Genomic DNA, 119040 nt, shown 5'->3' with positions numbered 1-119040 from the left:
CCTGCTTATCTTTACTTCGGTATGTATGGTTTAATTAACATTTTTGTTTGTATATGTTCTAATATTGCATGCTGTTACACTATTTCAAAATTATCCCCTGCCAGATGAAATTTCATTGTTATATATCAACAATTATTTTTGACCAAGATTAGATTAATTATACTTAATAGAGCATACTTAATAGAGCAAAACGATCTGCCATCTAACATCTTAAATGTTGCATATTTTAAGTATTATCTTATTGTACTAAGAACAACAATGTGAAAATAAACTAGTTTGTCCCTTTATGCTGTAGTATTTTTCAGAATCAGAATCAAAATCATCTTTAATATGATTGTATTTCTACAACAACTGGCTGGCCACATATTAATGTTACAACAGAGGCCGTGGGGCAGTAAAAAATTGATCTTGGGCCATAATTGGCCCCCGGGCTGGACGTTGCACATGCCTGCACAAGACTACTGGTGGTTTAGATGATATAGGAAAATGCATTCAATTTTATCTCATGATCACTTTATAGTTACACATGGTGCCAGAAACAAATGTTGGTGTATTGAGAAAACGGAATGTTGTCCTGAAAGATATAAATAATTACAAAAAAGCATGACAAGTCAAACAACTCCTTGGTGTATCTGATGATGAATCGAACTTTGCGCTTTTTTTTATATATCTTTCAGGACAACAAAAAAATTAGTGTGATAATGAAATAAACTAATGCCTTTTTGTATGTCATCTGTATCACTGGCGGTCTAGTGATCAAGTCTCAATACTTTTACTGCTGTGACCCAGGTTCGATTCTAGGCTACCCTAAAAACATGTCTTTTCTTTTTATTTTATTTTGCACGTACACTTTAATGATTTATATTTTCCCCAAATAAACATAAAAACTTTTAAGAACGTCATGAAAAAATGTTTTCCACTGTAAGACAATTTGTGCTCATTTAAAGAATTTATTTCCTCCTTTTGTCTTTGTTTTCCATTTTTCTGGGTTTTTAGAATATTTTCGTTTTTTTTACTTCATTTTTTTCTTTTAATAGTTTGTATTCTTTTTATCTCTGATATTTTTTCTGGCTTTTTCCTGTTTTCCCTTTTTTCGATTTTCCTTCCCCATCCTTTTTTTTACCTTTTACCTATTTTTTTTTCTTCATTTACATTTTTCACAATTTTTCATTTTTCACTTTCTTTTCTTTCCTTGGTTTTTTCATTTTCCCTTTTTCTTTCTTTGCTAACCAAAAAGTAAGGGAAAAAAATGTGTTTTGGCCAGTTTGAGTCTTCATAGTACATATTCTTCCTTGCACTTTTTAGCACTCGTTTTTGGTTGCACAACACCAAACAGCGACATGGAGTGGTCAGATATTACACACTGTACCTTTACCAGTTCATATATGTACTTGTTTTTTCGGCTCATCACTCATTATCCGTCCATCTTATCTTGACAAGATAAGAAAAATCAGGTCAGTGAGAATTGTGCACTGTTTGCAGCTAAACTCAATCCCAGAGTAGTACTTAATTTTTTTCCCTGGTGTGCAGTCAAAACACATCGAGTGCCTGGCAAAAGTATTAGACCACCCATAATTTTCAGTCATTTTGCCACATTTCATGCTTCAAACTTAAAGCTAAAAACACAAAAAATATTTTCTAAGGAATAACACGTGAGACACAACCATTAACCTTTCAAACAATTATATTTACAATGAAAACTACAAAAAGTAGGTTTTGCAAAAATATTGCACCCCTGGTTCCCTCAGCTCAGCCAACTGACTACACATGTTCCCTGATGACTTCTGAATAATCCAAAGTAGAGCTAAATTACTATAAATGACAAAAAGACAGTATTAAGTCTCAGTTTAAATCCATCTGCTTTGTGATAGGCTGAAAGGTCTGTGAAAGCAGATACTGGAGAACAGACAGCATTATTAAGACCAAAGAACACACCAGACAGGTCCAAGATAAAGTTATGGAAAAGTTCAAAGCGGTAATTGGATACAGGAATACCCCACAACAGGACAAAAACCCAAAATATAAAACAAAATCTACGATGGAATGGTTTAAAATTAATTATATAAAGGGGTTAGAAAGGCTAAGCCAACGTCTAGACCTAAATCACTTAGAGCAGTTGTGGAAAGATCTAAAAATGCTGTGCACAAACAATCACCATCAAACCTTGAGGAACAAGAGCTGTTTTGTTAGGAAGAATGGGCAAATATTTCATTTTTAAGATGCGCGAAACTTATAGAGACCTACCTAAAAAGACTTAACTCAAAGGGGCCCAATATTTTTAGAATGGCTACTTTCCAATTTTTTATTTGTTAGCAAAATTAAAAAAATGTAGGAAAAATGTGGTTTATTTTCACAATTGTGTCTCACATTCTGTGAATTCTTAGAAAATATAATTTTATCTATAAGTTTGAAGCCTGAAATATGGTAACATTTCAAAAGGTTCTTAGGGGGGCCAATACTTTTGCAAGGCACTGTAACATCAAGTGATGAGACTTGTTTTTAAACAGAGAGCCGAGAACACGTTACGTAACTGTAAATTTGCGAGGTGGCAGCTTACCCGGGGGTGGGGGGGTCGATGGCGGCGTCCGGGTCGACCTGGCCCTTTATAAAGCGGTCAATTGATTTTAGTAGGTCACGTTGTGTCCACCTCTCTTGTGGGCGGAAGAACCGATTGCTAAAATCCGGTTATACAGACGTCCCTCTTATGTAACATTTTGTAATCATAGTGTCACGGTCGCCTTGGTGACCGGTCTGCCCCGCCCCCTGGGCAACAGCTGAAAGCATTTCCACTAATGGTGGGTCTGTATTTAAGGCTGCATGGTGGGCTCTGCGGTTGCTGGTTCATTACTACTCATTATTCACAATCCCGGTCTGTTATGCCTTGTCCTGTTTTAGTCTGTTATGCCTTGTCCTGTTGAGTTCGTGCCGGAGGAACTCTGTATTGTTCTGTTTTGCCTCGGAGTATTGGGCGACTTTTATTTTATTAAATAAAACCTATGGATCGTCAACGCATTTGAGTTCTCCCTTCATGCCTCCTGCCTCCGTTCTGGTCCGGTCACCTTCCACGCCACGCCCGTCACGTGACAGAATGAACCAGCCAACAAATAGAACTCAGCGAACGATCCCAGCGCGACTTGGGGAGAGCTGGAGAGCGCAGTTCGGCAGGCGCCTACTGAGTTGGCCTTCCCTGCCCGTTCGAACCACGGCCCCGCCCGTCGTGGCCCTTGCTGTGCCTCGAATGGGGTCCCACGAAGAATTGACGCCTGCCTGCCCGACTCCCGTGCCGATTGCCTGCTATTCCCTCTCCCCTGCGTGCATGTCCGAATCCGACTCCGCTGCCCGTCGGGCCGACTCCGACTCCCAAGCCTGCCTGTTCGACTCCCAAGCCTGCCTGTTCGACTCCCAAGCCTGCCTGTTCGACTCCCAAGCCTGCCTGTTCGACTCCCAAGCCTGCCTGTTCGACTCCCAAGCCTGCCTGTTCGACTCCCATGCCTGCCTGCCCGACTCCCGTGCCGATTGCCTGCTATTCCGTCTCCCCTGCGTGCCAGCCCGACTCCGACTCCCAAGCCTGCCTGTTCGACTCCCAAGCCTGCCTGTTCGACTCCCAAGCCTGCCTGTTCGACTCCCATGCCTGCCTTGACTCTCCCTGTACTGATTTTGTTCAGTCTTTCCTGTCCTGTCTTGTCTGTTCTGAATCTGTTCCCCCTGAGTCTGACTCTTCTGAATCTGTTCCCCCTGAGTCTGACTCTTCTGAATCTGTTCCCCCTGAGTCTGACTCTTCTGAATCTGTTCCCCCTGAGTCTGACTCTTCTGAATCTGTTCCCCCTGAGTCTGACTCTTCTGAATCTGTTCCCCCTGAGTCTGACTCTTCTGAATCTGAACCCCCTGAGTCTGACTCTTCTGCATCTGAACCCCCTGAGTCTGACTCTTCTGCATCTGAACCCCCTGAGTGCGACTCTTCTGCATCTGAACCCCCTGAGTGCGACTCTTCTGCATCTGAACCCCCTGAGTGCGACTCTTCTGTAGAGGCCTGACCTGAGTGCGACTCTTCTGTAGAGGCCTGACCTGTTTACCTGTTCTGATTCTGCTCTGATTTTGCCTGTCTGTTATCCCCTGTCCAGCTTGCCCGCCGGACCCCCCCCTGCCGAGCGCCGATTCCGATCCGCCCGACGCAGATGGCGCCTGCCTCTCCCCGTTCCTGCGTGTTCGGAGGAGGGAGCGGGGTTGCCCCAATCGTGAGCGTCGAACCATTCCGGGCGTGAAGTTGTAATTTTTTCTTTTTTGGGACCTCGGGAGCTGTCCCTTAAGAGGGGGGCTCTGTCACGGTCGCCTTGGTGACCGGTCTGCCCCGCCCCCTGGGCAACAGCTGAAAGCATTTCCACTAATGGTGGGTCTGTATTTAAGGCTGCATGGTGGGCTCTGCGGTTGCTGGTTCATTACTACTCATTATTCACAATCCCGGTCTGTTATGCCTTGTCCTGTTTTAGTCTGTTATGCCTTGTCCTGTTGAGTTCGTGCCGGAGGAACTCTGTATTGTTCTGTTTTGCCTCGGAGTATTGGGCGACTTTTATTTTATTAAATAAAACCTATGGATCGTCAACGCATTTGAGTTCTCCCTTCATGCCTCCTGCCTCCGTTCTGGTCCGGTCACCTTCCACGCCACGCCCGTCTCGTGACACATAGAATACACATAGGGAGAGTACATGAATGCAATAAATAAAAACAACCCTTTGAAGTAACAAACTTTGGATAAATAAATGGCAATAATTCAATATTGCTATTTAGTTTTAAAATGGTGTAATTCACTGACATTTTTTATTCCCCCTATTCATCAAATACCAGGCATGTGAACCTTTGAACTTTCGAGGGAAAACTGAAGGGCAAAAAGGTGACCTGTATTAATTGCGATGATTGGAGGATAATATTTTTGGGGAGGGGAGTTATCGTGAGATTTTGCAGCAAGTGAATAAGGACTTTGAGGTGGTGCGTTTAAATTAAAATCAGTGTAGTTCATGCAGTCGGGAGTACCTTGTGTATTTGTATACAACACAGTTTTTTTAATACCTAAAAAAGAACTAAAATTTTGAGTGCGCATTATATATATTTTTTCATTTGGTCCCCTTAGTGAAATTCGTTGTCACGGACTGTACCCGGGGGTACTGTCAGTGCTGTCGCAGCAGAGCGTGCGCCAAATGAACGATTTATAGTACCTGGTACAGACGCTCCCCTACGCACGACCATTCGACTTATGAAAAACGGTGGGTACTAACGTTTTTTCGGGATGTCGAAAACTATCCGGACATTGCTGTAAGTTAGATTTTGTATTGTGTGTACCTTTTTCCGAGTACAAGACATTACTGTAGTGCTTCTTTCCGCTGAGTCAATCGAGACATAAATGAATAAAATAAATCTCAATTTTTATACCGACAGGCAAAATAATAATACATTAAAATCAGGTAATCACACCAAGACTCGGGTCATGAGCAGCAGTAGAACAGTAAATAAAACAATGATGTTCAATTTGTGAAGTGCATTCAGTGGTCAACTGCAAAGTTTGCAATATAAACAATGTAACAATTCCCAACAGTTTGAAATCAAGCCGTTTTACAACTGACATTTGTTGTATTCAACATTTTAACAATCAACATTTGTTCTTTGGACTGCTTGCATTTAATTTAAAATCAGTTTGCCAGGTAAAGTCTGGCTTAACTTGCAAGCTCTCTTATGGCAAAATGCGTGTGTATAAAATGTACGATACATATAATCAAAACCGTATGAGTTTGAACGTTACTTGAATCTTACAGAGGCGAGTCAGACTCTGTTTTGTTCAATTCTCTGATGTACTCTTTAAATGTTCGTGCATCACCGAGCTACTGCCATGATACATATGTAATCTTTTTATTGGCCGTATCCAGGCTAAGATGTTCTCAACTTTTGAAATTTTGGTACACATGCTTGATGTTGATGCACTCATTTCTGTATGTTACCACTCAAGACAGTGATGGTATTATGCAGCAGAGAGGATAGTAATGTAGTGATGCCTCTCTGTTGGAAAATCGCTTGCGGCAACAATGGTTGACAATTGAATTAATTGTTAAATATTTCTACTATTGATTTAATCGTTGCAGCCCTAATAGAAATACAACAGTAAATTCATCAAATGAAAAAAAAGAAATGACATGTAGAACAAACCTGCATCAAAAACAATAAACAATGACATTCGATGACCTTCTGGAAAGTGCGATCCTCGCACGGTTGTGCACAAAACTTCATTACCATGCTTAAGAGTGAGCACTTTATCCCGCGGCCATCTACACTGGCGGCGGCAGCTGGGCTGATGCGGCTAAGCCCGCTGGGATCGAGCCTCGGCAGGGGGGATGAAGCCCCTAAAGCCCCTCCAGAGATGGACCGACTCGCCCATAAACACTAACAGTGGGGCGGCTATCTAATTCTTATGTGTTGGAATTCAAAAAAGAGGTATACAACCTGGCAAAGCTTGACGCTGTGTGTCTGCTGTCGCTGTAACCTAAAGCCCAAGTGTGTTGTATAGCGATCCCTGGAGCAGTTGTTCTCGACCGTGCTGACTTGAGGACCCAACATTACACTCTAATGACAACCTGCAACCAAAGTCAATAAAAACAAATCCACTTCTCAAATGTATCTAATGAAAGGTTTGTGCAGTTTTAAACCGACAGAGTAGAATATATTCACCCCTCCTCAAAAAAGGCCAACAAAACCAAAACAACTTAGGCTACCATATATACTCACATATAAGCCTAAATAGCACTTAAGCGACCCCCTAAAACTGCTTTTAAATGGCCACATTTTTAAAGAAATTCTAAATCTTAATAAAGTCTGTACCTAAACCTCAATAACTATTTAATTATGTCGTTAATAGAGATTAATATACTAGTAAAAAGGTAAAAATATAAATTTTTTACCCATCTACTGTACCTTCCAGCAGCGCTTCAATGGCAGACACTCGTACACAATTTTAGTATTTCGCAATAAATTATTTCTGACTGCATTGTTGATGTCACTGTTTTCTACTTTTACTTTTCTTTATCACCAATTTTCTTGAGAACCATCGTTATGTGCAGAAAAAGGAAGTCAAACGGTAAAATTCACAATAAAATGAGATGCGGTCCCTCTCAAAACAATTGGAATGCCGCTGATTGTCTGAACAGGAAGAAGAGAGTACCGCATAATCGCCATCTTTTGTTGAGGAGTGTAATAGACCTTTTTTTTTTCTTCTTCTTAGCTTTATTTTGCCAAGGCAAAGGTTCGGGACCTACTGGAAACGGGTCCGTCAGCCACCTTTGGGTCCCGACCCGCCAGTTAAGAAACACTGCCCAAGTAAATGTAGACCTCTCTGACTTCAGGACCCACCATACAACTTGAATTGCAGTCAGAATGATAGGCAGGTCCACATTCAGCTATCTGCTGAAACAAAGTAAACATTTTTAGGACACTCTTTTCGAGACTTCCCAATCCGGTGTGATATTATCGTTTGTTGATTTTTGTCTTTATGAATTGTTCAAACTGTCAAAGGAAAATATTCAATATAAAAAGAATAAAAGAAAATCATTTAAAACAACCAGCTATCTAGTTGCCTGATCAATTACGCTAACGTCAAGTTGGTAACGATTGAACACATGAAATTCAGCTTCCTGCTGAAACCAAGTCAAAGTATTTTATATTTAATAAGATTTTTCTAAAAAATACTTAATGACCAGCACATCCTAAACAACTTCAAGCAATAATGTTCCCTTTAAAGGGACAGTGTGTGTCACCTATCGCCTCCTAATGGTAAAAATAACTTCATTCATTATAAAAATATCACACTATGTTTTTAAATAGTGAGCCAAAATACATGTAAATAAATTAAATTCAATCGTCCCTTTTTCTCAAGCCTTTCGCTCTGAAAAAGCTGGTCACGAGTGATCCCAAGACCCAAGAAGAGATCCGAAGGTTCGAGAGCGTTTGTATTCGCGTCCAAGGTGCTGATAAACTCAGAGAGTAATTGGTTGCCACACTGCTATTTTTTTGAACACAACCATTTGAATTATTTGCCCAATTGTACAGCCTTCGAAGCTTGCCTATTATGAATGCTGGGTCTTGATTGTTTTCTGGGAATCTACTGCACTACTGGTAACTTGTCTTGTAGTAACAATACAAAATACACTAAAAACCAGGGTTACTCTGGTTACTCTATTATTTTGAAAAGCACTGCCTATGGTACTTGACGTCACTTTGGTTTTTACTGGTCATTTTGTTTTTTTGAGGCAAAGGTTAACATATTCACTATATCTGCTTTAAAAGCACAATCATTTCATTAAATGCATTTGAGAATTGAGACTTTGTTTCCTGATTTGTGCCGCAGCTTGTCTTTGGGGAGGAATGGTGGGTCCTTAAGTCTGACCAGTTGAAAACCACTGATTTACGGAGTTCCTCACATTCCCTTTAGAGGCTCACGGATTCCAAACCGTCATATTTCAAATACTAATCGACTTTACATGTTACTCCCCAAAACCTCATGAACGCAGCATTGTTAGGAAACCGGACTTGGGTGCATTAGATTAGAGCCAAAGCAACATCAGATGGGCCATCTGGGATGGCATCGTTGCTTAGCGCTGGGCACTGTTTGACGTTTGTTTGCTGACGTGAGCCAGCTAGCTTGCGTTGAGGCTTTCTTGTTTACGTAGCCGTATGTTGATGGATTCATTGTTCCAGACTCCAAATCGATCCGTGTCGAATCCTGCGGGGTTTGTACGTGTGCTTGAAATCCTTGAAAATGCTTGAATTTTAACGATGTCTTTTCAAGGTCTTAGAAGTGCTTACATTTTGAGTGAAGTGCATTTAGATGTATGACTCAATAGCCCACCTGTTAAATGAAGATAGATAAAACTGCTTAAAACTGACGCAGACTCTGCTCTCAAGTGGCTCCGCTTTCCAATTGCGTTTCTTTTTCCTTCGAGATTAAAATGCTGGTCTTCCAATTGTTTGTGTAATGGTATCATGAAAATGCAGGTGTGTTTTTTGGGGGGGAAATTACTTCCCACAATGCCTTTCTCTGCATTCTGTCCAAAATCTCTTGTGCTACATAAATGCTAGTGTGTGCTATACTATTCTGTTAAATAGGTGACTAAAACACTCGGTAAAGTCAACAAGATTAAACCAAGGAAAGCTTTAAGTTTTAAAATCAGTTTAAGTTTTAATCTTTTTCTTTATCTTTTTCTCTCTCATTTTCTCCCTTTCTCTTTCTCTCTCCTCTCCCTTCCTCTCTCTCATGGCTTCTCTCTTTTTCTGTCTGTCTATCACTTCCCTTCTCTTTCTGGCGCTTTCTATCAGTCTTGCTTTTTCTCTCTTTCTATTTTTCTCTATCTTTCTATGTCTCTTTTTCTCTTTTTTATCTTTGTCCTTTTTTTGCTGTGTAACCTTTTCTGTCTTTTTCTTGATTACTCACTCTTTTTCTCTTTCTCTTTATTCCCTCTCTTTCTTTGTCTCTTTCATTCTCTCTTTCTTTTTCTATTCCTTCCTTATATTTCTCTCTCAGTCTTTCTTTATCGTCTATAATTCTCTCTTGTTTTTTTTCTTGTTCTTTCCTCTCTTTCTTCCTATCTCTTGTTCTCTTTCTGTCTTTTCCTTGCTCTCTTCCTCTCTCTTGTACTCTTTCTTTCCCTCGCTCTTTCTCTTTCTTTGTCTCTTTATTTCTTTCTCTCTATCTCTCTTTTATTTTATTTTTATCTGTCTTCCGTTTATGTATCCCTCTCTCTATTTTCTCTTTCTCTATTTCCTTCTTTCTACATTTCATTCTTTCTCTATTTATTTCACTTGTTCTTTTTTTCGCTTTCTTTCCCTCTTCCTTCTTATTTTCTTTCTCTCGCTTGTTCTCTCTCTCTCTCTTAACTTGCTTGTTTCTCTCTCTTTTTCTTTATTTCTCTCTCTCTCTCTTTTTTATTTCTCTCTCTCTCTCTTACTCTCTCTCTCTTTCTCTCTCTTTTTCACTTTCTTTATTTTTCTCAAAGCTACTAGTCTGCTCCCCGCTACAGTGCTATTTCAAACATGTGGCCCTCAACCTGAAATGAGTTTGACACCCCTGCCTTATCACATTCTGATTTTTTTCTTTGGGTATTCTCATATTTTTGAAATACTTGAGTTCCAATACGTGAACATAACGATAGCGCTGGATCGTGATAACGTTTACATCTGCACACAGCAGGAACACTGCAGAGACATCACACCAATTTTCTCCTTCGCCAATAAGAAGTGGCGAGAAGTGAAAGTACGAGATGGATTTCTCTTTTGGGAATCCATGCTTATCTGTGTAAGGATGAAAATGGAAAATTCCCTAATCTCGATGAAGGGAAAATTTGCCCTTCCATATTAAAACATGTCATTGTCATACTGTCAGGCAGGCATGTTAAACACATTCGGTGGCGGATCCAGATTTTATGTTCTCTGGTCGTCCGGATCAGTAAAAAACACAGAATATTTAGCTTTGTTTTTCAGTATTATGCTTTATGATACAGCCAACATTTGTAGAATACCCTACAAATTATTATCACAGATGACAAGGGATAATTTCTCAGCGCAACACATTTATTGATAAACAATGGATACGATTAATTTTCATGGTTTGCCACTGAATGTGTAATGATTTGTTTTAACAGTTGAGTAAATGCAGCTTTACATCTCAATCAACTCACCACAAACATCAAACACATAAACAAACTCAAGTCGGAGTCAGCGCATCATTCCTGGGAAACGCTGCACTCGGTGTCCACTGTTGTTATCTTGGCAATGTCATTTAAGGAAGGGTGCGTTGACCGATAACTTGTTTTTGTTGTGGTAATTGGTGAAGGAAGTTTGACGGTTTATTTTAAGTTAAATACATTCTGTTGCAAATTTTTATTTTCTAAGTTTAAATTCATGTCGGTGCCATCCGCAGAATTTCGGATCTTTTACACCTTTACTGCCCTTTACTGTCCTCTAGCGGCGTGAGGGAGAATTGGGTGTCTATTCATTAAAAAAAAATCATAAATTTTAATAGAATTGAGTAAGAGACAGAAATTTATAGCAGGCCGGATTAAATAATCTGGGCCATATGTTTGATATGCCTGATGTAAGGGATACAGAGTTTTATTTTTTCATTGTCCAAAGAATTCTATTGTTTATTATAATGACCATAGTAAGGTTTTAATGTTATTTTAATTCCACGGTTCAGGTAAAGTCGTGTTTATTTGAATAGTCCTTCATCATAAAAGGTCTCAAATAGGCTACATAGACCATTATTACACCACCCCCTGATCTGAAACCTACATAAGGGCAAAGGAAACTCAGCAAGAGGAAAATTAGATACTCCCCCTGAGATAATCCCCCTTCTGGGATTACCAGGGTGCAATGGATGTTGCAAATGCATCAATAGACAGTACACAGACATCATCAACATGAACTATAGGTAAGAATAGAATGTCCAGTTGACAGCTTCCTGTCCCAATTTTTTGACCGATGCAACAGGTTGTCGATGTTGGCGTACATCAGGTCCAAGTGCCAGTACGGTAGCTCCACAAGAATGCACTATGCAACAACCAGGCCTTTTTCTCTCCCTCAAGGACAAGAAGCCAAGCGTATGAGGTCATCATCACTCCTAAACGATTAAATACAAGTTTGTCTAAATCCTATTGTTCAAACCTCATATTGTTAGAACATGATATAAGGAAATTGTGAATGTTAAAAGTGTCGAAATTGCTTAATTGATGTTGAAAATGTCAGAAAAAAAATGTTAAATCGTCATATTGTCAGATATAACAAAATTGTGAATATACTTGATTGCTGTTGAGATTGTCGAAAGGGGTTGTTCGAACCTCACATTGTTTGTTTGCTGCTGTTAGTGTCAATGGATTTGTTCAGACCAAAAAACAATTGCGGGACTTTGGCCTGGACAGATCTATTGACACTAACAAAGATGTTAAAAATGTCAGAAAAAAATGTTGAAACGTCATATTGACATAAGGAAATTGTGAATATGCTTGATTGCTGTTAAGATTGTCGAGAAGGGTTGTTCAAACCTCACATTGTTTGTTTGCTGTTATTAGTGTCAATACATTTGTTCAAACCCCCCAAAAATTAAAACCAAGAGTTAAAGATAAGCTTCTGATTTTTTCCATTCGCACCTTTTTTTCTCTTTTCATTACAAATATCAAGCCAATTTTTTTGTGTCTGAATCTAATTATGATCTTTTTCTCAAATGAAAGGATTAAAAAAAATACAACAAAACAGCTTCAAAAGTCAGTTCAAAACCTTAACTATATAGTTTAAGCTTTGACTTAAGTCCACCTTAACACGGAGTGTTTAGAGTATAAGCCGCTTTAATTATTGACTTAGAGCTTCAAAACAACTTTGAAGCAGCTTAAAAGCTTTGGCTCGAGTTTTGCCCTAACTCAAAGTTAAGTGGTTGAGATGTTTCATAGTTAAAGCATCTTTAATGTTTTAACTTTTGCATTCAAGCTTTAAAGCAGCTGAAGAATAAAAGTAGCTTCAAAACTTAGTAGTACTAGTTGTATTAATGCTTTGTATGTTTTATACCACACATACATTGATTTGTAGCATTAAAAAGGCAGCCTTAAAAGCTTTACTATTACAACAAGAGTTAAAGCTTTATCTCTTACCTTAAGAGTTAAAGTTTTATCCTCATCGTTAAAGCTTTACCCTCAAAATTTGAATTTTAAATCATTTTAACATTTGAGTTAAAGCTTTAAAGCAGCATTACCCGAAGAGTTAAAGTCACTTGAAAACCTTAACTCAGAGTTAAAGCTTTAAAACGTTCACTTTTGACAGCAGTAATGAAAACTACTCGTATCAACATTTTGTATTTTTGACTGCACAAGAGTTGATTTTGTATTGGTATCGTTCTTGTAGAGTTTGAGGTTCAGGACGCTTTAACGTTATACATCTCAGTTTACTCAAGAGTTGTTTAAGATTTAAAGCTTTAACTCTATATCACCTGAAATCAGAGTTAAGCTTCAAAGCTGTTTGGATTTAAAGCAACTTTAAAGCTTTAACACTATCCTCAAGAGTTAAATCTTTTAACCTTTAACTTTTTTCACCTTAATGCTGAGTTAAGAGTTAAAGCTGTTTTAGAGTTAAATCAGCTTTAAAACTTTAACTTTTACTGACCTAAAGAGTTACGTCTTCTTAGCCTAAAGCTTCACCCCCAGCAATAAAGCATTGCAATTTTTGAACAGAAATTGCCACAAATATATAAAATGACAGATAAAATGAGGCAGATGCAAAAACTTTAAAGCTTTACCCTCAGGTTTAAAGCCTCAAAGAGATGTTTGTTCTTGAATTGAAGCTTTAAAGCAGTGTTACCTTTAGAGTTAAAGTAACTTTAAAACCTTAACTCAGAGTTAAAGCTTTAAAACGTTCACTTTTGATGACCCTAATTAAAACTACTCGTCGTATCGACACGTTATATTGGTGACTAAACAAGAGTTGATTTATACTGGTATTATTCCCAAAAGACCCTAAATGGGTTAAAGCAGCTTTACGCGTTAACAATTAGTTAACTCAAGAGTTAAAGCTTTAACTTTCGAGTTCAAATTTATCATTAACTCCGAGTTGAGGCTTTAAATTCTTATTTCTGTGTTGTGGTTCAAAAGCTTCTTCAGAGTTCAAGCAGCGTTTAACAATAGTTATAAGGTATCTTTACCATAGAAAAAAAATAAAAAATAAAAATCTTGCAAAAGTGGATGGTTGTGGGCTGCTTTGTTGTTCCAGAGCCTGGACATGTTGCTAGCATTCATAAGAAAAGCAACATTGAAGCTTATCAGTGGGACTAAAGACCAACTGTTTGCCTGTGGGAGTTTCACAGCAGGTGAGTGATAAGCAAGGTTATTACCCAAATGGCAAAAGCAAATGTATCCAAAATCGGATTTATTCCAATTTTGTTGTAAATGGGGGGAAAAAAAGCAGCTGAAAGGTAGCGTCTGCCTTTTTGCCTTTTATTTGATTTTGTTGACCTCCTACCTGACATGCCATATGGCTTCCGGCCTGCCTATCAGTGCAGAATAAGTTCTACGTGATCGGACACAACGTGGTAAATGGAGCAGAAATACAAACATTGCAGTCTGCTCATTTTTGTCCTGTGAAGGCTACGGGGCTTTTGTCAATTAGCCGATGACCCAGACCAAAGTCCATTAGCTTCTTCTGTGTCACACAACAGAGAACAAGACATTTTGAGCTTTACAGTGCCTTGAGAAAGAACCTTTTGGCATATTGCCAGATTTCAGTCTTCTGACTTAAGGCTAAAAACCTAAAAAAATACTTTTCAAGAATCAACAACATGCGAGACAGAATTGTGAAGTTTGGAACCAAATTATTTCAAAATGTTATACGTACGACGGAAAAAAACCTGAAGATTAGGTGTTGCGAAAATCTTGCCCCCCTGATCTCTCAGCTCAGACAACTGACTCCAAAGGTTCCATGATGACTTATGAATGATCAAATGTCAACCTAAATGGCTAACAATGACAAACAGAATATCACAGTGTATCATCAAGTCTCAGTTTAAATGCACCTAAATATGCAGGATTATGAAGCATTATAACAGCTTTCTAAGGACCAAAGAACACAGCAGGCAGGTCCAGGATACAGTTGCGGAAGAATTTAAAGCAGGGTGGAATACAAGAAGATTTCACAACTTTAAAACATCTCCTGGAGAACTGTGCAAGCAATGATATCATAATGGAGAGAGCTGAAACCACTGCAAACCAACCAAGACCTGACATTCTTCTAAACTTTCACCCCAAACAGGGCGAAAACTAATCAGGGAAGGACTTTACCTGTGTGTTTCAGATCGTTGTCCTGCTGCATCATCCAAGAGCTCTTGAGTATTAAGGCACCAACGGATAGCCGGACGTTCCTCATCAGGATCTTCTTGTAAACACCAGAATTAATTATTCCGTCAACCACAGAAAGTTGTCCTGGCCCTGAGGCAGCATAGCAGCTCCAGACAGTTTATATTGTTCATGACTTTAACATAAGAAAGACACTGGCCCAAAATAGCACCAATGGGAGAGTTCCCATGCGGAAACCACTACTGTCACAAAAGAACACAAGAAGTCAGCTCACATTTGCCCCAAAACATCTTAGTTATCCTCGAGACTTTTGGAGAAACATTCTATAGACTGAGGAGTCGAAAATTGAACGTTTTGTAAGTCGTGAAGGCGGTTAGATCTGACGTAAAAATGGCACAGCATTTGACAGAAAGGACATGATGCCAATAGTAAAGCATGGTGGTGGCAGTGTGATGGTCTGGGGCTGCTTAGCTGCCTGAGGACTAGGACAACTTGCTGTGGTTGACTGAACAATAAATTCTGGTGTTTACCAGAAGATCCTGAAGGAGAACGTATGGCCATCAGTTCGTGCCCTCAAACTCAAGCGCTCTTAGATCAGGCAGCAGGACAATGATTTGAAACACTTCTTAATGGTTGAAAAAATAATAATAATAAATTAAGGTTTTGGAGTGGCCAAGTCAAAGCCCAGGTTTAAATCCAATTCAGATGTTGTGGTGTGACCTTAAACAGGCAGTTAACTTTAGAAATGCCTCCAATATGGCAGATTTGAAACAATTTTGCAAAGAAGAGTGGGTCAAAATTCCACCACAGTGTTTTGAAGGACTCTACTAATCATCGTAAACGTTCGATTTCTGTTATCACTGCTGAAGGTAGCCCAACTCTGTATTGGGTTCAGGGGGAAATCACTTTTTCACCTAAGGCCAGACAGGCCTTGATTTTATGTGCCTTCCTTTGGTTTGTCTCTTTGTGATGTTAATTTATTTTGGAAAAACGAGACCTTTGTGAGTTAAAAATATGAAAAAAACCCAACATCGAATTTAGAAGGGGGCCAATACTTTTTCACACCACTTTAAATCTAATTGAAATGCTATGGTGCGACCTAAAACGACAGACCCCTCGAATATGGCAGATTTGAAACAATTTTGGAAAGAATAGTGGGCCAAAATTCCTTCACAAGAGGAAGACGCAAAAAAGCAGAGTACTCTTGTGAACAACAACTACGGAATGTCCGGGCCATGCTCTTTCTTGTTTCCACAGCAACGCGGATGTGCTGCCGATGCGGCGACACCTGTCAGGAGCGCTTGTCGGCTCCTGTCATGAGGCACACGTGCCAGTTGCCTCGCTGATGTTACACCAGTGACATGCCAATTGCCTCGCTGATGCTATGCCAGGGTCTTTTCTTAATGCCCCAGTCATGCCAAACCAGGACATAGCTGGCCAAAGAGGCCAGTTCTGCAATCTAAAAAGAATATCACCAAGTCCGAAAACGTAGGCTTGATTTCGTCTTGGTTCTGATAAGGGTCCATATTCTCATTGAGATGCCTGGGGTCCTTGTCATTTCACGTCTTTTCTAGTGACATGATGTCCTCTGAACCCCTGATACCCCAAGAAAAAAAACATTTAAAAAAGGCGAGAAGGCCCTTCGGAGGGCCTGATTTCTGGTCCTGGCGGCGAGGAGAGGGCACCTCACTTGTGCCTGGGTCCTGTCTCACCAGTTAGGGCCAAGGACTTTCAGCTATGCTGTTGCTGCAGCTGCCTATTTTTTTCTCTTTTGTGCTGACTGGTATCCGGCCTCCTTCGATCAGGAGGCACCGAGCGGGTTTGAAGATAGATGGATAGATAGATAAACAGACAGACAGACAGACAGACAGACAGACAGACAGACAGACAGACAGATAGATAGATAGATAGATAGATAGATAGATAGATAGATAGATAGATAGATAGATAGATAGATAGATAGATAGATAGATAGATAGATAGATAGATAGATAGATAGATAGATAGATAGATAGATAGATAGATAGATAGATAGATAGATAGATAGATAGATAGATAGATAGATAGACTTGACTGTACCTTAGCAGTTTAAGGGTCCGGCTTCAATGCGAGTATGTATGGTAGTTTGTAACGAGGTACTGTGCTACTTTTAGGTGTCAGTAATCTAGGGGGTAAAATAATTCAGTTCTTTAAATGGAGTAACTTGTAACTGTAACAAATTACTGTTTTTCAGTAAGTTTGTCCATGACACACTGACCCATGGATATAGAGGACCATAGCCGGCAAGTCACAGTCTCCTTTGTAAGCGATCGTTTGAGGTCAATTGAAACTTTTGTCCCCCGCTTTGTTCCTGCGATCGCCAGAAAGAATAACGCAGCCTCCGGAGCAAATAGAGCCTCATTGTGGCCCCCGTGCTCCCGAACGTGCGTCATTGTGGCAGCTCAATGGGCCGGTGTCAAACAAGATCCAGAAAGCGAAAGTGATCCAAACTGGACCGAGAAGGCTCCTTTTGTTCCTGCGGTAAAGACTGTTTCTTTTATTTTTTACCCGTCGTTGTGCTGATGCAAGGATTTTTAAGTGGGTAGGATCAGCAGTTAGTCCACTTAGAAGGGAGACGGATCGAGAACCGGGTTGATGTTTACGTGTGGACCACCGACATTATGAACCTATTGTGAGATCGATAGCGGCACGGCATGGAAAAGTGCTGGCCGAGACCTTTTGAGATAAAGGTCCATTGCTGATGATGTTTATTTAGTTCTCCCTCAAACTAAAAGAACCCTTCACGATCCTTCTTTAGAGCCCCAGTGTGTATTATATACATTGCCTTGCAAAAGTATTGCCCCCCAATAACTTTTGGACATATTGCCATATTTTAGGCTTCAAACTTAATGATTAAAAAAAAAAAATCAATGTTTTTCTAAAAATCAACAACATTTGAGACACAATCATGGGAACAAAACAAGTTATAGTGTGACATCGGACAAAAAAATTGGAAAGTAGGAGTTGCAAAAATATTGCGGCCCTTTGAGTAAATATTTTAAGCAACCCCCTGTATGTCTCTACGAGGTTTGTTCATCTTGAAACAGAACTATTGCCCATTCTTCCTTACAAACTGCTCAGGTTTATCATGGTTTGATGGTGATCATTTGTGTACAGCATTTTTCTGATCTTTTCACAACTGCTCTATAAGATTGAGGTCTGGCCTTTGGCTCAGCCAGTCTAACCCGATCTTCCCGGTCTCTGCTATTCAAAAGCAACCCCGTAGCATGATGATGCCACCACCATGTTTGACAGTGGGGATGGGGTTTTCAGGGTGATGCGCAGTGTTCCTCTTTCACCAAACATAAAGCTTTTCTTTCAGACAAAATATTTTGATTTTGTTCTCATCTAGCCGCCCATGTAATTGTGAGCTGCTCCTGCCTGATCCTTCAGTGGCACTCGCCTTCTTTACCTGGTCATGCAAGCAAATGTTGCTGATTCAGTTGAAACAGGCTACCACTTTTTTTCTTACTGTTTCTTTATCTAGCCACTCATATTCGTTATTTGACTGCAGGCTATGCCTCGCTAAGTGGTATCCTTCAGACTTCAGTAGTCTTATTTTAATGCACATGCTTCTAAGAGACAACGACCCCTAGTGGTCAATTCTTACGCCCTATCAATTTAAAACACTTCTGGGGTCTGACACTCCAAAATGCAAGATAAAATCAAAAGTTCACAATTTCTTCACTGATTAAATCCTTGTCTAGCCCTGGGGTGTCAAACAAGATGTTGTTTCTTTCTTTGTTTCTTCTTCTTTCTTTCTTTGTCTCCTTCTTTCTTTCTTTGTTTCTTTCTTCCTTTCTTCCTTTCTTTCTTTCTCTGTTTCTTTCGTCCTATCTTTGTTCCTTTCTTTGATTCTGTCCGTCTGTCTTTCCTTCCTTCTCTCTTGTTGTCTGTCTGTCTGTCTGTCTGTCTGTCTGTCTGTCTGTCTGTATTTCCTTATCTCTTTCTTACTGTCTTTATTTCTCTCTTTCTTTAATATACTGGAATGGCCCAATGAGAGTTTTTTCTACCATTTGGTACCCGAGCTAAAATGAGTGTGACACCACTGGTTTAGATTCTACCAAAGAGTATGAACATTTTAAACTTGACCAATTATTTTTATTGTTGAACATTGCAAATAATTCATCTTGAAACTAGTTAGTTATCTATCTAGAATTGGTCTGACTAACAAATCACTGCTATCCTCATTGGACTTGTGAGTCAAGAGGACTCTCAAATAGATGATGCAATTCTCTGCAACGGTATAGTAGCTTTAAAGGGAAATTCTTAACCCTCTAACCACAATGGAAACAAGCCAAATATGTCATTGTTGAAGTTATGCATATTTTTGATATGTTTAAAAATAATGACACAATACCATCGGTTTTTAATTCTGTACACTAAATTATCACTTTGAAAAATACAAAATATTAGAGGTGTGTATATAAAACTCAATCAGTTGAAAAACATAAGAGAACACAAATACTGCCATTTTCAGCTATAGACGTTAAAGATCAATTTCAACCGTACTAAAAAAAAATTCATTCAGAAAAAGTGAGTAGAATTATTTTTTCAGGTAATATTTTCCTCTTTCACTGGAAGCTTCTATTTTCTTTTAAACAGTATTGTTATTCATATGATTATTGTTATTTTGTAGATTATATTGTATTATGATATTTTATTTTGTTATATTTTACTCATTTTCTTTAACTTTGAAGAAAATGTTAAAATTACTGAGAAAATAACATTTACATTTTACAATATAATCCATTTCAAACAAAATACTAATATGAAAGATATAAAATACAATCCGAAAATGAAAAAATTGAGTTTTCTAACTTCTACATTTAAGTCACTAAACCAATCACTCCTCACAAAATTCTGTCATGTGACATTCTTGGTTTCTACTAAGAGTAAATTAATCAAAGTGGCAGTGTTATTTAGTGACTCCTAGCGGTCAAACATTTTCATTTATTCAATCAACAACAATATGTGCAGAATATGTGTACATGATCAATGAGATTAAAAGTGCATTATTTGAAAATTCTCAGTTTTAATGTATATCGTGTGTTGGTATTGATTATTTAAGCATTTCATTTTTTGAAAAAATATTGGCAATTTTTATTTATATAGTGTATTTGTATTTATTATTTCATCATGGGGCAGCATGGCGGCGCAGTGGTTAACGCGTGTGCGGCACAGTTCTGAGGTCATGAGATCGAACCTTCCTGTGTGGAGTTTGCATGTTCTCCCCGTGCTTGCGTGGGTTTCCTCCGGGTACTCCGGTTTCCTCCCACATTCCAAAAACATGCATGTCAGGTTAATTGGCCGGTCCAAATTGTCCCTAGGTGTGAATGGGCGAGTGAGTTGTCTGTCTCTGTGTGCCCTGCGACTGGCTGGCAACCAGTTAAGGGTGTCCCTTGCCCACTGTCCAGAGATAGCTGGGATGGGCTCCAGCAACCCTGCGACCCTACTGATGATAAGCTGTGCAGATAATGAATGGATGGATGGGTATCATGTTTTTAATAAATGTATGACATTTTTATATATATAGTGTATTTTTGTTTTTATTTAAGTATGGGGCATTTGACAAATATATCTACCTCTTTTATTCGTGTTGAATATGTGTATCGGGAATTTTTGGTGGGGAAAGTGTTTAGGGAGGATCGGGGTGGGCTTGGAGGGTGTCTCGCCCAGGGAGTAAATTTTGTATAGAGCCGCCGCTGCATCGCTATACATCTTGACTAAGCGTATTATGCTCTGTGTTCCATAACGTAAATTTCCTTATCAATAGTACCATGTTATTCTGTCCACGCATACGTGTGCATCTCCACGCGCGAGCAGGTCCCGTCCACTTTATGAATGGAAGGGCGTGGCTCAGAGTCAGAGCATGCGAGAGATGAGGCTGACGTCAGCGAGGCGCGCTGCCGTGGAACATCAAGCTGAACATCAACATTAGTGGACGTGATCATCGCGGAGAGACCGCAAGAGAGGACGAAAACCGGCGTGGATTCCAATTCGGTGAGGACACGAGGATAGAAACTCGAAATGATTCACTTTGTGATCGGATGCGTTCAGGGAGGCTGGGGAAAAGGGGTTTCTTTAGAAAACAACGATGAAGATTAAAAAATAATAACGCAGCAGCGTTACTTCTTATTTTAGGTGAAATACAACAACACACGGGGTTAAAAACTTGCATCAAGGCTTAGAGCAGATCTACGCTTGTTTGTGTGTTCTATCGGAAGTGTTGTGTGTCTGCAAAAACACAATCGCATTTTTTCCCGCAACAATAATAAATATAATTAATAATATAATTAGTCTATAAACGTCAGTGATACCTCACGCAAAAGTGTTCCGTCTGCATTCCAATATTATATCATCATCACAGTTTGCGTGTGCGTGGCTTTGCAGAAGTGCTGCCAGAAGGTGTTCAAACTGTTAAGTGCACGTCGAGGAAGGAAAAGACAACGAACTGGTTACGGAAGCTGAATAACGACCTAAAGGTAGGAATTATTTGTTATTCTAAAACAAAGACAACGTTATTTCGGGAGCTTTTGCAAAACTTTGCAGAAGGCGGCGGTTGCGTAACGGTTCGGTCGCTTTAAAAAAAAAGTTGAGCGCTTATCGGAAGAATCTTTACCAAAACATCTGGATTTTTCATAATTACGTTTTTTTTCTACTGATTATTGTGAATGTTTGAGTTGAGAAAAAAAGACATTTGATTAAAACTTTAGTGAGTGTCTTTGAGTGACTTATTATCATGTGTCAGCCCTTGAGGGGTTTGCAAACAACAAGGGATGTCTTGCTTCATGTCATGATTTTCAGTGTAGCAGTCTATTAAGTACTTTCAGTTTTGGGGTTATTGTGTCAACAGTCGAGAGGAAATGAGGGGAAATGTGGTGGTGACAAAAACAATTGCGGGACTTTGTATTTTTTGGCAATAAACTGATGGAGTGGCATTGCTTTTGGTAGTATTACTGTACATAGGTCTAAAACTTAGTAAACAATAAAATCCTGTTCCTTTTATACTTAGTAGTGGTATAAAATATTTTAAATACAGTATTCAAATACAGTAGGTGCCCAAGACATTAATCTGTTCTATTGTTCGCTTAGAGAAATTGCCGAGCAGGGAGATAGAAACCCACTGTAATGTGTTGCTAATGCATTCCGTAATACAGATTTAAAAAAAAGTATATAATAAATACTACTCATGGGTAATATTCATGTATAGGAATGATACTTAACATGCAAAAATTACATTTTATTTACTTATGGTGTGACATGACTTGAGCTGGTACGGTATAGTTAGTGGATGGATGCAGAGAGGGCAACATGTGGCGGGTTCAAATCAAAACTAATCCCGCAACTTTTCCCTTGTGAGCATTGTCATGCACTTAGAAGATTTATTTGCTTTAAAAAGAAACAAATAAAATGTTATTTACCTTTGGTTTGAGTTGAGCTGGTCGATTGGAGTAGCGTCTGGATGCAAGGGCAGGGGAGATGGCGACGGCAGATTAATACTCAAATTGATTCAAAAAATTCCACTTGTGGGGATTGTCATGCCCTTCGAAAATGTCATTGCTTTAATCACCTCCTTATTATTAATAATAGCCCTGATTGTTGATTGGGTACAGCCATGCAGCTTAAAAGGTAGCCTTTCATGTGGCTTCTTTGTAGTTATTGATCAACACATGCTTTGTTTCTATGGTTAACATGTTTTTGTTAGCATCACTGAAAGCCTTAGTACACATAGAGAATATATATAGTGTGTGGCAGATGCACAGTGCCTGTACGAGGCACACAGCATTAGAAACTGAATGAAAAGACGCTAAGGCATTGTGGGAGGTTGTTTGGCTAAAATCCGATTAGCATTTAATACAACACCGCAAAGTTTAAATTTTCAAAGTTCTTAGGCATGCAGAATAATTGGTTGTTGATGTTGTGTCATGGTGAAATGCCGTAAAGAGGGGCAGAAAAAATTAATCTTATTTCACAAAACATGGCAAGGCGGGCTTGCCATATCCCGGGGTCTACTGAAAGTTAACACCCTGTTCATTTTAAATTTGGATTCGGTCTGAAATCTTAAAAAGGTCTTTATTGCAGGGTACAATATCGAGATCATACTAATATTTTATTCCTGCAGTCCAAATGATTAAAATGAGATGATTTAGTAAAAACTTTCACTGCACAACTGCTATCTAAGGTCAACAAAAACATAGCGCCAGAAAACATCCGTAAATCATTAATTTTGCTAAGAGGGAAATTATAATTTAAGGGGCTGTAGTGAATTCATAATCCCAAAGGTGAGAACCACCAGGAAAAGTGTGTGTGTGTCTGTGTGTGGAGTCAAACGGATTGCAAGATGAGATCAGACGGTGTCAAACTATTCACTTGTTCAGGTTTAGATACAAAGGAACATTCTGGATGGAGTATGAGTGGTGCTGGAGATTGGGAATAGTGCGACTAGTTAACTTTGTTTTATTCTTGTTATTCTTATATCAAACCTGTTATTATTAATATTATTACATTTGTTGTTATATCATTGGTGTATTTGGTGGGGAAGATAAAGGGGTAGGGAATATAAGCATTTGCTTCTTACTACCCCTTTTCGAACATATTATGTAACACTATTTTGACGTAGAGTCATTGTTTTTGTTTGTTTTTGATGTTCGAATAAAGTTTTCATTCATTCATTCATTCATTGCGTCCCAACCCGAGCCGAAAACGATCAGACGAAGTCGACATTAGTTCCTCCGTCCCGTCTCGCTCTCGTGTTTTTCTATCCACTGTGGAATTCGAACCATGCTTCCGTCAGGGCGAGGCAGTCTCGGGAAAACTCGCCCGAGTCGAAAAAAGAGGTCCTCGGCCTAAGGACATAAGTACATCCGTGCATCGCCGAGAGGAGAAATAACAAAGGTGTGACGCAGCAGGAGCTCTTCTTCCCAGAACAGCGTCTTGTTTTTCTTCTTGGGAACGTTTGCAGGAGTTAGAACGTGATGCGGTGTACAAAGAAAGAGAGAATTGAATAGAATTGTCTTTATCGATATTGATATCAACTTTGTGAAACAGTGTATGCATTGAGATTGGACATGGCACTCCAGGGTAAACATAATAAAGACTTTAAAGTGAAAAAAAGGTAATAAATAGTCGTCATAAATAGCAACAAAAATTAATGTAGTGCGTAGAGTCAAACAGGCGGCCCGTGGGCCGGATCAGGCCGGCTAAGGGATTGAATCTGGCCTGCGAGACAACGTTTAACGAAGCCCAAGAGAAAAATGAGCTGCAGGTCAAAATATGTCCAGTTGATGTTGCCAAAGCCAGTTGCCTCTCACAAAGACGCTGTACTTGTATTTCTTTCTCTCTCTCTTGCTCTCTTCCTATCTCTTTCTAAGAGGGAAATCTTATTTGTGTCTCTCTCTCTTTCACTCTCACTGTCTCTCTTTTTCTCTTTCTTTGTTCCTCTTTGTCTTTTTCTCTCTCTGTCTTTTTACCTTATTTTGCTCTCTCTTCCGTTTTTCCTTTTCTCTCTTTCTCTCTCTCACTTTTTTCCCCCTCCCTCACTACTTCTCTTTTTATCTCTTTTCTTTCTCACATTCTATCCCTCTCTCTTTCTCCCTTTCTCTCTTTCTTTTCCCATCCTCTCCCATTTTACTCTTCCTTCTCTTTTTTCTCTCTCTTTTTTTTCTTTCTAATCTACTAGTCCAACCCCAGAGAGAATGTTTGTTCTATCTTGTGGCCCCCAAATTAAAATGAGTTTGACACCCCTGGCTTAGAGACCGGCCTAAGTTACAACAACAGGGCAATGTTTATGAATAGGCAGCATGGTGGATGGATGGTTAGCGCGCAGCCTCCTGGTTTTGAGGTCCAGGGTTCAATTTTAGCCGCCGAAGCCTCCCAGTGCGGAGTTTGCATGTTCTCCCCTTGCTTGTGTAGGTTTCCTCCCACATTCCTTAAAACATGCATGTCAGGTTAATTGCCCGTTCCAAATTGTCCCTAGGCGTGAATGAGCCAGTGAGTTGTTTGTTTCTATGTGCCCTGCCACTGGCTGGCAACCAGTTGAGGGTGTCCCCTGCCCACTGCCCGAAGATAGCTGGGATGGGCTCCATCACCCACGCGACCCTACTGAGGATAGGCGGCGCAGAAAATGGATGGATGGATGTTTATGAATGGAAAATAATAATACATCTTGACAATAATGTAATGAAATAAGTGCAGTCACATTTAGCAGCATGTTTGAATGTATTAAACTCTATTGTCCTATTCGTAGGCACCATATTTTCTCACAGTTTGTTGCGCTTGTTTAGGGTGTTGATGCCCCTGGAGGAGAAACTGTCTCTGAGCCTGTTAATCCTAAGGAACCTGTAGTGTCTTTCAGAGAGTAGCAAGTCAGAGGTGGTGGCCATGGTGAGAGGAGTCCTTTACTCATTCATATTGGAAGTATCGATCCCAGACGCTTTTTGAAGGTCTACAGACATATGCCGAGAGAAGCAGAAGAGAAAAATGAGCCGCATCATATTCGACAATGACCTGCAGTTTGCAGAGTTTGCATTATAAGTGAGCCTCCAAAAAGACCCACAGCCCACCAGCTAATGCACTTTTTCTATGCCATTAATCTACTTGTCTGGCCCCTGTGGGAATGTTTTTGCTACCATGTGGCTCCTGAGTGAAAATGAGTTTAACATCCTTTATTTAAGGGATTTCTAGGGTCTGCCAGTCGGAAGGAGGTCAAAGAGGTGGTGGCTGGGGTACCAGGAGTCAAATCATGTTTATTATTATAACCCCAAGAAGTATCAAAGGCCTGTACAGACTACAGATAAAAAGGGCATAACCTAATATAAATATTAATTAATTCATTCATTCATTCATCCATTATTTGCACCGCTTATCCTCAGTAGGGTCGCGGGGGAATATAAATATAAATACTAGATTTTGTTTAAGATATATGAACAATGGAAGCCAAAATTTATTTAGAGAAGAGATGTCGCTGTAACTTGTGTCAACTTTGAACTTTTGTATATTAAGCAACTTTAATGTAAAGAAACCCGGAATCTCCTAAAAAAACCCACAACAAAATGGTTATTACAACAACAACTAAAGTATGTAATACAAGAATCCATTTTACAGTTGTTATGAAGAACACAGGAAACATCAATTAAAATATTTACAGATGTACAAAAAATAAAATACAGGTAAATTAAATGTCATTTATACTTATTTATAATGGTATGTCATCATATACAAAAACGTGTGTAATGCCCACCAGAATGAGCAGAGAGCAGCCAATGATTTTCTGGGTTGTGTCGATGACTGTAAGGTTCTTTTGTCTGCAGCAGTTATGCCAGCATACCACACCAAAATGCCGTCTATTGAGGCCCTGTAGAGTTTTTAGCCGTCTTTCTGCTACTCCGCGTCCAGATCTCTCCATTAGCAGCTCATCAAGCTACCGTACTTGTGCCTGTTGTGTGTACGTGGCGTTCGAGAGCGTCGCGCAAGAGAGTGTCGGCGGTGAGGACAGGAAAGGATTGAGCAACATATATAAGAGAACCCACATTAAGAGTGGATGGCATGTCTGCTTAGCCGGGTCTAAGACAATAGAGCGGGGGTGTCGAGCGTGTGGCCCGCGGTTCGGATCAGGTCCGTCAAGGAGAGAGGTACAGGAGAAAAAAGAGCTGCAGTTTTAATTATGTCCACGCGAAGTCGCCAAAACCAGGCGTCACTCTCAAAGATACCGTAGCTCTATTTCTGTCTCATCTTCATTCTTTTCTCCTTTTCTTTCTTTCTTTCTTTCTTCCTTTCTCGCTCTGTCTGTCGGTCTGTCTGTCTGTCAGTCTTTCTTTTGCTTGCTTTCTTTATTTTGCTTTCATCTTCTTTCTTTCTTTCTTTCTTTCTTTTGCTGTCATTTCCTTTTTTGTTTCTTTTTTCACTCTCATTTTCTTTTTCTTTCAATCTAATTTTCCGTCTTTCTATTGCTCTCATTTTCTTTCTTTCTTTCTTTTACTTTCATTTTCTTTCTTTCTTTTGCTTTCATTTTCTTTCTTTCTTTCTTTCTTTCTTTTGCTTTTATTTTCTTTCTTTCTTTCTTTCTTTCTTTCTTTCTTTCTTTCTTTCTTTCTTTCTTTCTTCTTTTGTTTCTTTGTTTCTTTTACTTTCATTTTCTTTCTTTATTTTGTTGTCATTTTCTTTCTTTCTTTCTTTCTTTTTTTCTTTCTTCTTTTGTTTCTTTGTTTCTTTTACTTTCATTTTCTTTCTTTATTTTGTTGTCATTTTCTTTCTTTCTTTCTTTCTTTCTTTCTTTCTTTCTTTCTTTCTTCTTTTGTTTCTTTGTTTCTTTTACTTTCATTTTCTTTCTTTATTTTGTTGTCATTTTCTTTCTTTCTTTCTTTCTTTCTTTCTTTCTTTCTTTATTCTTTCTTTCTTTCTTTGTTTCTTCTTTTGTTTCTTTGTTTCTTTTACTTTCATTTTCTTTCTTTATTTTGTTGTCATTTTCTTTCTTTCTTTCTTTCTTTCTTTCTTTCTTTCTTTCTTTCTTTCTTTCTTTCTTTCTTTCTTTCTTCTTTTGTTTCTTTGTTTCTTTTACTTTCATTTTCTTTCTTTATTTTGTTGTCATTTTCTTTCTTTCTTTCTTTCTTTCTTTCTTCTTTTGTTTCTTTGTTTCTTTTACTTTCATTTTCTTTCTTTATTTTGTTGTCATTTTCTTTCTTTCTTTCTTTCTTTCTTTCTTTCTTTCTTTCTTCTTTTGTTTCTTAGTTTCTTTTACTTTCATTTCTTTCTTTATTTTGTTGTCATTTTCTTTTTTCTTTCTTTCTTTCTTTCTTTCTTTCTTTCTTTCTTTCTTTCTTTCTTTCTTTCTTTCTTTCTTTCTTTCTTTCTTTCTTTCTTTCTTTCTTTCTTTCTTTCTTCTTTTGTTTCTTTGTTTCTTTTACTTTCATTTTCTTTCTTTATTTTGTTGTCATTTTCTTTCTTTCTTTCTTTCTTTCTTTCTTTCTTTCTTTCTTTCGCTCTCATTTCCTTCTTTGTTTTTCTTTCGCTCTCATTTTCTTTTTTTGTTTTTTAAACATTTTTTGTTCTTTTTCTTTCTCTCTGTCTTTCTGTCTGTCTGTCTCTCGCTCTCTTTCTTTTTCTCTCTCTCACTCTCACTCTGTCTGTCTGTATCTATATTTCTTTTTCTCTCTTTCTCTTCTTTGTCTTTTTCTCTTAAATCTATTAACCCGGCCCCTGTGAAAATGTTTTTTCTAGCATGTGGCCCCGGTCTAAAATGAGTCAGACATTCCTGCAATAGAAAGACATAGCGGCCAGGGCTAAAGGGGAAAGGGGGGCTGTAGAGGATATTACGCAACTTGTGGTGAAAGAGGGCGACGGTGCAGGGTCAGAGGTTTGCCACAGCTGGATCAATGTCCTTTATGAAGAATTTTAAGCGTTTTGTTTTTAAACAGATAACATTTTCCGGCCTCCAAGGTTCAAGCTAGAAAGCAAGTCGGGTTGCATTCATTTCAAAAGTTGTTTTTGTTGCAGTGTTTGTACGGGTGCTTGAAACTTTTGAAAATGCTTGAATTTTAATGATGTGTTTTCAAGGATTGAAAAGTCCTTACATACCTATACGGGGAGGGATTTGTCTCAGAAAAACAATATATTTGAGATTTACTTAAGATCCAAAAATCTCGACTCTTGATAAGTGCACACAATATAAAAATAACATCTGTCAATCAGATATTAATGAATCTCACTGGATTGTTTTCTTTTAATTGTAGTGGGAAAAAAACGGAAAAATGGCTTTGGAAGTCCTTAAAAGTGCTTGAATGTTGCCAAGAAAAGTTCTGTTCTTCAGTGTTTGCTTGACTCGGTGTAGGCAGAAATCTATGCGTAATATCAATTCTAATTCCCAGCATGAAGTTTTTTGCTCAGGTTAAGGGGTACAAGGTAAACATATTAATGATTATTTTTATTTTGTTATTCCTAAACATTTAAACCACTTTCAGAAAAAGTTCTAAAAATGATCTAACCATGCAATGCTATGTTTTTTTTTCTTTCTTTTTAGTTTTTTTACCGGAAATATTTTACATATTTTTTTTATATTTCATGTATTCATAATTACATCGTGCTGAGGTTAAGGGGTGCAAATCAGAACAAAATATTCACAATTATATTAATCAGTGGTTTATTAACAATAACAACTTCAAATACAAAACTAATGAAAAATATAAATAGATATATTCGACAACAATATATAGTTAGCCACTAGTTAAATGCATTAAATTATACAAACTGATTTATTACTTGTTGTATTATTATTAATAAATGAAAAATATAAATAATTGACAAAACACTATTGATCTTTACATGCTTGCTTTTGAAATGAGAACATGTAACCTTTAACTCGTTGCTTAAATGATAATAAAATTATCTTTGTGCATCCCCCCCCCCGTCAAACATTTATCCGGTTTCGACATGAATAATTAATAAATCATCAGCGTTATTACATTTTATGAAGCCAGAGCTACTCAATGCTAATGCATTTATCAAAATGGGGCACATTAAGCTAACAGCTTAATGTTTTGTTTTAAAGGATTTGAAAAGTGCTTTAATTTCGGTGAAGTGCTTGTAAATGCTTGAAAATGTTTCCACGATTCACTAGTCTGCTTAAAAATGACGCCAACGCTGCTCTCTAATGGCTTCTCTTTGCCTTTGCATTTTTCCCCTTGTGATTAACAGCAGCTGACATAAATAAAAAGGCATTGTCTTGTGAATGGTCATCGTCCCCTACTGGTCAAGAGGTCAAGTGCATGCTACACCTAAACAGGGTATATGAATAGTGTATCAGTGGAAGGGTTGTGTATCAATGATGGACATTTATTGTGAGCTATGAAAAAATGAAAGTAGCGTTTCCCAGTTGTAATTTGTTATGGGAGGAACTTCCTGCAACTGAAAATGTACTAGTGCAAGGATTAAGCATCAATTATGGGCATTTATTTTAGGCCATGCAAAAAAATAATAAACAAGGTAGCGTTTCCCAGTGGTGTATTATAAAAGGAAGAACTTCCTGAAACTGTAAATGTAAGCAACATATCACCATCATTTTTAGCCAACACCTGATAGGGGGAGAGATTTGTCTCAAAAATATTTACACATATTGTTCAGATTCACAAATATGTTTGGGATTTGCTCAAGATCTAAAAATCATCCACTCATCCATCCATTATCTGCACCGCTTATCCTCAGGAGGGTCACGGGGGTGCTGGAGCCCATCCCAGCTATCTCTGGGCAATGAGCAGAGGACGCTCTGAACTGGTTGCCAGCTAGTCGCAGGGCACACAGGGACAGACAATTTGCTCGCTCATTCATACCTAGGGACAATTCGGACCGGCCATTTAACCCAATATGCATGTTTTGGGGATGTGGGAAGAAACCAGAGTGCCCGGGGGAAACCCACACAAGCACGGGGAGAACATACAAACTCCGCTAGCTGCATTCAAACCCACGGCAGCGGACGCACTAACCACTCACCTGCCATGCTGCTCTTATGTAGGCTACATATTACCCTCATTTACCCCAAAATGTTTAAATAACTATTTAGATCCACAAATAGATTAACGATTTACTCAAGATCTACATATCAAATGCACGCTTAAAAATCGCATATGTAAATCGCAGACTTATTTGTGGATCTTCAAAATTCATGATTCACACTGGATTTCTTCTTAGCCCTGCAGATATTACAACATTGGCTCTAAATTGAAAATCAAACAAAAACTAAATAAATGGAGATACAATCACATAGAGATAACATTTAACAAGAACATTGTCAGGACCAGAACGGAGAAAGGACCCACTTGCGTTACGTTTCTCTCAGTTTTATTGGAAAAAGAAAAGGGTTGCACCTACGATCTTAGTGCGGGAAGCAGGTCACTCTGAACACGGAAGTGGGACTTCCGTGGCGAGCGATGGCAGTGTCGGGAATGGAAAAACGGGTCAGTAGCCAGGACGAGAGAGCAAAAACTGAGGTTTCGCAGACGGACTGACAACAGGTGACAAAAAGGAGTGGATTTAAATAGGGACAGGGATCACATCAGAGTCCGAGGCAGTTGGTGCCAAAGGAGCGGGCACAGGTGCATCACATCGGTAATCATGACAAACACAAAACAGACAATTCTGCACATTTCTTAGTTAGGGCAGACAAGTGGGAGTTTTGATGCGGGGGGTATCTGGTTCAAGCTCCCGTATCTTTTCTATTTGATGTAAAGATCAGGGCACTCGGGCAGCACGGCGGCGCAGTGGTTAGCGCTTGTGCGGCACAGTTCATGTCATGGGAACCTGTCGTGGGTTCAAATCCAGCTCCAGACATCCTGTGCGGAGTTTGTATGTTCTCCTCGTGCTTGCGTGGGTTTCCTCCGGGCACTCCGGTTTCCTCCCACGTTCCAAAAACATGCATTTCAGGTAAATTGGCCGGTCCAAATTGTCCCTAGGTGTGAATGAGCGAATGAGTTGTCTGTCCCTGTGTGCCCTGCGATTGGCTGGCAACCAGTTCAGGGTGTCCCCTGCCCACTGCCCGGAGATGGCTGGGATGGGCTCCAGCCCCCCCGCCACCCTAATAAGGATAAGCGGTACGGCTGATGAGATGAGATGAGATCAGTGCACTCAAAAATGGTGGTCCTGCTGCCTGGGGGAGAACCCTTTAAGGCAGCAGGTTCAGAGATACTCATATGACGGAAAACACATCATAGCAGTCAGTTGTCACCATGAGCACCAATGAGAATTATTGTTATTATCATAGATACTCTTTTTATATATTATGCTGAGAATGGATGGAGACAGCAAAGATAATGACTGTAAAAGTGGTGTTGGTGACGATAATGATGTTGACGGAGTGACTGTGCATCCACAAAACTGATGTAGATATGTATATTCTTGATGTGCTTGTTATATGTAGATACGCAGGATTTTTAGCGATAAGACACGATTATTAAGGAAGTGGGATAGGATCAAATAAGTATATGCTTCTTCCTATTCCTTTTCGGACATGTTAGTTTCACATTGTTTTTGTCAGAACCAGAACAGAGACAGGACCCACTCGCGTAACGTTTCTCAGTTTTATTGGGAAAAAGGAAAAGGAGCGCACACACGATTCGGAGATTGCTAGTCGTGGGGATTAGGTTGCTCAGACGTGGAAGTGGGACTTTCGTGGCGAGCGATGGCGGTGTCGGGAACGGAAAAAAGTCAAAAACCAGGAGAGGAGAGTAGACGTGGTCGAGATAAAAAAATGTATCGTTGCTCGGGTCGGGAGAACAGACGTGGTCGAGATCAAAACAGGTGGTAATTCGGGACAGGAGAGAAGATGTGGTCGAAATTAAACAGATTGTAGCGGGAGAAAAACAAGAGCAAAAACACAGGACAGGCGAAAAAGGGCTTGCCGTGTAAAAACGGAGGTTCGCAGACAGACCAACAAAAGGGGACTGACTGGACAGAGTTTAAATACTGACAGGGAGCCAATCTGTCAACAAGCTCCAGCTGTTGACCGGGCAGGGCCAATTGGGCGCTATGGCAACCGTGACACACGGGCAGGGCCAATTGGGCGCCCTAGCAACCGTGACAGTTTTGTTTTTTTGACTTGTTGTTTTGTTTTGTTTTTGTTTTCTCATGTTCGCAATAAAGTTTCATTCATTCATTTAAATTTGATTGAATTGGATTGTCTTTATAAATCATTGTTATCAATGTTGTGAAACATTGGATCCAACGAGATTGGACATGGCACTCCCGGTTGTATACGTAATGAAGATTTAAAAGAGAAAAAAACATAAAAAATAAAAATTTACAATGTATCGGTTAGTTCAATGTTTATTAGTAAAAAATAATTGTGTGTTGCAACAATAGTGCAATGACAAGAAGTGCAATACCATTTAGCAGAAACAAAAAACAAAACAAAATATTGACAACAGTTTTGTGCAATAATATTTAGCAGAAACATAACAAGAAAAAAACCAAAATAAGTCAAATATATCTTCGCTGTCGTGATTGCTGATTTGGGGCACCTGCAAATGCCCCGTTGGCGCCAACAGCCCAAGAGGAAGCTGTCAGACCGTCCTGCAAACCCACGCTTTTTCTAGGCAAGCTCCGTACCCTCCGACATCCTCCTGCACGGTTTTCCCCTGCTTGTTACCTGTTGCCGACCTTTTTTTGGACCCGTTTCTGCCCTGCTCATCCGTCCCGGCCATTGACCTGTTTTGCCCTGTTTCCTGCCTGATACTTGTTGCCGACCTTTTTTATGGACTCGTTACCGCCCTTCCTCCCCTGTCCCGGCTAGCTTGCCTGCAGCCCACGACTATCCTCGCTCGACACGGAAGTGCCACTTCCGCGTTCCTGCCATCAGCTACCCTTGACCGACGATCATCGGATCGTGGACGCAAGCACTGCTTTATTTCTCAATAAAACTGATTAAAACAAACGCTATTGGGTCCTGTCTCCGTTTCTGGCTTGTGACATTCGCACAGTTTTGTGCACTCTATAATGGTTGTCTTTAAAAAGTGTTTGAAAAAGGTGACTTATGACTGTCAAGTATTTCATTTTTGATTCGATAATCAATTGCATGAAAAAATATCATTGTTATTTCAAAATGGATCGTGTGCCCACAGTTTTAGTGCTCTTAGTTCGGTGGTGGATTAGCCTGGATCATGGAGCATCCCAGAGAGCCTCTACCCACTTGACTTCTGACCTCACTCGCATACTTTAAGCCTCCCCAGCCGGGATGGTGAACGACATGTGGTCCATGGGGCGGATACAACCGGACACCAGTATAGATTTTTCCGTCTGGCTATTTTTGGACACCTACTGTGCATAGATATGTGTGTGGTTGAATCATAATTCCGGAGTTTTTTTATGAATTATGCAGCAAGCAACTGCGGTATAAGATCTCTTTGTGGATTTCAAAATTGTTATTTTAAACACTCTATTAGCACAAAATTCGCAAACTGGTCGTTAGGTACGATAGAGCCCAAAGGCACGGCGGATGAGTGGTTAGAGGGTCCGGGGTACGGTTCGGACGTTGTCGGATCGAATCCAGCTACCAACCTTTCTGTGTGGAGTTTGCATTTTCTCCCCGCTATTGCAGGGGTTTGGTTTTCTCTGGTTTCCCCCCACAGTGCAAGGAAGGTTTTAAAATTCAGGTTTAATTTGAAAATTGCAACTTTGCTGTGTTATTTTGTCTGAAGTTTTCACGTTATAATGTGGAATAAGATATTCTTTTAGACCCTTTAATAGCATTTTCTCCGTCTCATCTCATCTCATTAGCTGCACCGCCTATCCTCAGTAGGGTCGCGGGGGTGCTGGAGCCCATCCCAGCAATCATCGGGCAGTGGGCAGGGGACACCCTGAACTGGTTGCCAGCCTATCGCAGGGCACACAGGGACAGACAACTCGCTCGCTCATTCACACCTAGGGACAATTTGGACCGGCCAATCCACCTGAAATGCATGTCTTTGGAATGTGGGAGGAAACTGGAGTGCCTGGAGGAAACCCACGCAAGCACGGGGAGAACAAACAAACTCCGCACAGGAAGTCCGGTAGGTGGATTTGAATCCACACAGGAGGTTCCCAAGACCTTAGAACTGTGCCTGCACGCGCGCTAACCTCTGCGCCGCCGTGCTGCCCGCATTTTCTCCGTAAACCACAAATTATTTAATTTACGAAAAAACTTCATAAATTCAAACTTTGCAGTGTTTGTGCGTATGACGGGTTGTATCTTAAAGATGTTTATCTGTTATTGTTGGAGGCTATATAAAAAGCTGGTGTGCTATTAGTTTGTATCAAGACATCATGAAAATACAGATTTGCACTACCTCCCAAAATGCCTGAATTTCTTAGGTTTAGGTTCCAAGACCTGGGGTGATGCTAAAGGGATAAGTAACGTGCTAAAAATGGAAAGGAAGCTTGAGATTGTCAAGAAATATGAAGAACAAATTGCTACCCCTTGCTAAGTTGCATGGCCGAAACAATTCGACGACCGGGGCAATTATTAAGAATCAGGAAGCGATTGAAGCAACAAAGTCCTCTAAAGGCATGACAGTACTTGCAAGGGAATGTTTTGAAATCAGTTTTAATTATAACCCTTCACCTCTGCATCCACCCACTACTCCACTGTACCAGCTCAGTCAAACCAAAGGTAGGTAAATGTGATTTCCCCTTCATATTTTATAATAATTATGTTAGTAAATCCTATACCTGTACATGATGTATTAGTAATTATCACTACATATCAGTTTGTTTTTTTATTGTTTTTATTTTGGGTATCGAGGTTTGGACCGCTTTATCTAATTTTATATAGGTTTTTATCACCTACCTTGTGACAATTTCACCTCAGAATGAATTTATGTCATACCCTGGGAGTCTGGCGTATTGTTGTCTGTCTTCAGGGAAACTTTCTTTTTTTCTGCTGCAAAACATTGCAAGGAACAAATGGCACAGGCGGATAAACAACTCACCACGAGACGTTTTATGAAAACACAAAGCAGCGACTTCCTGCCTCTTGATAATGTGATTTATTTTTCCAAAATTGTTTTTAATCAGGCAAGTTTCCGCCCTTCTATGCTATTTTTGTATGTGTGAGCAATTTCTAAATAGAACTGGACTGCGAGACATGCAAAATGGTGCCTGATGAATGTTTTTTAATGCAAGGCAACAAAAGTACAAAAGCAAAATGAGCATTAAAAACGTGTTGATTTAATGTAACAAAGGGATAATGTAGCCTACATTAGAATAGATAATAATAAATAATCAAAAGTAACTTAATTAAAACATTTTGAGGTTAGAAGAAAACCTTTAGAGGACATTGTGTATTGTTTTCTCCTATTGGTTTACAACTTTCTGTATTCCAAAAAATACATTTTGATTTGGATTATAAGCCTACATAACTGAGCTGTAAACATTCTTTTTTTTAAATACTCGTTGGTCGAGAAATTTGAATTTATATTCTGTAAAAAGAGGCTCACCTAGAGGAAACTGACATGATTGTCCACTAACTTGCAGCTATGCGTACCCCCAAAATCTTGTGAAAGGCCGGGCTAAAAACGAGAGAGAAATGGTGCAATTTGGTCATGTTGAGTCTCAGTACTATGTATTCTTCCTTGTGTGTTCTAGCACTCGTTTTCGGTTGCACTGTACAATACAGAGACGTCTAGTGGTTAGATAATACACACGGTCCCTTTAAGAACATTAATTAAAAAAATAGACCTCTTAATGAACAATTTTTTCTGCTGTTGGGATGAGAACAATTATAAACGCAATATTTTCTTGCTTATTCACGATTTTTTTCTATTTCCCCATATAATTTAAATCTAAGCATGCTGAGTCATTTGACCGAAAAAAGTATTAAAACGTATTCCCCTCGTCCAAACGCACAGACTCAGCATGTATTCTGAAGCAGACTAAAGTCCAGAGATGTTTGAGTTGGCGTTGGTCTTTGTTTGATTGGACTGCTTCTGGAATTCTGACTGAACTGAGGACACATAGAGCTCACTCCTTGCTACAAGCTGTACACTATATGTTCTATATTATGTAATACTGTTTGCATACAGACCAACACCTGGCCCCAAGTTCAATCCACATTGATGTCTGTAATAGATAAAATCCTGCTTCTTGGGATACCTAAACCAGATATCCATTATCTGCACCGCTTATCCTCAGTCGGGTCGCAGGGGTGCTGGAGCCCATCCCAGCTATTTTCGGGCAGTAGGCAGGGGACACCTTAAACTGGGCACACAGAGACAGACAACTACTCATTGGCTCATTCACACCTCGGGACAATTTGAACCGGCCAATTAACCTGACATGCATGTTTTTGGAATGTTGGAAAAATATGCAAACTCCGCAGAGGCAGGCTGGTAGCTGGATTGGAACCCATGACCTCAGAACTTTGCCGCGGTACAATTTTTTGTTAGTCCGGCTGACTTCAGGTAGTCTTGGTTTCTGAACAATAAAAACTTTCACAAAGAGATGCTCCCACTAATATCTTATAAAATCTTGCTTTTAGATACCGATACCAATAATGAAGATTTTTTTTCTTAATTTTTATGTTGTATTTAGAAAGAAAAAGCACGCAAAATCCGATGACTGTATTATCTGGACCAGGGGTGGCGAACACGTGGCTCTAGAGCCGCATGCGTCTCTTGGCCAATAAGAATGCCGCTCTTTGCCTCATCATATTTTCTATATACTGTGGCTCTTTGCCTTGTTTCATGTTTAGTTTTTTTGTGTGTATTGAGGGTGGACACTTTCCTTGAAATTAACACAAGAACAATACTTGTTGTATTGTAAGGAGAGGAGTGTGTTATGGGAAATAATTTGTTTTGAATTGTGTGTGTTTGTGTGTGTCTGTCTGTCATGGCAGGTCAGTGCGTGGTGTGTCTCTTTGACTCTCATAGTTAAAATTTTCGGCTTTTTGTGTCAAACTTGTTCGCCACCCCTGGTCTGGACCATAAAGCATTCATTTAAAAGTAGTCCTTTGCAAACACATTTTATGCATTAGGCACAAGTGACTATAAGATGCACGGAATTAAAACTACTGAGACCTCAGATTGCACAAAAAACAAATATTAAAAACTTAATTCAAAATACAAAAACATGACATTTTTTAACAACTGAAATGAAATAATGGACTCATAAATAGTTAGTGTATGTTGTAGCATTTTATAGTAATGACACATTTCTAATTTTATTTACCGGCATAAAGGCGCTCTGGATTATAAGGCACACGAATTCCTGGCAAGTTTTCATTTTTTTAGGTGCGCCTTATAATCCGTAAAATAGGGTAATTTTATACCTGTCTTTATTTTCTATTTACAATTCCAAGAATATTATAACATTTCGGTAAATATTTTATCTAAAAGAATAGAGCTTGACTCAATCAATCGATTAATACTTTGTGTGTTAGTAATACTTATCATATCAAAATAGTGTTATACACATCATAACACTGAAATATTCTGTAAATACTACATAAAGTTCTTATGATTATACTTATGATGTGAAAATAAAATTCACATATATATTATATACATGCTCTAATACTTAATACGTGCCTTGGCTAAGAAAATATGTCACTCCTTCTTATCAAAAGGCGTTATCTTAGTTGTATAAATTAGTAACTATTATATATAAAATGTTTTTGTTATAAAACATTATTATCTAGAAAGCAATCAAACTATTGTTTTATCTTAACATGAATGTGTTTTATCACACAAAAATCAAAATTCATTCTTATTCCGAAGTCAGTGGTTGTCAAGATTGGTGGAGAAGATCGGTTCATTTTAGAAGGGATTGGTCGGTTGCTGATACCCTAAATTTGATTAATAGTGCCTATTAAATCAGATGGGTGAAAAATCGGCTCAATTCTAGGTTGATTTATTAAAGACTGAGATCCTTTATAAAAATTAAATTCAAATGAATTAATTTGAATAATAAGAAGACTATACGATAAATTGGAGGTGTCAGTGAAGGCAGCGCAACCTCAACACTTTTTTGTCAGATTATCTTTAAAATCTCAAACAGGGGATATTTAAACAGAGACACTTTACGTCCATGCCATTGAGTTAATTGCTCCTTCATCTCATCTTCACCCCAAGAAGCACTTAACATTCCCAACATTTCTTCCCATCACAGCAAATCATCGCCACAATTGTCCGTCCTTGTGCAGTTTGCTTCCCATGAGTGCTTGGAATTCTTGGGAAGGTTACCATATTTATGTTCCCTAGCTCATATTTGCAAAAATGTTTTGTGCACTAATTCTTTGCCTCTTTGCACTTTAATTATGATTGTCTTTATTGTCATCGATAACAACGTATCGTGCATTGTGGTCAGCAGCAGACAGCAAACAGCAAATGCTATAACGGGGCAGATCATGTGTGAGTGCGTATCTGGTGGGCATGTCTATCTATGTGCGTGACTGTTGTAGGTTGGAGTATGCTGTCAGTAAAACAGCGGGTGGGCGCATAAATCCACGTGTCCAACAAAACAAGCGGCTTTTAGCGGCTCGTTACATTAAAAAAAAATGCAACACTCAAATCGGACTCTGAGGAATGTCTAACGCTCTGTTGATTATTATCTGGTTTGGAAAGCAACGGTGGCGGCGCTAGGAGAGAAGGCAATAGCAGGCTGCAGGCCCGGCCTACTGCAGCTAGGCTACGTAACAACGCTCACAAGCTACCCGTGCCAAGCCTGTATCTCACCATGCCAGATGACAGATTTATTTGTTTCACGAAAATAATCCTGCAGTTTTATTTCACAACTGTATAGAGTAAATCCACTTTACGTTACATGGTACTTTGCTGCCGTCATGTGGACGTTTTGGAAAACTGCATTTACTTTGCAGTTCTGCCCTACAAAAACCATATATTTTTTCACTATCAAGCAGTATTGAAAAAGCGCCAGAGAGCCACTAGTAATTGCCAAAGACCCGCATGTGGCTCCAGAGCAAGTTTAGCGTGTCAACAAGTCCAACTTTGTTGGTGATGGAAAACATCTTCCTCTGTTTAGCCAATCCGAATGCAGAACACAATGCACGATGGAAATCCGCGAAGCTGCCAAACTGCAATAAGTAAAATACAGAAAGTGATTCCTGCATATTCAAATCTGCTTTGTGGATGGTCACATATCATGTGCCGTTCTGTGATAACTGAGGAATTATAGTGCTGTCAATTTAGGCAACATGATAATTTAATTTTAGGGAAAAAACACATGAAACCAAGAATATTTTTTAAAGGTTTCAGACGGTCTCGAAAGTGTTGTGTCTTTCCTCAAAAAAGGTTGAGAAACACTGAACTATATCTTCTCTGCTCTTGGCCTTATCCGGCCTTCAATGTGTTTCCAGTTCAACAAGCCAAATGGGCCAGCCGTCACGAAACTGTAATTCATGCCAGCATGGCAGCGGCCCCGACATCTTCTCCGAGTTTGCCCGTGAGATTAAAAAGCAAGGCAAGAAGTTCAGACATTGCAACAGACGCACATATTTTAGGAACGCCGATTATCGTTTCCCACAAAGATCACTACTCTGTATTGCCCTTCACTCATTCCATTCATACCATTGAACTTTGACCCAGTCAGGGTCAGGAAGCTCTAAGAGAACAAAAAAAAATCTAAAAAATCACAAGCCAATTTCCTCCTACAAAAAGGAGAACTGAGGATCGGAATCTTTGTTTCCAGATCTACAAAAACTCCCGTTGAATGTTAAAGCCGTCAGATTGTTCAAATTCAACCCTTGTTGCTGTTATCGCTCACATGGTGCTGGAAAGTGTTTTGAGGACCTACTGCGGTTCTGACCCACTTGCAGCAGTTCACTCGGGAAACAGACACACATTTTTCTCGTGCTCCTTGAGTGTGTGTAAAGAGAGTGTTTTTATTGTATAGTGGTTGTTTGCACAGCTTTTGGATCTTTGCAGGGCCAGTCGGGTATTGAATAAAAAAACGAAAAAAAAAACTTGTGTACTGGTGGAATATCTCATGTAATATGGAAGAGAATCCCCTACAATGTAAGTGATAGCACCCACTCCCATATTTGACATGCACTCTGCTGGCCCCTTCAGTTGCAGGAATAGTGAACCGGAAATATAATATTGCAGGAAAAAAATGAGCTTTCTATGGAACTTTTTGGGTGGCATTTCCCTTTTTTGCAAATGAGAATGGAAAATCCAAAGAGTATAGGACTGAGTTGAGATGGAGAATAAAATTCTGAAATGGTTTTGATTTTCAATAACGATCTGGCCTGGGAGAGTGGAATGTATTTCTGGGAAAAATGCTGAGTCGACCAAACCAAAAGTGCTTTGTCAGCTTTTTCTTCCACATTTTTCACATGCAAGGTATCCTACCTGACTGCCTGTTAAAACTGGTGCTCGCGGGGTGCTGGAGCCCATCTAACCTGTCTTTGGGCAGTGGACAGGGGACCCCCGGAACTGGTTGCCAGCCAGTTGCACTGCACACAGAGACAGACAACTCACTGGTCCATTCACACTTAGGGAAAATTTGGACCGGTCAATTAACCTGACATGCATGTTTTTGGAATGTGGGAAGAAACCGGAGTGGCCGGAGGAAACCCACGCAAGTACGGGGAGAACATGCAAATTCCGCACAGGAGGACTGGAAGCCAGATTTAATTCCATGACCTCAGAACTGTGCCGGGGGACGCGCTAACCACTAAGCCACTGTATATACGGTATGAGTGTGTGGGTGTGTGCGTGTGTGTGCACTAAAAAAATACACATTTTCTTCCCCAACTACTGCACTTTTGAATAATCATTGTAATCATCAGGTAAACAAAAAGCAAAGACACCTTTTAGCCAATCAGAATGCAGAACACAAAGCCCAATTCAAAACAGGGAAGTAGCCAGACCGTGAACAGTCAAGCATGTTACAGCAAGGCTTCACCACACACGGTCGAAGTGAACTAAGGTGAAAATGTCCTGAGGACGGACCTTGGAGGGATTTTATGTGTTTACCCAATGTAAAGAAGCCACCTTGTTAAATAACACAGCACGACTGGAGCAAACTTCCCACATGAAGGATAAAAGAGCAAGAAACTTCATCATGGCAAGCGCACATTCCCGAGTTTTGTGTGGCTGAAAAGGCCAGATGTCCCATCAGACTTTGCTGCTTGATAGTTCCCTCACAAGTGTCCAAACAAAAGCCACAGACTCTCCACTCTTCTAAAAGCCCTTGCTGTGCCAGTGCTCTTGCCAAGGCATTACGCACCATCTTTCAGGCTGCTTCTTTATGCCCATGCCAGTAGGGTCAGGGGGCTCTGTTTTCTCAGGATGCAAAAGGCCAAACTGGTCACATTGAAAAAAAAATACATGTACTCTAGACCCCTGGGATACGACATTAATCAGTTCTGAGGTGGTGATTGTCAGGTGAAAGTGTCATACCGCGGGGAATAGAAACCTATGGTAATGCATGCATTCCGTAACCCCAGTACCCCTGATAAAAACATTATAACAATAACATTGCATGTAAGAAGTACAACTTATATGTCATATACAGACACTGCCTAACTTACGAATGAATTCCGGACGATCGTTTGTAAGTTGAATTTGTTCGTAAGTGTCTTCAGTGCTATAATTTGTATGTTTAAGGTTTATATAAGTATGTTTAAGGCTTGTATGAGTAACCTGTCTTCTTTCGTCCTTTAAAAAAACATTTAATAAAATAACATGCTCTATAAAGATAAATAAAGTTAAGTTCGACTTACTTTTGGAAGATAAGCTTCAAGAGGTCCTCCACCTTGGTAAAAAGTGACAGAAAAAAACCTTCCGACCATTTCGTCCACCGCATCAAGCTTTCTTATTCCACTTTCGTTTCAAAAGGAACGGCTCCCTTCTTTTTTTACACTTTACACCAACCGTATTAAATGGATGCACGAGATATTAAACAAGAAAAATGTCAAAGTTCTTAGTGCGCTGGAGATACAGTATAGAATGTTTACACACAAACTAGGAAGAGGAAGCGGATTTTTTCACTTCAAGGTGGATGCTGGGTAACCTTTCACAGCGCCACACGCTGGTAGCGGTGGAGAGGAGCACTACAGTAATATCCTGTACTCTGAAAAAGGTGCACACAATACAAAATCTAATTTACAGTTATGTCCGGATATTTTTCAGCATCCCGAAAAAATCTTCGTATCTACCGTTTATCGTAAGTCGAATGGTCATAAGTAGGGGACCGTCTGTATGTGCAAACGATTAAATACCGTATTTTTTGGTGTTTAAAATGCACGTTTTTTTATTTACCTAAATATAACTCAAAGTTTGGATGCGTGCTATACATGAGGTTTTACGGTAGTACAGAGTGTTAGAGATCTAAAGATCAAAGAAAGTACATGATTAAGGCTAATGCAATTCAAGAGTATTAATGTTAAAGATTATACGATTTGTTCTTCCCAATTTGAATGAGAATTTGAAAAGCATGAGGATTATGTGAACAATTTCACTAATGTTCAATATGCACACCGGCTAAGACACGGCATACATCATATCTGTAATCCAGTTTCTGCTAAACACGCTGAAGCCTATCTTGGGTAACAGTCTAATGCAGATTACAATGTTTTCATTTGTATCTAGAAATTAACTGTGTGTGAGTTAGTACAGGGATATACATCTCATCTCATCTCATCAGCCGTACCGCTTATCCTCATTAGGGTCACGGGGGGGCTGGAGCCCATCCCAGCCAAGGGACATACATATATTTATTATAATGATTATTAATATTCAAAGGACATCAAATTGATCGAAGAACCCTGTATATTACCATATTTTTGCTAAGATTGATCAGTGGAAAAACAGCGCTGACCACAATCAAAAAACATTGGATGCAACGGGAATCAAACCCGAGTCGTGGTCGCGGGAGCACTGATCCTTAAACACTAGACCACCAGATATACAGATTACATACAAAATTGTATTAGATTTTATCTCATAATCACACTTTTTGAATCACAGTACCAAAGGGAAAAACTGGTGTTATCTGATGATGAATCAGACTTTGAAGGACATCAAATAAATGCATTGTAAATTTAATGTTGGTATTGTGTTCATAGGTTACGTTGTGAAATAAAACAAAATTTAATACAGATTTTAAAACTAGGAGGGTGCATTATACACGAGTGTGCATTATACACAATTAAATACACTAAGTAAAATAACATCAGGATGGGTTTCTTTTTCTCTCGTTGTTTCAAAGTCAGCAAATACAGCTATAGTGGGGACTTTGGGGCCTGGCTTTGGTGACATCCAGTGGACATATCTAGAACTGTAATTCATTGCTTGATTTAATGCAGCTACTTTTCTTCTTGTGTTTCTCTCAGTAATGTCTCGTGGGCCACATATAATGATGTGGCGGACCTTATTTGAGTTAGACACGTGAAATAGTATATAGTAAGTAGTACATATGAGTCTTGCATATTATCAAATAACATTATAAATAGATATACATATAAAGGAAAAAAAATGTATTTACCTTTTGTTTCGCAATGACTTAGGCCGGTCGAGTGGAGTAGCGGGTGGATGCAGAGGGGCGAGGAAACACTTATGGCGGATTAAAAATCGAACTTCTACTTGCGAGAAATGTCATGCCCTTAGAAAATGTACTTGCTTTTATCGCCTCTATACTATAGTTTTAATAACGGTTGATGTTGCGATTGGTTACGACCATTCCCCCTTTGGATTTCTTGATAATCGCTACCTTTGTTTCCATGGTTATCATGTTTTTGTTCTTTCTTTAGCATCAATGCAAGATTTATGATGCAAAGCTAGTGAGTGACATGCACTTGTTTTGTCCCTAAAATCAATGTACGAGGAAAATCTTATTTTATAACTGTTATACTACTCCTGTTTTTATTTGTTGTTGTTAATATTCACTCTCCTGTCCATTAATAGCCAAAATGCCCCATAAAATATGGTCTGATAAAAAAGGAGATACTCTGTTTTCTGTTTTGGAATGAACTTGCACTTTAAAACTATGAACAGTTTTTCTTCATCTGTTGCACTTTGTAGTTCGATAGGATTTATACATCACTTAAATGTACTTTATTATTTTTTTTATTTTTTAAGATTTTAACCAGCCTTGGGGGTACAGTGCCCGCCCGAGACTGGGAGGTTGTGGTTCAAGCCTCGGCCGAGTCATACCTAAGACTTAAACATTGGTACCCGTTGCCTTCCTGCTTGGCGTTCAGCATTAGGGTTTGGACACCTCAGTTGGGTTAAGCGAGGGGGCTGGGAATCCCCTCCTCTGAATCAATCTCCCAAAAAGAGTCAGAAATGACTTTTTTAATGAAAAAAATCAGCAGCTAGTGAGATATGCCAGTCATTTATTTATCAGTTTATATAACATCTTTAAAGCAAGTTAGTGCCAAACAATAGTTTGAAATCTTTTTTATTTATTTTTTTCAATTTATCTCGGAGTTATAATTTTGGTATTTCGGACAAGCTTTACACATTTGGATTTCGGCCCAAAATTTTGCCATGAAACTTAGCAAAGGTAACTATTTGTGTAACATATTCCTAATTCTAGATAATTGCGAGCTATATTTCCATTGTTATCATGTTTTTGCTTCTACCTTTAGCATCACTGCAAGTCTTGGTACACATGGCTAATACAGGCAACGTGGGAGTTAGTTCAACATATTGGTATTTTCATGATGGCATGAATTTAATAAAAGTATTTAAAATCAGCAGCTAGTAATATATGCCAGGCAGGTATTTACCATATTATCACCTTTACGGTTCACGGGACATGTCAAAGGCTCTTAGTCCTATAAAATACTTTGTGTTTTGTATATTGTTGTATACATATTCAAATTATGTATGAATTTAAACAAATGAATGACTAGATGGATTTAAAAAAATGAAATTGTTCCTTACCCTAAAAAGGATCATTCCACTGTCAGAACGTCATACCTGCATATGCCTTTGTATACACCTAGGTTTTCTAAATCGTCAGAACATCCTACCTTGCAGGTTTGGTAGTTTAGCTAAACGGTCCACATTTGTTTTTTGGCTCCATATTTTTATTTCAGTGCATATCTAGTAAATATTTTATCACATTTATGGCTCTAGGCCAGTCGTCGGGAACACCGGGTATAACTGTATTTTTTTGGTGCTGTGGCCTTGAATGACTCATTAAATAAAAGGCAGTGTAATTTTTCCTTTGTGCCCTACGGCTAAGAACCAGTTTGGGGTGTCCCCTGCCCACTGCCTGAAGTTAACTGGGATAGGCTCCAGCACCCCCGGGACCCTAGTGAGGATATGCAGCGCAGAAAATGGATGAATGGCTGGATGGTGAGACGGATTTGTTTCCCTTTGTTTGCAGAGTGCAGTACCAGCTTCTTCCCGTAGATGTCTGTCTTCAGTCTTATACAGAAACAAAGGAAATGTCAGACGTGCTAAATTGGCTTTTTTAACAACTATATTACAAATGCACTTTACCATATATCGAAAGATTCATATATATTTGATCCACATACCTTTAAAAGTGAGGGATAATTGACAGTCAGCAAAGTTGGGACAATTCTTGAGAAACATGACATTACATTGCAGATATTGCAGAAAACCGCCGGGCCCTTTTTATTTTATTTTATTTTTTCAATTTCCCTTATACTTATTTTTTTGATTAATCAGCAAAATGATCTGATATGATTGGCAGTGGAATTGAAAACACAATTCGTAAATACTCTCCCTTTTTAAAGTATAAAAAACATTTAAATACAAATAATAATGCCATTTTTCTTAGCTGTAATTTGCTGTATAGCAAAATCAGATAATCAAAATTATCACAATCTTCTGCTGGAGGGGCACTTTTATTCATTCATCTATTATCTATTTTATATTATTATTATTATTATTATAATCATTATTATTATTATTATAATCGTCGTTATTATTATTATTATTATTATTATTCATGTATTCTTATTTTGTTTGTATTTTTTTTCTCGCAAAATGAATCAGCAAAATTATCCAATATAGCAGATATTTTGGAATATTTTTGTCAGAACACGAACAGACGGTGGACCCAGACGCGTAACGTTTTTTACACAAGCTTTATTTTACGGAAATGGGGCAGACATACGCTCGAACACAAATGCCAGTGATTCGTCGATCGCTGGGTGGAAGAAGTGAGACAGAGAAGTCAGGCGCGGGAAAACAGGAAGCCAGAGGCAGACGAGATCGAAACCGTACAGGACAGACGGGATCGATACCGGATACTGGATACACGAGCAAGATACTGGACAGGATGGAACGGACGGGATTGATACCTGATACTGGATACACGAGCAAGATACCGGACAGGACAGACGGGATCGATACCAGATACACGAGCAAGATACCGGACAAGACGGACAGACGGGATCAATACCGGATACTGGATACAACAGCAAGATACCGGACAGCACAGGACAGACGGGATCGATACCGGATACTGGTTACACGAGAAAGATACCGGACAGGACGGGACCGACTGGATTGATACCGGAAACACGAGCAGGATACGGGACAGGACAGGACAGACGAGATCGATACCGGATACTGGATACATGCGCAAGATACCGGACAGGACGGACAGACGGGATCAATACCGGATACTGGATACAACAGCAAGATACCGGACAGGACAGGACAGACGAGATCGATAAAATATAATAATCCTTATTTTATGACACGTTAAGCTAACATTACAATTATACGACTCGCTTCCCAGATACGGTCCATTGGATGATTTAAACTGGTCCGCCGTAAATTTCAGAGTATATAAAAAAAAGAAAGTCTCTAGCTTCTTGCTATCAAAAGTTATGATTTTTGTTTTTAATACAGTGGAACCGCTACTTTTGTTTCTACATACATAAGTTTCAGGTTACGAAGTACCTGAACGGGAAAATGTTACCTCTAGTTACAAAGGCGTTTCAGGATATTAAGTCAAAAATACGGTACAGTATGTGCCCTTTCCTGAAGGTAAAATAACTGCCTGGCTTCCCAGTGCGCATGCAAGCTCCCAGCATGCTCTTCGTGTCACTGTCACAGTTCAGAGTTCAGAGACGAGGAGGAGGATGGATTCTGGCAATATAGCAAGGAGGAGCACGCAGCCATCATTCAATCAGCCCAGATTAAAGACATTTTAGCAAAATTTCCATGAAATCTCGGAATTTGTGGAAAGAAATATCCCATAAAAAGCTTTGACAAATCGGGTTTTAACTATGTCTGTTTTTCAGTTTTTTAAGAAACACGAAGCATAAAGGTACAAGAATATTTTTATTATTAAATTTATTATTTTTTTTACATTGTATGCTTCTCGTTTTATGTTTTTTGTGCTGTGATCTAATTTGAACATGAATTTGTTTTATGTTCCGATGCTCTATCATACTGTACTTTAGCGAGGCTTGGAACAGATTAGCGCATTTAAATTCAATGTACGTCTCTACTTACAAAGTTTTTAGGTTACGAAACTACTCCAAGAATGAATTAAATCTGTAAGTAGAGGTCCCTCTGTAAATGCAGACCAAATGCTCCTTCCTGGTGCTAGAGGGCAGCAAAGGTTAAAGAGAGCTGATGTCCAGATAAATACAATATGATACACTATTTTCTCAGCTTCAGTAGGCCTAGCCTAGTAGTTTGATCTGATGTCTTTTCCCTTCTCACTGATTAAATTCTTATTTTGTATCCCTTTATTTTTTTCAAAGCAATATGACAATTAAGGGGCAGCACGGCCGCGCAGTGGTTAGTGCATGTGCGGCACAGTTCATATCATGGGAACATCCTGCGTGGGTCCAAATCCAGCTCCAGACTTCCTGTGCGGAGTTTGTATGTTCTCCTAGTGCTTGCGTGGGTTTCCTCCGGGCACTCCGGTTTCCTCCCACATTCCAAAAACATGCATTTCAGGTGAATTGGCTAGTCCAAATTGTCCCTAGGTGTGAATGAGCGAGTGAGTTGTCTGTCCCCTTGTGCCCTGCGATTGGCTGGCAACCGGTTCAGGGTGTCCCCTGCCCACTGCCCGGAGATGGCTGGGATGGGCTCCAGTAACCCGCGACCCTAATGAGGATAAGCGGTACAGCTAATGAGATGAGATGAGATGACAATTAAGGCAAGCATATTTTCATTCATAGCTCCCACTTGAGTTTGTTTCTGTTTGTGATGTGTGTGGTGAGTTGGTTCGGATGTAAATCTGATTTTACCCAAATAATAAAATAAACAAGATGTTAATACAATCAGTGACAAACATGAAGATCTTTTTTTCACCATTGTTTCTGATGTGCTTAGAAATATCCCTTATCATGCGTGATTATAATTTGTAGGGTAGGCTGAATGATAAAACATAGTACTGACAAAAAAGCTGAGTATTTGGCGTTGAGATTTTTTTTGCTGTGAGCATAACGTTTGGATGGGGCCCCTGAGCAAAACTGAATTTGACATGCCTGACGTAAGCAGTGGGATCACGCTCACTCGGTATTACTTTTTTCCCACTGCACTCAAACGCCGCGCGGCCAGGAGTTGGATGAGTATTGTCGTGACGTCACATACAGGGGCGTGTCCTTTCATGAAATCAGCTGGGGAAACAACAACAGAAAAGGAAGGAGGTGGTTCCGACTACAAGCGAATGTCTGGACCGGTTCCGTGTACCTTTCAACCCATTAAAAGTCTCCTTCCGAGCTTTAAAGACGTATTATTTCATCAGCGGATGACTTGATACACAACCGAGGCTCGAAAAGCTTTGAGAAGGATCAAAAAAAGGACTGGGCGTGTGCGAGGGCAGAGGTCCTTTTTGTCCCCCTGCCTCATCTTCTTCACGTTATTTTCTTACGTCAATTGGACCTCAAAACGACCAGATAGTTCTCATAATTGTGAGCTCTTTGCCTGGTTTGGGAGACCGGCACAGCACAGTGGCATGTGGGTCAATTCTGGGACCGTCGGAAGGTAGGGACCTCCTTACACGGCCACAAAGAAAAAAAAGCAAACAAAAAGAAACAACCACATGCTTTTCCCATGCTTTTGTTTCATCACATCACAGCTGCAATGTTTAATCCTAAAAGTCGTTCTTTTCACGTCACTCCCTTTTTGTGCACTTTAATCTGCTTTCGTCACTAATAGCAAATGCATGGCGTCTTCTTGCAAGCAGATCTGTTGACAGCGGGATTATTGATGCCATGCTGGCTTTTACTGAGGTGTTACGCGTACAGTGCAGTGGATGGGCTTGGGCGTGTTATGCAAGAGTTATTGCATGCGTCTTTTGTGGATTATTTAGTTTCATTTAAATTGCAATTCCTGGATTCATTCACCTTGCTGTGCACGCTCCTCTAAAAGTATGAATGAGTCAGGTGCTTGTGAATGGGAAGAGGAGGAGGTGCTTCATTGATAAGTGGGAGCTCATTCTCTGGCAGTACGTCGTATTAAAGGAAGAAGCATCTGTGCAGGATAGGTGTAAATTATTATAAATATATATAATTTGTGTGTTTTAGTTTGACAGTATGTGCTAATTCTGAACTTGTGACGTCGGCAGGAGCCTTGCATTACACAGGTGGCCGGTGCAGGGAGGGTGCATGCATGTTAAAATAGTCGTCCATCTTAGTTGCATTAAGAGATCTTAGCAAATGTCTTTCTTTCTTTCTTCGTGTTGATGTTCTTCCCCAGAGCCATCACCACAATAAACAAAACTGTGAAAGTCAAGTCATGTGAATTTGTATAGCCCTTAATCACAGGGAGTCTCAAAGGGATGTACAGACAACAGACTATTGCGAACCACAGACTATTATAACCCCCCCCCCCCCCCCCGATCTAAAACCTACACGAGGGCAAGGAAAAACTCAAAAACGTCAGCATGAGAAAAATGAAGAAACCTTGAGAATGGAACGCACATGAGGCAACCCCCCCACTTCCAGGATGACAAGGCTGCAAATGGTCTGAATTCATATAGGGCTTTTCAAGTCACAGAAGACCTCAAATAAAGTATACATAATTAAAGTGAAACATAAATAAAGAAAAAAAAAATCAAAAGGATGACCAGATTGCAATACATCTAGACTTAAAACAATCCATAGATATTGTCAACATGAAAAATAGGGCATTCATATGTGTGATTTAAGCCTAGATTTGAACAGTTCCACTGAGGTTGCAGATCAAATCTCAGAGGGTAGACCATGATAAAATATGACTTGCCAGTTGAATTGAGAAAATGTGTACTCATGTCTTGTGTATCGACTTATTTGGCTTTTTTTATTGCTGCCAAATGTTATTGGACTGTTTGTTGTAATGCACTATTTTTCATTGCACTATTATCAAAACTTAGGCCAGTCTCAAAGAACTACCTTATAAAGGTCATACTCTTATCTTATTGTACTCTTTTAAGTCTTTGTTACATGTTTATCCTTGAGTGCCACATCTTATCTTGGTGCACATGATGTTATCATTGCCAAAAAAAGACTAGAATATTTCTATTCTATTTTATTTAATGTCGAGCTATTGCTATATTTGATCCGAATTCTATGTTTGCATCTAGAAGTGGTTTGTTTGATTAGATTTAGAATAGTCTTTATCTTCTTTAAATACAACTTGGTGTATATTGTAGGATGAACGCATAACAAAAGACTTAAAAGTAAATAAAACAAAATAAAAAAACAAATGCTGGGCTAAATAGGCAACTATTTACAAGGTGGTGCTTGTAGACTGGACTAAGTAATAAGTGCATTAGGAAAGTACTGAAATTAAAAATAATGCAACATATTTCCAAAATAAGAGTTGAGAAACAAAATATCAATATTCCTTTTTCTATGCATAGGCAAGATCATATTTTCAGTCTTATGCGCTTGTTTAGGGTGGTGACGGCCTTGGGGAAGAAACTATCTCTGAGAGTGTTAGTCCTTCTTTTTAGGGACCTGGGTGAGATCATTGATAATGCTTTTGGCTCTGCTTTCGTAGATTTTAAATAGAAAAGCCAATGATTTTCTGGCTTTGTTGATTACTCTCTGTAAGGCTATCCTGTCCAATGTCATTCTCCCAGCATTCACCACTATGCTCACCACAGTACAGCAGTAGCTTCTGTTCTAGGTTGTTTTGGTTCAGCAGCACGGGTGTAATGCTGAGCCTGTGACGTCAGCAGAAGGCTTGCGTTACACAGGTGGCCGGTGCAGGGAGGGTGACAGAGCATGCATGCTAAAATAGTCACCCATCTTGGTTGCATTGTAGAATAGAATAGAATCCTCTTTACTGTCATTGATTGGAACGTAGTATACCGGTACATTATTTACAACAATAGATACGGCACTCCAGGATAAACCTCTAATAATAGACTTAAAAAATGAAAATAAAATAAAGACCATTAGGAAAGATGTGTAATGTAGAGTGGCTTATTGTATTTACATCAGAAAAAATAAATAAAACATGAATATATATTTTGTATACCTTGTTTGGCCTAGGTGTCCCGGCGCCGTGGCTTTGTAGCGTATTATGAACTAACCGATAACGGATAATGGCTAATGAATAACGAAGATAGAACAATAACCCTTAAAAAATCCCCCCCCCCCGGAACAGCTTACCTTAAGAGATCGTCAAAAAAGCCAACAGCCAAGCAATTCAAAGACACACTCGACGAATACTCACCCTCCAACTGAAACAAACCCCTACCCTAACTCCTGCAATACCTCCTTTCCGTTCCCCTTTCCCTTTTCTTCTTACAAACTATACATTGTTCAAGCAGATTGTACTTATCTTATTGTATCCACATTTGATTGATTTTCCAAACATCGTTAAGATATGTTTCATATAATTTGCTTTTTTCTGCTTGTTTAGGGCGGCGATGGCTATGTTAGTCTCATGTGTTTTTTGCTAATGTCATTCTTTCTGTTTGTTGATGTTGAGCCAATATTATATTTTTCCCCAAATTTATTTTTTGCTAGTAGAATGGGTGAGATTTATAGGCCACAAATCTATGCATACTTAAATGCCTCAGGGAGGGTGACAAGCAGGACAGTCTTGATTTTAAAACGTATCGTACTGACAGAACCAGCTAGACAACAAAATGACACAGAAGGAAGTAAAACGGTAAAAGAAGATGCAAAAAGCATTAGCCATATCTTTAAAGGGACAGTATGTAATATTTAGAGCCTCCTATTGGTCGAATAAAAATATTCTTTCAGTAAAAAGAAAAACATTCATTTGAATACTGACAAAAATACAAACCAATGTTAATTTTCATAAAATTTTTTTGAGTTTCTTCTAAAAATTGGCATCTCATGCCAAAGTCGACGCCATGTTAGTTTAAGGTCGCACTGCCATGGGTTCGCAGCAGAACAAAAAATGCTATATGTCTTGAATTTTACGCGAAGCTTGTCATTCAAGATTTTGCGCGACTTTGACAAACGTAACATATTACGCATTACGTTTGGCCGAATTCTACCAATGGCAAGACAAAGACAACATTGACAATATTCTCGTCCGCCCAAGTTAAAACTACAATGAATGCATCTTTTTGTTCTCCCTCAAAGCGTTGAGAAGTCGCTCGGTATTAAATTTGGAATTTCAATCTGAAAGTCTGAAAAAAAAAATCTGTTGCGCTGTTTTCTATCTTGGGGCTATATTACCAAGATGGTGGGATTTCAGGGAAAAGCTACAGACGAAAAGTGACACTGCCTTCGCCAGCTATTTACTTGACCAGGAAGAGGAATTTGTGTTTGTGTTTTGAAGAAAAGATTATGGCACTTTGTGTAATGCCGCTGTGATGCCCAAGTATCCAATCTCTCCCTCAACCGCCCCTTCTTGCTTTTCTGCCTCTTCCCTGCCCTCTTTGGCTCAGTGTTACAAAATTTTACGCAAAGTGATGTCCTGGGTTATTTTCTTTAGCGTAGTTAGGTTGCATGCACGAATGTGAACGTAGCCATTAACAATAGCACCAGTAATATTGACGTGGCACTACAGTATTGTCTTGCAATGGGTCAGTACGCTATCAATAAAAAAATATCCTTAAACAAGTCTGAAAGTATATGCGTCGCACTTTCTATGAAAAAAATGACAACTGCATTCTTAAAAAGCTGTAACTAACTTACGTAATCACTTGAGGAATGCTAGAAGTTAGAGAGGACATCTTGCTCACGTGCTGGAAAGCTGACAACAATGGCCATGTACATTTGAGGTAAGCATGGTGCTGTTTGTCCACCTGGAGTTTCCGTAGTGCCGGCACTGCCCCTCTCTTGCACCAGACAACACAGTGCCAACTAGACCACTAGGAGGCACTAAATATGACATACTGTCCCTTCAAGTAAAGTGCCTTGTTGTCATGAAAAATAAATAGCGAGGAGATGTTACTATTCACAATATCGCTCTCCCACTTTTTATGTACATATTTTAGGGGGTTTTACCTTTTAATTTCATCTGTGCTGAATGTTGTGCATATAGAATATTTGATCATAAATTGAGATGAGGTAATCACAGGAGGGTGAATAGTGAAAGGGAAAACAGGCAGCCTAATGTAACGAATTGCAGTTGCATATTTGCCATAGTAGAATAACGATAGTATATAAAACTCATCAAACATAGCTTAGGGCCTGACTGAACATCACACACAAAGAGCATGTTTACAACTTAAAACTGATCCAATGTAAATGGTTAGCTCTATATTGTTAGAATGTAAACACTAGCCAATGTTCAGGAGCTGCTAATAAAATCACGCAAACAGAGGATGCATACTGCACAATTTGGAAAATAAGCACTCGTGTCATAACCAGAACACGCCCAGTGGCTTCACTTTATGAAATGTTTTAGATAGCAAGGCGCCGGCAGAAGCCTAAAAGGATGCATTACGTGATCAAGGTAGATGTTCTCAATGCCCCTGTATCAGTTCGAAGTCAGAGGTAAACTCAGGTGATTGACCGTGCGTGTTTTATTACATGCTGATGTCATCATTGGAACCTCGTAGATGCAGGCATTTTATAAATAGTGGTCTGAAATTGACTCTCTGTTTATGTTGAAAAAAATTATCTGTCAGGGGTTTGGATGAAAAACAATAAAGATGACTCAATCAATGCTGTATATTAAGCACTTCTGATAAACAATTTTTAATGAATGTGAGTATTGTGAATTTGCTACAGGATTATAAGAAAGTGTATGCATTTTATTTTTCAAATTTAGTTTTTTTAACCTTCACAATAAATTAAGTGACAAACTTTGACAAACAAAACCAACGTTTCTATTCCAATTTTTATTGGCTGTTGCTGGTAATGAGTGGACACAAAATAATTCACATTTTCGAAATTACTATTGGCATGAAAAGGGAGACTATATTGCATACTTAAGTCCTGTTTTTTACAGATAACTGTTCTGTTCTTAAAACAAGGTGTGTGAGTGTGTGTACTAGTAGTTGAGTGTGTGTACTAGTAGTTTTTTTTAACTTAAAACAAAACGCTAATAGATGATCAACTTTTTGTATGTTTTTGTAAGGGCAATTTTGCCCAACTACTTACTGTAATGCAGTAATACTAGAAGAGAATGATTACACAGAACCTGTTTTGCACCGATGACTCTGAATTGTTCTTAAAAAGAAAGGGAGTGGGGTACTATTTAGCCCTGAGGACAACATAAGGAGCCTGTACTTCCCTCCTAAATATAGCTTTCTTGTGATGAGACATTATGACTTACCGAGAAGATTTTTTTGGACTTAAAATACTACACAACTTTTTTTCGTGTTTTGTTGGTTTTTTGTCTTTAACATTTACTGTAGTACCATGATAATGCATACAGCTGGAGTCAAATAGAATAGAATAAATAGCATAGAATTGTCTTAATTTGTCATGGATTACAATTTATTGTAAAATGTTTATAATGCCATTTGATGTGGCACTCCGGGGTATACTTGTAATAAAGAATTGAAAGCTAAATATTATATAAACAAAACATTTAGGCTAAATAGGTCATAGTTATAATATTTCATTAGGTCAATAAAGTTGACCCAGGAGGGAGGAGTAAGTAACATAATAACTCTGCTTTCAAAACAAAGTTCTCGCCTGCTCCTCTTACCCAGGTTTAAATTGATTTAATCGGGCGATTGAATGAATAAAAAAGCAGATTCTGAAACTGTCAAATCCCCAAATATTAGGGCCAAAAATCAGTCGACTTCTCCTTGAAATCCCTAAAAATACTTGAATTTAAAGGTTATTTTTTCAAGGATTGCTGGAATTTTGTGTAATTGCTGGTAAAAGCTTGAAATTGTCTCCATGCTTCTCAACAATCTGCTCAAAAATGACGCCAACACTGCTCTCTGTTGGATTTGCCTTAAAAAAGGAAGAACCTCCTGAAACTGTAAATGTAAACTACATATAACCTTCCTTTTTAGCCAACACCTATTATGGGGAGAGATTTGTCTAAAAAAATATTTACACGCATATTGTTCAGATCCACAAATATGTTTGCGATTTGATCAAGGTCTAAAAATCATGTCTTGATAAAAAAACTTGATAAAAAATTGCATATGTAAACAACTGATGTCTTTGTGGCTCTGCAAACTACATGATTAGAACCTGGTTTCTTTTTTTGATGGTACTGGATAATTTGAAAACTGGCTTGGAAAGTCCTTTAAAAGCGCTTAAATTTGGCATACGAAAGGCATACGAACCCTGATAACACTTCTCTATAATGAATACAGCGTGTGGTGCAAAGTTGATAAACAATCTGAGAAGTGGCAAAGATGGCCAGCAAAGGAGCAATAAAGGACAAGACCTTCCTTCGTATTGCTATGAGGGAAAGAGAACACGAAGGTTGGCGCTGTCATTCGATGTTGACGTTTGCAAACGGACGGTCGGCTCGCGTGTCTTTGCTGTGTCTTTGAGGTCTGCCGTCAGCTATTGCAGCAGAGGCTACAGACCCGATTATGTAAGCAGTCTGTGCCAGCTGTGCCTCTGGCACTCACTGTCTCCCAACACCTTGATAATATAAACAAAGACTAGTAACATGCTTGGCATCTTTTTGAGACTAATATTCACTCATACTTTTAACAGCTTTTTTTTAATGAAGCTTAAAAGTGCTGTCCAGAATTAGAAAGTCATAATTGCAGCCTCAGTCAGATCATTCACGAGTACGTGCATATCTTAGCTGCGCTTGAATAAACTCTTCTCTTTTTATCATTTGGGGGTTTGGTTTGGCGTTTGGACTGTATTTCAAACAGTCCATTTACGTTTATCATTTTCAGGCTACACTCGTGGGAAAGAGCATGGAATGACCATTCACCCCTCGTTCCCCTCCATCCTTTCCTCCCCCCTAATATGTTGCAAGTCCTGTAACAGTGGTGCTCAAATGGGGTTAAAAGCAGATAGGCACAGAGAGAAAAGTTATACTGGCTCTTTAAACTCGGTTGAGCACTGTTAATACATACTTATGAGACAAAATATTCTATTTTCAACCTTGGACGGAGACTTTAAACGACACACCCCAACTTTGAATCCAACATTCAAATAGCTGGTACAGCTATTTTTTTTTAATTCATGAATTATTTTAATTTATCAAATTTTATGCCAAAAAAACAAAAAAAACCCATACAAAATCTTTGAATTATACAGTAAACACTTCACACTCTGGTCACCAACTTTTGGCCTTCTGGTAGGCACTAAAGGTCTCTTTAAAACAAAAAGGCTGAGAAACGGTTTCTTCCCCGTGGCCATCACTACCCTAAACAAGCAAACAAAACTGTGAAAATATATATCTTGCCACTTATTTGAGAATTTTTGCTTCTGTTAAATTTTTTCACACTGCTTTTCATTGCGCTATTGTTGCACTTTTTTTTCATTGCACTATTATTATAACTAAGCCCAGACTCCAAGCACTATACTGTAAATACTTCTGGATATTTACTGACTTATCTTATTTTTATCTCCCAAGTAATTTTTAGGTTTTTGCAGGATCACCATGTCAATTGCGTACAATGTTTCATGAGGATATTATCAATGACAAAAAAGGCAATTCAATGTAATGTTTCCTTCAATGACGCGTCCAAGGAGACGTCAAGCCATTATTCTCCCATTTTTTAATGTAGAATGTCGCAAGGGTATTTGCGTAATGTGAGTTTCTGAACATTTGATGTCACGAGCAGCATTTGATGAAAAAAATCTGGCAGAGTGTAAAACAAAATTAAATGATCCGGATGTATTTTGTATCTGTATTTGTAATTCAATATCACAAAGAAAAATGTTATCCTATGTGATTTTTATTAACAGAATTCATGAATAAATATAAAGGCGGATGTTATATTTGATTTGATTTTTGTTTATGAATGGACCATTTGGTTTTGTCATACTCAAAATTAAAATACAACAAGCTTAGCTTGAGTGTGTGTGTGTGTGTGTGTGTGTGTGTGTGTGTGCTTTAAGTCTAAAATATGATAAATATCTTTTTAAATAAGACAAATATATGAAAGAAGTAATACAGAAAAATGGACCCAGCTATTTGAATGTGGTGCGGGCTTTGAGCTTAAAACATGTGTGTCTGTGTATATATATAATGTATGTATGTATATATATATATATATATATATATATATATATATATATATACATGGTTCTTACGTGTGCTTGAAATCCTTAAAAAGTGTTTGAATTGTAATATTTTGTTTTTAAGGTTTAAGAAATCTTGAATTTCGATGAAGTGCTTGTAAATGCTTGCTATTGTTGCAACGTTTCATGGCAATCTGATTCTCAAGACAGCGCATTATTCGAAGGAAAGACCTATAACAAATCTGCTTTAAAATGACGCCAACATTGCTCCCTGGTGGCTTTGCCTTTGCATTTCTTTGGCATTCTTGACGTTCCGAATTCAAGGAAGTCTAAACCATAAGATCACGATAATTTACCAGACATGAAATGGGCACCGCAAACACGGACATTCATAATAATGTCCTTGGTCCAGTCAGTTATTTTAATGGCTTGCAGCCACAGCCTACTTTGTAAAAGGCTGTTTCCTCTAGGAATTGCAAAACATTATGTGCCTTAAAAGTGTAATTTATGCAACTGTACACACGACAGTTCGGTGTGTTGCTTTTGTAAATAATGACTTTAAAAACGGAACTCACCATACAAATCTTCCCTGGCTCTATTCAAACTCATACTACTACACCCGCTGTCTTGGTTCAACAATGTGAACGCATCCCGTGGTGGTCCGATGATGACGTTGGCTGGAAAGGAATCTATATGAAGAGTTATGTCTCGCGTAAAATTCAGATCCCAAAATCAAGATCCCTGATGAACCTTGTATATTTTTTAATGGGGGAAGGTCCCAAAGGGACAAAAACTTTGTTTTATTAACAGAACCTTTTTTAACCATTATATATACTCATCCGTATATTTTTATCTTTTTCGAGCTGGGTTGAACAGCCTGATGGGGGACGTATGTAGCCCACTGGCCGAAGTTTGTCCACCCCTGTTCCATCTGGTCATGTCAACTCGAGGCCAAAGATAAACAGAGCCAAAAAGGAGTGTGTTGCGCCATGTGTTATCTTGCACTCGATCCAGAAAGGTGTTACATAACACAAAGGCAGACAGACCAGGGGGAGCAAAGATTGGGTGTGTGAGGGAGGGCCATCGGCCTAATACGGCTTCTCAACTGTCATCCTGTAAAATGGGATGTCCAGAGATTGATTTTGGACGGATGTGAGCGAGCATGTTAAAGATATCTTAAAGTAAGGGAGAGGAGGGAGGAGTTTTTGTCCGTGGGAGAAAGGTAGAGTGTTTGAGTGGGCAGATCTGGGAAAGCGCTAGACAAAAAACTCAGCAGAAGACAAATGAATGAAGTAACAAGGTAGTATAACCATAGCGACAAAAAGATGAACTGCCGTGGAGCAAATGGAAAGAGGTCTTGCATGCATTTGGTCACATAATATAGTCCCCTCCACTCTGCGGTTTAGTGTATCAGATCAAATCCCAGCCGAGACTATTTTATTTTAGCATCATTGCTCCTTTTTTCTTTATTTGTGCATGTTTATGGGTGTGTGCATGTTTTTGTGCTCTTTAATATAAATCTTTATAAGACTCGGGACGTGTATATTGAACTCTGCGCTGACTCAAGTAGTCAGGAAACCAGCGGAGGTGAAAAGTACCGTACTTAACTGAAGAATAATTCAAAGCTTTGATACATGTTATACATGAGGTTTGATATAATTGCCCAAGACAAATCACAGGATCGGTGACCTGTGTAATTACCCTCTCTCTGCAATTATTGTTTAGTCGTAACGAATCACTGACCACAAATGAAACTCACTGGACGCAACAGGAATATTACCTGGGTCACAGCCAGTGATAGGCTGAGGTGATTGGTCAGACAAGCATACTACTCAAACAGTGGTCTGCAACCCATGAATTCATTCAATGTATTCTAACAAATTGAAGCCTGCATTTGATAAAAGGTTCCAAGTACACTATTAAAGGTCCAGTTATATAAATGGTGCCAAACATATACAAGTAGCAAAAAGCCTCAAGTAACATTTTTTGAAAACATATTTTGATTATCAAAATCAATGCGTACTATTTTTTCATGCAATTTAAATAAAGGGCTTGTTTTCTTTCTGCTCAATTTCAATCATTTATTATTTTTTTGACAAATAACTCAAATGAACCGTTTAAAAAAAATATCTAATTTAAGTATTTTAAGTATCTTTACATATAAGTATGTAATTTTCAATTTACTAGAAAATATACCAGTTTTTGTAAGTAAAATAATGCATTTTTTAACGTGTGTTTTTAACAAGTGAACCTCTAATAAAATAAGAACTAATTAATACAAACTTTATTGTTATTATTTTTAAGGAATTTAAGTATGACTTTGTTTCTTTCAGATCATTTTCATTCATTTCATTATAAATTTTGACAAATTAATGAAATCAATTGTTCAAATGAAAAAAAAGTCCAATTAGAATGTTTATTTAAAGGTAGGGTGCGCGATTTGAAAACTTAAGGCTGCAATCATGACTTAAAGCCAGGAGATAACAGCAAAGTGCTAGTACATGGAAATTCTTAAGACGCGCTCGAATACTTCTGTTTTTATCTTTTTTAGGGGTTTGTTCCGCCTCAAACAGGCCTAATAAGAGTAACATAAAGGCAGATTGGCACAATGGAAAATAAATGCTACTGTATTCAACTTGTACTTAATTGGGCATTATTAACACATACTTAATGAAGAAAATATTTAACTTTCAACTTTTTAAGGACACCTCAAACTACGCACCCCACCTTTTAACTAGAAAAAAACAATACTAATTGTTGTAAAAGACAGAAAAAAATGCTTATTTATTTTTTTTTTTTTAACTTTTTATTTCTCACACCAATTTTGACAGAGGTTTGATTCCTCCATCATACATCAACCCAAAATATATACACTTGACACACTCATAAATAACAGAAGAAACAACAAAGAAGAAAAAAATACTATTAATAGAAAGGAAGAATAAATGTTCATACAATACATCCATACAAAAAGAAATATATATATATATATATATATATATATATATATATACTGGACTGTCTCAGAAAATTAGAATATTGTGATAAAGTTCTTTATTTTCTGTAATGCAATTAAAAAAACAAAAATGTCATACATTCTGGATTCATTACACATCAACTGAACTATTTCAAGCCTTTTATTATTTGAATATTGCTGATTTTGGCTTACAGCTGAAAAAAACTCAAAAATCCTATCTCAAAATATTAGAATACTTCCTCAGACCAAGTAAAAAAATAATTTTTATAACAGCAAAACTAAATCAAACATTTGAAAATGTCCATTGATGCACTCAGTACTTGGTTGAGAATCCTTTTGCACGGATTACTGCATCAATCCGGCGTGGCATGGAGGCAATCAGCCTGTGGCATTGCTGAGGTGTTATTGATGCCCAGGATGCTTCGATAGCGGCCTTCAGCTCATTTGCATTTGTAGGTCTGGTGTCTTTCATCTTCTTCTTAACTATACCCCACAAATTCTCGATGGGGTTCAGGTCAGGGGAATTAGCAGGCCAATCAAGGACAGTGATGCCATGGTCAGTGCACCAGTTACTGGTGGTTTTGGCACTGTGGGCAGGTGCCAGATCATGCTGGAAAATGAAATCCTCATCTCCATAGAGCTTTTCAGCAGATGGAAGCATGTAGTGCTCTAAAATCTCTTGGTACACAGTTGCATTTACTCTGGACTTGATGAAACACAGTGGACCAACACCAGCAGCTGACATGGCTCCCCAAACCATTGCTGACTGTGGGAACTTCACACTGGATTTCAAGCAACTTGGATTTTGCTCCTCTCCAGCCTTTCTCCAGACTCTGGCGCCTTGACTCCCAAAAGAAATTCAAAACTTGCTTTCGTCTGAAAAGAGGACTTTGGACCACTCTGCAACTGTCCACTGCTTCTTCTCCATAGCCCAAGTCAGACGCTTCTTCCGTTGTCTTGAGTTCAGAAGTGGCTTGACCATGGGAATACGGCTATTGTAGCCCATTTCCTGGACACGTCTGTGAACTGTGGCTTTTGATACCTGGACTCCAGCTTCAGCCCACTGTCTTTGAAGCTCCCCCAAATTCTGGAAGCGGCTCTTCGTCACAATTTTGTTAAGGCTGCGGTCATCTCTCTTGGTTGTGCAGCGTTTCCGGCCACATTTTTCCCTTCCAACAGACTTTTTGTGGATATGCTTTGAAACTGCACTCTGTGAACAGCCTGCTCTTTGAGAATTTTCCTTTTGTGTCTTACCCTCCTGATGGAGGGTATCAATGATGGTCCTTTGGACAGCAGTCTTCCCCATACTTGTGATTTAGTTTACTGAACCAAGCTGAGTGTTTTTAAGGCTCAGGAAACCCTCGCAAGGTGTTTCGAGTTAATTAGATGATTCAGGTGATTAGTTGAATAGCCTACTTGTATACTTTTTCATGATATTCTAATATTTTGAGATAGGATTTTTGAGTTTTCTTAAGCTGTAAGCCAAATTCAGCAATATTAAAATAATAAAAGGCTTGAAATAGTTCAGTTGATGTGTAATGAATTCAGAATGTATGACATTTTTGTTTTTTTAATTGCATTACAGAAAATAAAAAACTTTATCACAATATTCTAATTTTCTGAGACAGTCCAGTATATTTCAGATTTCAGATTTCAGATTTCAGATCTACTTTATTGTCATTCTAGTACACGTGTATACAGAACGAAATGTCGATGGATCGGACTCCCACAGTTTCCCTCAGTGTCCTTCAGTGTACAGATATAAATAAAGCTGTATTGTGTTATTTACCATAGTGCCGATAGTGCAAGAAGAGACGCTAACCAGATGTGCAAGATGGGCAGTCAGGTTAACAAGTCAGGTACACAGTACCATTATATTGTAAACAATAACCCTGTAAGTAATAACACTGTAAGTAACAATAGTGCAGAGATCAAATGTGCAGGAGTGGCAAGCTATAAAAAAACTGCCACTAGTGCAAAAGTCAAATTAGCAGCCGTTTAGATTTAAGTTAACTATATGTTAGATTGACCATTTAACAGTCTAATGGCCAGGGGGACTAGACTATTGCGGAGCCTGGTGGTCCTGCACCGCACACTGCAGTACCTCTTCCCAGAGGCTAGCAGAGTGAATAGTCCATGATGGGGGTGAGAGGGGTCCCCGGTAATGTTCTTAGCATGGGATAAGCAGCGCTTCTGGCCAATGTCCTGAATGGAGGGAAGTGTAGTCCCGATTATTTTCTCCGCTGTCCTCGTTACCCTCCTCCTATATACATATATATAAAATAATAAATCAAAATATACACCCAAAAAAAAAAAAAAAAAAAAAAAAAAAAAAACAACAACGCACATAATAAATAGGGGGAGGTGTTTAGACATCAAGTAAAATTTGTGTGATAGGCTTCCATCTTTTCTCAAATTGGTCAAGTTTCAGTTGAAGTTTTGCAGTGATTTTTTCCATAATGTACATTTGCTCTAATTTGTCTCTCCATTGTTTTATGTCAGGAGGTTGTGGTTTCAGCCAGGACACTGTGATCATTTTCTTTGCTACCAGAAGCATTACCCTTAGTATATATTTCTGTTGACCAGATAGTAATTCTTCTGGCAAAATTCCTATTACGTAAGCCTTTGGGTCCAACCGCAACTCCCAGCCCGTGATTAATTTTATTTCTCTCTGGATACTTCTCCAAAAATTTAATATTACAGGGCAATTCCAGAAAATATGCGTAAAGTCACCGACCCCCCCACAGTTACGCCAGCATAGATTTGAGGTATTTTTATATTTTGAAGTGATAGAGGGTGTATAGAAGAATCGCATTTTTACTTTCCATTCAAACTCCCTCCATGTCGGGCTGTTGGTTATTTTGTGTCCCTCTTTCAATGTTTTTTCCCATTCGTTGTCTTTTATCGCTACATTAGTTTCTTGTTCCCATTTTTCCTTAACTGCCATGTCCTCATTACTGAGATCCATTCTCAGGGCTTTATATAGTTTTGATATAACCCCCTTTATTGATTGTCCTTTTGTATACGATATTAATAATTCCTCTACCTTAGTTGGCTCCTTACATATTTTCCCCCATTCCTCGTGTTTCTGGAGGTAATGCCTTAGTTGCAAATATTTGTAAAAATCATTTCTGGGTAGGTCAAACTCTTGTTGGAGTTGTTCGAATGATTTCATTGCCTGTGCTTCCAATACTTGGGTAATCAACATCAGTCCTTTTTGGGCCCATTTTTGAAACCCTACCTCCATACCCCCAGGTTTAAAGTCTGGATTTTTCGCTATTTTGGTAGCCCTATTCACAGATCTTGATATTTTTAATTTTTTTTGTATTGTTGACCAAGTTTTAATAGTTCCCTTAATCCATTCATTCTGGATTTTTAATTTCTTCCACCTCGTGACTGATATGTATGGTAACGATTCCACCAGCATATTTGGACAAGATCGTTGCTCCATGTCCACCCATATCGCATCTTTGTCTGTAGTAATCCACAAGATGAGTGCTTTAATTTGAGCTGCCCAATAGTAATATTTAATATTGGGTAGGTCTAGGCCCCCCTTTTCTTTAGGAGCTAACAGGGTTTTGTATATTATTCTAGGTTTCTTGTTTTGCCAAAGGAATTTTGCTATTAACTTATTTAACATTTTAAATGTGGATGCCGGGATCAGAATTGGAAGGGATTGAAACAGAAATAATAGTCTTGGTAATATGTTCATTCTGATTGTTTCTATCCTGCCGATAAGACTTAAGGGCAAAATTTCCCATTTTTCCAAATCTTTCCTTATTTCTTTTATCAACATTCCATAATTTGCATCAAACAGCTGTGTGGAATGTGGTGTAATGGTCACCCCCAAATATTTAAACCCTTTATTTGTCCATTTAAAATCAAACCTTTCAATCACATCTGTTGGACATTTTCCTGATATCATCATTGCTATTGATTTGCTCTCATTATTTGAATACCCAGCTACTTCTCCATATATTTTAAGGCTCTCCAACAGTGGTGGTATTGATAACGAAGGATCCTTCAGCATTACCAACAGGTCGTCTGCAAACAATGATATTTTATGTTCTGTTCCTCCTTCATCCAATATCCCCCTTATTTGCTCATTTTGTCTAATTGATTCTGCGAGTGGTTCTATGCTTATTGCAAACAAGAGTGGGCTTAAGCAATCCCCTTGCCGGACTCCTCCATTGATTTCAAAGAAATCTGAACAGTGACCATTTACTCTAAGACGAGATTTCGGATTTTTATAGATAATTTTCACCCATTCAACAAATATTGCTTATTTTAACTATTTGATTTTTTTATCTAGAAAAACGAGTACATTTATAGAAAATAAGAAATATAATATGTCCTGTAATATTATATTTATGTAATCTAAGTATGACTTTTTTCTTTCTGATCCTTTTCATTCATTTCACAAATGTTTCTATAAATGTAAAAAAAATATACATGACATACATCAAAATAAAAAAATCTAATGCATAAGTCTATTATTTAGCATTTTATTTTACTAGAAACAAATATTAATTGTAGGAAAAAAGGAAAATAAATCATATTAATTTTGTTGTTTTACCCTGCTAAGACCTGGCGTTCACATGTGGGGACATAAATGCACATCAAACAAGAACCTCGGGTCTAAGAGTTTAATTAAGCATATTTATAGTAGAAGGTAAAAATTAATAAGTACTTCACTTTTATTTTTCAAGGAAATTTAGTGCGAGTTGAGAAAAAAATTACTTTTATTTTTTTTACTTCTTTTATGGAATGTTTTACATTGTGAACATTATCATATTGGCAAAACGGTACAAATAAACACGGCAAAATAAAGATACACTACATGACAGCATCGATATATTGAAATATTATCAAAGCGGTAATATGCATTTCTTGCCCATTTATTCAGTTCACGGATCTCTTAACCACCAAGGTCGTAGGAAAACCACTTCCTGTGGTGTGTCTTGGGCAATTTCCACGTGGCAGTGCCCATCCCTCTCCAGGTTTTTTATTTTGGATAGGGGTTTTCTCCCCCACATGAAACCAATAGTACTGGTTTCCATGATTACCAGTAGCAGAAGAATCCTCCTGATCCGACCCAAAAATGTATTAAGTATGATATTTAAAAAAAAAAAAAAAGAAAATATTTTTCCTTTTCTTGCATGCATTTAATCCCTCATCTTTCTTGCCACGACTTCCAATGAGACCGAGTCTTGACAATCATGCAAAGTTAGCGACAGGTCATCGGCTAAAAAAAAAAACCAGAGCTCAGTGGTTTCTTTTTCCGTTTTTCTGATCTGCCCCGCCGCCCTCCTATAATTGCTCTGCTTGTCTCCATAAATAATTGTGGTCGACCTGGATAAGCTCATTAGGATTCAAACACTGAGCAGATAGCAGGTGCTTAACATGTCAGTAATGCGCCGGGAGATAATTAGGTTACGGCCGTTGACCCGCGCATGACCGGGGCCGCTGTCGCGTCAAGCGTGGGTCCGATCTTTGCTTGTATCTCTGTTTACACAAGAAGTAAATATGCACAAACCGCACATGCTTCCTCTTAAAGTGACAGTGTGTAATGGTTGAGCACTAAAAGACGTAGCTTAGAATGAAGCCGAAGTGTGTGCATTCGAAAGAGACAAACTACGAAAGCCCAAAGGATAACACTTGGCTAATTTCGGAAGTGTACTTACATATTTTCTTGCATGAGCAAGGATGCATTTCAGACGGCAACAGGACTGAAAGCTGATGTTAATCCCCTTAAGTGATAACAAACTTTGCATGCTTATGACACCCGGAACAGCTGAAAAGAGCCAATAGCAGGAGTTGGTAGGGATGGTGAAATCTTCTGACTTGAGTGGCTATCAGAAGATGCTTGTTAAAAGGCCAGTTAGAGTTCGCAAGAGCAAAGCAGAATTCATACAGCGTTGGGACCCTGAATCAAAGAATCCACTTATGTTAGCTAGCGTGATCATCTATGGAAGCAAGCTTTTATTACTTTTTGTGAAACAGTGAAAGAAGCAAGATCACCAGATTCCTCAACATTCACCTGTATGAGCAGCCCTGAAGACGACTGACACTTAATGACGAAGCAGGAGCTAACAAAAGCAAGAGCATCTTACAGAAAGACATGGTCTGCAGGCTAGTTGATAACAGGAGTGGCTAGAGAATGACACAGAAAAATATACCAGAATCACAGGACTCGTCGACGTCAATTTGAATGACCAGCTGTGGAAGGCGAGTGACACTGAAAGATGAATCAGAAGTAGCTAACAATAAAAATCACAGCTTGCCTCCATCGAAATGGCTAGAGAATAAAACTGTGGAAAAAAGTTTAATATGCTAAATTACAGAAATCGGCAAACATATGCGGAATTCAGCCGTGAATGGCAAGTGACTCGAAATGATGAATTGGGAGCGGCTAACAATAGGAACAAAGGCTAGGGGTGAGTCAACGCTTGCAGTCAACTGGCTAAAATGAGTGAAGAATGAAACAGTAGAAGAAGCCTGAATCACAGGACTTATCGACTTATTTGCATGTCTAGCTGTGGAAGGCGAGTGACACTGAAGGATGAACTAAGCTTTATTTACAGGTATAAGCTAACATTAACAACGGCTAGTGGTGAGTGAAAGCCTGCAGCCAAGTGGCTGACAGAAATGGCCGGAGAAGGAAACAGTGAGGAAAAGGCCGAGGATGCCTGAATGACGGGACTCTTTGACGTAAGGCTCAGATGTGGAACGTAAGCGACCATTAGATGCTAAAAGCACCACAGGGATAAGATACTTTGATAAAATGGCCAGTTGGCCTCCGTAGTTGTAAGATGGCAGCCAAAGGAAGTCAAATCGATCCAGAGTTATGTAATAACAATCAACCATTGCCCAAAAATAATTTTAAACAACTGAATTTTTTTGTTTCCTCTATAGACAAAGAACTCACTCTACAAAAGCTTCCACTGTTGACAAGGTTCCTATTTTTCCTTTGCCAAAGCACACGGCAAATATTTAAATGCCAATTTGGAAGACGCAGCCCTCGAAGAATCTTGTGTTGCGTAAGCGTCCCCCGCACACACTTTCACCCATCCAATAATCCCTGAAACTTTTTCAAACAAGCGCCCGGCAGACTCATAAATAGAGCCTATTAGACATTCATAAAATGCATTTGCTATTCCATTGATGTGGTCGTCACCGGTCCGGCACTGGCTGATACCATCAGCCCGGAACGATGTTCACTCACCGCGCCATCGCTTATCAACCGATGACATTTCCATCCCTATAATACATAGACCTCCTCCACAAACATAAGAGTCATCAAATCACATAAAAATTGATTCGTATAGCACTTTTGAGAGACTGAAATGCATTTAATATCACGGTTCAAAGATCCCTTAACTGCCAGGGTTATAGGGGCACCTCTTCTTGTGGTGTGTCTTGGAGAAGTACAACCTGGCGACGCCCATACATTACCAGTCGTTTTTTTTTGTAGGGGTGTGTTTCCCCACATGAAACAGTTAATACTGGTTTCCATGGATAACATTAGTAGGTAAAGCCTCCTGATATGACCTCAGATACAGCACTTTCATCCTTCTGTCACTGTTGTTTTGCAGCATAGATAGGCTGTGGCAATACTGATACTGGGGAAAAATTATTTTGTACCGAAATAAGTACAAAATGCGTTGCATCACTTGTAGCTTTCATATATATTTTGCAAAACAAACTCTGTGGCGATGTCCTTTCATCCTTTGTTATTGTGACATATAAAAGGCTCTTTGTCCTGTAAATGATTTTGCATGTTGTATATTTTGGAATCTATATTCAAATGATTTATGTATTTAAACAAATAATAATAACAAATAATGAACTAAATGGATAAAACAATGAATCGGTTTCTTCAAAAATAAATACTTTTAAATAAATAAATGAAAAATAATTTTAATAAAATATTTCCATTAAAAATACATTAATAAATAATGTTTCATTAGAAATTCATAATTGAATTGATACTTATCTAAATAAATACATATCTGACTAAGAAAATAGATGTGAAAATAAGACATACTCACAGAGCAACTGTCTGGACTTTGTGAAATGACTTTAGGAATACCACCAAAAAGTACAGTACTGTAAATCCAAACACATCCAATATTTTTCAAGGTGCTACGGAAAAATGAAATAAAAATAATACCATAGAAAGCAGAAGCCATGCAGCACAATTCCCCTGACTCTAAAACCTGCAAAAAGTGCAATGAATTTATTACAGCGTGAAACAAAACAAAAGTTATGAAATGTTTCCCTGAACTACTTCATAAGGAGTATACATTTACAATATTTTGTCTTGCACTTATTAAGTTAGGGTCTTTTAACTACCAGGGTGGTAGGGGCACAGTTTCCTGCAGTGTGTCTTAGGCAAGTACAGCCTGGTGCCGCCCATCCCTTTCCAGACCAACAAATGTTTCTACCTGGTCTCGAACCAGCGACCAAATCCCCCCCTTTCTCCCTACCCAACATCCCAGAATGTCAAATATGTATAGACACACACAAAATGGGGAACATAAATAAATAAATGATTGGAAGATTTAGACATGTGCGGCACATCTGTGAAAAAAATAACCCTTGATTGACCAGTTTAATTCAACCCAAAATTTTTGATTATTCATTGAATTCAATTTTTACATTAATACAAAAAAGATACACTGTCCATCCCAACACAAAGAATAAAGTAAAATATATAATTTGGAATTCCCAAATTTGCTGATAACTTCAAACAAACAAAAATCATTTGGGTCCCCAGTATGAGACCGGGTGGAGGCACGTATTGGGCTGGAGAGAGATGGGCGCCAACAGGCTGTACTTTCCCAGGACTCACCACAGGAAATTGTGCCACTACTACCCTAGTGGTACCGTTAAGGGATCCAACCAACTAACCAAAATCTTAAAAAACAAAACAAAAAAATCAATACATTTAGGCGTTTTTTACAACAATAATACAAAACAAACTCTCATGGACTGATACCTTACACAAATAAATCACTCATTACATGGAAAATTTGTGCATTTGTCTCTATATTACCTCGATGAGATGACTCATGCTTTGCCCGCAAAGATTCTTTTTGGATGCCGTGGGTGGAGGGACAACTCAGATTCCGATGTGTCCAATAATCGCCCTCTAATGATCTCTTATTCACCAGCCAAGAGGCAACATTTCCATCCAACTGACAAAACTGGGAATCGTTTTAGCACCGGTGAAGTCTAAATTGTGTTTTGTCTTCTGTGTCCACTTTAAGTTTTGACTGTAAAATTGTTTGCAATCCTGCTTCAAATCGGGTTTTTCGGCTGACATGTCAGGTATCGTAATACCTGTGTGTTAAGAAAGCAATAATAGATTATGAACATCTTATTTCCAAGTCGTAGTAATTAATTTATTTCATTTTCATACTATATGTATATACAGTTGTGGTCAAAAGTTTGTATTCACTTTTGAAGAACATCATGTCATGGCTCTCTTGATTTTCCAGTTATTTCTACAACTCAGATTTAGAGTGATTGGAACAGATAGTTTTTTGTCGCAAAAACATTTATGAGGTTTGGTTCTTTTATGACTTCATCGTAGGTTCAAATCTGCTGGGTCAAAAATATATATACAGTAGCGCTAATATTTGGTAAAATGTCCCTTGGCCATTTTCACTTCAATCAGGCACTTTTGTTAGCCAGCCACAAACTTCTGGCAAGCTTCTGGTTGAATCGTTGACCACTCCTCTTGACAGATTTGGTGCAGTTCAGTTAAATTTGATGGCTTTCTGACATGGACTTGTTTCTTCAGCATTGTCCACAAGTTCTCACTGGGGTTTAAGTCAAGACTTTGGGCAGGCCATTCTAAAACCTTAGTTCTAGCCTGATTTACCCATTGCATTACCACTTTTGATGTGTATTTGGACTCATTGTCCTGTTGGAACGCCCGACTGCGGCCAAGACCCAATCTTCGGACTGATGAATTTAGGTTTTCTTGAAGAATTTGAAGTTAATCCTCGTTCCTCATTATCCCATTTACTTTATCTAAAGCACCAGCAGTGGCAGCAAAACAGCCCCAAAGCACAATACTACCACCACCGTGCTTGACGGTAGGCATCGTGTACTTGGGGTTAAAGGCCTCACCTTTTCTCCTCCAAACATATTGCTGGGCATTGTGGCCAAATAGCTCGATTTTTGTTTCGTCTGACCGCAGAACTTTCTTCCAGAAGGCCTTATCTTTGTCCATGTGACCATCAGCAAACTTCAGTCGAGCCTCAAGTTACCGCTTTTGGAGCAAGGGATTTCTTCTTGCACGGCAGCCTCTCAGTCCATGGAGATGCAAAACACGTTTGACTGTGGACACTGACACCTGTGATCCAGCAACTTCTAATACTTGGGGAATATGCTTTTTGGTGATTCTCAGTCTTCACCCTCCTAACCAATTTTCTCTCAGCAGCAGGTGAGAGCTTGCGTTTTCTTCCCGATTGTGGCAGTGACAAAACAGTCCAATGCACTTTATGCTGTCAAACAATTGTTTGCACCGTTGCTTTTGGGACCTGCAGCTGCTTTGAAATGGCTCCAATTGACTTTCCTGGCCATGCTATGAAGCTCATTTCACTGACACGACTTTCTAAGTCACCAAAAACTAATTTGTATTGCTTTATGTATATCTTTGTTTGCACAGATTTGACCACCTTTTCTGTTAGCTCATAATCAAGTCATACAAAACCAAACCTCACAAATGTTTTTGTGACAAAGTACTATCTGTTCCAATCACTCTATCAGAGAAAAAATCAGTTATACATGGAAACTCAAGAGAGCCTGACATTATGTTCTTCACAAGTGAATGTGAACTTTTGCCCACAATTGTATATATCCGTTTTCTTTTCAACAATAGCTTTTTAACCATTTACTTAAAATCATTCTAAACCGCGGTTAATGCCATATCATTACATCTGCCGGTGCTTCCGATTGCAAAATCACAAGTTTGAGCTGGATTTTCAGAGACAAGCCGGGGAGGGATTATTTCAGTTTTAGGAAGGGCGGATGGGGGGGGGGGATACTGTCATCCAGTATTACTATGAGTCGACCATGCCGCAGGGATCAAAAGTGCACCACCAAATATAACCAAATATTGAACTCTTTTCCTCTCTCCGAATGGTAGGATGAGTTCAATCCTCTGTGTGTTATGTAATGCCCCTAGTGATGTGAAAATACTTAATTCGAATGACAAAAAACTTTTGATTCAAATAACAGGCAAAAACAACATGTGTTCGCTCATTTTAAAGAAACGTAGGTTTAGAAAATTCTATTTATATGACACAACTTGAAGACTCTGACATGAACCCGGACCTAATGGCTCTTCGAAGTGAACGACAGGGGTTGGTTCCCCAACAATGAGGAACAGTCTCCCATCGAAAAACGTTTAAAGCAGATGTGATTACTCAATATGCATTTTTTTCAGGGATTTTGTGTTGTTTGACTTTATATTTATTGAGTGTATATATACGGTTAAAATAGTTTTGTATTCTATTTTTTTTCCTACACCTGTGAAAATCCTTATTCATATTTCGTGTCTTTTAGTGTTTCTCTTTTAGATTCTTTGGTATGTATTTTTGTATTTTATAGTTTTTGTTGTGGCACTGTAAAGTCAATATTTTACTTAACATTTTGCTTTGTTTTGAGTATTTCAAGGATTCTCTCTTCCTTGACTTTAAAAGTGCTAAGTATAAAAATGTTCAAAGTTTGAATGAGTTAAAAATTATCTGTAGAGTGAAAAATATGCCCATTATACTATAGTAGTAAAAAACATGTTTAACTATTAATTACTTTGTGCAGAATGTTACATTTTAATTGTTCATATACTGATTAACAAAACAAAAAAATCTGAAGAGCTGAAAGAGCCAACTTTTTTTTTTAAAGTTGAGCCAAAAAAGCCGGTTCTCTAAAAAGAGACAGAATTCCCAATACTATCGTGTTAGCAACTTGGCTTCAGGCCATGGCTCTCCACCAGTGCTGGAGTGACTAATCGGGAAGAACGGGAGATTTCCTGAAGGGCTGGCTCATGTCAAGGTCAGGTTTGGCCTGGTTGGATGAGAAAAATAATTTCAACCAGCACTTGGACTATCTAACTTAACTCGCACATTCATTCTCTAGTCAGCTATTTTCCCACATTCAGCGCAACAGATGAGGTGAGTTTAACTGCCTGGGGGAATTCCCCCCATGCAAATTTAAAGTTGGTCCAGCCCACCACCACTCTGCATTTCTTTAGTGGTAAAATTAACAAAGAGCAGCGCGAATTATATGAGTCAGGTAGGATGGAGGGCAGAAAGGTGTCATTTGGAGTCTAAAAAGACAGGAAAATAAAAATAAAGAAAAAGAGAGAAAAAAAGAAATAATAAAGGGAGAAAAAAGAATTAAAGGCTATAAGAATCAAAACATTTCAAGATTTTTTTTATTCTCCAACTTGTTACCTAGTGTTCTTTTATTGATGTTTACTATTGTTTGTGTACTGTGAGTCAATGCTAAATCTATTCCACCCTTGTCATCCTGGAAGGGGGATTACCACTTGTGAAGCCCCTTCTCAAGGTTTCTTTTTTCCTCACGCTGAGGTTTTGAGTTTTTCCTTGCCTGCATGTTGGTTTAAGATCAGGTAATCGTGTAATTGTAATCCTGTGCAGTCCTTTGAGACAATTTTTATGATTAAGGGCTATATAAATAAATATGACTTGATTTGACTTGACTTTATTTCAAATTACTGATACTGTACATAGGTAAAATATGTTTTCATATATATCAGAATCTTTATATAATTTTCCTTTGATTTAAAATGGTAAAGTGTTTTCTGTTAACCTATCAACCCTTACCTGAATTTCTTCCCAATAAAAATAAATCACTGCTGTTCCATTCATTCAATTTCGTCCTCCATAGCTAAGTGAGATAGCTTTGGGTAGAAAACTCCCAGGCTGAAAAAGGGTCCCACTCCAGCCCTGCTCTAAACCAATTGCTATAGTTATTAATTTCCAAGATTCAAGGTCACTTGACACTTCACTTGACAAATTCAAATTTTTACTGGCCTTTTAAGTAGCATCGCCTGCTAGCTTCTATCGTAAGCCACTTACATCAGCTCTGACCAACTCCAGCTATTGTCTCGTTTCAGTTGCTCCGGGATATCCAGCTGGCTTGTTCTTTTGTTTTTGCTCGCGGGGTTTTACAGCAGCTTTCATGTCCTGTCGCTCGCTAGTTTTGACCTCTTTTCACATAAGAAAGCTACAGCGACCTCTAGTGAATTTTTACACACTGTCACTTTGATATGTATCAACTTCATGAACAGCTTCAAACTGATTCTTGGTACTTGTATCTATTTTTAAAATCTGCAAATGTATTCGGAAAACAAACACTGGTGCTTTAAAGGTTTACTTTGTTATATTTTAGGGAAACTCCGCCTTTAGAGATGTTGTTAAGCCCTGTAAAATATGAATAATACCTAACAGGAAACCCCAGTTTATAGGGGATCAAAAATCATTGATGATTATCTTCTCGGTTCTTGCTGTTTTCAAAGCTTTAAGACATTTTCCAAAGCACTGTCCAGCAGTCGCAAGGTGACTAGAAAGGAAGATGGATATGCAAAGTGACGGAAGGACAGCACTCTCAGACGACGTCATCTACTGTTACGAAAATAGCTTTGCACTCCCTCCATGTGTTCTGGAGAGGACTCTGCAGAGTCCTGCAACAACTGGTCCCTGGTGACACTCAAATCCTTCATAAAGACTCGCTGGGCTGGCTTGCATCTTGAAGCCACTGTGTTTACCTGCCAAGTTCCTCGACTGTCCTGATGGTGTCTCACCCCCAAAATAGGATAGTCTTTCTTTTCTTCTTTTTTTTAATAGAATAAAAGAGTCATGCATTGAAGTCAACATTTGGGGATGAAAATGTGTATCCTTTGGCCATAAAACTCACATCAACAAAAAAAATTACAAACAAAATAAAAGTTAATTTTTCAAGTCCCTTGACGTTGCTTATATATACGGTTTCAGAAGCATTGTCACTGAGTGCCAAAACCTAAACAACTATTATAAAGGGTCTGGCGCAGGTCACCAGTAAGTATCAAGCCCCTGGGAATGTCTTCAGTTTGACAAGTCACCATTAGATGTCAGGACAGGGTTCCTGTAAATCCCTGAAAAGTCATAAAAAGCATTGAAATGCGATTTGACTGCCCGAAGAACGTGGAAGAAAATGGACACATACACTTTTGAGAAAGTATATTTTTGGATGAGACCTCTCATTTTGACCATCTTTCTAGTGTGCAAAATAAAAAATAAGCCGCTGTGACGTACAAAAAAAACCTTCTCCCCTCAAGTGAAATCCAGCTTCAGACGGCTCGCCTCCCTTAAGATGCTACATCATCACGTCGTCATTTCTGAAGCTTTTTTTTTAGTTTCATGTTTTCTTTTAGCCGAAACTGAAAATACTCTTCAGGTCATTTTCTGCTGAAAATGGAGTCCATTTCGAGAATGAAATAACTGACCTCTCTTCTTCTCCCCAGGGCCCTCTCCATGGATATAGACACAGATTATGAGCGGCCCAATGTTGAAACCATTAAGTGCGTGGTGGTCGGGGACAACGCAGTGGGTAAGACCAGGCTAATATGTGCCCGGGCTTGCAACGCCACCCTCACACAGTATCAGCTGCTAGCCACCCACGTGCCAACCGTTTGGGCCATCGACCAGTATCGTGTATGCCAAGAGGTGGGCACAAAGAAACAAATTAAATTTGCCATGAATTTAGGGAGATGACAGAATAATGTTTTTTGGTTGTTTGTGACAGGTGTTGGAGAGATCGCGTGATGTTGTGGATGAGGTCAGCGTGTCTTTGAGGCTTTGGGACACATTCGGGGACCATCACAAGGATAGACGGTTCGCTTATGGAAGGTAAGACTATAAACATACTGTATATACAGTAATCTTTTTCTGTAATGCAGTTTTGAATACTTCGTGGATTTTGATTGTGTATTGTATTCTAAATTCTGATTGGCTGAACAGTACACCTGACACCACCCTCTCTTAATGCTTGTCTGGCGGCATGTCACTGTCATTACGGTCTGAGTTGTACACATATGTAAAACAGCTTGGCTAACCTACATTATGTATGCGCAAATCGCTTTCTTTTTCTGGACCGACAAAAACACCAAAAGGCAGAGGAAGATGTTTTCGATCTCCAACAAACTTGGACTGCTCGGCCCGCTCAACTTGGTCTGGAGCCACATGTGGGTCTTTGGCATTCCTTAGTGTCCATGGTGTTTCATGATGCAAAACTATGCTTTATGTAAAAGTCAAACAGGACTCATTCTTAGTGTTTTCAATGACATAGAAAGATACAGTATGTGTGTTTTTCTTCTGCCAAGACATAACTCCACTTTCTCCCCACGTGTAACCCTAACCACCACCGTTTTTTAGCTGAACTGACCTGGGGCTGTTACATGGTTTCTACGGCAGACGTGATTGGATCATGGCTTGATCCGCTTACTCGGCATGCCTGGATCAAAGCTGCTTTATTGGCATGAAATGCGAAAAGTAATTAAGCCAAACCTGCCCAGAGAATGTCAAATCACTGAGAGCAATCTTCATTTGCTACATAATGAGGTTATTTTTTCTTTTTTTTTTCTTCTTTTTTTTATTGTCTTGCTATGGCAAACAGATCCAAATATGGTGTTCCAATATCTTCCAAGTTTTTTTTGCACATTGCTCCCACTTAATCATGAACTGGCCAAATACGGTTCTCAGCCCTCAAGGCTTAGGAAAGTAAAAATATGCCGTAATTTCTCGCTAATCCCAGCGTATTAGTTCTATTTTTGTAGCAAATCCTTCTAAATTCACATTCTTGAGAAAGAAAGTAATAGAAGATTACATCATCATCTAGTTATACTGGATAGAAAAGTCAACGCACCCTTGTTAAGAATGAGGCTTAATCAATTTAAAACATAGATTCTTATAGATTATAACGTAATTATATTAAATATTTAAATTTTGGATTAGATTAATATTCTCCAGATATATCTGATAAATATTCATCTAGTCTATTACCCAGGGGTGTCAAAACTCTCACAGGGTCAGGACCAGTACATTGGAGAGAAAGAAAAAAGAGAGAAGAAGTAAAAGAGAGAGCAGGAGAACAAGTGAGATAAAGAGAAAGAACGGAAGAGAAAATGAAAAATGAATTGAGAAAAAGTGAGAGAGAATGGGAGAAAGAGGAAGAAATAGAGAGTGGAAAAGAGAGAGAAAGGGAGAATGGAAAATGTGCTTAAGTAACTGGAAGGGAGACAAATTTTATGTGGGATATTTGTTAGTATGTGTGTGTGTGTGTGTGTGTATCTACTGTACATATATATATATATATATATATATATATATATATATATATATACATACACATAATAAAATGCACTAAATACTGTTTTCTGGAGATCAGGTTGGTGAATTTATTTAATTTAGTCTTAAAACATGTGGTGTGGTTATCGCTGAAAATAAATAAATGCATAAATAATTTTATTTATTTTAGCTCTTCGAGTCAAAAAGGTCCCTGACCCCTGGGTTGGAATGTGATCACATTTTTTAAAATCGGATACATCTCTTTGAAAATTTCTTCCATTTGGATTATGTATTTTTTTAGACACAAGGTTTTTATACTCTTTATATCAATGTCCATTCTCGTCGCATCTCCCTAACACTTTTGGTGTAGCCAAGCAACAGCCGTGCGCGTTTGTGCATCTATTTGTGGCGCCAAATACCTCGCCGCTGTTATTCCATTGGTTTTTAGTGTGTGCTTTCTCAGTCCTATGTCCCCATTTCAGTGTTTTTTCACATCTTACAGTGCCTAGCGAATGTAGTGACCCCCATGAACTTTTTGTCATTTTGCGACATTTCAGTCTTCAAACTTAAAGCTACAAAACTGCAAATATTCTATAAGAATAAACAACATGTGAGACATAATCGTGAAGTGTAAACAAATTAGTTCTATTATATTTACAACGATTAAACTGAAAATATTGGTCTCTGTTCTCTCAGCTCGGCCATCTGACTTCAGAAGTTTCCTAATTTTTTGGGGTTTGAACAATTTTATTGACACTATTAACAGCAAACAAACAGATCCAGAGTCAACTCAAATGACTAACAATGACAAAAAGAGCGCATTACGTCTGTTTAAATGTACCTGCTTTGTGATGGGTTCAGAGGTCTGTGAAAGCAGACACTGGAGGAGAGACAGCGTTATGAAGACCAAAGAAAACACCAGGGAGATAAAGTTATGGAAAAGTTCATAGCAGGAATGGGATACAAAAATATTTCACAACATTTACACATCTCCCAGAACACACTGCGGAAATAATATAAAAATGGAGAGCGCATAAAACCATTGCGAAACCTACTAAGACCTTGCCGTAAACTTTCGGCCCAAACACTGACAAAACTTATCAAAGATGCAACCAAGAGGTCCACGATTACATTGGCAGACCTACAGGCATACACAGCTGAGGTGAGACAATCTGCATAAAAGAACTACTCAAATTCAGCACTAATCTTCCATTGATAGAAGAATGGAAAGAATAAAGCTCTTTCAGGAAAAATAACAATAAAGGTATATGCAAGAAGCTACGAATAACATATCAGATGAGACAAATATTGAACTTTATGGGCTGAATGCAAGGCAAGTTTGATGTATGAGTAACACTCAACCATGAACCCTGAAAACACCATCCCTACTGTCAAACAAGTTTGTGGCAGCATCATGTGCTGGGTTGCTTTTCTTTAGCAGGGAATGGGAAGATCGATGGATGGAGCCATATACAGGGCAATTTGGGCTGACAAGTTTTTGGAGTCTGTAAGAGATCCAAGAATGGGGCACAGGTTCACCTTCAATAAAGACAGGGACCCTCAACCTAAAGCAACTTCTACAATGCAATGGTTTAAAACTAACGATACAAAGGTTTAGAATAGTCAAGTCCAAAGTCCAGATCTCAAAGCTATAAAGCATTTGTGGAAAGATCTGCAAAATACTGTGCACAAACAATCACCATCAAACCTGAAGGAACTTGAGCTGTTTTGCGAAGAAGAATGAGCAAATATTTGTTTTAAGATGTGCGAAACCTATAAAGACAAAATTAAAAAAAAACTCGTGGCTGTGATCACAGCAAAAGGAGGTTGTACAAAACATATCTTAAGGATAACAATATTTTAGCAATGCCTACTTTTCAAATTTTATTTGTTACTATAATATAAAATGTTAAATAAACTTTGTTTCCTTTTCACGATTTATGCCTCTCATGTTGTTGATTTTTCGAGAATATTTTGAGTCTTTTATTTTTATCTAAAGCCTGAAATATGACCATTTGTCAAAATATTTTGCATGGCACTGTATTTTTTTGCGCCGAATACCTCATATCTGTTATGTCATTGTTTTTTATCGTGTGTTTACTCAGTTGTACATCCCCGTCAAGAGTGTTTTTCCACACCTTACCTAACATGGAGGATGCTTTGTCAGCCTACGGTCAGCTGATAAAAACGCAGTGCCAGCTCAGCTGTTTTGCGCCAGCTTGATGTCTGCAACGGCTTTTCCTTTTTCTTTCGTCCCGTCTTCTTTTGGTCATTTCACTTGTTCACCGTGACCTAATTGAGTTCATCATCTCCTGTTCTTTGTTGATACCAAAACTCAAAACATCAAACTTTGTCACATGCCTTGTTAGGAGTGGAAAATTCTTGCGCATGTTGAAGATTCTCTTCCATCCATCCCTTATCTGCACCGCTTATCCTCAGCAGGGTCGCGGGGGTGCTGGAGCTCATCCCAGCTATCATCGGGCAGTGGCCAGGGGACACCCTGAACTAGTGGCCAGCTTTATAGTGTAGGATGAAAATAGTGAAAGTAAAATAGGACTGTCCAAGTGCCAAACCAACCTCCCCTAAAAATGAAAAAAGAAGAGTTCATCCAGTGCATCTAAGAGAGACACATACCTGGACACACGACAGAAGCAGCTTGACTGAGGCTGCAATGATGATTTCGGCAAGAAGACACTTTTTGTATATTTTTTTGTATTTTTTTATATTATTTAAATTTTCTAATGTTTTTATTTAGTTATATTTCTATATTCAAACTTTTAATATTTATTATTTTTGTAGTTTTTTTTCATGTATAATTATATTTTATTGCTTAGTCATATATTCATATTTACTTTGTAGAGTATTTGTTTATTTTTTTCATTTATTCATTTTGGTTTGCTTATTTGTAAATGTTTTGTTGATATACTTGATATCTTTAATATTTATTTTATTTATAACTTAAAGTTTAAATACGTATTTATACATCATTTTTTTGAAATTTGATTTCAATATTTATATATTGTTCTATTTTGATATTTGAAATCTTTGAATCTGTTGACATTTGTTAAATTTACAATTTTTTGCATTTTATATATATTTGATTCATAGATTTATATTTGCTAATTTGTGCATTTAGATTTTTTTTTAAGTATATTGATATTTATATATCAACGTTTACTTTTCATAAACATTCTAGGAATGTAAAAAGTGTATTATTTTTTTTACCGTACAGTCACAACACAGTGTTTTTTTTGTGTGCGCACGAGCATGCACGTCGTTTCTTACATAAGCGCCGAGTGGTGACCTTTTGCTGTGTGGACGCAATGCACATAAACACATGCAATGCTGATAGGCACGTTGATGTCACGTAATCCCTGCCGGTCAATGATTAGCCCAAACACATTCTCTCAATCCATTTGCGTTATTCCTGAAAAGCGAGCAACTCCATCGTCCCAAATCGTTTACAAGCAGGCTTGGGGAATAACATACGAAATTAGCCAACAAAAAACGTAATTGTATTTCGTTAGTTACAGAAAAAAATATTTAATCAAATTGCAGGTACATTAGGTTAAAATAAGAAGTACTTTGCAGTATTACAATCTTATTTAGAACTATATCTACTGTACATATGCATAATGCGCCAATAGATTAATTGTGTCTGTCATTATTTTAATCACTGATACTGGAAAGTCCAAGAGAGTTGTGCAGCTTTTACAGTCGGCCAACTTATACCCTGTGTTACAGGTAAAAGCAGGCACATATAGTAAAATGGTTTATTATTTTTCTCTTTATAATTGGTAGTTATTGGTGTTCAAAATCACTATATGATCACTGTATAAGTTATACAGACGCTGCCTTACTTCTTAAGTTGAATTTGTTCGTAAGTTGCTTCAGTGCTATATTTTGTATGTTTAAGGTTTCTATAAGTATGTTTAAGGCTTGTATAAGTAACCTGTATTATTTTGTACTGAAAAATAAACTTTTCATAAAAAATATGCCCTATAAAGATAAATAAAGTTGAGTTTAACTTACTTTTAAAAGATGAGCTACAAGAGTTGGGCGACCTCCCCCTCGGTGTTAAAAAGTGGCAGAAAAAAAGCGATCCAACCATTTTCCCAACAGCATCAAACTTCCATATTCCGCTTTCATTTCAAATTAAACTGCCCGCCTCTTCTTAACACTTCATACCAAATATATTGTAAGGATGCACGAGATATTAAACAATAAAAATGTCAATGTTCTTAGTGCGCTGGAGATACAGTATGATGTAGTGTTTGTAATGTTTACACCCAAACTCGGAAGAAGAAGCCAGATTTCTTCTTTGGGGTGGATGCTGGGTGACCACTCACAGCGCCACACACCGGTAGTGGCGGAAAGAAGCTCTGTCCTGGTATTTTTCGACATCATAATTTTTTTTCCGCATCTACCGTTTGTCGTAAGTCGATTGGTCGTAAGTAGGGGAGCGTCGGTATTATCAGCAAATACCGGTCAGGGAATCATTCAATACACTACAGACACTTTATTACACGACAGACACTTTAAACTGGACCATACTTGGACTATTCTTGCTCTACAGTCACTTTCAACTGGACTACACTTGACCACTCATGCACACGTGAGTGAATTTTTTTTAATCTTTGTTGCCTTAACTCATCTTGAGTTAAGCTTTATTTTTATCTTTTAATATTCGTAATATTATTTTATGTATACATGGATATAGTTTCCTAGTTTCTATTTTTATGCTGGCAACTGTGTGGACAGCAAAGTAGGAATTTCATTGTGCAGGGAAACATAGTTCTTTACTGTGCATATGACAATAAACACTTTGAATTTGAATCTTTGTGCTAACCACCTAGCCGCCGTGTATTTTATTTAATGGTTGTAAATATATGGTAGGAAAGGAAAATAATATCATTCCTTTTGTCATCCTTTTTATTTTATGTTTCATTTTTTGTGTTGTATAATACTTTGATTATTTTATATTTTATTTTCAATTTATTTTATGTTAATGCAACATCCATTGCAGCCTGGTCATCCTGGAAAGGGATTACATTATGTGTGGTCTCTTCTCAAGGTTTCTTCATTTTCCTCATGCTGAGGTTTTTGAGTTTTTCCTTGCCCTCATTTAGGTTTTAGATCAGGGAATGGTGTAATAATAGTCTGTAGTTTGCAATAGTTTGTGGTCTGTGCAGTCCTTTCAGAGTCCTTGTGTTGAAGGGCTATACAAATAAACATGACTTCACTTGAGAAATTGAGGAGAAATTCAGAATTGTACTCCGCTCTTGAGACTGTGACACTAAAACTGTATTCAGTTGTAGTTTGTAGCTGAATATGAACATCCTTCAATGACTGTTCAACCGACACGATGGGTGTACATAACGTAATTGAAGAATCAGTACTCAACAACTATAGGACACTATAATTGATGATTTTCCTTTATGAAGAAGCGCACTATCATAGTAACGCGCGGAGTACTAATGACAGTCGAATTTAAAAAATCCTTTTAATGCGATACAGTGCTCCATAACAAGAAAAGTGATTGCGTTCCAGGAACACATTCCTTTGTAATGCGTGATTCCCAACACTGTTTACACATATTTATAAATGATCCATCTGTTTGGTGGTGTAAAAATAGGTCATAAAGACCTCCGTCTTATCTGTGACCCGATTTGACTTGGAGCAGACTGTTTATTTTCCTTTTTCGCTCTGCAGGTCGGACGTGGTGGTGCTGTGCTTTTCCCTGGCAAATCCCAATTCCCTACGCCACGTGCGCACCATGTGGTTTCCGGAGATCAAGCATTTCTGCCCGCGGACGCCCATCATCCTGGTGGGCTGCCAGCTGGACCTCCGCTACGCTGACCTGGACGCGGTTAATCGTGCCCGCCGACCCCTCGCCAAGTGAGATTTTCTCCAACTTCCGTCACTAATGGATGGATTTTCATCCCAATTTAACTTTTCGGGAGTTTTGAAGGGAGTAATCCTGTGATCATTCATGTTACGTCACTTCTGATGCTTTTCAGACCCATATCTTGTACACAGGGTTGGTACAAAGCTTGAAATCCTCGATTGCCTAAATTTTATTGTTGCGTTTTGAATTATTGAAAAATGCTTTAATTTCGGGTGAAGTGCTTGTAAATGCTCGCAATTTTTGCTGTCTTTTTCAACAAGTCTGGTTGAACATGAAGCCAACACTGTTCTCTCGTGACTTCGCTTAGTCATTCTATTTCTCCTTCTATTGTGATTAACTGTAGCTCGCATTAGTTTGAATGACATTGTCCTATGAAGCGCCGTCCCCCCCTATGGGACAGATGCTTGGTACACCCAAATAATGAATGAATGAATAACAGAAAATAAAACTTTGTTTGTTTCATATTTTTCACATTTATATGTATTTAATTAAAATGTATATTTATTATGTTCTTTTATTCAACTATTTAATATTTACAATTATATTATTGTTATATTTAGACATTTTATACATTCTTAATTTATGTTTTTACATTTTTCCCTCATTTAATTAAATTTTTGTTACTTATATTTTCACATCTATAATTTTATTTATTTTTTACATACATTTTAGATTTGTTTCTTTATATTCTGTTTTAATTTATATTTGATATTTAAACATTTCATATTTAGCTATTTATTATTTGTTGTATTTATGTTTGTAAATCACAATATATTGATTTGTATTTTTATATTTATTTTTTCTGTTTTCTTTCCATGACCATTTATTAATATTTTTACTCTTTTTATTTTTTTTTGTATTGATTTACTATCCGGCTATACATTTTTACATTTGATATTTCAGTTTACTTTCCAGGGATATTTTAATTATATTTTTTTTATGTATTTTTCCAAATTTTTATTCATTTATATTTGTATCCATTCATATATTCATTTGTTCATTTGAATATTATTTATGTTCCAAAGATGTTGAATTCTTTTTTTTATTTTATTTTTTTCTATTTATTTACTATTTATTTATATTTATTGTTGTATGTTTATTTTTTATTTTTACTTTCCAGGGTTATTTTTTTTCTTATTATTTTTTTTCAGGTTTTCTAGTAACGTATCCATTCATATTGTAACTACATATTCATTTATTTTCATATTAACGTATTATTTCAATTGTTTTTTTTGTATCTTCTATTTATTTATAATTAATTTTTATATTTGTTAATTCTCTTTATCTTTACTGAAATCATTTTTACTCTAACCCGTTGCATACACTGTTGTGCGATTTTGATCAGTAATGCTTATTGACTCATCAATCATTGCACTGATAAATAAACCGAGAGTGTAAAACAAACGGTTATGCACAAATTAACATGGTAGCTGGATTTAACTATTATCTCGATTCCTCAAAATGACACACCTTATAGCTGGCGTGGCTTATGCATAAAACATATGAGACAAAAGACTTCTTTTAAGGGAGCGCCTTATAATCAGGTCCGCCTTTATGGTGCAGAAAATACGATAATATATTATTTATGTTTAATTCCCAGACCGATCAAACCGACTGATATCCTCCCCCCAGAAAGAGGCCACGAGGTAGCAAAGGAACTGGGGATACCGTACTACGAGACGAGCATTGTAGCCCAGTTTGGCGTCAAGGATGTTTTCGACAACGCCATCAGAGCCGCCCTCATCTCGCGCCGACACCTTCAGTTCTGGAAATCGCACCTAAAGAAAGTCCAAAGACCGCTTTTACAGGCTCCTTTCCTCCCCCCTCGCCCACCTCGCCCTATCGTGGGCATCCCGGATCCCCCACCTTCTGACGGCGAGGGCCCGGACTCTCTATTTTGCCACCCTCTCTGCGCCGACGTGGTTTTCCTCCTGCGGGGCGGCTCCACACGGGTTTTCGCGCACAAAGTTTACCTAGCTACTTCCTGTTCCAAATTCTATGATCTCTTCACCCTGGAACTCGGCTCCGAGACTGAAGGCGGCAGGGAAAGCTCGGAAAGCGGTGAGGAGGACGAGATGAGCAGAAGAGGAGCGAAGGAGCAAGCTGGGCGCACTAAAAGTCTGGATATTGATAAAGACGCAGTGGATGGAGGTGGACGGGGTTTGAATCGGGCCCCCCTGCTGCAGAGGGGTTCGTTGCGGACGTCTCAAAGTGATAACGCGCTCCCCTCCAGAGCCCAGTGCTCCCTTGGGACCCCCGTGAGTTGTCGGGCGCTTTCGGGATGGGGTAGGGGATTCTTGAGCGTCTGTCTGGAACACGTGGATGACCCCATGACGGGGCGACCAAGGCTGATGACAGTTGTTGTCATGGATGCGCTCATACAAGAGGAACCCTTCAAGGTGAGGGATTTTAAATTTGATTTATTTGTGATGCTATCAATTTACTGCCATTGCCTGACTTCTTGTGGCCATTTTTCAAATAGGCAAAAAAGAAGAGGGTACAAGAGGTCTCAGTACTTTGTATTAAAATTAGAGAGACTAAATCAATATTACAGTTAGGGCTGCAACAACGAATTGATAAAATTGTTTACTGAAAGCGCTGGCAACTGATTTAATTATCAATTCATTGTGTCGCGTGATTTAAGAGCCACTAAGCACATTAAATCAATGCTAAAAAGTCCATTATATTTTGTTAAGTTGGGGGTTTTATTACCACCGTGGTCCAGCAGAGGACACCTGAGACAGTTTTCATAAAATATCTTTTTTTAGTAAGAATATTTTTTATTGAACATTAGATTTTTATAAACAAAATCTGAATTAAGTCAAACACTAAAAAGTGAACAATTTTCCAGGGAACAGAACATGATGCAGAAATAGAGAGAAAACTAATAATAACGTAAATAAATATTAAAATAAATAAAGGAAAAAAATAGAGATATATTTAACTCAACACAAGGGGCAGATTTTTAAACATATTGAACATAATTTGCCTCTTGGGAATGTTTATTATATTCAAAGATTAAAAACGAAACAAATTTACTGATAACATTTTGGAAAGTAAGTTTATGTTTTTTATATTTTTTGGGGGGTAATTTTTTTTTCTAAGCATTAAATTAACTTTCTTGCGATTATGTCATTTTTGTTTTTGCATGATAAGTCAAAATATATTATTGGTTTTGGATAAGGTGGTAGGAAAAGAAACTTTTAAATATTCGCAGATGTATAACATACATTTGTATGTTCTTTTGTTAATTATCAAGTTTTTTGACAAACACTTGGCATTTTTGAAAATATTTTTTCTTATATTCCTATTGGAGCCGTTGACGACTATTTGCTGGCATGACATATTCATAGACGTGTTCAGAACACTAGAGGCCAAAACATTTCCCCATACAAATTAAGTAATCATTAAATAGAATAAGACACCGTGCTGCTAATGATAATCTGAATGAACTTACATCATGAGTCAATTCAAGCTCTTGTATAGCCCTAAATAACAAAATGTCTCGAAGAACCGGACTAGCCACCATCTCCTGGTCTTAAACCGCGTCAACATACAACAAAATACAATAAAATATAATTCTAGTCATTGATAACAACCTAGTAAATAATGTTTTAAATGAGATCAGACATGGCACTCATAATAGGAAAGGATAAACAAGATAGACCTCTAATAAAAAAGTAAGACAAACAAATGTAAGGATAAATATGCCCATTGTTAAAAACGGGGGTCTCAAACACAATTTAGTCTGGGGCCGCTGAAGCAAGAATCCGGGTGAGGTTGGGCCAAATGGGGTTTTTCACAAAATCAGCGCTAATGAAAACATTCTGCTGTTCTTAAAGGGACAGTGTTTTATTTTCTCTAATTTGTAGTGCAACCAAATATGAGTCCAAGGAAGACTATTAAGTCATTTTCTAGCTTTAAAATTGAGTTTGTTGTTGAAAAGAGATGACATAAAACAATATCATCTTACTTAATGTGTAAAAAAAAAAAAAAAAAAAAAAAAAAACTTTTTCCAGGTTCTCAGTTTTTTTCCCCTATTGACTGACCTTAACTTTTGTCCCAGGCGGTGCTGCAGTACCTGTATACGGGCAACCTCGACGAAGGTGGAGGAGACCTAATGCAGGTGGCCACCATCGCCGAGCTCCTGGAGGTTTTTGACCTTCGGATGATGGTGGCCAACGTGCTCAACAGGGAGAGCTTCATGAATCAGGAGATCACCAAAGCTTTCCACGTCCGCAGAGCCAACCGCATCAAAGAGTGTCTTAATAAAGGAACCTTTGCTGGTAATCAAATCTTCAGCCCTCAGTCGCATCGGTGCCATGGCGCTAACTCAGCATTGCTGATGTTTTCCATAGAAAGGTTGTGAGTGAAGATGTAAACATGAAGTCCTGCATTCAGGCTTGACAAATGTACATTAAGTGTACATTTGGAGTCATATTTATTAGAGATGCACAATAACTATTGGATGGATTATATTTCATTTTCATTTCATTAAAAAATAGTATTATGTATCACAGACGCTGCCCAATTTTTGAACGAGATCGTAAGTTGAATTTGTTCGTAAGTTGCTTCAGTGCAATATTTTGTATGTTTAAGGTTTAGTACATTTAAGTACATTTAAGGCTTGTATACATAACCTGTATTGTTTTGTTCTAAAAAATAAAAAAAACATAAAATATTATGCTCTAAAAAGATAGATAAAGTTGAGTTAACTTACTTTTGGAAGATGGGATTTAAGAGGTCCTCCTCTGTGGTAAAAAGTGTCTGAAAAAAAGCGTTCCGACCATTTTCTCAACTGCATCAAGCTTTCTTATTCCACTTTAATTTCAAAAGAAACGGCTACCCCTTTTTTACACTTTACACCAACCATAATGAATGGATGCATAAGATATTAAACAATAAAAGTTCTTCGTGCGCTAGAGATACAGTACACCTAGGACTCTGTTTACACACGAACTAAGGAGTAGAAGCTGTTATTTTTCTTCTGGGTGGATGCTGGGTGACCTCTCACAGCACTACCACACGCAGGTTGAGGCAGAAAAAAGCAATACGGTAATGTTCGAATATACTGTTTAAGTAAGTGGTTGTAAGTAGGGGAGCGTCTGTATGTAAAAACATTAAATTATCGTCATTAGTTTGATAACAAAAAAAAAATCCATTAATAATTTGGTCACTTGGAGCAATGCAAAACACATAGTATTTTAATTTAGAAATATAAAACAGTAAAAAAGACACAAATAACAAAAATATAGCTTTGTGTGTGTTTACATTAAAAAAAAATACATTTGAGGAAAATGTTGCTTATAATAACTATATTTTATATATGATAAAGGATTTTATCTTAAGGAAATGTATCCTTGAAATAAAACATGTGAAAAAATGTATCTCGATTATTTTTTAAACTTTTACATTTTAAACGTTCCATTAATCAAAAAAGACCAACAATTGGGAGAGGTATCTACATGTCTTTATTTTTTAATATTATTATTATTTTCTCTAATGTCTGTTTTCCGAGCGAATGTTTTTTTTGCCTATTTCTAGTATTTTTTTCTAATATTGGTACAGAACTTAAAAGGAAACTACCATTCATTCAGGAAACAAGATGACATTTTTCAAAGAGCCACTGCAAAAACTGTTACCCAATTGGCAGAAAATTGTGCTCATTTTGAGTATCATGTCCCCTAAGTTACTATGGTATTTTGGAAAATGATTGCTTTAAACCAGGGGTCTGCAACCTAGTGCCCCTGGATGGCCAAGGTCCCCTGCCGACCTGTTCTGAAAATAACTCACCAGTGATGGGTCATTGTGGTTATCAAAATATATTTTTTTAGTGGTTAACTGAGTCTATTTAACCCTACTTCCGATATTTAACTTTGTAATAACATAGTAACAACATAGTAATAGCACGATAAGTTGTTATTTTAGAAATGCATGTTCCTATTAATAACAAACAGTAGCTCCAGCTAGAAATTGTTGGAAAAGGTGCTTTAAACGTTTGCATATTTAGATATTTTGTTACTTGACTGTATTTATGATTGCTCTTGTCTAAAGAAACATAATACTTAAAATTTGAAAATTTGCTGACAAAGATAAATGATTTTGCTCATTTTCAATATTTCTTTTTGATCTTATTCATAATTATTTTTATTAAAACATCTGTCCTATCCAATTGTTATTTTAATTATGTTGTTCTTGTTTTATTCGCAAAATAAGTTTGAATTGCCATGTGAGAATTATTTGTAAAATTCCAAACTAATTGGGTAGGTATAACTAAAATGTATCAATATAAAAAAATAAGTAAGTATGCAACAGAATGTTATATTGTAAAGTTATCAATATAAAAAAGAAGTTATTGTGCATCCCTAATATTCAGCCTTCTGCAAAAGAATATGCATTGCGTTTTTGATGGTTCCCTTTGTAATGTGCAAGCCATCAAGTGACTCGATGATGGATTAACTGACTGACTGACGCTTGAATGTGCTCAAATGCGTCGTCTCAGTTCTCCCTTGTGGCGTCTTTGTCTTTGTTTGTGTAGCGTCGTCTGTCCCTGGAAGCTAGCTGTTGTGTTTGCATGCTATCACAGCCAATGTCACGCATCTGCTGCGGCTTGGTGCAGCCTGTTTCACACCCGTTCCTTCCTGTTCATTCCCAGTCATTGACATAACCAGATTTCCTCATTAGTAGTTGGAGTATTCCCTCGCAGCTTGACTTTTGCGCCTTTGTTGCATCGCTGTTTGGATGAATATGTTCAGTTTTACCTTGGTTATCACGGTAAATGGGAGGAAGACCCTCAGCAAACTGGGAAAATCTGCAAAGTATCAAAGCCCCTTTGTAAAAGCCTTTACCTCAGGATAATATCCATATATACTGAACGTATGCAACTCTAACAAAACAGCAACTGTAGATTATCAAAAAAATCCGCAGAATTGCAGTTGAATGAATGGTCTTTATAGTCATTATGCAAAAGTACAACAACATAAGAGGAATTCTCCTTTCAGTGTAAGAGAGCGATTTAGAGAGCTTCTGGTTAGTTGCACGCTAGCATCTGGTATCCTTCAGCTGAGCCAGGTCTTCGTGATGAGTAAAAGCCAACCGTGGTGGTTGGCCTCAAGTTGTAGCTCCAGGTTCTCCGTTTCATGGCAAATGGCATTGGTAATATACAGACTCGGCAGGGGTATCTTGGGAGAGTTGTCACCTAGCCTAGTCTCAGTGGGCTGGACCTGCGGCGCGGCTATCACAATTTCTTTGCGTTCTTCTGTCTTTACTCAAAATCAGATTTGATTGAATTTCTTTTCAAGGTAAAGCGCCGCTGAAATACTATCTGTAGCCTTGCTTAGCAATTTGTTTTTGGTGGACACATTGATTTGTCGCCTGCTCATTTTGACTTAAAGCGTACACCAGCCCATCACAGTCACACTCACAGATAGTCACACCTATCCAACACACACACGCAATGTGCACACGTGATAACATTTTTTGTGTGCTGTCTGCTACACAATTCATGATATGTTGATATCAAAGACTACAAAGACGATTCAATTCAAAATCCGTGAAGAAGTGAACCAGCGTTAAGCGGACCACGAAATAGCGAGTTGCGTTTGTACTGGCAAAATTCCGGCATCCCTTACTAGATAGATAGATAGATACTTTATTCATCCCCGTAGGGAAATTCACACTTCCAGCAGTCTACCCCGTTGGTTATTAACAGATGAACATGATGCCCTAGGGGTGCTTGTAGCGAAGTGGATGACGTCACGCCAGTCCAAAAATTCGACATCCCTGCGGCAGATAGAAAACTTTTCTTTGTGAAAATCCAGGGATACACCACCTCGTGTTAGCAAGTCCGCCTCCTCTCCGATTCCCCCCGGCTTTCGTGTCTCTGTTTAGCGGCGTTGAAGCCGGATTGCTCCGGGTAGCTCCGGGTGGCTACACGTTAGCGTCCGGAATGCTAAACGCGAGCCACGTTTCCGCAAAACACAGCAACTGCGCTCCCTGTGCGCTTCGATGTTTTCCACCAGCACTCGATGATCTTATTTGGTCGTGAGTTTGCATTTACCATGATTACGGATGTACCGAAGACTTATAACGCCGCTAGCCGCTTCGCTAGCTCCGGCTCTCCCTCCACGATAGGCCCCTTCATCACGCCGGCACGAGAATTCTTCAGGGCAAGGAGTTGAAATTCCTTGAATACACGCATTTCTTGTGCGTTAAAACCCATGTCCATAGGATAGAAGTAATCCATAGTGTAGTTGTCAAAACGGGAAGAAAAAACACCGAAGATAGGAGCAGACAATAAAACAATAGGGCAGCTGCTGGAAAAGGCAGCCGCTCGTGGCAGCGCCGCTTTGAAGATTAGCCTTTACGCTCAAAACAAATGTCTTCTGGCGCTAATTTGAGAAACCCGAATGATTTTTATGACTGTTGACTAATCGTTTGCGAGCAATCAGAACACAAGCAACGTCTTTACAAAACATACCTTGTTTCTGCATTTAATCTTTGACATTTAATAAAGGACGAATTCCTTCATGTCACTCACCAATATCAAAATACCTAGCTTGTTCGTCATATTGCTGTGACCCGTCTATTTACAAGTTGTGCTTTCCAGAAGCATGGACAGACGCTATATATGGATGGACACAACTTTGGCATCCACTATATATGAATAATGAAAACTGTGTTATTTTCACCATGCAGAAAGTAAAATGGAATGTCTTAGAGAAATCAACCAATACACACATGAGACTTTTTTTTTTAGTAATTAAGAGTTTGCGTGTAACCGTTCTTCTCTGGACAACAAATCCCACAATACTTTGCAGCATAAAACCATTCTCGATGAGGGAAACAAATTGATTAATTCTGGTACACTACAGTTATGTGTCACTACTTCACTTCGCACATGGCTTGCCAGAAGCAGGGATTGACATTAATACGGATGTGTACAACTGTGGCATCCACTATATGTAGATTAAAGGAACTGTGGCCTTTTTGTGGTGGAGAGAGACAATTAAATAGAAATATCCTAGAGAAATCAAGCAACTAAACATGAGGCTTTTTTTAGCGAGTAACCTGAAGTTTGCAAGTCTCATAAAACTATCCTGGATGAGGGAAACAAGCAAACAGATTAAATATGTTGCATTATAATTATAATATAATTATAAACCCTTGCTATAACGTGGTTCCCTTTTCACTGTCTCTACTTCACTTTGTACAGGGGTTGCCAGAAGCATGTAGTGTAGCACTGTTTATAGATCGATACAACAGTGGCTTTTTTTGCCAAGAAGGAAGAAATAACAACGTTTTGGAGGAATCAACCAATATACCAGGCTTGCGAGTCTTGCGTATACTATTAGTCTATGTACTACAAGTCACAATAATGCTTTGCAGCATAAACATATTTCCAAATGAGAACTCGCCTTCTCTGTACTGTGCAAAGTGACGCTATAAATGATGTACAGCGAGCTTTATCATAGTACTGTGAAAAGTTGTGCTATTTATAATATAGAGTGACCTGTAATGTGATTCACTTTTCATTAATCAGGTACTTCACTGATTTGCATTGTAAATTGTGTTTAACATTCTGATTGGCTAAACAGTCTCTTAGCTTTCAGTTTACACTGATGATTATTATTTTTTGGGGGACAGTACAGTAGTAATATGTAAAAATGCGTAGGTAGTACTTTTAAACAAATGCTTGAGGATGTAAAAAGGGTTCTTCGGTTTCTATTTAGAGTATTTCACTGTATAATAATTATAAAGGTTTTGACAAATTTCAACTATCCAGGGTTTTTTCTGAATGTAACCTACGTGTTAAACAAGGGTACACTGTACATCGTTCGTACTTCTACGAAATTCACCTAATACGGGAGGTTATGGAACTGATTGAACGTGAAAATCGAGGGAATACTGTATTTGATGATTTTTTTTCTTACAAATATGTATAACCAGAGGTAAAGGCTTAAGAAAATCTCAGTTTGTGATTCTTGCTATGATGAAAGAACTACCAGTTGTGTTTAGATCAACATCAATATGTGTACGATGTACTCACATTTCCAATAGTCTACATGTTTTCCTCCCACAAAAGCTCTTTTCTCCCTTTGTCAATTGACCTCTCTGTTTGTCTACATGTGTCTCTATGTGTGTGTGTGTGTTTGTCTCTCTGTCTCTGCCTTTGTCTGCCTCGTCTGTCTTTTCCCCTTTTCTGTAGCTCGGGATTCTGTGGCATTCCACCAGATGAACGCTCTTTTCCCACCCCGGTTTTAGATGTTGTGTTCCGGCTGGACGACGGCTTCCTCCCGGCACACAAGCCTCTTCTCATCTCCAGCTGCGACTGGATGGCGGCCATGTTCCGAGGATCTTTCATGGAAAGCTACGTGGAGGAGGTGAGGCAGGGCGAGTTGGATAGAGTTTGTTTTGCAGTAACTGATGAGTCTTCGAGGCCTTGGTGTTTGTTGCTAATACAGTGCGTTGCGAAAGTATTTTGATTATGGCAGAATTATGAGAAAAAATAACACACCAGGCAGGTCCAAGGCTTAGGAGGTAGAGTGCTCGTCTTGGGATCAAGAGATCGCAGTTCGAATCCCGGCTCCTCCGTGTTACATGTCGAAGTGTCCTTGGGTAAAACACTGAACCTCTAATACCCCGAATAAGCAGGTTAGCGCCTTACATGGCTGCACGGCCGCTATTGGGAAATGTGAAGCACAGTGTAAAGCGCTTTGGGAAGTTATGACTTGAAAAGCGCTATATAAATGCAGATCATTTCATTTCATTGATGTTTTTGGCACCCTGCCTTACAACACAGACACGGAAGTGTGCGTATTTAAAAAATACAGAGGTAGCAAAATTGAGTTCGGTTGTGGTTTATTTAAGCATAGATTACAAAATAAAACACACGGATAAAATCTTGTCGGATTTTGTTTTTCAGCTTCAACTTGCGAACCTTTGATTCATTAATCGTCAATTCTCTCTTCAATTTTCTTCCACGTAGCATATAAATCAATACACCATTGCGGACAAAAACAAAACAAGCATTCGATGGAGGGAAAATGAGGTTTTGGATTTGATTAATATTTAAAGGGACGACTCTTTTCAGCCTCTGCTAGCACAATAAATTAAAATGCTAAATACGCTACGGCATTAGCATCTATCCGAGTTTTAGCATCTGAGTACTTTCTCAAAAAATGCGTTGCGTGTGATGATACGTGTCTTCTTCCGTGCAAGCGGGATATGATGGCATTTGATATGGAGATGCATAGAAGTCGCACTTAATTGGAAAGGTGAATGATCAACAAAAACATTGGATTTCACCTAAAAAATTGGAATTGAGCATTAAGATCTGCAGTGTGAACCGAAGCACATCGTGGCCTCAGCTATGCCCACCGCTTACAACACACACAGGGTACACTGCATGATAGGGCGCACCGCACATATTGTGTGCCTTATGGTAGTGAAAATATGGTATTAGTTGTACTCTGCATGAATCTGCCCCCTTAAGAAAGAGTGTCACAAAGAAAACCCTTTCTGAAAGAACACCCAAAAAAGGCCCGTTTTGGTGTTTGCAAGGAGACACAAATAACATGTAGAACAAGTTGCTCTGTTCAGATGAGACTGAAATTAAACTTTTTGGACTGATTGCAAAGAGTTAGGAGTTAAAACTGTACATTACCCTAAAAACATCATCTACACTGTCAAACATGGTGGTGGCGGAATCATGCTCTGGCGTAGCTTTTCTTTTGCGGGGGACTGGGAAGATTGTTAGAGTTGATGGGAAGATGGATGGAGCCAAATACAGAGCGATTCTGTCAGAAAATCGTTTGCAGTCTGCTAGATTCTAAACATTAAGGAAGATCCATCCATCCATCCATCCATCCATCCATCCATGTATGTTTCAAGATGTGCAACACTTATAGAGACATACCCAAAAATCTTGTGGCTGTGGGATCGCAGCAAAAGTAGATCGTACAAAATATTAACTCAAAGGGGGCCAATATTTTTTACATGTTAAAACAATATAAAATGTCAAATGAATTGGATTATTCTCATGATGGTTGATGATTTTTAGAAAATATTTTGAGTTTTTAGATCTAAAAATTTAAAGCTCGAAATATAGCAATATGTCCAAAGGTTCTTGGGGAAAGGGGCAATCCTTTACCAAGGCTCTGTATCTTGAAGTGTGCAAACGATTAGTTCCGATTGGTACCAGAATCTAATATTCCGTTTCCAATTATTCTTTAGCTCAAGAGGTAGAGCGCTCATCTTGGGATCAAGAGATCGCGGGTTAAATTCTCGGCTCCTCTGTGTTATATGTCGAAGTGTCCCTGGGTAAGACACTGAATCCCTTTTGCCCCCGATAGCAGGTAGTTGCCTTGCATGGCTGACACTGCTATCGTTTAGTTAGTGTGTAAAAGGGAAAAGTGTGAAGCACATTGTAAAGTGCTTTGGGAGGTCTTCATCGACTTGAAAAGTGCTATATAAATCCAGACCATTTACATTTACATTTTGCCTGCATGTAAACATAGTCATAGACAGACTTTCCATCAGTATTTTAACAACGAAAATGTAGCGCACATATATTCAAAACATACCTGTTGATGACATCAGCTCCGTATTTTAATGCAAAATAAATACCGATGACTTCGGTCGACACCCAATTGGAAAGACCCGTCCTCCACTTCACTCGTCACGATCTCCACCTGGTACGCTTGCATGAATAATTGTTGCGCTAATCTATTCTAGTAAGTAGCGTAGGGCTGGCGTTGGTTGAGAGCGCACAAAAATGACTAGGTGACACTCAACTTGTGGGTCTGAGTGGCGCATCCCCCGAGGAAAAACTCCTCAAAGTGTGAAAATGGCATGTGAGCAGCCAACGTTGCTCTATTTTCATGCTCGTGTCACACTTACCCTGCTGTATTTTTAGCTTGCCGCCGTTGACGGCGTGATATCATGACTTCACGCCATCTGTGCTCCACATTCTTAATGCTGGATTTGAAACCCGATTATTCGTTGGTTATCTGTAGAAATAATTCGGATTTCTGAACAAGCAATAGATGTTTTTTTGAAGGTCCTCACACACTTGTACATTTGTACCTCTTCATACGGGCTAAATTTGTTCAAGGATCGTGCTCGTAGCTGGGAATTGCTCGTGTAACCAGTGAATTGTCCCGATATCAAATGATTAAAAACTACTGATCACTCAAAACACATTCTAATAATAATTAAACAAAAAAATACAGTAATATGTTAAATATGATATTAACCAGGGTTCATAAGGGTATTTGAAATGTTGTATTTTCAAGTATTGATAAGTGCTTTAATTTGGTAAAGTGCTTGTAAATGCTTGACATTGTTGCCATGATTCTCAACAACCTGCATGAAATTGACGCTGACACTGGTCTTTTATGGCTCTGCTTTGGAATTGCTTACCTTCTTTCTTCGTGATTAACGGTAGCTGGCATTAGGATGTGTAAATTTATCCTATCACACACTACGAGCCGTGCCCAACTGGACAGGTGGATGCTACACCTAAACAGGGCACTAAGAAATGTATTTGTGCAAGGATACGGTTTCAATTATGGAAATTTTTTAATGTCGAACCTTCCTGTATGGAGTTTGCATGTTCTCTCTATGCTTGCGTGGGTTCCTCCGGGCACTCCGGTTTCCTCCCACATTCCAAAAACACGCATGTCAGGTTAATTGGTCGTTCCAAATTGTCCCTAGGTGTCAATGAGCGAGTGAGTTGTCTGTCCCTGTGTGCCCTGCCACTGGCCGGCAACCAGTTCAGGGTGTCCCCTGCCGACTGCCCAAAGAAAGGTGGGATGGACTCCTGCACCGCTGCAACCATTTTGGGGATAAGTGGTTCAGATAATGAATTGATGGATAATATAGCATAATAAATAATATATAGGGATCAAATACGATAATGCCCCAAAAAAATCATACACTGTTTAGTTTGTTAATATGAGAATTACGATCATAATACTGGAAATAGCACATTTGCCTAACACGCGGAATGTCCCGGGTTCAAGACCGGGTGGAAACATATGTTGGCCCGGAGAGATGGGCGCCACCAGGCTGCACTTGCCCAAGACGCACCACAGAAAATGGTGCACCTACCACCCTAGTAGTGAGGGGTCCAACCAATCAACATATGAAGAAAGAGGGAAAAAAAATGATCAACATTTTCCCACTGTTTCTCTTTCTAGCCACTCATGTTAGCCAGTTGGCCAGTTGGCTCCAGTTTATGGGTCGCCGCTCGTTACTGTTTGCTGCTCTGTGTATTGCAATTTTTACTCGAATTTGCAATTTTTACTCGCTACCCCCATTTCCTGGCTTGTGTCATTAATGCAGTCTCTGTAGGCTTGTTCATGATGAAATAACTATTTATTTTTTTCATCTTTCTTGGAGTTTGGGTTAGCATTTGGACTCTTCTTGAAGCGAGCCTTTTCTTACTTTCACCATTTTCATGCAACACTAAAAAATTAAAAATTAAAATAAATACGTGAGCACGTAACTTTTCATCATTCTTCTTCCATCCCCATTCGTCCTACCTAATGTGTTCCACCCCGAAGTAAGCTCAAAGGAGATAGGCACAGTGGAAAGTAAAGCATAAAGGCTCTTTGAACTGAATTGAACATAGTTAACACATACTTAGTAATAAAAATGTTTCATTTTCAATTCAATATGAAACCTCAACCGACACACGCCACCTCTAAGGTTGAACTTTGTATTTATTTTATTTCATTTTCTTATACCACAAGGATCCCGCATTTTGAACAAGGAGTGTAGATTTCTTAGTCTTTTGTCATGGAGTTATTATATCCAAGTGCTCCTTTTTTAAAAAGTATTGTTTTCGTGGTGCAGAGTGCCTGTAAACAAAATAAATGCAGGTGCTCATTAAGTTTGCACAGCCCCTAACAGGGCTCCCTAGACCACCCTGGTCTGAGCGCTGTGACTTTTAGTCCTAACGAGAAGCCTCGTCGTGTTGACATTCTCTTAATTGCTTCATGAAATAAAAAGTTGAAGGGGGTCTCAGTAGGAAGACATGGCGAGAGCCGGGGTCACCGCTTTTATTCTTGGAGCATTTCCGGCTGTTGGCAAATTGGGATTTAAAACAGACGTGTTTGTGTTCATTGGTCGGGATGTTGGGGAGTACAATAACAATATGGATTACTTTTTCTCAACTCAAACCAAGCAGTGTAAGTGACAAATCTTTTGAATAAACGTGGCCATGCATTTATTTATATCTTTCAGACTGAATGACTTCCCACTATGCCTTCCACTGCATTCAGTTCAAAATGTTGAATTACTTCCTACAACGACTTTCTATTCATTTTGTTATGAATCTTGTGGACTTAATAATGATGAGGAAAAATGTGTTTCAGTGGTCCCCAACCTTTGCTGTACCACGGACCGGATTAATGTCTGACAATATTCTCGTGGCCCGGACCAGTCATAACATTTGGGACCGGAACTAAAAATAGTGTCGCAATAAAGTTAAACCTAATACCTTTTCATGGGTCGCTTGTATCCCTAGCAATCTAGAGGATAGTACCTGCCACGGGTTTGATTCCCTCTACATCCAATGTTATGCAATTGTGATAGTACAGTATTCTAGAAGTTAGTAGTCTTCTTCTTTGCCTATGATCACCCAGGTTCCATACATGCACGAGCGATTGTGTGTGACTACAGTAAATGATGCAATGATAGTTCTACCCAACCGATGCATCACAACACCTGTCGTTGGGAGTCATTAGGTGACCAAACCCCCCAATTCCAGCCCCTCATGCCAAGCAGGGAGGCAATGGGTATCAATGTTGTAGGTCTTAGGTATGACTCGGCCGAGGCGCGAACCAAGGACCGTTCAGTCCCTTGTAGTACAGTGCACATTATGAAAAAAAAAAGAATGAATAAATGAATCAAGGCAACTTTTATTTCGAACATGACAAAACAAAAACAAAACAACAAATCGGGAAAAAAAGCACACAAACCACAAACAATATTATCGTACATGTTCAAAAGGGAGTAGGAATAAGAAAATGCTGATTAAATCCTGCGCCTTTGACTTGATTAATAATTGTGCCCACAGTTAGCTCTTCTGTGTATTTACAAACAACTAACACCTGTCGACACATTGGCTCTGCAGATACACAGTCTCTTCATTATCATCAGTATCACCACTTCATCACTGTTTTTATCCGACCAGATTAATTCACTTTTGCCCCTTTATTAACTCTATTATGCTAGTAATCACCTACTATCATTCAGTCACCAAGAATGACAATAAGAACAATTAATGACAGTTATAATAAATTATTATTACCATTATATTAATAATAATAATAATAATAACAATTTGGATTTGCTTACATGTGTCTTTTGCTAGATCATTCAGTCACCTTTTTCTTCCTCTTTGTACTTTGCCAATATTGTTTTTTTTTCTGTATCTGGATTTGAACAGATGAATACTTAGATATCTTTTAGCTCATCCTGTAAATTGTTCCAAAGTTTAAGTCCACATATAGACACACACATACTTTTCCTAATAGTTCTCACAGGTTGCATTTTAAAGTTACTACATCCCCCAAGTTGTAGCTTCCTTCTTTTCGTGTGAATACATTTTGTATGTTCTCTGGCAGTATATCTTTGTTCACTTTGAGTAGTAGTTGGGAAGTGGAAAACTCTAGCAGATCCCACATATTTAATAACTTGGACCGAAGAAATAGGATATTGGTATAATTACAGTATCCTGCCTTGTGTATAAATCTTATTGCTCGATTTTGGAGTAAAAAAAGGTGATGGAGTGAACGTTTGTAATCATTGCCCCAAACTTCTGCGCAGTATGTTGAGTGTGGCAAAATTAAAGAACAATATAATAAGTACAGCGCATTGTAAATTAAAAATAATTTGGCTTTATTAATAACTGAAATACTTTAGTTACCTTAGTTTGTATGTATCTGATGTGTGTTTTCCAATCTAATATACTGTCAATTGTAACTCCTAAGAATTTAATTTCTGATACAATGTCTATGACAACACCATCCATTTTCACCGCCTGGTCTAGATTGGCCTTGTTGTTACCGAAGAATATCACTTTAGTTTTATTTAAATTTAAAGAAAATTTATTTTTATCCAACCATGTTTTAGGGTAATTAATTCCCTATTAATATTTGTTACTAGATAAATATAATTATCGTTGGAATAGAAAATGTTAGTGTCATCTGCAAATATGACTAATTTTAATAGTAGGAAAACATTGAATATATTATTTATTTATAAATTGAAAAGCTTTGGGCCCAGGACAGAACCCTGTGGTACTCCACAACAAATATCCAAGTATCCAGAAGTCAACTCTCTTTTTACTTATTGTTGCCTCCCAGTCAAATACCTTTCAATCCATCCCAATGAAACTCCCTTGATGCCATATCGTTCCAGTTTTTTGAATAGTAACTTATGAGTACAGTATCAAATGCTTTTTTTGAATCAATAAATATCCCAGCTGCTCTTCTTTTCTATGCTATTGGTAATTTCTTCTACCGCATCAATAACTGCCATTGTTGTTGATCTGTTAGCCCTAAAACCATATTGACTCTCATTTCTTAATTTATGTTTATCTATAAATCTAGTCTATTACTATAAAGTTTTTTTAATATTTTGGAGAACTGAGGAAGCAGAGATACCACTCTGTGATTTGTGAAGATGTGTTTGTTTCTATTTTTTTATATTAGTCACACTTTTGCTATTTTCATATTACTTGGAAATTTCCCTGTTAGAAATGGTAAATTACAGATTTAGGTTAATGGTTTCACAATGCTAGTCTTTTGTGATATTAAAAAATATCACAAAAGACTATTCATTGGGGGTATAAGTCATAATCCGGTCCGCCTTCCAGTAAAATATGGTATATTAAAACTGAGGTGCCCAAACTAAGGCTGGCTGCCACTAGCGGACCACTGAAGATTTTTTAGTGGGCCAGGTTTTATTCTTAAAATTAATCTTTAAAAACGGCCTCTTGTAGAATGCAAAGCATTGTTGATTTACACAAATAAACCATTTCCATTTTTTTCCCATTTTTCATTTTTCCACATATGAACTTGAACTGTCTTTTTAAAATTTGTTTAGGGTGGGATTTTATTTTATTTTGTATGGAAAAATCTTTAAAAAAAAATGATTTGAATAAATAATTTGAACAAAAATAACTTATTTTAATTTCTGTCTCTGGAAAATGAAGAACATTTGTATTTAAAATCAGCACAATTATGATATATATTTGCTTGTATTTTTTTTTTCAATTATAGTACAGAATTATTTCGTAAAAAGAGCTACATTTTCTACCTTTTGTTGCATAAGATTATTATTTTGAGGATTTTTATTATTTTATTATAAAAACTAGATAAATATCTTAAAATAAATACACATTTACTTGCAATGATTGGAATCTTACTGTAATAGTGTTTGTATTTGTATCTTTATATTTATTATAGCTACTAATTAATAAGAACGAGTGATCTATTTATCTTAGCCAAGACATTTGTGACATCAAGCATCGAAGCATTTACTGTACAATCTTTAGAAGTGTCATATTTTCCTACAATGAACGCATCCATTATCGCATGCACTTTCTGCAATATGTATATATATTATATCTTCTCTTTATAGTTATTACTGAGAAAGAAATTAAGTATTGATCGATTGATTGATAAAGTCAAGGTCTAGTTCCTCAAACACTACTTTTTGGAGTCAAGTTGACAGTGCCGTAATTCTAAATATTTTATGCAGGTATAAAAGTATATATATTTATATGATAATTCATGTTTTATTATTAACATCAATATTCTTTTTTTATTTTTATGAATGACATTTTTTTTACTACTAGCAGGCATTAAATAATTTGCAATGTCCCTTTAAGTGCTGCTCTTGGGGATTATGGACTAATATTATTTTCTGTAGGAAATTTGAAAAAACTATTTTGAAAACGAATATTTTTACCTAGTCAAGTCAAGTCATGTTTATTTGTATAGCCCTTAATCACAAAGAGTCTCAAAGGGCTGCACAGATCAAAGACTGTTACAAACTATTATTACAGACTATTATGACACCATCTCCTCATCTAAAACCTACATGAGGGCAAATAATACACATATTATCAGCATTAAATACAGGTTATTCATATGCTATAGAGTAGAAGTGTGTTTTAAGCTTAGATTTAAACATTTCCACTGAGGTTGCAGATCAAATCTCAGGGGGAAGAGCATTCCACAGCACCGAGGCAGGGATTATCTGAACATTTTTGTGTAAAACCCGATTTGGCCCAACCTTACCCAGACCCTTGCTCCGGCGGCCCTCAAGTAAATTGAGTTTGGGACCCCTGCTGTACATGTTTCGTGATTGTGCAGGTACCCATCCCGAACACAAGTACGGCGTGCATGCGAGGCGTGCTGGAGTTCCTGTACTGTTCCATGCTGACGCCCTGCCCGGATCTGGAGGCCATAGAACTCATCATGGTGGCCAACCGTCTTTGTTTACCGCGCCTGGTGGCCCTCACTGGTGAGGATTCTGCACAAGTAGGAGACGGTAAAAACAAGCCGATTCTAATGTTCTTGTTGTTTTCAGAGCAACATGCCGTGGATGAGCTTCTGCAGCTAGCGGTGAAAGGAATCGACATTGACGGGCACGTCTTAGCATATTTGGAGCTGGCCCAGGTTTGTTAAATGGGAAATGCTGAACTGAAATTAGGGCTGCAACGGTTTAGTTGAAGTTGTCCACAAAAATCGATAATAGAAATCAACTTCATGCTAAATTTAAGAACAAAATAATCATTATCCAGATATTCAACTAATCGTTTGAACAGTGACGGCTCGACTATTGAAAAAGTTGTTAGTTGCGGTCCAATTAGATATTGTAAAAGTTTCTTTGCTTACATTTCCTGACTCGTCTTTCAGTTCCACAACGCCAAGCAGCTGTCGGCCTGGTGTCTACATCACATCTGCACAAACTATAACAGCATCTGCCGCAAGTTTCCCAAAGACATGAAGGCCATGTTGCCAGGTAGGAGAAAAAAGCCTTCTTTGATCTGCTTGTTGATCTCAAAATGTGCTTTTAGTGTTTTTTTCTTGTTATTTTTCAAATGATCTACCAATTTTTGTTTTTAATATTCCTTTTTTTTCCAGTTTTTTTTTGGATTGAATTTATTAATTGGTACGTTCGGGAATCGTCCATAAGGGGACGCAGTTGTTCTATCCATTCCAAAGTTCTAAGTTACTAGGAATTCAATTTTGTACTGGGATTATTTTCTCTACAATCTGAAACCTTTGCGAGTAATAAACACGGGGAAATACTTTTTCAAGGCACTGTACACAAATAAATGCAGTATGTAATATTTTGTGTGTCTTCCAATGCAGACAACCAGAAGCACTTTGAGAAGCAGCGCTGGCCTCCGGTTTGGTTCCTGAAGGAGGAGGACCGCTACCTTCGCTCGCAGAAAGAACGCGAACACGAGGAAGAGATCTTGCGCAAACAGCACACCAAGCGAGGATGGTGCTTCTGGAGGCAACCGTCTTCGCCACACGTCACCTAGAACCGGAATGTACTATAATATAGTGCCTCTTTTCAAGCCCGGAGAGCGACGCTAACGTTTTCACCGGCAGCGCCGCACTTCCTCAGAGCTTCATCCCGTCTACGGGATGCAAGGGCTGCCAATATCTCCTCGTCTCCGCAACTTCCGATTTTCGGGAGAATCGAGGCGGACTGTTAGCTTGCACAGGAAGATCTACCTGTCTTCAACCAGCGCTGGATATCCAGGAAGTGACACAATGTAAGTCGTTTTGATACAAAGGTGTCATTTTTCCTTTTGTTTTCCCCATTTGAGGGAAGTTTCCGTGCACAGTTTTTTAAATTAAAGACGAAAAACACAAACAAAAAAAAAACTCACTTTCCAGGGACGTAGTATTATTTAGCGCTTCTTGGTAGTAAAAAAATACTTCATTGATTAAAAAAACAATATTGAATTTTTATTAAAAAGTTAAAATAAGTGAATAGCTTATAATTGTGCATATTTTTAATTACTCGTAAGTCGAGAAAATGTGTGTTCTTTTTTTTTCATAACATGCGCCTCTCTCTTTTTGGCCTTTTATTCCAAGGTTTTTTCTCTTTTTTTCTTTTTTCCTTTTATTACTTGTTTTCAGTTATTTTAATTTTATTTATTTCTTTTTTCTTGTGGTATTCTTTCCTTCCCCTATTTTTCCTTTGTTTTCGTTTTCATGTTTTTTTTCTTTATTCTTTCATTTTCTTTATTTTTTTCCGAGCTTCTTTTTTCTTTTTTTTGTTCTTCTCTTATTTTGCATTTTTCATTCCTTTAATCCAATGATAATAACAAAAAAGATTTAAATAAAGAGCAGAAATACACAAACTATCATATGAACGTGCATTTTTTAAAATACCATATTTTTTGCACTATTAAGTGCACCGGATTATAAGGCGCACACCCTAAAAATAAGCCTCGTGTTATGTACGATAAATACAAATTTCCCGACCTTCGATTATTTAAAAAAAAGAATTCACAGTTATATTACAGTTCATGTATTTTTTCTTATTAGTGAAATGAATATTTTTTTTACCACCAAGATTCACTACATAATACACCGTCCCTTTAACCACTCGCCAAACTGCACTTCCAAAAATCTCCACTGGATAGCGTCGGCGTGCAGCCTTACTACGGCTACAGTATTAAAATAAGCGCGCCGTCTTGCAAACGTCCACATCAGCGAGCCTGCCTTTACACCACTGCACCATCGGGGGCAGCACTGCTCAGGGCCCCGACTTTGTTGCTTGGGATTTCCAGTATTTTATTTTGGGGATGAGCCATGAATCGTTTAATTGAATCCTCACCCGATCGGTTTCTAAATTAGATGACAGGAAAGTGCTGCTCTTGTCGAAATGTGAATTTGTATCTTCCCTTTTTTTTTGTAAAAATGATCGTAACACTCATCACTTATTACAGCTTTGTTTTCATGACATTGCACACTGAAAAAATAACAAAAATAACCACTTTAATTCCGACCAATTGTATTTACAGATTATCAAGAACGATACCAAATACTACTAGGATGTCAATGCGTTGAGTGCCATTGACGACTAAAGACGTCTTTTTTTTGTATTTAGGTAGGTTAGCTGAGAGCGAGTGTAATCCCCAGTGGGTTTTTTTTGTTTTTTATAGCATTTTTTTTCACAAAAATTCGATTTTTTTCTAATGAATATGAATGCAATTTGCAGCATAACCTTTGTAAAGTACGGCTTTATTCCCACATTCTATGGAAGCCCAATAGTGCCAAAATTCATTAAATCAAAACGACTTTTTGAAAAGTAATTTGCTAAATAATTGTAATATGGGTATTTGTTTTCTAAACTAGATTATCATTGTTGTTTTTTTTTAATAAAGTATGTACTGATAACTCTCAACAACTGTTAGAAATTGAATTGAAAATTTGATTTCCATTGGTTTCATATAGATTAAATTATTTTTTATTATTATTTATAATTAAGAACATATTTTTTTCTTAATAATTTAAAAGACTAATCTAAATGTATCTTAAATAATAATAGGTACAAATTGCACAATATATTTGTTTTTATTTTTGAAAAAATATCCTTATAACATTTAATTGTTCAGCAAAAAGTTAGACTTCTAAAGTTTGTTTTTATTAATTGCAGTCTAGCACTCTTGGGCTTCCATGACATAACTGTCAATTTGTTGTCGATTTAGTTTTCGTTGTGGGGTGAGTACTCCAGTATTCTTAGGAGCTGAGTATTCAAGTACAGTATTGCCAGGGGCCGAGTACTCCGGTGCAGTATCGCGAGGAGTTAAGTACTCAAATATAGTGTTGTGAAGAGCCGAGTACTCGAATATCGTGTATGGAGGAGCCGTGTGCTCTAGTACAGGATTGTGATTATTCGAGGACTTGAGTATAGTACTGCGAGGAACCGTGTTCTTGAGTACAGTATTGCATTAAGTGTTAAAACAAATAAGAGCACAGATGTTTGGGTATCGAGTACTTTTATGATCGAAAACCAAAGCCGCTGTTCTCTCCTTGGCTCTAATTTTGCTTTTGAAGAGGAAAAACAAAATATTCACTTTGCCTTTTGTTGTTTTCCGTGGATTCCAAAATGGTGCTTGAAACACAATATAGATAAACACACTCACACGTTCGTTATTTTCGTAGAAAAAGACAAAAAAAAGATGTGTAGCGTTGACATTTTACACTCTCGAAATGCCGGGAGATTTTTTTGGTGATTTTTCCATCGGCGTGAGGAATAAGGGTTTCTCTTATTTTGGTGATGATGTGAGAGGAAGAGTTCATTTTTTGGGTAATGTTTGAAAAACAGTATTCTCTCGAATTTCACTGTTAATAACCAATATTACGTGAGTTTCCCCGAAGTTTCATACCTTTTATTAGATTTTATTTATATACATATGTATATACATATATATATATATATATATATATATATATATATATATGTATATATATATGTATATATAAAATGTATATATATATATATATATGTATATATAAAATGTATATATATATATATATATATATATATATATATGTATATATAAAATGTATATATATATATGGATATGGATATCTATTTGTGTTCACTAAGAAAATGCCAGAGTTATATCCTTCATATATAATGTAAGTCCATGCCGTTCTCCGATTGGTTTGAGTTTACTGGTGCTCTTAAAGTGCCAGCATAATTCCGAAACCATTCATCGAAAAGAAATCTGCAATGCACTGAGGAAAAAACATTGAAACTGTGAAATGGCGAGGGAATACTTTACTACCAATCGTAGTATTGGAATTGGTGGTAAATATTAGCTCTGACCCGATTAGCTTATTTTTTTCGTCCATGTGCCTTTTGTGCAACGCTTCGTTTTCTGTAAAACAGGTAAAATTATTATTATTATTTTTTGATGGAGAAAAAAGGCCGTAAACGAAATGTGCCAGATGTATTCCTGGCAAGAAAATTGTATTCAACAATTTATTTTGATTTTTTTAAGTGTGTGTTGGTCAGAGAAGCCACTAACCGTTACACCATTTTATGTCACTTTCCTTTTGAATTCGGTCATTGTTGCGCACATTCTCACTTTTAAAAATAACGATACAAATAATAATATTATGCAAGGATTTTATAAACTTGCCTTGCAATCTAGCAGGCAATCATCAGACTTTGTATTGTAAACAAATGTAATAATTGTGGGGTTTATATACTGTTTTATTAAGGGTTGCAACTCTGCAGGTGATTTAGCATATACAATGTATAAAACATGGCTAATACACGGAATTAGGGATGTTCAATATCCCTATTTTGCTCTAAAGAAGTCCTCTAAACCGATACAAATACAAACGCCACTGGTGCTTTTCATACACGCCATCCCCACCCTTAAAAATAAATAAAAATTCTTATTATTTTTATTTCAAATCTGACGTTTTGGGCCGTAAAATGGTCTCAAGACTGAATTGGTATCTTATTCCGTGCCGATATGTTAAAAAAACGCCAATAATTGTCTAGTATGGGTACACAACAGTGTTAGAATAACACTATAAAGTGTATTTGTGTGTTTACACTTGTTAGAGTTTATTTAGAGTTTTTTTGCACCAAATCCAACACTGTATGGTGTTAAACTTGGCTAACACTGAGTACTAATAACAATACTGTATGGTATAAAGATCTGAGGAACACTGAGTCCTTCTAAATGAATGGTGTTAAAATGTAAACACTGAGTACTAATAATAGTATCAGTACACAACTGAACTACCACACTCTAATAATGTTTTTGTGTGTCCACATCTGTGAACATTTAACCATTTTTCTTTATTGTTTTTACGCCGATCCAACACTGTGTGGTGTTCAAATCTTTTTACACTCAACCACCAAGACCAACACCAGAGACCGATACCACCCATACACGACTTTTATTGTCTAAGAAACCTTTCAATAACGACATTATATTACTTTTAAATGAAATATTATCCCTTGATTTTTCATCCCTAGTTCCTGGTTGTAAAAACGGCCACTAGAGGGTAGCAGATATCGCTACAGGATTTTTAACACAACACAGTGTTGGAGCGACTCTTAATATTGTGTAAAGAAAAAACGAAAAACTGTGCCTTTTGTGGAAAAAACACTCGTAGCCGTGTCCAGGCTGTCCACAATGACATTTCCTCCACTTTGTTATTATTATTATTATTCAATTCTGAATTGTATTGTAAAACCAGCGGTTCTCTGCACTGTTATGAGGTGCTTGCACTTTGAATTATTATGTAGCTTATAAAGAACCCACTTAAGTCTTTATATTCCGGTATTTTTTTTCCATTCGGTCACGAAAACATCACCTGTAACCATGACGACGCGCCAACTGATCGGAGAGGAACGCTTTCCGAAGTTCAATCCGATACTGTAGACCCCCCGGGATACAACGTGAAATTGTTCGGGGGTGGAGATCGTAAGGTGAAATGACCGTATAGCGGGGTAAAGAATTTTATGCTAATCAGCTAAAGGCTAAACCGCCAGTAACCCAGATAAAAGCATTCAAATAACAAAATGGTACAGACGAAGTACTACTTACAGTATGTGTTATAAATCTGAGTAATATGTATTATGTAGAGCTGCCAAATATTAAAAGTGGTATTTCGGAATGGATAGTGAATTTTAAATTTGGAGTCTGAAGCATTTAAGAAAGACATTTTTAAGGTCTAAAATACTTCTCATCCCTGACGGTTACTTAAAAAAATACTACAAACAAAACAAAGTACTGATACATTAACTTTATTGTACACATTTGGTATGAATATAACCGTTAAACACTTGTAACACTCAACAGATTTGTAAAAATAAGCATTTTCAATATAAAAATGAACATTCCTTTTTTTTTTTTTTACAATTTTGATAGTTTTATAGAATATTTATATTCAGTAATTTGCTATGAAATAGTGTTGGAAACTGCAGAAGATTTTTAATATTCAGTATGCCTGAATATAAAGGTAAAGGAATTTGTTTTGTTTTTTTACCTTTGGTGTGATGTGACTTGAGCTGGTTGAGTGGAGTAGCAGGTGGCTGCAAGTGAGGGGAGAGGGGTGAAGAGAAGGCGTATTTAAAATGAGATCCAATAGAAATACAGTCATTTACTATGAACATAAACTGCAAAAGATTTTTAGTATTTGGTAGCTCTGCATATACAAGTAAAGGAATGATCAAATTGTATTTACCTGTGGTGTAATGTGACTCGAGCTTGTGCTGTGGAGTACCAGGAGGATGCAGAGAGGATGGCGGATTATAGTTACTATGAATTTCAAAACTTCCACTTGTCATGCCCTTAAAAGATGTATTTGCTTTAATTGTTTCTTTATTCTTAAAAATAATCCCGATCATCGATTGGTTATGGCCATATTCCTTACTAAAGTTAATGATGCATGGGCCTTTTTCATCTTTCTTGATAATGGAAAGCTTTGATTTAATGGCTATCATGTTTTTACTTCTCCCTTAGCATAACTGCAAGTATTTAGATCTATTGTGAACGAAAATAGTAGAAAAATACAGTGTTTTCTCTCCGATTCACATATTTTTTTACAAAACAAACCAGATTCCGAACTGAAGGCATTATGGGAGATAGTTCAATATAGCATATTGGAATTTTCATGATGCCGTGATGCGAACCAATAGCAGATTAGCATTTGATATGACAGTGACCAATAGCAAACAGGCACCTTATAGACATAACACCACAAAGTTGAAATTTTCTTTCGTTTCGCAAAATAATGTCTTATAGTGGGGGAAATGCTGTAGAGTGGGGGTGAATATCATATATAAACTTTCGAGTAAAAACATCGCAAGGTGGAGTTGTTGTAACCCAGGGGAAATGCTACAGAATTCCACACGGTAAAGTGAAAACATCGTAAGGCGAGGGCGCTGTATCCCGGGGGGGATTTGATTTTTTGTAATTTCTACGTCTCACATGATCAAGAGCACACTTCACCACGTCTGTCAGCGACGACTGTTAAGGGCTTTCCAAAACAACTGAACAATCAGAATGTTTGATACGCTTTGAAAAATGAAATGTTTTTGAAACGGTTTCTATATGATTTGTATACATTTTCTTTTCTTTTTTCTGCCATTTTGTTATTTTGATCTTTTACTTGGATTTTATTAAAACGGTTAATCTTTTCAACTCGTCTCTTGTGCTTTTTTTTAATTGGAGGGTTTATGTACTGTGCAATAAATTGATATTGATATATCTGATGAATATACAGGGTTGGGTAGGGTTACTTTAACTTGATTACTTTCAATTACTTTTGGATTACTCCAATACCAAATATGCTAATAAAAGACAAATGAAACTAAATATGAATAAAATTATGACACACAACACGTGGTAAGCTTTCTCTCCTGGCTTTGATCTCTTTGATCTCCGGCAAAACTAACATAAAATGCGACAGAAAAAAAAGAAAATAAATCCAAACAGCTTGCCAACATCATTTTTGCCGTTCCATGTATTCCGTTACTCCCCAAGCCTGCACATATTTAGTCATTTTATTCATATTTAGTTTCTTTTGTCTTTTATTGGCATATTTGGTATTGTAGTAATCCAAAAGTAATTGAAAGTAACCAAGTTAAAGTAACCCTACCCAACCCTGTGAATATATATGTTTACGTTTATTTACTTTGTAGAGCATTCAATCACTGAATCTCACTAATTAATGGCTTCATAATATTCTTATTCTAATATCATAAACACATTTTATTCCTCATTGTCTTTTTGATATTACAAAATTAATTGGTTTTTGATCGTCATTTTTTTTCCTAATTTATTTTCTGGGTGAAGTCATTTAATCACTATTCTTTTTAAAAACACGAATTTTATTGAAACTAAGCCGGCCAAGAAATGCGGCTGCAAGTCTATATGCTGCCACTAGAGTGCACTAGAGTATAACTTTCGACAACCGTTAAGGTATGATGCAGCAGTGACCTCTAGTGGATATAATTTAAAATAACTATTACGGTTGAACGAATGAAACATTTCCTTTGCTTTGGCTTCATAAATAAATACAATAAATAAATCAAGCCTGGGAAATAAAAAATGATAATAATACACATGTCTTGTTATTCTTATACAAGTATATTAAAATCCAAAAACATGTTTGGATAAAGTAATTTCTCTCTCTTGCAAACCAGTCAAAAAGCTTTTTTTTTTTACCATATCGAAATTCCCGAATCTTGTTTCAAACGTTTATATTTGCCTAAAGTTCTTTGTTCCGGTATTCTTTCAGAATAAAACGTTGCCTAATAAGGAAGTTCAAGTACGTCTTACAAACCACTCTATGGTTTTTCCTTTTTTTTTTGCACTTGTTTCTTTAATGGTGGAACTAAATTTTAAAATTTTAGTAGTTATTTAATGGCCGTGCCGTGAATTTTTTTTTTTTTTATGAGAAATAACAAAAAAAAAACGTCTGTTCATTCATTGTCAAAATCTGTGATTTATTTCGATCGTTAATTTTGAAAATAAATGTTCTGTATTAATAACGCAATTTCCCCACTCTTGTTCTTTTCGAGATGTGGATTTTTTCCTGCCATCTTTTTCCTATGGAGACTCAGATGGGACAAACCTAGTGAAAAAATATTTTTTAAAATATTTATTTATTTAAAATTTCCTGACTTCTGGCTGTGGCTCACCGAGTCCCGTCATTCAGGCATATTCCACTTTTTCCCCATTGTTTTCTTCTCAAGCCACTTAAGTAAGCCAAGCCGCTTGACCGCAGTCGCAGCTGGGTCCCAAAATTCAGGCAGCCTGAGGTTGTCACCGACGACTTTATTTTCCATTATTGTCTCCTTCTCTAGCCCCTCATGTTAGCCACCTGACTGCTAACTATGGCTCCTCAATCACCTTGATTGAGCCCTCTTACTGTTTTTCATAGTTTCCTTCTCTAGCCACTCAAGTTAGCCACTTAAGTGCAAACACAGCTGAGTCAGGCAGCCTGCGCTTGTCACCGCCGTCTTTCTTTTCCGTCATCATTTCCTTTTCTAGCCACTCATGTTAGCCACCTGAATGCTAACTATGGCACCTCAAGCAGCTTAATTGAGTCCTCTTCCTCTTTTTTCATAGTTTCCTTCTCTAGCCACTCAGGTTAGCTACTTAACTGCAAACACAGCTGAATCCCAAGATTCAGGCTGCTTTCGCTTGTCACCTACAACTTTCTTTTCTGTCACAATTTCCTTCTCTAGCCACTTATGTTAGCCACTTGACTTTTATTCAAATGTTCATGTTTTACTGCCAACCTTTATTTTTACGGAGGCTCAGATCAGACAAAAACATTTTTTAACATGTAAAAAAGAAAAAGAAAAAAAAAGAAAAGTTGACAAATCATCACCACAATATCGTATTTTTAAAAAAAAAGTTTCCAAAAGTTTGTTTACTCTGAGGTGTTTCTGAAACAACATTTTAAATATGGCCAAGCAGAACCCAAATTATATTTTATAATATAATACAATTATACGTTCTAAAAATAAAAACCCAAAGTGTCAATAAAAAGGCAAAGACTCTGTGTCGGGTTGGCATGGCAACCTTGGTGATGGGTTCTTTTTTTTCTAATGGACTTGGGCACGTTTTATTTTGTGGACTTTCATTAAAGCCTGATTACTATGTTTTGGGTGAAAATGAAAAAAAATGTACTCGATGGTTCCACCACTGTCTGCACACATGTGATGCTGTGACGTCATCACATCTGAATCCCATTGCCAGTCGACTCAGCAGGGCATTAAACAAGAACCAAAGACGGGAAGATGGATGTTTCAGAGATGCTTTTGAACATAGAATAGACCCGTTCATCTTCCTGAGTGGTTTTTGGATTTTCTAATTTCAGAAATTGTGCACATTTCATCTTCTGGTTTGTGTACTGGTCAACTTACATGCCTTCACTTGTTTTATTCAGTCTATTAAGAAGGGTGGGGGCGGCGAGAGAGAGAGAGAGAGAGAGAGAGAGAGAGAGAGAGAAATATATATTTAGAAAGAGAGATAGAGGGAAAGAGATAGAAATATATATTTAGAAAGAGAGATAGAGGGAAAGAGATAGAAATATATATTTAGAAAGAGAGATAAATAGAGGGAAAGAGATAGAAATATATATTTAGAAAGAGAGATAAATAGAGGAAAAGAGATAGAAATATATATTTAGAAAGAGAGATAAATAGAGGGAAAGAGATAGAAATATATATTTAGAAAGAGAGATAAATAGAGGGAAAGAGATAGAAATATATATTTAGAAAGAGAGATAAATAGAGGGAAAGAGATAGAAATATATATTTAGAAAGAGAGATAAATAGAGGGAAAGAGATAGAAATATATATTTAGAAAGAGAGATAAATAGAGGGAAAGAGATAGAAATATATATTTAGAAAGAGAGATAAGTAGAGGGAAAGAGGTAGAAATATATATTTAGAAAGAGAGATAGAAAGAGAGATAAATAGAGGGAAAGAGATAGAAATATATATTTAGAAAGAGAGATAAATAGAGGGAAAGAGATAGAAATATATATTTAGAAAGAGAGATAAATAGAGGGAAAGAGATAGAAATATATATTTAGAGAGATAAATAGAGGGAAAGAGATAGAAATATATATTTAGAAAGAGAGATAAATAGAGGGAAAGAGATAGAAATATATATTTAGAGAGATAAATAGAGGGAAAGAGATAGAAATATATATTTAGAAAGAGAGATAAAGAAGGAGAAATGGACAAATGGAGAAAGATAAACTGATAAAGCAAAATATAGAAAAAAATAGAAAGGTGAAAGATAAAAATTGAGAGAAGGAAAGGGAGCGAAGGAGAGAGAAGGAGAGGGAGAGAGAAGAGAGAGAAATACAGACTAATAAAGATAGAAAGAGAGATAGAGAGAAATAGATACTGAGGAAGATAGAGGGAGGGATAAAGAGAGAGAAAAAGACATGGAGAAAGAAAAACAGATGAGGAGAAATAAACATAAATAGAGAGAAAGGGGAGAGAAACCAATTGAGAGAAAGAAAGAAAGGGAGAGAGAAGGAGAGGGAGAGAGAAGGAGAAGGAGGGAGGGAAAGAGAGAGTGGGGAGGGAATGAGAGGGATGAGAAGGAGGGTGAGAGAATGAGAGTGAGAGGGATGAGAAGGAGGGTGCGAAGGAGGGAGAGAGAGAAGAGAGAGAGAGAGAAGGGGGGAGCAGGGAAGGGCAGGGCAGGGTAGACAGGGTATTTTTATAATATTAATGCAGTTTAATGTAGTATTTCTGTTTGTAGTAGTATTTTTGTATTATAAGAGTACTATCGTAGTATTTTTTGTAGTATTGCTAAAGTGTTTTTTTTTTCTTCCAGAATGAAATACAAATAATATATTTTGTCCTTGTTTTTAAGCACAACATGTAATATCTAGGTTTGCAGTAAAGGAGTATTTCTGTAGTTGGATTTTTGTCTTAGACACACAATGTGGTAATAGTAACAAAGTTGGCACCAAAAAACACGTTTTTATTCGTAGTAATTTATTTACTATTATCTATATTGCCATTGTATTTTGACCATTTGATTTTGGGAGGCTGATTGAAAATGACTGATGGGCCACATGTGGCCCACAGGCCTTAGCTTTTGCTCATTTCTATAATATACAGGGTTAGCAGGTAGTTGCCTTGCATGGCTGATGCTTCTAAGCGTTCTCAAGAAAAAACAAAAATTGAAGGAGTGTTTAATATTTAGCGCCTCCAAGTGATATAAAACAAAAACAACATTGAATTAAATACCGAGCCAAAAATATATGAACTATGATGTAAATATACCTGTCAACCTGTACGGTTTTGGCGTACAAAGTACGTTTATTATGCATTTTAAGGTGTGTACGAAGTACGAGAAAATCTGTACGGAAAAACGCAAAAAATTGTCAATGATGGGTACCATCCGGTATACACCGACTATCAAGAAACAGCAAATCAATCAAGTCAAACGAGTTCGCCGCAGAAGCCTCTATCTCGGTATCGTTTTTTTCGTTGCAAACGAAGCAAGCGGTTTGATGTAGTGACAGGAAGTCCGTCTCTTTTTAGAGAACCGGCTTTTCCGGCTCAACTCATTAAAGAGAGCCGGCTCTCAAACGACTCACTTTCTTTGATGCATTATATTACGAATTATTATGTTGTATAAAGAAGTTAAGAAAAAAAGGAAGTATAAAAGGAGAAAATGAAAAAAGACAGGTTTGTGGTTATCCCTTTAGTCAGTATATTACCAACATTAATTAAATGGAGAAAATGAATTCATAATTTGAATAAGAAAATGTATTATTCTACTTAATTCTATTTGCATGTATTTTTTCCTTCTACAATGAAGCTACTTAGTTTTTGAAGTTTTTTTTTATAATAAACCTCATTCATGTCGAGCAACTCAGGATCTCACAACAAAATGTTAATTTACAATATATAGGATATAACGAAACACATACAATATAACATGTCAAACTACATAAACACGTTTGAAAAAAAAATATGGTGTAAGATTATTTTGTATTTTGTAAGGGAAAATACGACAATTTGTAAGGGCATGGAGCCGTGGATGTTGACAAGTAAGTGTAAAAATGCATTTTTTATGCTTGGCGGCAATAAATTTGCATTTATTTGACAAGAGATGATCCACACCTAGAGGGGGCCGCCATCTTTTTGCCAGGGCTTCTTCATTTTTCCTTTTCTTTCTTGTAGACATACTTTTAATCATTACTTTCTTCACCCAATATTAGAAAAACAACATTTTTTTATAATAAAATCGATTTATTATTATACGTGAGCCTCCAAAAGACCCTCAGCCCTCCAGCTATGGCACTTTTTTACACCATTAATTTACCAGTGAGAATGTTTTTACTACCATGTGGCCCCATGGGACTAAAATAACTTCAATTAAAGAAAAAAAAAAGAAAAAAAAAAGATATATAGTTTTAAAACGTTGGTGAGCTTTCGTATCAAAATCCCATAAAACAATAAGATTTGATTTTGTCGATGGCATGGAGCCACTATCTTGACTTAAGAGCTAAGAAGCTAGTGGAGGATTTAGCGTGTAAGCGGCACTCTCCAAAAGCTGTTCGTCTAGACTGGGGTGGGCAAAATACGGCCCACAGGCCGCATGCAGCCCGCCAGGCTTTATCATCCGGCCTGCCGAAGATGATTAAATTGTCATGGCTATATATATATTGATATATAAAGTACTACTCATAAAAAAGTGGTTTTATTTTTAGTTGTTAAAAGAAAAAAAATACTATGTAAATACCACAAAAATACTACTAAAGTAATACTATAATAAAAATATACTACTAAAGATATATTACAGGATACAGCTGCAGTAAAAATACAACAACAGTGAATAAAAATGTCAAAACATTAATTTAGAAATTCTTAACAAAATCTACAGAACTGTAACAGGTTTTCTACCAAAATACTTCTACGGAAGTGTTTTAAAATTACTCTATAATACCACAAAAATACTGCAAAAATATTTCTATGAAAATACTTTTAAGAAAACTCTCAGAAATACTACTAAAATATCACTTCAGAAATGATAAAATACAAAAATGCAACAACAGAAATACTTCAAAAGAACTGCTACAAAATTACTACAAAAACATTGAAGATGTACTACAAAATACAACTATCGGAATAACACAAAAATACTACAGAAATTATAAAAATACTACGATAGAATAGGAACAAAATTCTACTGCAGAAAAACTACAAAAATACCACTGTAGAAATACTAAAACTGTCATGACGACTGATTTGAATAACCTGTGCCCGCTCGTTTGTTTCCCTGTCCTTTTTAAGCCCAGTCCTTTCACTCTCCTGTTGTCAGTCCGTCAGCGGACCTCTGTTTCTTTTTGCACCCATTTTTCACCCGTCTGTTCCTGATCTCCCCGATTGTCTCCGGCTTCGACCTGTTTTTGACCCCGACCACGTTTGCTCTGCCGTCACGGCTTACGACCCGTTTTTGATCCCGACTACGTTTTTGCTCTCCTGTCCCAGCTTTCAACCTGTTTTTACGTCCTTCACCCCGCGATCTACCGCTCCGGAAGATCCACTTCCGTATTCGGATCATGATCCGATTGTGTGAGCGGCTTGCTTCCCGCGTCTAGCGAGCACTGGATTGCGGGCATTGCCCTTCCTCTTTCCATCAATAAACTTGTGGTTAACGCTATGCATTTGGGTCCTGATTCCGTTCTGCTCGTGACAATAACACAAAAATACTACGGCAGAAATACAACAAAAATGCTACAGCTGTGCTACAAAACTCTGCAATTTAAATGCTACAAAAATACTACTATGGGACTACTAGAAAATACCACAGAAATACTACAAAGTCTAACTGCAGAAATACAAAATACTAAAAACTAAAATATACTACAGAACTAAGAATCAAATTTAGTACTTAAAATAGGGCCCCTGTATATAATTTTGCTTTATTTGTGAACATTTCAACTCATCTAATAAAAATAATATATTTAAAAAGAAATATAAAGAAATATTTTAATTCATTCATGAATGAAAAAAATTGGATAGGTGTCCATGATCGGCCCCCTGGCCACATTTTTTAACCCAATGTGACTCCAAATAGTTGGCGATCCCCAGTCTAGACTCTCAGGAAGGGGGAGGAGGACAATTAGCAAGCAACACTTTGAGGGAGAAAACGACCCTTTTCCAAGTACCAGCATGTGTAGCAAGCCACAGCCCCCACCCCTGAGGGCCAAGATGTGGCCCCCTCCTCACAGAGGAAATGCCTCCAAAATGAAGTCCCACAACATGTCCAGATATGGACCAAGAGCCTCTAATAACAGGAAGTTCCGAGAAAATAGCAGTGTGAGGATGTCACTGAAGCCTCCGGTCAGAACGACCCCTCCTCCTGCATCAGAAAGCCCCTCAAGCTAGATTCAGAACAGCATCGTGCATGTGAATTATTTGCTTTCCTTCGTTTCCTTCTCTAGCCGCTAATGTCTATCAACTGACTATAGCTTATGGGTTGCTGATGTTGTTAGCTGCCCCTGCCTTTATCATTTAGTGTTTCTCACCTTCCAACAATTGTGTGTGTTTCATGCATCTGGTGGTTGTCATGTTAGACTTTATTCCACAGTTTCCTTCTTTAGCCAATTGATTTGGCCGCAGACTATGGCTTGCCGCTACCCACTCTTGTTATTCGTAGCTGCTCTGTGTCTTGGCCCTTTTATGGCTTTTTCTGCTAGCTGCTTAAGTTGGCCACTTAGTCTGACCAACACTAGTTATATAGCTATTATTTTATCTACATTTATTTTGTTTTATCCTTATTATGGTGGTAGATGATTTTGCTCAATTTTTTTGATTTTTTTTTTTGCATTTTTAACGAGACTCTTATTCTTTATTTTACTGTTTTTGTTTTAATTCGATCTTTTAACAACAATATAAAATTGGTTGAGAAAGAAATGAAAAACATTTCTAAGTAATGTAGTAATTAACAGTTTTGAATTAAATAAGTAATTTCTTGTGTTATAATCCTTAGGTGTGAATGAGCGAGCGAGTTGTCTGTCCCTGTGTGCCCTGCGATTGGCTGGCAACCAGTTCAGGGTGTCCCCTGCCCACTGCCCAATGATTGCTGGGATGGCCTCCAGCACCCCCGTGACCCTACTGAGGATAAGTGGTGCAGCGAATGAGATGAGATGAGATAATAAAACATACCCAATTTGAATTTTTATTTTACTAGATTACTGTTTTACTTAATATAATCTGAACCGTATCAATCAGTCAACACACAACTAAAAATTATACATATATACATACATTTATCCTAAATAGTCATTGCATAATTGTCAGGGAAAAACTAAATGTAAATTATATATAAATTGTTCTTTTGGCAGATA

At 37.9% G+C, this 119040-nt stretch overlaps 1 protein-coding gene across 2 annotated transcripts; it reads left to right on the top strand.

The window, feature by feature from the left end:
• The first annotated feature begins 20778 nt into the window (after window positions 1-20778).
• rhobtb4 (Rho related BTB domain containing 4) lies at window positions 20779-106599 on the top strand. Of its 2 annotated transcripts, XM_088336378.1 has the most exons (12): window positions 20779-20903; window positions 21294-21385; window positions 75384-75585; window positions 75665-75768; window positions 82918-83103; window positions 84714-85512; window positions 87180-87399; window positions 93377-93495; window positions 102505-102655; window positions 102722-102810; window positions 103051-103156; window positions 103510-106599. In XM_088336378.1, the coding sequence occupies exons 3-12, from the start codon at window positions 75394-75396 to the stop codon at window positions 103683-103685; spliced, it is 2142 nt and encodes a 713-aa protein (XP_088192504.1). In that variant the 5' UTR covers window positions 20779-20903; window positions 21294-21385; window positions 75384-75393; the 3' UTR covers window positions 103686-106599. The 2 variants fall into 2 exon arrangements, with proteins under 2 accessions (XP_088192504.1, XP_088192503.1); XM_088336377.1 differs by lacking the exons at window positions 20779-20903; window positions 21294-21385 and adding an exon at window positions 48941-49312.
• Window positions 106600-119040: the final 12441 nt, after the last annotated feature.

The sequence above is a fragment of the Urocampus carinirostris genome, chromosome 5 (genome assembly GCF_059441175.1).
Source record: "Urocampus carinirostris isolate Australia breed hairy pipefish chromosome 5, RoL_Ucar_1.0, whole genome shotgun sequence".
Classification (NCBI taxonomy): Eukaryota; Metazoa; Chordata; class Actinopteri; order Syngnathiformes; family Syngnathidae; genus Urocampus; species Urocampus carinirostris.
This window is presented reverse-complemented; position numbering and strand designations above follow the sequence as displayed.

What these genes read in the sequence shown, in the direction of transcription:
- rhobtb4 (XM_088336377.1), top strand. Translation starts at nt 49,284, where the DNA reads ATGTGGGTCAATTCTGGGACCGTCGGAAG. An exon ending in GCGCCTGGTGGCCCTCACTG is followed by an intron (nt 102,656 to 102,721) that starts GTGAGGATTCTG and finishes TGTTGTTTTCAG; the next exon opens with AGCAACATGCCGTGGATGAG. An exon ending in CATATTTGGAGCTGGCCCAG is followed by an intron (nt 102,811 to 103,050) that starts GTTTGTTAAATG and finishes CTCGTCTTTCAG; the next exon opens with TTCCACAACGCCAAGCAGCT.